Here is a 138,899-nt window from a genome sequence, read left to right as displayed (position 1 = left end):
ATCTAGAGTTGGGACCAGGAAGCAGAGTTGCGGTGTTACACGCCTCTCTGCAGCTTCTCTCCTCCTGTTACCCCCCCCCCCCCCCCCCTCCAAAAAAAAGAACAAAAACAAAAAAAACCCATCTCTATAGAGACTGTGTCAGCTCCCAAACAGACACAAAATAAACTAAAGACCAGCAACAAACAACTTAAGCAACATAAAAAATCACAAAGAAAGAACAATACAGTATCCACATCTGAACCAAACAGTAAAACAGTGAAATGTGGATTATTAAATATTAGGTCTCTCTCCTCCAGGTCTCTGGAGTACATGACTTAATAATTGATCAACAAATTGATTTACTCTGCCTTACAGAAACCTGGTTGCAGCAGGATGATTACGTTAGTTTAAATGAATAAACACCCCCGAGTCATTCTAACTACCAGAAATCTCAAATCTTTCGAATCAACGAAAGACCAAGACAGACTTTTAATTCATGTGAAAGCCTGATGCTTAGCCTTGCCCACCCCAGATGTAAAACTCAAAACCCAGTCTTATTTGTTATCATCTATCGTCCACCTGGGCCTTACACAGAGTTTCTGTCTGATTTCTCAGACTTTTTATCTGATTTAGTTCTCATCTCAGATAAAATAATTATTGTGGGTAATTTTAACATCCATGTAGAAGCAAAAAATGACAGCCTCAATATGGTATTTAATCTGTTATTAGACTCAATTGGCTTCTCTCAAAATGTAAAAGAATCCACCCACCACTTTAATCACACTCTAGATCTTGTTTTCACATATGGCATAGAAACTGAACATTTAACAGTATTTCCTGAAAACCCTCTCCTGTGTGATCATTTCCTAATAACATTTAAATTTACGATAATTGATTACACAGCAGTGGGGAGTAGATGTCTTTCTGAAAATGCTGTAACTAAGTTTAAGAATATAATCCACCCACTGTTATCATCTTCAATGCCCTGTACCAACACAGAGCAGAGCACCTACCTGAACGCTACGCCAACAGAGGTCGATCATCTTGTTAATAATTTTATCTCCTCACTACCTACGACTCTGGTTACTGTAGCTCTGGTGAAAACTAAGGCCTGAAATCAGAAGTACCTGACTCCGTGGTCTAATTCTCAGACACACAGCTTAAACCAGATAACTCGTAAGCTGGAGAGGAAATGGCGTGTCACAAATTTAGAAGATCATCATATAGCCTGGAGAAATAGTTTGTTGCTTTATAAGAAAGCCCTCCGCAAAGCCAGAACATCTTACTATTCATCACTGATTGAAGAAAATAAGAACCCTAGGTTTCTCTTCAGCACTGTAGCCACGCTGACAAAAAGTCTGCTGTTGAGCCAACCATCCCTTTAACATTAACTAGTAATAACTTCATGAACGTCTTGACGGATAAAATTTTAATCTTTAGAGAAAAAATTACCAATAAGCATCCCACAGATGTAACATTATCTACAGCTGCTTTCAGTACCATTGATATTCCTTTTGACTCTTTTTCTCCAATTGATCTTTCTGAGTTAACTTCAATAATTACTTCCTCCAGCACCTTGTGATGTTTTATCTAGAAAGGTCCTATATAAATAAAGATATATATTATATTGTGGCGTGTTGGGGGAACAGCTAGTTCTCTCCCATCATGCCTTGGGACATGTGCTGCTGTTTAGATGTTCTTGTTTTATTGTTTATGGTTACGTTACTTTTAACTGTTATCTTGAATGTTGTGTTTACGCTGTGGTGCAGAGTCACTGACAGTTGTTGTTTTGTAGAGAGAGTGCTGTACCGTGAGTGACTTCTGTTGTGCTGTTGTTGAACCTTGAGGCACATTGTAGCACAAGCAAGTGTTTTAATAAAGAGCTTCCCCTACCAGCTTGGGGTTGAATAGCATGCTCAATCTCTCTCTGTGAGCTTCTTTGTAAGGATTCCTCTGCATGCCACAATATTATTGTGGTGGAGGTGTGGTCCCGGGCGCGGCTGCAGGGGAGGAGTGGTACAGTGAGCTCAATGGGGAGGTGCTGGAGACGCAGGTGAGAACAGCTGATGGAGTTTGGACTGATGATGGTTTCCTTCCCTTTTATAGTGAGACGGGAGAGGAGCGGAGGGAAGGCTGGAAATCAGCTGAGACCGGCGCTGTCAGACTGTGGTCGGTCATAACAAATGAAACTATAAATAAACGTGGCATCTGGCAACAAACAACTGTGCGTGTGTGTATGTGTGTGATGTGCATTTCACAAGTTGTGCCGAAACCCAGCCGACGTGGGGATGTCTGACCCACAGGCTGCGCCGCCCGCCCAGCCTTTGCAGTTCCTGGCGCAAATGCTGGCGGAGATGGCGAAGATGAGCCAGGACCAGGCGGCGGCCCAGCGGGCTCACCTGGCTAAGCTGCAGGAGCAGGCGGACCGGCAGACCCAGGTTCTGGAGCGGCTGGTTGGAGCCGCTGCTCCGCCGAACCCCCCCTCCCCCCCGCTTTTTCGTGCCGCGGCGGAGGCCTGCCAGTGGCCGGAGGTGGAGTGGGCTCCGCGTTTACTTCCTCTGCTGTCGGGGGAGGCTCAGACAGTTGCCCTGAGTCTGAGCCGACCTCGAGGAGCAGCTTCCAGGACGTGAGCCGGGTGGTGGACAGGCTGGGACTCACCCCTGAGGATCATCGCGGGCGGTTCTGGGGCTGTCAGCCGGCCGCGGAGGAACGGCCATTTGCTTGGGCCCGGAAGCTGCACGACGTGGCGGTGCGCTGGCTGCAGCCGGGATCATCAGAGGGAGAGACGCTGCTGGTGGACAAGGTGGTGCTGGAGCAGTTCGTGGAGGGGTTGCCTGCGGAGACGGCGAGATGGGTCCGATTCCACCGTCTCGCGAGTCTAGAGGTCGCGGTAAAGTTGGCGGAGGACCGCCTTGCCACTAGAGCGGGAGAGCCCGGGGACGGCAGCCGGAGACCGAGCAAACAAGCCCCAGTGCCGGCACCGAGGGGCCGGGTACCTGCACCAGGGCAGGCAGAGCGGGCGCTGACACTGAGCCCCACTAATCCTTTTCCCCTCGTTTGTGCCTTCCCAGGGATCAGAAATGAGCAGTGCCGCCTCTGAGCCACGAGAGCAGCACAGATGCCGGGACAGGAGTGCTGGAAGTGCGGGCAACCGGGACACCTGAGGAGGGACTGTCCTCTGATGGAAGTGGGGCAGGTGTTCCGCGTCGCCGGTGCCCCAGCACCCTCTCCCAGTCCAGGAGGGACATACAGCATTCCGGTAAGGACTCGAGGGGAATACACCATGCTTTGGTGGACACAGGGTGTACGCAGACCCTCGTGCACCAAAGCTTGGTTCGCCCCGGGGCATTGCTGGAGGCAGAATGGGTGGAGGTGAAGTGTGTTCATGGTGATGTTCACAGGTATCCCATAGTGATGATGAGATGAGATGATGAGATAGCCTTTATTTGTCAGTTGCAGGTCTTTTGCCCACAACCGAGATGACAGACCTTGCCGACCGTACATACAATACACAAACATCACATTGGGGAGACAGGTCAGGCTAGGTAGCGAGGAAAAAAAACATCGAAATGTGTAACACAAAGGGATGATACAGGAATGCACAGATATCAACACACCATAGCACAATAAACACAGACAAGAGACATGGGAAAGAGTTCCAGTGTGTACATCTGATCTGGGACCGCTGCAATCTTTCGACTGCGCCTCCAACTGACCCGATGTCCACATCAGAGGAAAGGTAAGCGTTGGAGGTGGCGTTGGATCCGCCGTTGGATCCGGCGTAGGGAGGGTGATGCGTCGGTGAGTGCTTATCAGTATCAGTATATGTATGTGTGTGCGTGTCCATAGTTCAGCTGAGACTGAACTATGGACACGCTATTATTAAAGTATAAGGGCAAAACGCATAGAGTAACGGCTGCGGTTAGCCCGCGTCTGTCGCATCCCCTAATTCTGGGCACGAATTGGCCGGGGTTTCATCATCTGTTAGGGCAGTATGCGGGGATGCGATCACAACCGTTAGTAGTCTGTAGTTTCTGCGCGGCACTCAGGGGTGACGCGGGGTCGTCCGACACTGACTCCGGGGAGGGGGAGACGGCGGGTCCTTCATGGGAGGCCCCGCCGGCTCCGGAAATTTCCCCCGTGGGTGATTTCCCACTTGAGCAATCTCGTGATGACACCCTACGCTCAGCCTTTGACCAGGTGATTGAGATTGATGGTCACGTGGTGCGCCCTGAAGCCGTGCGGACCTACCCGCGCTTCATTTTATTAAAAGATAGGTTATATCGAGTGAGTCGTGACATTCCGCAGGGCCGCCGGGAAATGATTTTCCAGGCGGCTCATTATAACCCCATGGCAGGGCATATGGGTTACAAAAAACTCTGGAGCGAATAACGGCCTGATTTTATTGGCTGGGCATCCGAGCAGATGTGCGCCGCTGGTGCGCGTCCTGCCCGGTCTGCCAACTTGTTAATCAGCCGGCCATACCAAAAGCGCCTTTGCGCCCGCTCCCACTCACAGAGGTCCCGTTTGAGCGCATTGGCATGGACCTCAATGGGCCATTTCATCGGAGTGCACGTGGCTACCGCTTTGTATTAGTCCTGGTGGATTATGCAACGCGGTACCCGGAAGCAGTCCCGCTGCGCAACATCTCTGCAAAGAGTGTGGCGCAGGCACTGTTTCAGGTCATCTCCCGAGTTGGAATCCCGAAAGAGATACTGACTGACCAGGGCACGTCGTTCATGTCTCGCACACTGCGGGAACTGTACGAATTACTGGGCATTAAATCTATTCGGACCAGCGTCTACCACCCTCAGATGGATGGGCTGGTGGAGCGGCTGAATAAGACTTTAAAGTCCATGATTCGTAAGTTCATAACTGAAGATAAACGCAATTGGGATCGCTGTCTAGATCCTCTGTTATTTGCAGTGCGGGAGGTGCCCCAGGCCTCCACGGGATTTTCTCCCTTTGAACTGCTGTTTGGCAGGAAGCCACGTGGGGTGCTCGACCTGATTAAAGAAAGCTGGGAGGAAGGTCCGAGCCCCGCCAAGAATGAGATTCAGTACGTGTTGGACCTGAGAGTGAAACTCCACACTTTGGGGAAGTTGTCACGGGAGAATTTGCTACAGGCTCAGCAGCGTCAGCAACGCCTGTATGTCAGAGGGGCTAGACTCAGGCAATTTTCACCGGGAGAAAAAGTGGGACAGGCAAAAATAAAAAATGTCATGTGATGACCCCATGTCATGAGAGACAAATGCTTTCATAGTTCTATGTAGCTACATTTTAAATATTTAAAACACGGAATACATATTGTGTTAAGACAAAATGAGCCACTACAGATGCATCCAAAATTTGTTCCGGTGGGATGAGCTGACAAAAAAACAGAGGTGAACTGGATCTATGCTGAATCTGGTCAGTCGGTCCCCATCTATTTTGGATGCTGTTCTGCAAGTGGACAGAAACTCAAAATACGTTACATTTATTCCCACTATCATGAGGTACTTTGAGAGGCTCAACATAAGGATCATAAAGACCATTCTGGTAGAAATTTCCTTCATTAAAATACAATATATTTCAGCTGTCATGGCCCTTACCTGTCATGGTCTGGGTGAGTCACAGTAAATTTCCACAGTGCTGCTCTCCACCTTTGGGTGGAGCCTTCGCTGCTCCTCCCCTGAGTGCCATGTGAGACTGATTAAGCCAGCTGTATATAAGACCAGCGTCCAAATCCAGCTTTCACCAGATTGTCTGCTAACCCTCATTAGTGTTTGGTCCTATGTGTCTCGCAGCACTCATTGTTCTAGTATTCACCTCTATGTTCTTGTCTTCCCAGTTTTTTCCTGACTCACCTTACAACCTTGCAATAGCCTCGCTCACCTGAACATTGGACTCCATTGCACTCCAAATAGCTGGTAAACCTCTCAATCTGTTTTCTCCAGTCTCACCTGCTCGCCCCCCTGCCTTCACTGTTTTGGAATCACGGATTACTACTTCACTTGACTCACCCAGGCCTCATTATCCTGCTTCCTCCCTCTCACATGACTCCACTTGCTACCAAGTAAGACTGTTCAAACTAACAGTTTGGAGTAATTCAGTCATTTCCCCAAGGGCCAACCTGACTGTCTTCTGTACCACTGTTCCCCTCGCCAAGACCTCTCAACCACCATTCATATTCTGGGACGATCTAGTCCCTGAGCTCATGTACATAGTGTTTCACGTCACCTTCTTAGTTCATAGTTAAATTGAATTGAATCTTATTTTGAACATGTTGAAAAAATACAACCACATTGAAATATAAAAAGAGACAAACAAACGAAGCGAAACAAGAGGAAAACAAAGCAACCACAACTACAAAAAAAAGAAAAAAATCCCAAACACAAACAAACAAAAAAACCTTTCATGTTCAAAAAGGAGCAGGAAGAAGCATAATTTTATTTAATCCCACCCCTTTTCCACTGTTTAGTAATCAATACACTACAGAAATGTCCGTTTGTCTATACACATATTTAATAACCCCAGTAACACCATGCTAGTTCATAGCATCTCACAGTTTACTCAAAGCTTGTCTTCCTAGTCTCCACTTCATTCATGTTTCCTAGTATGTCACAGTTTGTTCTTAGTTCACATTCACTGTATTTCACAGTTCATGTTCTTATCCTCTTGTATGTTCATGCCACTGTAAATAAAACCCTTGTTCACGTCAAAGTTCTGTTTCTTGGCTTGAATTTGTTTTTGGGTCCACTCCACATTCTGGCTTCCAGCTGTGACAGTTACTGTTGGGTCTAAGTCAGACCCCGCTGATCCCAGAACTTATTCCCGTGAAAGAAAAACAAGGCATCAGCGATCGATCTTTTTACTTGCAAGGGAGGCCTTGTCGGTATCCTAGCTCATCACAGTGACCTCTCCGACTGCCACCTCTCGCTCCCTTTTATTGGCAACGTTCACACAATAAACAATAGTTTACAACACGTACCTTCCCCACGTAACCCCCCTTGGTTACAAAGACAAGGCACTGTGTGTGTGTTATGTGAGAGTGTGTGTGTGTGTGTGTGTGTGTGTGTGTGTGTGTGTGTGTCAGATCAAAGGGTCCTATAACATAAAAGCACAGGAACATCCTTGGTCATAAAGAGGGTAGTCTCCCCCACACCCCTAGATGGTTCACCCTGGATAACACAGTGAAGCCATACAAAGGGGAGGAAGTTTACCACATCAAAAAGATAGCGTAGTGGTTAGACTACACGCCTTTGGAACAGAGGATCGCAAGTTTGATTCCTGCCTGGGGCGTCCAGGATCAACAAGGTCCGCGTCAGGTGTTGAGGAATCCCCCCAAGGACCCCAAGAAGACCCCAACTACCGACCAATAACCTGCCTCAGTACTACATGGAAGCTCCTGTCAGGCATCATATCGGCTAAGATGAACAGGCACATGGGTCAATACATGAGCAGGACACAGAAAGGAATTGGCAAGAATACTAGAGACGCAAAACACCCAGTCCAGGATGAGACAACGAACATCCAAGAATACATCACGAAGATGGCCCCAACTGACAGCGTGCTCAGTGAATACCTAGGGTACAAGATCCATAGAGGCTGTGTAAAGATGCCCCAGAGACAATCCAGATACAGACGGACAAAATGGTGGTGGCTAACCAACCGGACATAGTAGACAAACAGAAGAAGATGGCCGTAGTGATCGATGTAGCGGTTCCGAATGACAGCAATATCAGGAAGAAGGAACACGAGAAGCTGGAGAAATACCAAGCGCTCGACAGGATGTGGAGGGTGAAGGTAACGGTGGTCCCTGTGGTAATCACGGGGACTCCCAAGCTAGGCGAGAGGCTCCAGCAGATCCTGGGAATAACATCGGAGATCTCTGTCCAGAAGAGCGCAGTCCTGGGAACAGCTAAGATACTGCGCAGGACCCTCAAGCTCCCAGGCCTCTCGTAGAGGACCCGAGGGATAAACCGCAGGGGCGTGCTGGGTGTTTTTAATAAATGCACTTTAGAACAAAATGCGGCAACATGACGCCGCCTGGGAACATCTCAGGCCCCCCTAGGTGTGGAGGCCTGTCTCCACCCACCACACTCCCTACTGGTGGCTGATATCCTCAGCTATCGGTACGTTGGTGGTTCTCGGTGTCCGGGGCTGAGCGCTCAGGTATGTACTTGATGCACTCCCGGCGGCAGCTTGGTGGGGCCTGGCACCTGTGGCTGGGTCGGGCCCCTTCCAGGAGGTTGGGTGCACTCAGACCTAGTGCCTCTGGGACCGGGGCTCGGTCCACTCTGGCACGACTGGCTGCTGGCAGAGCGAGACAGGGGAGGGGCAATAAAGAAGGAGGAGGAGAGGGAGAGGACAACACCACGCCCACACACTCCCACAGCCTCACAGGATGTAACATTCCCCCCACCCTATATTCACACTATACAAAACACAGAATCAACTCATCACCGAGCGCTGCGTGAGAGTGCATCAGCCACCAGATTTTCAGACCCTCTCTTGTGGTGGATAACCAGATCATAATCCTGCACCTGCAATGCCCAGCGCATTAGTCGCTGGTTCTGGTTGTACATGCGTTGGAGGAAAGTAAGGGGATTGTGATCTGTATACACCGTTACTGGAAAGGAGCTAGAGCCCACATACACAATGAAGTGTGGCAAGGCCATCAGCAGCGCTAGAGCTTCTTTCTCTATGGTGGAATAGTTTAACTGGTGGCGCCTGAACTGTACAGAGTAATAGCAGACTGGGTGACACACACCCTCTGCGTCGTCCTGCAACAGCACCGCACCAGCTCCGCACCAGCTCCGGTGGCACTGGCGTCGACTTCCAGTTTGAAAGGCTGAGAGAAGTTGGGGGCAGCCAGAACTGGGGCGCTGCAAAGGAGAGATTTTGCAGACTCAAATGCATGCTGGCATTCCCCTGACCACTCAAAAGGGATTTTGGGGCTACATAGCTTTGTCAAAGGGGCCACAACTACCGCAAAGTTCTTGCAAAAACAGCGATAGTATCCACTCATGCCCAGGAACCGCCTTAACTCCCGCCTAGTGGCTGGGGCCGGGTAGCTGAGGACAGCCTCGACTTTTGCCTCTACCGGGCGAACCTGCCCGAAACCCACCTTTTTTCCCAGGTATGTGGCTGTCGCTTTGGCAAACTCGCACTTAGCGAGATTTAGAGTTAACGAGGCGTCGGCCAACCGCTGGAACACTGATTGTAGGATGGCCACATGCTCTTCCCATGTGGCCGTGTATATCACTACATCATCCAAGTACACATTACACCGAGGCACATCCCCCAACACCAGCTGCATTAAACGCTGAAATGTGGCCGGAGCGTTTTTCATGCCAAACGCCATCACGGTGTACTGCATGAAATGGACGGGTGTGACAAATGCAGAAATGTCGGAGGCTCTGGGGGTCAAAGGCACCTGCCAATACCCTTTAAGAAGGTCCAGTTTGGAAATGAATGTGGCAGGACCTATATTATCGATGCAATCCTCCATACGAGGAAGTGGAAAAGAATCGGAGACAGTCACTGCATTTACCTTCCGGTAGTCGGTGCAGAAACGTGGGGTGCCATCAGACTTGGGCATAAGCAAACATGGGGAGCTCCAAGGGCTGTGGCTCGGTTGTGCCAAACCATTCTCTACTAAATAACTGACTTCCTTCCTCATCACCTCGTGCTTTCCCATGGGGCAGCGGTACGCGTGCTGTTTGATTGGGGTTGCGTCACCAACACTGATATCATGTTCACAAACACTAGTACGCGAGGGCACATCACCAAAGAGAGAAGGGTAAGAGTGCAGTAGGCTAAGCACATCTTTGCATTGTGAAGGAGCTAGATGAGACAAGTGGGCCGTTACCTCGGCTAAGTAAGCTGAATTCGCCAACCGCCCACACTGTTGTCCCTCAGAAACCATATGGAGATCGTCGTCAGCACTGGCCTCTACGCTCAGCACGGTGGCAGAGACAGAGCTGGAGGTTGCTGCGCTGGCAACAGTCTCATGGGTTTCCCTATCATGGTAGGGTTTTAACATGTTAATGTGGCACAGGCGTGTTTTCCTCCTGCGTTCTGGGGTACTGAGGACATAATCTGTCTCAGACACCTTCCTCACTATAACATACGGTCCCGCAAAACGGGCCGAAAGAGCAGAACCAGGCACTGGTAGCAACACTAAAACTTTGTCTCCAGCCTGAAAATGTCTTTTCACAGCCTTTCTGTCGTACCACTTCTTCATGCTTGCCTGGGAAGTACACAGGGCCTCTTTTGCTAATGAGGTAGCACGCTGCCAGCGATCCCTACACGTCTTCACAAAATCTGCCACGTTAGTTTTTGGAACACCCCCGCTAAGGAACCTCTCTTTCAACATCTTCAGCGGGTAGCTGGGCTGAACCCTAAGGACTCCTGCTTAACATTGCGTATCGCAAACAGTACAAAGGGGACACCCTCATCCCAACTTCTTCCCGTGTCATGGCAGTACTTTTTCAGCATGGCCTTAAGTGTTTGGTGCCAACGCTCAAGTGCACCCTGCGACTCTGGGTGATAAGCACTGGACACAGAATGAGAAATGCCAAGGGAGATTAAAGTCTGTTTAAATGCTTGGGATAAGAAGTTAGTTCCCTGGTCTGTTTGCACTGTTTTTGGGAGACCAAAGGTGGTAAAAAATTTGATCAGCGCCTTAGTAATGTTTGCAGTGGTGATCCTCTGCAGAGGAATGGCTTCAGGGAACCGCGTGGACAAGCACATTATGGTCAATAAAAAATGATTACCTGCCCGTGTTCTTGGCAACGGACCAACACAATCGACCAAAACATGCTCAAATGGCTCACCAACAGCAGGTATTGGACATAGTGGGGCAGGGGGCACAGTTTGGTTTGGTTTGCCCACCAGTTGACACGTGTGACAAGTATTACAATACCTTGCAACATCTGCCTTCATTGCCGGCCAGAAGAAGTGCTGCAGAATACGGTCATATGTTTTAGTTATCCCCAAATGTCCTGACCATGAATGGTCATGGGCTAATTGTAGCACGTGCTGATGCAAACTAGCCGGGACCACTATCTGTTGGACTACACTCCAGTCCTCCCCTGGCTTTGAGGTCCACCTGCGCATTAACAGTCCATCACAAACAACTAATGTCTGCTTCCTGTCTCCTGTCGGACCATTGCTCTCATCTACGGTGGCAAAACATTTGGCTAACGACGGGTCCTCTTTCTGAGCTATAATAAGGGCCTCCCGTGTGAGGAGAGGGGGGGCTGCAGGTTCAGGAGCAGGCTCAGCTACTTCTTGAGCCAGTTCCTTGGCATCAGGACCCACCTCCTCCTCGGAGGGCATCACATCCTTTTCCAAAATAGAGCCGACCACTGACCCTGACAAGTCAACTACTTCTCCCTGCCGATGGGCGTGTGACCGGGTAAGAACACCTACAGGAAATACATCCGGGTGCTGCCGGCTTAAAACATCTGACAAAGGACTAGGGTCAGGAGTCTTTGTGACCTCTGGGGTAGGATAAACCTTCCCGCCTGCAATGTCATTTCCCATTATAAAATCCACGCCATCAATTGGGAAGCAAGGACACACAGCTACAGGAAAAATACCACTTACTAGGTCACTCTGCACCCAAATTCGATGGAGGGGGCGGGCACATAAGTCATTCCAACGCCTCTAACAATAACATCAGTGCCGCTGGCAGTCTTTTCATCAAAGGCAAGTGCACTGGCCAGTATGAGGGACTGTGAGCCACCTGTGTCACGTAAAATGGTCACAGTACGCTCATCTTCAGGCTCACCAGAGAGCGACACTGCTCCTTTGAAAATGAAGGGTTTAAAACATTCATCAGGAGTCTCAGTGCTAAGGGGTCTGTTAACAGGAGAAGCGATTTTAATCAGCCCTATCCCTTTTGGCTTACGTGGTGTTGAAGCTGGCTGTCTTCGCCCGTAGGCCTCGCAGTCTGCTATTAAATGGCCAGATTTAAAACAGTAGAAACATTTCTGGTCTGACCTGGGACGAGGCACAGGTACTTCTCCCCTTGTGTCTTGCTCACCACTAGCACCGCTAGCCTTCGCTAGGGTGTCGCGTCACTCATGCTTAACGACACTGGCTTTATGGACAAGTGCGAACTCGTCAGCCAGTGTCGCGGTCTGCTGCAACGAGGAGACCTTCTGTTCGTTCAGATATACTGCCATCCGCTCGGAGATGCAGTTTTTAAATTCCTCAATGAGAATTAACTCCCGTACCGAAACTAGGTACAGGCCATACACCATCGGTCAAAGAGGACACTCTTTTCCCTCGCGAAATCCAGGAAGGATTGACCCGGCACCTTTTTCAACCCCTGAAATCACTGCCTGTAAGCCTTGGGGACTAGTTGGTAGGCTAACAGGATTGCACTTTTCACTTTGTCGTAGTCCAAACTGCATTCAGCGGACAATGAGGAACAAACCTCCTGTGCCTTGCCCACCAGCTTGCAGTGCAGCAGGATGGCCCACGCATCCCGCGGCCAACACAAGGCTGTCGCTATCCGCTCAAATGATTCAAAATAAATCTCCACCTCAGTGTCACGAAATACAGGGACCAGACGACTATTCCTTCCTACATCAAACTGTATCTCTGTCTGTGACAGCGAAGCCGCCACAGGAGGGGAGGAGGCCTGCTGGAGTTCCAGCTGTCGCAGCTTGACCTTAGTCTCCGCCTCCACCTTCATCAGCTCAACCTCCCTAGCCCTAGCCAGTTCCGCGTCCAAACGCCTAAGCTCTATCTCCCTTTTCAGCTGGAACTCTCTCTCATGCTGTTCCTTTTCCAGCTGGAGACGAGCCAGACGGACTTTGAGCCTAGCATCCTGCTTAGAACCCTCTGATGACTGGGTGGAGAGCGGATCAAAATGGGGCAGCGTCATTGGCCCGCCCTCAGGCAGCCCCTGGCCCACAGGTGTAGACACTGACGGTTTTACGGCCTGGCTTGTAACCTCAGGCGCTGCACTTGATCCAGCCGGACTGGGTGTGCTCGGGGGTTCTTGCCTTACAACCACCCCCTTCTCCAACAACCCAGACACCAGAGCGGCCTTCAGCTCCGCTTTGCGTAGACCAGTGGAGACACTGATCCCGTAATATGTTGCCACCTCATGCAGATCCCTCTTCCTACAAACCTCAAGCAGGGCAAGCGACGGCTCTGCCGTAAATCAAGAAATATCAAAAGTGGCCATGAAAACTCAAAACGGCCTGCAAAACACCAGCTAACCACAAAAGGGCCACACAACACCTTCACTACACAACCACAAACAGGCAAAATAAAATGTGTTGTGTATAGTCAACCATTAACTAAAATTCTGCCCACACTCCCCCCAGTCCTGCCTACTCAGAATTTAGCCTGACCTAGCTTCTGGAGCGTACCAGGCTCGAGGCCACTTTAAAGGCAAAACATCAAGTGTCAAAGGCACCGAAAAGAAAAAAAATACCCCCAACAGAGAATTAATCCCCACCCGGGTTTGCTCCGAAAATAACAAAGGCAAAACAAAAAACGAGTGTCCGAAGGAAGAGCAAATGCTCAGCTAGACACTCCCCTGTGCTAGCCGGGGAGAGCAGCAACTAGTCAAATGACCCTCACACAACACACAAACACCTATTCACACTCATCACCGCAGATCCCTGTGGCTTCTGCACTGTGGCTGCAGGGTGATCCCACGTCTGGTGCTCTCCTCAGCTCTTTCCGGGAAGGTGGTGCGGTGGCCTCTCCAGTGTTTGTCTTTAGGCTTTTGCACTCTGGGAAGCCTGTGGATGTTCGGTCCTGGGTCTTCTCCATGTCTGCTTCATGCTCTGGGGGGCAGGGCTATGGCTCCCTACACCCTCTAGCACAGTGGTTCCCAAACCTTTGTTGCTAGGCCCCCCTTTGTTTTACAAGGACAAAGAGGAAACAAATCCTGTCGGGGATACCTACCTTGGCACGACAGGTGTTGTGCAGGTGAAACCAAAGGCAAGATATGCTTCATTATGTGTTCTAGTTTTTGGCTGGCAAGGAAGTTGGTTTGGAAGCATATTTGGCGATGCTTCAACCTCTGTTTTGTGTTTGCGTGGGAGCCCAGTCCAAAAACATGTTCATTATGCTAGCAGCGTGCAAGCATTCATTACTTTTTTTTTCATACCGCCATTGCAGAGCCATTGCCCCCCCTCCCCGCACCACTGCTCTAGCAGGTCGTTACATGGATAAACCTTTTGAACTCAAGTGCGCTCACACACACAGGTGTACACACGGGTGCTCACAGACACAAACTATATCTTCCTTGGCTGCTACCTTAAAGCAATCGTGCGCTGTCAGTCTTGCGTGCTGCTCATTAACATTCAATATTGAGCATTTAGTGTTATGTACATGTATCTAGGTTGTTGCTTTGATCTCTGTATTGTGTTGTTCTCTGGTTGGTTGTTTTCTTTTTTCTTCTTTTAACAGGTGATACAACAGATTTTCTCAGTCTTCTCTTACTGTCCCCCCTTCCACCCGTTTTTCTTTCTCCCTTTCTTTCTTTCTCGTTCTCCTTTACTGTTTAAATGTCTGTCCAATTTGTCAAAACTTAAAATAAAATAAAATAAAATAAAATAAAATAAAATAGATCAATCAAGTGGACCAATATGGCATTGCCATATTTTCTCCACTTGAAAAAATAAATCCGTCGGGCATCTTTCCTGGCCTTCAGAAAACAATTCTGATTACTAAAGTATGGAACGGGAAAGGCAACAAGAAAAAAAAATCTCTTGAGTGCTCCATCTATCAATATTGTGGAATCGAGGGGAATGGGTGTCAAAGGAAGATGACAACACTGCGTAGCAAGGTTTTGTGTGATCGTTGTTCTCGAAAGCTGTAACCTTTAAAATAATGATGCACAGTCATCTGTGAGACAACTTCAGCAGTCCAGCAGAAGATATTTGGCTACAGAAGACAGTAGAAGATTTCTTTACTGCACTTAATTTTTTTTTTTTTAATTCATTTAATATTGACACTTTTTCAACTCTGAGAAGTGCTTCAGTTCTATATGGCAGATAACAACTCAGTGAATGTTTTTTTGCAGCGACCTAATGACCGGATGATTATTGTGCAGATTCTGGTAATAATTTTTCTTTGTATTAAGATGTTGCTCATCCTGACTTTTGTAAAAAAAAATAATTGTTTTGTTGGGTTCAAATATTGAGGAGGGGTAGAGGAGGTAATCAACTTCCATAATAACAACACTGATCCGGCCAGGTGAAGTCAAACGATGATTTTAATGACACGCGTGGGAAGACCGCCACTGTACGCAGACAGCGCCGATCCCCAACTTACAGAGCATAAGCAGGTGTTTTATACCTTCTGGGCTTAAATTTACTGACGCCCTTAAACATCACTCAGATACAGTTCATACCTAGGTTTCAAAACCACAATGACTTAAGACAGTTTAAAATAACATTGTCTCCATCTCCACAGCAGATGCTTCCTGTCAGCCTTCTGACTTTCACTTCCCGTCTGGAAAACCAAACTGTTCCTCTGTTTGCAGAGACAATTTTAGAGTTACAAGCAAACATGATTAACCTCTCACCTATAAATGAGATAAAGTCTACTGTGTGTGTGTCAGCATGAACTGCACTCAGTTTCAACTTGTAACCTTTTTCCACCAGACGGAAGGCCAGCACATACACATTTCAGATTATAACAAGCATTCAAAAGCATTTAAGATTATAGATTCAACTCAACAGTTTAGAGTGGTTATAACTGCACCTGTAATAAAGGCTAATCGGGTACCAATATGTTTAAACATCTGAATACAATATCAATACTGCAGATTGTATTAATGCAATGGTAATGATGATGATTATTAACAATAGCAGTAAAATAATTTCTAATCCCCCACAGTTTCACACATCTGCACGCTACATCTTATTTTCTGTAACGTTACTGTCAAACAGCATTTTGTTATTTGTGAGTGATATCCTGGTAATCTTAACCTATTTTCATTTTGCAATACAAGTGTGGTTGTGTATAATCATCACTATTTTTGTGCTTATGTATACTTTTGTCACACCAGTTACTCTGACAGCAATGACTCTGGAGCGCTATGTGGCTATTTGTATGCCCCTGCGTCATGGACAGCTCTGCTCCACACGCAGCACTATGTACTGTATCCTGATCATTCATGGTGTCAGCTTTGCCCCTTGTATAATTATTCTGTCCATGTTCTTTGCTACTGTCTCACTTAACTTCTACAGAAAATATATGATTTGCACTGTTGAGTTGTTTATTCTTTACAGGTGGCAGGATCAAGTTCGATCAGCAATACATCAGTTTTATTTCTTGATTATGAGGATTATTATTATTTTCTCATATGTTCAAATAACGAAAGTGGCCAAAGCTGCATCGGGAGAGGATAAGAAGTCAATACACAAAGGCCTCAAAACAGTGGTCCTTCATACTTTCTAGCTGCTCCTCTGTCTCATCTAGCTGCCTACCCCATTTATAGAAAACACAGTCCTTCAGATTCATTTTAATTTATTTTGAAATTTCAGATATTTTAATTATTTATTATTTAGTATTGTTCCAAGGTGTCTGAGTCCTCTCATTTATGGACTCAGGGATGAAAAATTCTTTTTTGCACTTAAGAATCTTTTGCTTACTTCATCATGTTCAAAAGAAACCTAATTTGACATGCTATATCAATTATAATTATAATGTTGACATTCATTGTAAAGCAAAGCATTCATTCATTTTCATCATATTGATTATTTATTAGTCTTTATCTTTCCACAATTTGAAGAGGTGGTTTTGTGTTTAGCTGTTGTGTATGTCATGTGTTGTTTTACTGTAAAAAGAGGAAACCTTTATGCATTTGACTTTTCAATCAGAAACTATTTGTCAGGAACAATTTACCCTTTTAAATAAATGAATGAATTTAAAACTATCTAAATAAGGATGTGATCTGGTAGTCTTTTCTAACTATATAGCCATATTCCAGTTGAATCGGTAACACACAATGCCCACATCTATGTTCATAACAATGCACACTTTTTAAAATAAATATTTATCTTTTAATTTACCATTTTATAATATAATTATTTTCAGTTACAGAAAGGAAAATCAGATTTATCGCTCAATATGTAAAAGTATTATATATAATATAAAGTATTAGTTTACTTGTGGTATTTAATAATCTGAGTTTAAAAATAAAAGAAAACTGATTTTGGTTTTGACTGAAGGCAGCATGGTGGCACGGTGGTTAGCACTGTCGCCTCACAGCAAGAAGTATCACGGTTCTGGGTCAGTTTGACCCAGTATTTTCAGTTCTCACGTTTTGGTTTGATTTTGTATTTTTGGTTTTGAGCCTTTTAAGATTAGGCTCAAAACTTTCCTTTTTGCTAACGCATATAGTTAGGGCTGGACCAGGTGACCCTGAATCCTCCCTTAGTTGTGCTGCAATAGACATAGGCTGCCGGGGGATTCCCATGATGCATTGAGTTTTTCCTTTCCAGTCACCATTCTCACTCACTATGTGTTAATAGACCTCTGCATTGAATCATACCTGTTATTAATCTCTGTCTCTCTTCCACATCACGTCTTTATCCTGTCTTCCTTCTCTCACCTCAACTGGTCACAGCAGATGGCCGCCCCTCCGTGAGCCTGGTTCTGCCGGAGGTTTCTTCCTGTTAAAAGGAAGTTTTTCCTTCCCACTGTCGCCAAAGTGCTTGCTCATAGGCGGTCATATGATTGTTGGGTTTTTCTCTCTATCTATTATTGTACGATCTACTGTGCAATATAAAGCGCCTTGAGGCGACTGCTGTTGTGATTTTGCGCTATATAAATAAAATCGAATTGAATTGAAAAAGGATAAGCAGAAGTGGATGGATGGATTTTGACTGATTTACAGTAAAATTGCAGTCTTACATTTTAGCTTGATATTATACCAAGCTAATATCAGCCTTTGCTAATAATGATGGTTCGCTTAAAGCTATAGCACATATGTTTTACTCTTTGCCTAAAATAATAATTCAATTCAATTCAATTTTATTTATATAGCGCCAAATCACAACAAAAGTCACCTCAAGGCGCTTCATAGGTACAGAGAAAAACCCAACAATCATATGACCACCTATGAGCAAGCACTTTGGCGACAGTGGGAAGGAGAAAACTCCCTTTTAACAGGAAGAAACCTGCAGCAGAACCAGGGTCAGGGAGGGGCAACGATCTGCTGCGACCGGTTGGGGTGAAAGAAAGGAAAACAGGATGAAAGACATGCTGTGGAAGAGAGACAGAGGTTAATATATGATATGATATAATAAAGTTCATAGTAATGGTTTTAACTGAAAAACTTGCAGGATAGGACATGTTGCGAAATCAGTTTCACCCCCGTTCTTTTATTCGTCGAAACTTCCAGAGACGGCACCGGAACTCAGTAGTCATTTTCACAAAACTTTTATTCATCTTCATTTAAGCATGCACTTCTAGAAGGGAAGACGAGGCCGGTGTGTCCCTCTACAAAATCTTCACCCCTTTGTTAGTTACAGCCAGGTTTATAGAGGCATCCCCATCATAAAACCCCCCTACGGTGTGCTGCAAACTCTGTGTCTGTGTCTATGTGAGTGCTCGTGTGTGACTGTGTATGCATACCTGTATGTATGTGTGTGCACGTGAGTGAGTGTGCGTGACAGTTAAAACACTGTGGGTGTAGGTGACTCCCTAGAGGTCATAAAACCCATCTCCCTTCCAGACCACAGTTATCCAGTTACAAATGTTGAGACCTTTCACAGTTCAACTGCGGGAGGGGTCTCCTACAATCTACTCTTAAGTTCATGACACAGTCAGGCCTTTATTACATTGAAGTCAGTGTCAGTGTCTGTACAATAATTCTACATTCTATGTTAACACATTTCTAAAATCTAAAATAAGCTAAACATTTCTACAGACACCAGGTTTATAATTAATGAAGTTTCATCAATAAAGGCATACACCCATATACACATATTTAATAACCCCAGTAACACCCTGCTAGTTCATAGCATCTCACAGTTTACTCAAAGCTTGTCTTCCTAGTCTCCACTTCATTCATGTTTCCTAGTATGTCACAGTTTGCTCTTAGTTCACATTCACTGTATTTCACAGTTTATGTTCTTATCCTCTTGTACCTTCATGCAACTGTAAATGAAACCCTTGTTCACGTCAAAGTTCTGTTTCTTGGCTTGAATTTGTTTTTGGGTCCACTCCACATTCTGGCTTCCAGCTGTGACAGTTATCCACTTTTCATTAACTGCTGTAGCAAGACAAAATACAACAAAAATTGATATGTGCACTTAAAAGAGGGAATAGTGAGGAAAAATGCTTGAAGAAAAGAACAATACATTTTGCATCTGACTTCTCTTCTCCGTTTTGAATTGTAAGTTATTAGCAAATTTTTTTTACCTATATTATCCACAAATGGGACCATGAAGTCTCTGCTGGGTGGGTTACAGATGAGCTGAAGTAGCCACATATCTTTAAAATACACCTAGCATCAGTAAACCTACCAACTGGTCAATCTATGTGTGATCAGTTTTAGGATATTAATGTCTGATGTTTTTCAAGTCTTTCTTACATGTGTTATGCACTTGTCTCTATACAGTTTAATATAATCAAAGGCAGAAAAATACATACAAAACTCTGCTATTTTAAACTTTCTCATTTATGGAAAATTGAGAGACAATGCTTAGTAAAGAAAGGACAGTTTTCACTTAACTGAATACCTCACAAACAGACCTATTACCTGTCACAGTCACATCACTTTTGGAGTTTTTAAGACATAGAGCCAAAATAATGCGATGTAGTCTCACTTGTTGCACTAACTACAGATGATTGCCTCCTCAGCAAACAACAACTTTTCAATTCTTTTAGGTCAGTTATGTTGAGTTGACTACAAAGTCTCCTGAGTATACCATCAATTACCTATTTAGAGGCATCGATGCTGAGGAGAATGGGTGCTAGGGGAAGATGACAACACAGTAGAAGGAAGTTTCATGTGTTATTGTTATTCTTAGTTGCTGTAAGCTTCAAATTAATGATGCACAGTCATTTCTCAGAAAACTGCAGGGAACGCAGGAGAAGACGTTTGGCTCTGAAACAGAATGGAAGGTTTCTCCACTGGATTTGATTTTGAACTTTGATTTTTAAAAGGAAAATCTTACATTTATTAACAAAACTTTATTTAACTCTTAGAAGTACTTCAAACACATGTTTCTTCGCTATGGCAGGTAACAACTCAGTGAATGATGTTTTTTTGCAGATACCAGTCAATGACAAGGTCATTATCGTACAAACCCTGGTAATAATTTTTCTTTTCATCAACATGTTGCTCATTGTGATCTTTGTTAAAAAGGAATCCTTTCACACATCTGCACGCTACATCTTGTTTTTCGTAACACTGCTGTCAGACAGTGTTTTGTTATTGCTGTCAGATGTTTTGCTTATATTGACCCATTTTGAAATTACAATACAAGTGTGGTTGTGTATAATCATCACTATTTTTGTGGTTATGTATAATTTTGTCACACCAGTTACTCTGACAGCAATGACTCTGGAGCGCTATGTGGCCATTTGTATGCCCCTGCGTCATGGACAGCTGTGTTGCACACGCAGCACTATGTACTGTATCCTGATCATTCATGTTCTCAGCTTTGGTCCTTATATAATTATTATGTCCATGTTCTTTGCTTCTGCCTCACTTAAGTTCTACAAGCAATCCATGATATGTAGTGTAGAGACATTTACTCTTTACAGATGGCAGGATCATGTTCGATCAGCTGTGTTTCAATTTTATTTCTTGATTATGGGCATCACTATTGCATACTCATATGTTCAAATAATGAAAGTGGCCAAAGCTGCATCAGGAGATAAAAAGAAGTTGACACATAAAGGACTCAAAACAGTGATCCTTCATGCTTTCCAGTTGTTGCTCTGTCTCATTCAGCTGTGGTGCCCATTCATTGAAACTGCAGTGCTTCAGATTGATTTCATGTTATATGTAAATGTCAGATATTCTAACTACATTATGTTTAATATTGCTCCGAGGTGCCTGAGTCCTCTGATTTATGGCCTCAGGGATGAAAATTTTTTTCTTGTACTGAAAAGTCTTATGCCTACTTCATCCTGTTCAAAATACACATAATTTGAGTTACATCAGAAATATAAATGTTGCCATTCATATTTCCACAGACCATACTGGAAATGACTGTTTAAATATGCAAGAGTAATTTCATGTAAATAATTAATTTTAAATTATTAGTAGTTTTGCAACTTGCTTTCCTGTATATGTTCAGTGATGCTATATTGTTATGCATTTAAACAAAACTCTGCAGTTACATGTCACTTTTCAGGCGCAGTTTACACATAAGTTTAAAATGAGAAAATAAAATTTTAATAAATGTTAAGTGTATCTACACAATTTGTCCCAGGGATTTTTTTCCTGATAGAAGATGATTCACTTTCTCAGAATGAATTGTAGAGTTTTTATGATGTTGCAGCTTGATTGATTTAGCTTTATCTGTTATGAATTGTTGCAACATAATTTAACTGAAATTTCAAATGATTGAGTATGTGCAACATGACAAGACCTAAAAAATATCATTGAAAGTCAGAATTATGTGACAAACAAATGATATATGAAAACAAATACTACTTTTATTTTATTGCTGTTATGTGAATGGGGAAGAATGATGAAGATGGAATAATGTTATTTTGAAAAACGTCTTTGGTACTGATCATAATCCTACGGAGACCCACAAGGGACATGGGAGAAAAAAAAACTAAGATGAACTTTTGCAAGATCCTTTTGGAGCTCTCGCAAAAACTTTGTGCAGATAATGCTAACAATTTGTCTTTGTATCAACATGTTGCTCATCCTGACTTTTATTAAAAAAAAAAAAAAGAATATTTTCACACATCTACATCTTATTTTCTATAACATTACTGTCGGACAGCATTTTGTTATTTGTGAGTGATATCCTGCAATCTTAACCTATTTTCATTTTGCAATACAAGTGTGTTTGTGTATAATCATCACTATTTTTGCGCTTCGGTATACTATTGTCACAACAGTTACTCTGACAGCAATGACTCTGGAGCGCTATGTGGCCATTTGTATGCCCCTGCGTCATGGACGGCTGTGCTCCACACGCAGCACTATGTACTGTATCCTGATCATTCATGTTCTCAGCTCTGGACCATGCATAATTATTCCGTCCATGTTCTTTGCTACTGTCTCACTTAACTTCTACAGAAAATATGTAATTTGCACTGTTGAGTTGTTTATTCTTTACAGGTGGTAGGATCATGTTCAATCAGCAATACATCAGTTTTATTTCTTGATTATGCGGATTATTATTATTTTCTCATACGTTCAAATAATGAAAGTGGCCAAAGCTGCATCGGGAGAGGATAAGAAGTCAATACACAAAGGCCTCAAAACAGTGGTCCTTCATACTTTCTAGCTGCTCCTCTGTCTCATCTAGCTGCCTACCCCATTTATAGAAAACACAGTCCTTCAGATTCATTTTAATTTATTTTGACATTTCAGATATTTTAATTATTTATTATTTAGTATTGTTCCAAGGTGTCCTCTCATTTATGGACTCAGGGATGAAAAATTCTTTTTTGCACTTAAAAATCTTTTGCTTACTTCATCATGTTCAAAAGAAACCTAATTTGACATGCTATATCAATTATAATTATAATGTTGACATTCATTGTTAAGCAAAGCATTCCTTCATTTTGATCATATTGATTATTTATTAGTCTTTATCTTTCCACCATTTGAAGAGGTGGTTTCGTGTTTAGCTGTTTTGTATGTCATGTGTTGTTTTACTGTAAAAAGAGGAAACCTTTATGCATTTGACTTTTCAATCAGAAACTATTTGTCAGGGACAATTTACCCTTTTAAATAAATGAATGAATTTAAAACTATCTAAATAAGGATGTGATCTGGTAGTCTTTTCTAACTATATAGCCATATTCCAGTTAAATCAGTAAAACACAATGCCCACATCTATGTTCATAACAATGCACACTTTTTAAAATAAATATTTATCTTTTAATTTACCATTTTATGATATAAGTATTTATTTTCAGTTAAAGAAATGAAAATCAGATTTATCGCTCAATATGTTCACAACTGCGATTAGATGCTCAGATAGCTATAGCCTCTGTGGTGGTTCTTTCCTCAAGCCAGCTTTTTTATTAATTAACCAATTATCATTTATGTTTTTTAGTAATTATTTAGTAAAGTATTAGTTTACTTGTGGTATGTAATAACCTGAGTTTAAAAATAAAATAAAACTGATTTTGGTTTTGACTGAAGGCAGCATGGTGGCACGGTGGTTAGCACTGTCGCCTCACAGCAAGAAGTATCACGGTTCTGGGTCAGTTTGACCCAGTATTTTCAGTTCTCACATTTTGGTTTGATTTTGTATTTTTGGTTATTTTCTTGATCTATGTTATGATGATGATGATGATGATTATTTAGTATATTCCAGCTTATTCTGGTTTAGGTTTAGTTCTGCCCGTGTAAAGTCTGTTTCTTAGTCTGCATCCTTGTGTATTGTTTCCTGTTTTATTTTGAAGGATTGTGTTTTATTTCAGTGTGTCCATCTTTGCTCCCCCTGTCTCGTTAGCCTTTATCTCTCCCAGCTGTGTCTCCCTCGTTTTCCATTCCCTGATTACTTCCCTGTGTATATTAGCCCCGTGTTTGCCCTTGCTCAGTGTCGCGTTGTACCATCAAAATATGCCTGTGTATTTCAGTTCTCTGTTGGCAATGTTGCCTCCCTAAGATGATGACTAGAGGGGCAACTGGTTTCCTGTTCAACAATGTGGTGATGTGATAAAGAATAGAAAAAGGGACACACGATGAGCTGATGTCAGTTTCACAACAGGAAGGTTTATTCTTCCCAACAGCTTAGAACAGCTTCAGGTATCACCACACTAACTGGAGGAAACCTGGTCTTGTTAGGAGAGACGGCATCCATCCCACTTTGGATGGAGCAGCTCTCATTTCTAGAAATATGGACAAATTTATTAAACCCCCCGAAATATGACTATCTAGAGTTGGGACCAGGAAGCAGAGTTGCGGTGTTACACGTCTCTCTGCAGCTTCTCTCCTCCTGTTACCCCCCTCCCCCCCAAAAGAAAAAAAAACCCATCTCTATAGAGACTGTGTCAGCTCCCAAACAGACACAAAATAAACTAAAAACCAGCAACAAACAACTTAAACAACATAAAAAATCACAAAGAAAGAACAATACAGTATCCACATCTGAACCAAAGAGTAAAACAGTGAAATGTGGATTATTAAATATTAGTTCTCTCTCCTCCAGGTCTCTGGAGTACATGACTTAATAATTGATCAACAAATTGATTTACTCTGCCTTACAGAAACCTGGTTGCAGCAGGATGATTATGTTAGTTTAAATGAATCAACACCCCCGAGTCAACTACCAGAAATCTCGAATCTTTCGAATCAACGAAAGACCAAGACAGACTTTTAATTCATGTGAAAGCCTGATGCTTAGCCTTGCCCACCCCAGATGTAAAACTCAAAACCCAGTCTTATTTGTTATCATCTATCGTCCACCTGGGCCTTACACAGAGTTTCTGTCTGATTTCTCAGACTTTTTATCTGATTTAGTTCTCATCTCAGATAAAATAATTATTGTGGGTGATTTTAACATCCATGTAGATGCTAAACATGGCATTTAATCTGTTATTAGACTCAATTGGCTTCTCTCAAAATATAAAAGAACCCACCCACCACTTTAATCACACTCTAGATCTTGTTTTCACATATGGCATAGAAACTGAACATTTAACAGTATTTCCTGAAAACCCTCTCCTGTGTGATCATTTCCTAATAACATTTAAATTTACGATAATTGATTACACAGCAGTGGGGAGTAGATGTCTTTCTGAAAATGCTGTAACTAAGTTTAGGAATATAATCCACCCACTGTTATCATCTTCAATGCCCTGTACCAACACAGAGCAGAGCACCTACCTGAACGCTACGCCAACAGAGGTCGATCATCTTGTTAATAATTTTATCTCCTCACTACCTACGACTCTGGTTACTGTAGCTCCGGTGAAAACTAAGGCCTGAAATCAGAAGTACCTGACTCCGTGGTCTAATTCTCAGACACACAGCTTAAACCAGATAACTCGTAAGCTGGAGAGGAAATGGCGTGTCACAAATTTAGAAGATCATCATATAGCCTGGAGAAATAGTTTGTTGCTTTATAAGAAAGCCCTCCGCAAAGCCAGAACATCTTACTATTGAAGAAAATAAGAACCCTAGGTTTCTCTTCAGCACTGTAGCCACGCTGACAAAAAGTCTGCTGTTGAGCCAACCATCCCTTTAACATTAACTAGTAATAACTTCATGAACATCTTGACGGATAAAATTTTAATCTTTAGAGAAAAAATTACCAATAAGCATCCCACAGATGTAACATTATCTACAGCTGCTTTCAGTACCATTGATATTCCTTTTGACTCTTTTTCTCCAATTGATCTTTCTGAGTTAACTTCAATAATTACTTCCTCCAGCACCTTTTGATGTTTTATCTAGAAAGGTCCTACATAAATAAAGATATATATTATATTGTGGCGTGTTGGGGGAACAGCTAGTTCTCTCCCATCATACCTTGGGACATGTGCTGCTGTTTAGATGTTCTTGTTTTATTGTTTATGGTTACGTTACTTTTAACTGTTATCTTGAATGTTGTGTTTACGCTGTGGTGCAGAGTCACTGACAGTTGTTGTTTTGTAGAGAGAGTGCTGTACCATGAGTGACTTCTGTTGTGATGTTGTATAAGATTGAGGCACATTGTAGTACAAGCAACTGTTTTACTAAATAGCTCCCCCTATCAGCTTGGAGTTGTATAGCATGCTCAATCTCTCTCTGTGAGCTTCTTTGTAAAGCTTCATTTGCATGCCACAACATTATTGTGGTGGAGGTATGGTCCCAGGTGCGTGAGCAGGGGAGAAGTGGTGCGGTTATCTCAACAGGGCGGTGCTGGAGACGCAGGTGAGAACAGCTGATGGAGTTTGAACTGATGATGGTTTCCTTCCCTTTTATAGTGAGACAGGTCGGTGGCGATGCCCCGGATGGGCGACGGGGACAACCCCCAGGTTTTCCTGGAGACTTTTCGTGCCACGGCGGAGGCCTGCCAGTGGCCGCAGGTGGAGTGGGCTCTGCGTCTACTTCCTCTTCTGTCGGGGGAGGCTCAGACGGTTGCCCTGAGTCTGAGCCGACCTCGAGGAGCAGCTTCCAGGACGTGAGCCGGGTGGTGGACAGGATGGGACTCACCCCTGAGGATCATCGCTGGCGGTTCCGGGGCTGTCAGCTGGCCGCGGAGGAACGGCCATTTGCTTAGGCCCGGAAGCTGCACGACGTGGCGGTGCGCTGGCTGCAGCCGGGATCATCATAGGGAGAGACGCTGCTGGTGGACAAGGTGGCGCTGGAGCAGTTTGTGGAGGGGTTGCCTGCGGAGACGGCGAGATGGGTCCGGTGCCACTGTCTCACGAGTCTAGAGGTCGCGGTAAAGTTGGCGGAGGACCACCTTGCCGCTAGAGCGGGGGAGCCCGGGGACGGCGGCCGGAGACCGAGCAAACAAGCCCCAGTGCCGGCACCGTGGGGCCGGGTACCTGCACCAGGGCAGGCAGAGCGGGCGCCGGTGCTGAGACCCACTAATCCTTTCGCTTCGTTTGTGTTACCAGGGATCAGAAATGAGCAGTGCCGCCTCTGAGCCACGGAGAGCAGCACAGATGCCGGGACAGGAGTGCTGGAAGTGCGGGCAACCGGGACACCTGAGGAGGGACTGTCCTCTGATGGAAGTGGGGCAGGTGTTCCGCGTCACCGGTGCCCCAGCACCCTCTCCCGGTCCAGGAGGGACATACAGCATTCCGGTAAGGACTCGAGGGGGTATACGCCATGCTTTGGTGGACACGGGCTTTACGCAGACCCTCGTGCACCAAAGCTTAGTTCGCCCTGGGGCATTGCTGGAGGCAGAATGGGTGGAGGTGAAGCGTGTTCATGGTGATGTTCACAGGTATCCCATAGTGATGATGAGATGAGATGATGAGATAGCCTTTATTTGTCAGTTGCAGGTCTTTTGCCCACAACCGAGATGACAGACCTTGCCGACCGTACATACAATACACAAACATCACATTGGGGAGACAGGTCAGGCTAGGTAGCGAGGAAAAAAAACAAATGTGTAACACAAAGGGATGATACAGGAATGCACAGATATCAACACACCATAGCACAATAAACACAGACAAGCAACATGGGAAAGAGTTCCAGTGTGTACATCTGATCTGGGACCGCTGCAATCTTTCGACTGTGCCTCCAACTGACCCGATGTCCACATCAGAGGGAAGGTAAGCGTTGGAGGTGGCGTTGGATCTGGCGTAGGGAGGGTGATGCGTCGGTGAGTGCTTATCAGTATCAGTATATGTATGTGTGTGCGTGTCCATAGTTCAGCTGAGACTGAACTATGGACACGCTGTTATTAAAGTATAAGGGCAAAACGCATAGAGTAACGGCTGCGGTTAGCCCGCGTCTGTCGCATCCCCTAATTCTGGGCACGAATTGGCCGGGGTTTCATCATCTGTTAGGGCAGTATGCGGGGATGCGATCACGACTGTTAGTAGCATGTAGTGTCTGCGTGGCGCTCAGCGGTGACGTGGGGTAGTCCGACACTGACTCCCGGGAGGGGGAGACGGCGGGTCCTTCATGGGAGGTCCCGCCGGCTCCGGAAATTTCCCCCACGGGTGATTTCCCACTGGAGCAATCTCGTGATGACACCCTACGCTCAGCCTTTGACCAGGTGATTGAGATTGATGGTCACGTGGTGCGCCCTGAAGCCGTGCGGACCTACCCGCGCTTCATTTTATTAATAGATAGGTTATATCGAGTGAGTCGTGACATTCGCATGGAGGAGACACACACCCAGTTGTTGGTGCCGCAGGGCCGCCGGGAAATGATTTTCCAGGCGGCTCATTATAACCCCATGGCAGGGCATATGGGTTATGAAAAAACTCTGGAGCGAATAACGGCCCGATTTTATTGGCTGGGCATCCGAGCAGATGTGCGCCGCTGGTGCGCGTCCTGCCCGGACTGCCAACTTGTTAATCAGCCGGCCATACCAAAAGCGCCTTTGCGCCTGCTCCCACTCACAGAGGTCCCGTTTGAGCGCATTCGCATTGACCTCATCGGGCCGTTTCATCGGAGTGCACGTGGCTACCGCTTTGTATTAGTCCTGGTGGATTATGCAACGCGGTACCCGGAAGCAGTCCCGCTGCGCAACATCTCTGCAAAGAGTGTGGCACAGGCACTGTTTCAGGTCATCTCCCGAGTTGGAATCCCGAAAGAGATACTGACTGACCAGGGCACGTCGTTCATGTCTCGCACACTGCGGGAACTGTACGAATTACTGGGCATTAAATCTATTCGGACCAGCGTCTACCACCCTCAGATGGATGGGCTGGTGGAGCGGCTGAATAAGACTTTAAAGTCCATGATTCGTAAGTTCATTACCGCAATTGGGATCGCTGTCTAGATCCTCTGTTATTTGCAGTGCGGGAGGTGCCCCAGGCCTCCACGGGATTTTCTCCCTTTGAACTGCTGTTCGGCAGGAAGCCACGTGGGGTGCTCGACCTGATTAAAGAAAGCTGGGAGGAAGGTCCGAGCCCCACCAAGAATGAGATTCAGTACGTGTTGGACCTGAGAGTGAAACTCCACACTTTGGGGAGGTTGTCACGGGAGAATTTGCTCCAGGCTCAGCAGCGTCAGCAACGCCTCTATGACAGAGGGGCTAGACTCAGGCAATTTTCACCGGGAGAAAAAGTGGGACAGGCAAAAAAAAAAAAAAATTAAAGGCATGTCATGAGAGACAAATGCTTTCATAGTTCTATGTAGCTACATTTTAAATATTTAAAACACGGAATACATATTGTGTTAAGACAAAATGAGCCACTACAGATGCATCCAAAATTTGTTCCGGTGGGATGAGCTGACAAAAAAAACAGAGGAACAGAGGTGAACTGGATCTATGCTGAATCTGGTCAGTCGGTCCCCATCTATTTTGGATGCTGCTCTGCAAGTGGACAGAAACTCAAAATACATTACATTCATTCCCACTATCATGAGGTACTTTGAGAGGCTCAACATAAGGATCATAAAGACCATTCTGGTAGAAATTTCCTTCATTAAAATCCAATATATTTCAGCTGTCATGGCCCTGTTAAGTTCATGTTGAGGAGGGGTAGAGGAGGTAATCTACTTCCATAATAACAACACTGATCCGGCCGGGTGGAGTCAAACGATGATTTTAATGACACGCGTGGGAAGACCGCCCGCTGTACGCAGACAGCACCGATCCCCGACTTACAGAGCATAAACAGGTGTTTTATACCTTCTGGGCTTAAATTTACTACGCCCCTTGACGTCACTCAGATACAGTTCATACATAGGTTTCAAAACCACAATGACTTAAGACAGTTTAAAAATAACATTGTCTCCGTCTCCACAGCAGATGCTTCCTGTCAGCCTTCTGACTTTCACTTCCCGTCTGGAAAACCAGACTGTTCCTCTTTTTGCAGAGACAGCAAGAAACTATTCCTCTTTTACAGAGACAATTTTAGAGTTACAAGCAAACATGATTAACCTCTCACCTATAAATGAGATAAAGTCTACTGTGTGTTTGTCAGCATGAACTGCACTCAGTTTCACCTTGTAACCTTTTCCACCAGACAGAAGGAAAGCACATACACATTTCAGATTATAACAAGCATTCAAAAGCATTTAAGATTATAGATTCAACTCAACAGTTTAAAGTGGTTATAACTGCACCTGTAGTAAAGGCTAATTGGGTACCAATATGTTTAAACATCTGAATGCAATATCAATACTGCAGATTGTATTATTAATGCAATGGTAATGATGATGATTATTAACAATAGCAGTAAAATAATTTCTAATCCCTCACATTCCCTCTCTTGGTGACCCTCTTTGAGGGTCACCACACTTTACGTGTGTCATTACTCCGACCCTCTCTAGCCGTCCTCTGGCTCAGCAAATCATATAACAGCCTCATGTCATCTAGGTGGTCCAGTAATAAACGTCAGCTCCCCCTTAAGAACAGATTAGGTTTTTTCTGGGTCCCTCTCTTGTGGTCCTTCAGGTCTCGGGCCTCCAGGATCATCACCCCTGTGGTCGCCGAGATGTCCTGCAAAGGAACAAAACACCTTTTCCTACGCCTCCCTAACTTATCATGTTCATCAACATTCTGTACACAAAACTGTCGCTGCTGCAAGTGCCTCCACTCACCTTTCACAATAGATCACAAGAAAATCATTATAAGCGGCTATTCTACTGAAAGATCAAAGAAAACAACCATTTTGATCAATTAAGTTTAAGCATATAAGCAATTACTCATGCGTAAATTTTATCATAGCTAAACTCTGCCTAAAAACAACTCCTGTGTGTTAACACTAACTTCATTTTAAAACTCACATTTCCTGTGTCATAACCTGTTGTTGATATAGCATCTTTATTTCATTATGCTCCTCTATAAACTAGAGTTAACTTCTACAGTGGCCCCCTTTTGTTAATGGCACGAATTATATCAACAAGTTTCTCCTCTAAATGAATTTCAGGTTTATGGATTCTATGTGTTTGTAAGCATGTGCGCCCCTTTATGCTCCAAGTCTCCCCCAATATATCAACTGAGACGTCGCGCTCAGTGAAGCTTACGACCTTCAATAGACTGAGCCACAACTCTTTAATTAGCACAAAATGCAATGTTTAAAAATCATTTCTACGTATAAGCTCTCTCCTCTATCGTAAAAATAAATCTATGTAATATCTGTATGTGTAAGCCTACATTATAACCACTTCTTCTAGAAATCAAATCAAACATTTTCTACCCCTGCAATCTTCACTAGTTTCCCCATATCTTTTATTCTCACAGTTTCCCTAAAGTTTTGTACACTGCTTCTTAAAAACACCGGCATTTTATCGTCTAAACAGGATTCAGTTAACTTTAACCCTCTAACCTTAACATAACAATAACAATTTCTGCTTCAGTTTTAGCATATCTAAGTTATCAAAAAACTCCAAAAGTTATAACATGATCCTAAAACCTATTTCAAATTAAACCTTAAATTCCCCCTTTTTTGACACATATAATGTGTCAAACTAAAAATGCTTCACCCAAGCTTAGGAAAAAGTTAGTCATCCCAACTTTGGTCCAGTCACACAAATTCACTCACACGCATTCACACCCGGTTTTTGCTGATAGTGGAGACTCCCGCGCAAGTAATCAGATTCTCCCCTCTCAGCAACATGAGCTCATTTATTTGTTTTATTTTGTTTTTAGGAAAAAATAGTTCTTTATGCTTTTGGACTGGATTGAATCGCTACAATCCTTTTAGACAGGGACTTACGACCTGATTAGGTCCCCACAGGTGGCCTTCTCCTCAGCCAGTTGTAATCTGGAAAGCCCACCTTATATTTGTTCTCCCGAGAATTTGTCAGCGCTGTTATTCACTGTTGCAGGCCTGCTTAGAACGAAGATGAGAAAAAGAGAGCTGATTATTAGCTCATCAAAACACAAAACAAAAAAAAAAAAAACACCTGACAGGTTTTCTCTAAGTGCACTGTTACAAAAATAATGGGCCCCTCTTAGACATGTCCATGTTTTATAAAACTCCCTCTATTAAAAACAAAAAAACAAAAACAACCCAAACCTAACTGACCGAATCAACCCATCACCACAACAACCTCAAAAATCTTAAACACACAAAAGTTTTGCCACCAGAGTCCTGACACTCCCAGGTCAACAGACGTAATTTCACCTCCTCAATACCCCGAAAATCTTGTTAAAACCACACAATTTCCACACAACAATCGCCCCCTTTATGCACTTTAACATACTTAGATTCAGCATAAGATATAAACCCATTACAACTTTACCATTACATTTCACCAAGTAATCCTCTTCAGTCACACACACAGGAAGCTTCTCTGTCACCACTCACTCCAGCTAATTTCCATACTGAGTCATATCTCCAGAAGTTGCCGTAACAATACAAATACATGTTTAAACATTACCACCTTATTGAACTACTTTCATTTTCTTTCTATACTAATCATTTGCTTTGATCAATCAGTACAAGAGTACTCCCAAGTCACTCTTATAAACACTACTTTAATCCCTTTTCTTTTCTTTTTTCCATAACTCACTCCCTTTGTCATATAGCTTCTTTGAGTTATTCCTCATCCTCAAACTCTAAGTGTATTTTATCAAACATTCACACCATTTTAACACTCATACAAGCAGCAAGCTAATTTTCATTGCATATGTTTATGTTCTTAACTAAGTTTAATCAATGTCTATGCATTAGTCTTCATGAGCTTGTCCTTGTAAGGTTAATGCATTTTCTGCTTGTGTATGTGATTTTGCATATGTTGCTTTTTGCAGTGTTTCAGACTCCTTCACAATTCTCCACTTAAACAGTCAGTTTTCTCTTCCCCAAATTTGCTAACCCAAATTTTAATTTCCCACCTGAAATAACAGCATCCCTGGTCCTCAGACATAGGTCAGAGCTTGCTTGTGAGGTTCATGGACTCAGGTGCTGTGAACAATTCAACTAGAAACTTGCCTTAACATGTCCAGTGATGTTAACCTATAACTTTCTTCCGACCGCTGCATGTGGAAAATTGATCCAGGTCTGCTTTGCCCCTGAAAATAACACAACTGAGACATTTTCATTATTATCATGAGTGCTTAAACGACCCGTTTCTCTCTCTCTGGTCAGAAATACCAACTTATGTCATGTATGTAAGCATGTTCTTCATTGCATTTGTATTCATGTTCATGTTCAGTGAGTGTAAGCTGTTTCTTCATTGCATTTCATGTTATATGATCATGTTAATGAAGTGTAAGCTGCTTCTTCATTGCATATGTATGTTATCGTCAGGTTTAATTCATGCATCTTTTCACTGAGTTCTGCATTCAAACTATCTCACGTCTGATTCTTTCCAAAAATAATTTCACATGTAACAATTTGTGTATGTGTGTTTTCTATTTTCTGTTTACCTCTTTGTTGTGATCTGGGGGACATCTCTAAACCATCATGAGTTCAGGCTTCAATTTCAACCCAATTATACCCTGTATTCTCGCAGTCGAACTCGTCTGGGCTTCACCTCTCACTGGTCTCTGTCCTTCTCTTCACAGTGTCCTGTGTTGTCTTGAAATCTCCAGCCACTTTAGTCCCAAGTCAACTGTTTGCTTCTTCTCTGTTTCTTCTCCGTTGATCTTTTCAGTATTTTCCTTTTAGGTTAAGTCCCAGCCTGGCAAAATATCACATTCAATGCCTTCAGACAGTCATGTCACACTGCTCTTACCAGCCTGCAGTTCACCGTGCATGTTTTCATCACGTGGTTTCTTCTTCTCTGTTGATACTTTCAGTCGTCTCTTTCAAGATTGCTCCAAGCATGGCAAATATGCTGCTGCTGGTGTCATCAGTCGTCGTCAGTATTAATTGGTTCAGTTGCACTGTCTTTTGCCTGCTGTTAATTCTTCAAGTCCACGATGTTCTGTCGGTCTTCATCAGGAGATTAACTGTCCTTTGAGCTTCTTCTCAGGATGGGGACAAAGTGAGAGGTCAAGCTGTAAAATTTGTAGCCAAAACCTGGCCTGTTTTCCTCCCAGTTCTGTTAATCTATGGTTTTGCCGCTGTACTCAAGATTCCAGGTTGAGAGAAGTCCACCTCTTTGTTGACGCTAAAGCATACAATTAATATCCTTTTCATTTCTTTTCTTAAAACCTCCATTTGCTTCATCTGCCTAGAGTTTAACTCGTCTGTTTCTCTCTGGGTGCTCACTTGTCACAGTCAGTTCCTTCTATGGGCATGTAAATTTCCTGTCACACACACCATTTCCTGTCACACATGCAGCCATATTTTCTGTTCCTCTTTCCTATTTTACAGCCTAATCAAACTCTTTGGTTGTACTAATTCTTGATCTAAAAACAATGCACCCTTATTTCACGCACACACTTTTAACTATACTAAATTCTTTGCATTTGTCAGCATTCACATCAGTCTTCAGCGGGCTCAACAGAGCTCTTTCAGACATCAGGAATCGTCTCACACACACCGCCTTTTCTCTCAAACTTCCACTTTTTCACTCACTCTACTATCAACTTTCCTAGTGCTTTTCTTACTTACTATTTTTGTACAAATCACACCCAATCACTTAAAACCTGCTTCTCTCAACATTCACACACTTAAACTATGACAGAAGTTGAGGAATATAACTCAAAATACGCTTTCCTAAGAGTCTTTTAGACATGCCTTTCATAATCAGAAAGAGCAAGTCAAAAAAACCAATTGAAACCTCTATTAATTCTCACAGCACACACAAGAAATTAAAAAATAAAACACACCAGCATTTATTGCTGAAGAGAGGTTACTACTGAAAGTAATATGTTAGTCTTAAGCATATACAATGCGCTCTATCTATTTATATCAAAACTCAGTCACAGATCACACATTCACAGCAATCCATTCGAACTCTATTTATAGCCCTCTAATAAACATAAATGGTGTCTTAAGCACACGCATTGAGCAATGTTTGCAGCAGTATTTATGAAACCAACTATGGTTTAAGCAGTTCACTGCTTACTAATTTGCATTTTCACATTCACACACACACACAGTCTAAAAATAGCTCCAGCACAGACTCAGCCTCCTTTCACACAGAGATCTCTTATTCTATATTACAAGCGACGCCTTATATTACAACTGCACAGATTTTTAGGCCTTTTAGCACCTACACAATTTCGGGAAATTTAACCTAACCGCCCAGCGGATAAACTCTATCAGTTTTTTGCGATCAATTCACCAGTCTCAGACTCGAACTGTTTCTGGCCTAATCTCTAACATCCCTAACTCAATTTAAAAGCGTCAACCAACCCCAACTTTGCCTGAAGCTCTATTTTTGGCATTTCACAGCCAAGGCTTACCCCGAAGTTTTAAGTTAAAGTTACACGCCCGAAGTCCAACTTATGCTGGCCAAAAAAGCGCAGATACCGTTCCAAACGGTCAGGAGACTTGAACTCCTAGCTATTTTGGAGGTTCCCAAGTTCTCCCCGGTTGCCAACCGTACTATCCCTATTCGCTGATAGGTCAAGGCCGAGCGTTCTTGGCCAGGAGGGAGCGTCACCTCCGAGAACTGCGCCTCCTAGTGGACTCGAACCACCGTCCTTCAAAAATTTATAATACTTTAAACAACAGTCCACACCCAAAACAAGTGTATGACTGCCCCAGGTCCAACCTGTCTTACCAATTTGGGACTTGAACCCATAATATGACCAAATTCCCTAAATCCTACATGAGACTCGAACTCACTTTCACTGTTTTCCTTTTCCTTGGGACTTGAACCCAGTACTTTTACTTATAAACTTCATCATCATTACTTCAACCACAATTCTCATGAGATTTTCACCAAAATCAAAACAGACATTCACCAGTAATTTCAGTGAGTAGACTTAAATTTTTTCATGTCCAATTTGGCACATTTGGAAATTTCAACAGGTAGTGCCTTACCTTTGGATAAGCCGGCTTATGCCCACTCACTTCGACCACTGATATTCGTGCCTGCCCGTCTGACCACCTCGGACCCCGGATTTCTCCATCTACACCTCCAACTCACTCTCCCTCCTCAATAACCGGACGAGCCTCCCAAAATGTTAGGTTCAAATATTGAGGAGGGGTAGAGGAGGTAATCTACTTCCATAATAACAACACTGATCAGGCCGGGTGGAGTCAAACGATGATTTTAATGACACGCGTGGGAAGACCGCCCGCTGTACGCAGACAGCGCCGATCCCCGACTTACAGAGCATAAGCAGGTGTTTTATACCTTCTGGACTTAAATTTACTACGCCCCTTGACGTCACTCAGATACAGTTCATACATAGGTTTCAAAACCACAATGACTTAAGACAGTTTAAAAATAACATTGTCTCCGTCTCCACAGCAGATGCTTCCTGTCAGCCTTCTGACTTTCACTTCCCGTCTGGAAAACCAGACTGTTCCTCTTTTTGCAGAGACAGCAAGAAACTATTCCTCTTTTACAGAGACAATTTTAGAGTTACAAGCAAACATGATTAACCTCTCACCTATAAATGAGATAAAGTCTACTGTGTGTTTGTCAGCATGAACTGCACTCAGTTTCACTTTGTAACCTTTTCCACCAGACAGAAGGAAAGCACATACACATTTCAGATTATAACAAGCATTCAAAAGCATTTAAGATTATAGATTCAACTCAACAGTTTAAAGTGGTTATAACTGCACCTGTAGTAAAGGCTAATTGGGTACCAATATGTTTAAACATCTGAATGCAATATCAATACTGCAGATTGTATTATTAATGCAATGGTAATGATGATGATTATTAACAATAGCAGTAAAATAATTTCTAATCCCTCACAGCCCTTACCTGTCATGGTCTGGGTGAGTCACAGTAAATTTCCACAGTGCTGCTCTCCACCTTTGGGCGGAGCCTTCGCTGCTCCTCCCCTGAGTGCCATGTGAGACTGATTAAGCCAGCTGTATATAAGACCAGCGTCCAAATCCAGCTTTCACCAGATTGTCTGCTAACCCTCATTAGTGTTTGGTCCTATGTGTCTCGCAGCACTCATTGTTCTAGTATTCACCTCTATGTTCTTGTCTTCCCAGTTTTTTCCTGACTCACCTTACAACCTTGCAATAGCCTCGCTCACCTGAACATTGGACTCCATTGCACTCCAAATAGCTGGTAAACCTCTCAATCAGTTTTCTCCAGTCTCACCTGCTCGCCTCCCTGCCTTCACTGTTTTGGAATCACAGATTACTACTCCACTTGACTCACCCAGGCCTCATTATCCTGCTTCCTCCCTCTCACATGACTCCTCTTGCAACCAAGTAAGACTGTTCAAACTAACAGTTTGGATTAATTCAGTCATTTCCCCAAGGGCCAACCTGACTCTGTCTTCTGTACCACTGTTCCCCTCGCCAAGTCCTCTCAACCACCATTCATATTCTGGGACGATCTAGTCCCTGAGCTCATGTACATAGTTTTTCATGTCACCTTCTTAGTTCATAGTTAAATTGAATTGAATTGAATCTTATTTTGAACATGTTGAAAAAATACAACCACATTGAAAAAAAAAAGAGACAGACAAACAAAGCAAAACAATCTACAGCTATCTGTCTATCTCCATATACACATATTTAATAACCCTAGTAACACCATGCTAGTTCATAGCATCTCACAGTTTACTCAAAGCTTGTCTTCCTAGTCTCCACTTCATTCATGTTTCCTAGTATGTCACAGTTTGCTCTTAGTTCACATTCACTGTATTTCACAGTTCATGTTCTTATCCTCTTGTACCTTCATGCAACTGTAAATGAAACCCTTGTTCACGTCAAAGTTCTGTTTCTTGGCTTGAATTTGTTTTTGGGTCCACTCCACATTCTGGCTTCCAGCTGTGACAGTTATCCACTTTTCATTAACTGCTTTAGCAAGACAAAATACAACAAAAATTGATATGTGCACTTAAAAGAGGGAATAGTGAGGAAAAATGCCTGAAGAAAAAACAATACATTTTGCATCTGACTTCTCCGTTTTGAATCGTAAGTTATTAGCAAATTATTTTACCTATATTATCCACAAATGGGACCATGAGGTCTCTGCTGGGTGGGTTACAGATGAACTGAAGTAGCCACATATCTTAAAAATACACCTAGCATTAGTAAACCTACCAAGTGGTCAATCTATGTGTGATCAGTTTTAGGATATAAATGTCTGATGTTTTTCAAGTCTTTCTTACATGTGTTATGCACTTGTCTCTATACAGTTTAATATAATCAAAGGCAGAAAAATACATACAAAACTCTGCTATTTTAAACTTTCTCATTTATGGAAAATTAAGAGACAATGCTTAGTACAGAAAGGACAGTTTTCACTTAACTGAATACCTCACAAACAGACCTATTACCTGTCACAGTCACATCACTTTTGGAGTTTTTAAGACATTAAGCCAAAATAATGGGATGTAGTCTCACTTGTTGCACTAACTACAGGTGATTACCTCCTCAGCAAACAACAACTTTTCAATTCTTTTAGGTCAGTTATGTTGAGTTTACTACAAAGTCTCCTGAGTATACCATCAATTACCTATTTAGAGGCATCGATGCTGAGGAGAATGGGTGCTAGGGGACGATAACAACACAGTAGAAGGAAGTTTCATGTGTTATTGTTATTCTTAGTTGCTGTAAGCTTCAAATTAATGATGCACAGTCATTTTTCAGAAAATTGCAGGGAACGCAGGAGAAGACGTTTGGCTCTGGAACAGAATGGAAGGTTTCTCCACTGGATTTGATTTTGAACTTTGATTTTTAAAAGGAAGATCTTACATTTATTAACAAAACTTTATTTAACTCTTAGAAGTACTTCAAACACATGTTTCTTCTCTATGGCAGGTAACAACTCAGTAAATGATGTTTTTTTGCAGCAACCAGTCGATAACCGGGTCATTATCGTACAAACCCTGGTAATAATTTTTCTTTGCATCAACATGTTGCTCATTGTGATCTTTGTTAAAAAGGAATCCTTTCACACATCTGCACGTTACATCTTGTTTTTTGTAACACTGCTGTCAGACAGTGTTTTGTTATTGGTGTCAGATGTTTTGCTTATATTGACCAATTTGGAATTTACAATACAAGTGTGGTTGTGTATAATAATCACTATTTTTGTGGTTATGTATAATTTTGTCACACCAGTCACTCTGACAGCAATGACTCTGGAGCGCTATGTGGCCATTTGTATGCCCCTGCGTCATGGACAGCTGTGCTCCACACACAGCACTATGTACTGTATCCTGATCATTCATGGTATCAGCTCTGGTCCTTGTATAATTATTCTGTCCATGTTCTTTGCTTCTGCCTCACTTAAGTTCTACAAGCAATCCATGATATGTAGTGTAGAGACATTTACTCTTTACAGATGGCAGGATCATGTTCGATCAGCTGTGTTTCAATTTTATTTCTTGATTATGGGCATCACTATTGCATACTCATATGTTCAAATAATGAAAGTGGCCAAAGCTGCATCAGGAGATAAAAAGAAGTTGACACATAAAGGACTCAAAACAGTGATCCTTCATGCTTTCCAGTTGTTGCTCTGTCTCATTCAGCTGTGGTGCCCATTCATTGAAACTGCAGTGCTTCAGATTGATTTCATGTTATTTGCAAATGTCAGATATTCTAACTACATTATGTTTAATATTGCTCCAAGGTGCCTGAGTCCTCTGATTTATGGCCTCAGGGATGAAAATTTTTTTCTTGTACTGAAAAGTCTTATGCCTACTTCATCCTGTTCAAAATAAACATAATTTGAGTTACATCAGAAATATAAATGCTGCCATTCATATTTCCTCAGACCATACAGGAAATGACTGTTTAAATATGCAAGAGTAATTTCATGTAAATAATTAATTTTAATTTATTAGTAGTTTTGCAACTTGCTTTCCTGTATATGTTCAGTGATGCTATATTGTTATGCATTTAAACAAAACTCTGCAGTTACATGTCACTTTTCAGGTGCAGTTTACACATAAGTTTAAAATGAGAAAATAAAATTTAAATAAAAGTTAAGTGTATCTACACAATTTGTCCCAGGGATTTTGTTCCTGATAGAAGATTGTTCACTTTCTCAGAATGAATTGTAGAGTTTTTATGATGTTGCAGCTTGATTGATTTAGCTTTATCTGTTATGAATTGTTGCAACATAATTTAACTGAAATTTTCAAATGATTGAGTATGTGCAACATGACAGGACCTAAAAAATGTCATTGAAAGTCAGGATTATGTGACAAACAAATAATATATGAAAACAAATACTACTTTTATTTTATTGCTGTTATGTGAATGGGGAAGAATGATGAAGATGGAATAATGTTATTTTGAAAAACGTCTTTGGTACTGATCATAATCCTATGGAGCCCCGCAAGGGACATGGGAGAAAAAAAACTAAGATGAACTTTTGCAAGATCTTTTTGCGAGATCTCGCAAAAACTTTGTGCTAATAATTTGTCTTTGTATTAACATGTGGCTCATCCTGACTTTTATAAAAAAAAATAGAAGCTTAGAACAGCTTCAGGTATCACCACACTAACTGGAGGAAACCTGGTCTTGTTAGGAGAGACGGCATCCATCCCACTTTGGATGGAGCAGCTCTTATTTTGAGAAATATGGACAAATTTATTAAACCCCCCGAAATATGACTATCTAGAGTTGGGACCAGGAAGCAGAGTTGCGGTGTTACACGCCTCTCTGCAGCTTCTCTCCTCCTGTAACCCCCCACCTCAAAAAAAGAAAAAGAAAAACAAAAAAACCCATCTCTATAGAGACTGTGTCAGCTCCCAAACAGACACAAAATAAACTAAAAGCCAGCAACAAACAACGTAAACATAAAAAATCACAAAGAAAGAACAATACAGTATCCACATCTGAACCAAAGAGTATAACAGTGAAATGTGGATTATTAAATATTAGGTCTCTTTCCTACAAGTCTCTGTTAGTACATGACTTAATAATTGATCAACAAATCGATTTACTTTGCCTTACAGAAATCTGGTTGCAGCAGGATGATTATGTTAGTTTAAATTAATCAACACCCCCGAGTCAACTACCAGAAATCTCGAAGCACAGGCCGAGGGGGCGGTGTGGCAGCAATTTTTCCACACCAGCCTATTAATCAATGAAAGACCAAGACAGACTTTTAATTCATTTGAAAGCCTGATGCTTAGCCTTGCCCACCCCAGATGTAAAACTCAAAACCCAGTCTTATTTGTTATCATCTATCGTCCACCTGGGCCTTACACAGAGTTTCTGTCTGATTTCTCAAACTTTTTATCTGATTTAGTTCTCAGCTAAGATAAAATAATTATTGTGGGTGATTTTAACATCCATGTAGAAGCAAAAAATGACAGCCTCAACATGGCATTTAATCTGTTATTAGACTCAATTGGCTTCTCTCAAAATGTAAAAGAATCCACCCACCACTTTAATCACACTCTAGATCTTGTTTTCACATATGGCATAGAAACTGAACATTTAACAGTATTTCCTGAAAACCCTCTCCTGTGTGATCATTTCCTAATAACATTTAAATTTACGATAATTGATTGCACAGCAGTGGGGAGTAGACTTCATCACAGTAGATGTCTTTCTGAAAACGCTGTAACTAAGTTTAAGAATATAATCCACCCACTGTTATCATCTTCAATGCTCTGTACCAACACAGAGCAGAGCACCTACCTGAACGCTACGCCAACAGAGGTCGATCATCTTGTTAATAATTTTATCTCCTCACCACCTACGACTCTGGTTACTGTAGCTCTGGTGAAAACTAAGGCCTGAAATCAGAAGTACCTGACTCCGTGGTCTAATTCTCAGACACACAGCTTAAACCAGATAACTTGTAAGCTGGAGAGGAAATGACGTGTCACAAATTTAGAAGATCATCATTTAGCCTGGAGAAATAGTTTGTTGCTTTATAAGAAAGCCCTCCGCAAAGCCAGAACATCTTACTATTCATCACTGATTGAAGAAAATAAGAACCCTAGGTTTCTCTTCAGCGCTGTAGCCATGCTGACAAAAAGTCTGCTGTTGAGCCAACCATCCCTTTAACATTAACTAGTAATAACTTCATGAACGTCTTGACGGATAAAATTTTAATCTTTAGAGAAAAAATTACCAATAAGCATCCCACAGATTTAAGATTATCTACAGCTGCTTTCAGTACCATTGGTATTCCTTTAGACTCTTTTTCTCCAATTGATCTTTCTGAGTTAACTTCAATAATTACTTCCTCCAGCACCTTGTGATGTTTTGTCTAGAAAGGTCCTATATAAATAAAGATATATATTATATTGTGGCCTGTTGGGGGAACAGCTAGTTCTCTCCCATCATGCCTTGGGACATGTGCTGCTGTTTAGATGTTCTTGTTTTATTGTTTATGGTTACGTTACTTTTAACTGTTATCTTGAATGTTGTGTTTACGCTGTGGTGCAGAGTCACTGACAGTTGTTGTTTTGTAGAGAGAGTGCTGTACCATGAGTGACTTCTGTTGTGCTGTTGTTGAACCTTGAGGCACATTGTAGCACAAGCAAGTGTTTTAATAAAGAGCTTCCCCTACCAGCTTGGGGTTGAATAGCATGCTCAATCTCTCTCTGTGAGCTTCTTTGTAAGGATTCCTCTGCATGCCACAATATTATTGTGGTGGAGGTGTGGTCCTGGGCGCGTGTGCAGGGGAGGAGTGGTGCAGTGAGCTCAATGGGGAGGTGCTGGAGACGCAGGTGAGAACAGCTGATGGAGTTTGGACTGATGATGGTTTCCTTCCCTTTTATAGTGAGACGGAAGAGGAGCGGAGGGAAGGCTGGAAATCAGCTGAGACCGGCGCTGTCAGACTGTGGTCGGTCATAACAAATGAAACTATAAATAAACGTGGCATCTGGCAACAAACAACTGTGCGTGTGTGTATGTGTGTGATGTGCATTTCACAAGTTGTGCCGAAACCCAGCCGACGTGGGGATGTCTGACCCACAGGCTGCGCCGCCCACCCAGCCTTTGCAGTTCCTGGCGCAAATGCTGGCGGAGATGGCGAAGATGAGCCAGGACCAGGCGGAGGCCCAGCGGGCTCACCTGGCTAAGCTGCAGGAGCAGGCGGACCGGCAGACCCAGGTTCTGGAGCGGCTGGTTGGAGCCGCTGCTCCGCCGAAGCCCGCACGCTGTCGGTGGCGATGCCCCGGATGGGCGACGGGGACAACTCCCAGGTTTTCCTGGAGACTTTTCGTGCCACGGCGGAGGCCTGCCAGTGGCCGCAGGTGGAGTGGGCTCTGCGTTTACTTCCTCTGCTGTCGGGGGAGGCTCAGACAGTTGCCCTGAGTCTGAGCCGACCTCGAAGAGCAGCTTCCAGGACGTGAGCCGGGTGGTGGACAGGATGGGACTCACCCCTGAGGATCATCGCTGGCGGTTCCGGGGCTGTCAGCTGGCCGCGGAGGATCGGCCGTTTGCTTGGGCCCGGAAGCTGCACGACGTGGCGGTGCGCTGGCTGCAGCCGGGATCATCAGAGGGAGAGACGCTGCTGGTGGACAAGGTGGTGCTGGAGCAGTTCGTGGAGGGGTTGCCTGCGGAGATGGCGAGATGGGTCCGGTGCCACCGTCTTGCGAGTCTAGAGGTCGCGGTAAAGTTGGTGGAGGACCACCTTGCCGCTAGAGCGGGAGAGCCCGGGGACGGCGGCCGGAGACCGAGCAAACAAGCCCCAGTGCCGGCACCGAGGGGCCGGGTACCTGCACCAGGGCAGGCAGAGCGGGCGCTGACGCTGAGCCCCACTAATCCTTTCCCTTCGTTTGTGCCTTCCCAGGGATCAGAAATGAGCAGTGCCACCTCTGAGCCACGGAGAGCAGCACAGATGCCGGGACAGGAGTGCTGGAAGTGCGGGCAACCGGGACACCTTAGGAGGGACTGTCCTCTGATGGAAGTGGGGCAGGTGTTCCGTGTCGCCGGTGCCCCAGCACCCTCTCCCGGTCCAGGAGGGACATACAGCATTACGGTAAGGACTCGAGGGGGTATACACCATGCTTTGGTGGACACGGGCTGTACGCAGACCCTCGTGCACCAAAGCTTGGTTCGCCCCGGGGCATTGCTGGAGGCAGAATGGGTGGAGGGGAAGTGTGTTCATGGTGATGTTCACAGGTATCCCATAGTGATGATGAGATGAGATGATGAGAAAGCCTTTATTTGTCAGTTGCAGGTCTTTTGCCCACAACCGAGATGACAGACCTTGCCGACCGTACATACAATACACAAACATCACATTGGGGAGACAGGTCAGGCTAGGTAGCGAGGAAAAAAAACATCGAAATGTGTAACACAAAGGGATGATACAGGAATGCACAGATATCAACACACCATAGCACAATAAACATAGACAAGAGACATGGGAAAGAGTTCCAGTGTGTACATCTGATCTGGGACCGCTGCAATCTTTCGACTGCGCCTCCAACTGACCCGATGTCCACATCAGAGGAAAGGTAAGCGTTGGAGGTGGCGTTGGATCCGCCGTTGGATCCGCCGTTGGATCCGGCGTAGGGAGGGTGATGCGTCGGTGAGTGCTTATCAGTATCAGTATATGTATGTGTGTGCGTGTCCATAGTTCAGCTGAGACTGAACTATGGACACGCTGTTATTAAAGTATAAGGGCAAAACGCATAGAGTAATGGCTGCGGTTAGCCCGCGTCTGTCGCATCCCCTAATTCTGGGCACGAATTGGCCGGGGTTTCATCATCTGTTAGGGCAGTATGCGGGGATGCGATCACGACCGTTAGTAGCATGTAGTGTCTGCGCGGCGCTCAGCGGTGACGTGGGGTCGTCCGACACTGACTCCGGGGAGGGGGAGACGGCGGGTCCTTCATGGGAGACCCCGCCGGCTCCGGAAATTTCCCCCACGGGTGATTTCCCACTTGAGCAATCTCGTGATGACACCCTACGCTCAGCCTTTGACCAGGTGATTGAGATTGATGGTCACGTGGTGCGCCCTGAAGCCGTGCGGACCTACCCGCGCTTCATTTTATTAAAAGATATCGATTTATATCGAGTGAGTCGTGACATTCCCACAGAGGAGACACACACCCAGTTGTTGGTGCCGCAGGGCCGCCAGGAAATGATTTTCCAGGCGGCTCATTATAACCCCATGGCAGGGCATATGGGTTACAAAAAACTCTGGAGCGAATAACGGCCCGATTTTATTGGCTGGGCATCCGAGCAGATGTGCGCCACTGGTGCGCGTCCTGCCCGGTCTGCCAACTTGTTAATCAGCCGGCCATACCAAAAGCGCCTTTGCGCCCGCTCCCACTCACAGAGGTCCCGTTTGAGCGCATTGGCATGGACCTCATCGGGCCATTTCATCGGAGTGCACGTGGCTACCGCTTTGTATTAGTCCTAGTGGATTATGCAACGCGGTACTGACCAGGGCACGTCGTTCATGTCTCGCACACTGCGGGAACTGTACGAATTACTGGGCATTAAATCTATTCGGACCAGCGTCTACCACCCTCAGATGGATGGGCTGTTGGAGCGGCTGAATAAGACTTTAAAGTCCATGATTCGTAAGTTTATAACCGAAGATAAACGCAATTGGGATCGCTGGCTAGATCCTCTGTTATTTGCAGTGCGGGAGGTGCCCCAGGCCTCCACGGGATTTTCTCCCTTTGAACTGCTGTTTGGCAGGAAGCCACGTGGGGTGCTCGACCTGATTAAAGAAAGCTGGGAGGAAGGTCTGAGCCCCGCCAAGAATGAGATTCAGTACTTGTTGGACCTGAGAGCGAAACTCCACACTTTGGGGAGGTTGTCACGGGAGAATTTACTCCAGGCTCAGCAGCGTCAGCAACGCCTGTATGACAGAGGGGCTAGACTCAGGCAATTTTCACCGGGAGAAAAAGTGGGACAGGCAAAAATAAAAAAAATTAAAGGCATGTCATGAGAGACAAATGCTTTCATAGTTCTATGTAGCTACATTTTAAATATTTAAAACACGGAATACATATTGTGTTAAGACAAAATGAGCCACTACAGATGCATCCAAAATTTGTTCCGGTGGGATGAGCTGACAAAAAAACAGAGGTGAACTGGATCTATGCTGAATCTGGTCAGTCGGTCCCCATCTATTTTGGATGCTGTTCTGCAAGTGGACAGAAACTCAAAATACGTTACATTTATTCCCACTATCATGAGGTACTTTGAGAGGCTCAACATAAGGATCATAAAGACCATTCTGGTAGAAATTTCCTTCATTAAAATCCAATATATTTCAGCTGTCATGGCCCTTACCTGTCATGGTCTGGGTGAGTCACAGTAAATTTCCACAGTGCTGCTCTCCACCTTTGGGCGGAGCCTTCGCTGCTCCTCCCCTGAGTGCCATGTGAGACTGATTAAGCCAGCTGTATATAAGACCTGCGTCCAAATCCAGCTTTCACCAGATTGTCTGCTAACCCACATTAGTGTTTGGTCCTACGTGTCTTGCAGCACTCATTGTTCTAGTATTCACCTCTATGTTCTTGTCTTCCCATTTTTTTCCTGACTCACCTTACAACCTTGCAATAGCCTCGCTCACCTGAACATTGGACTCCATTGCACTCCAAATAGCTGGTAAACCTCTCAATCTGTTTTCTCCAGTCTCACCTGCTCGCCTCCCTGCCTTCACTGTTTTGGAATCACGGATTACTACTCCACTTGACTCACCCAGGCCTCATTATCCTGCTTCCTCCCTCTCACATGACTCCACTTGCAACCAAGTAAGACTGTTCAAACTAACAGTTTGGAGTAATTCAGTCATTTCCCCAAGGGCCAACCTGACTGTCTTCTGTACCACTGTTCCCCTCGCCAAGACCTCTCAACCACCATTCATATTCTGGGACGATCTAGTCCCTGAGCTCATGTACATAGTGTTTCACGTCACCTTCTTAGTTCATAGTTAAATTGAATTGAATCTTATTTTGAACATGTTGAAAAAATACAACCACATTGAAATATAAAAAGAGACAAACAAACGAAGCAAAACAAGAGGAAAACAAAGCAACCACAACTACAAAAAAAAGAAAAAAATCCCAAACACAAACAAACAAAAAAACCTTTAATGTTCAAAAAGGAGCAGGAAGAAGCATAATTTTATTTAATCCCAACCCTTTTCCACTGTTTAGTAATCAATACACTACAGAAATGTCTGTTTGTCTATACACATATTTAATAACCCCAGTAACACCATGCTAGTTCATAGCATCTCACAGTTTACTCAAAGCTTGTCTTCCTAGTCTCCACTTCATTCATGTTTCCTAGTATGTCACAGTTTGTTCTTAGTTCACATTCACTGTATTTCACAGTTCATGTTCTTATCCTCTTGTATGTTCATGCCACTGTAAATAAAACCCTTGTTCACGTCAAAGTTCTGTTTCTTGGCTTGAATTTGTTTTTGCGTCCAATGTCTGATGTTTTTCAAGTCTTTCTTACATGTGTTATGCACTTGTCTCTATACAGTTTAATATAATCAAAGGCAGAAAAAAACATACAAAACTCTGCTATTTTAAACTTTGTCATTTATGGAAAATTAAGAGACAATGCTTAGTAAAGAAAGGACAGTTTTCACTTAACTGAATACCTCACAAACAGACCTGGTACCTGTCACAGTCACATCACTTTAGGAGTTTTTAAGACATAGAGCCAAAATAATGGGATGTAGTCTCACTTGTTGCACTAACTACAGGTGATTACCTCCTCAGCAAACAACAACCTTTCAATTCTTTTAGGTCAGTTAGGTTGAGTTCACTACAAAGTCTCCTGAGTATACCATCAATTACCTATTTAGAGGCATCGATGCTGAGGAGAATGGGTGCTAGGGGATGATGACAACACAGTAGAAGGAAGTTACATGTGTAATTATTATTCTTAGTTGCTGTAAGCTTCAAATTAATGATGCACAGTCATTTTTCAGAAAACTGCAGGGAACGCAGGAGAAGACGTTTGGCTCTGGAACAGAATGGAAGGTTTCTCCACTGGATTTAATTTTGAACTTTGATTTTTAAAAGGAAGATCTTACATTTATTAACAAAGCTTTATTTAACTCTTAGAAGTATTTCAAACACATGTTTCTTCTCTATGGCAGGTAACAACTCAGTAAATTATGTTTTTTTGCAGCAACCAGTCGATAACCGGGTCATTATTGTACAGATCCTGGTAATAATTTTTCTTTGCATTAACATGTTGCTCATTGTGATCTTTGTTAAAAAGGAATCCTTTCACACATCTGCACGTTACATCTTGTTTTTTGTAACACTGCTGTCAGACAGTGTTTTGTTATTGCTGTCAGATGTTTTACTTATATTGACCTATTTTGAAATTACAATACAAGTGTGGTTGTGTATAATAATCACTATTTTTGTGGTTATGTATAATTTTGTCACACCAGTTACTCTGACAGCAATGACTCTGGAGCGCTATGTGGCCATTTGTATGCCCCTGCGTCATGGACAGCTGTGCTCCACACGCAGCACTATGTACTGTATCCTGATCATTCATGGTGTCAGCTCTGGTCCTTGTATAATTATTCTGTCCATGTTCTTTGCTTCTGCCTCACTTAAGTTCTACAAGCAATCCATGATATGTAGTGTAGAGACATTTACTCTTTACAGATGGCAGGATCATGTTCGATCAGCTGTGTTTCAATTTTATTTCTTGATTATGGGCATCACTATTGCATACTCATATGTTCAAATAATGAAAGTGGCCAAAGCTGCATCAGGAGATAAAAAGAAGTTGACACATAAAGGACTCAAAACAGTGATCCTTCATGCTTTCCAGTTGTTGCTCTGTCTCATTCAGCTGTGGTGCCCATTCATTGAAACTGCAGTGCTTCAGATTGATTTCATGTTATTTATAGATGTCAGATATTCTAACTACATTATGTTTAATATTGCTCCAAGGTGCTTGAGTCCTCTTATCTATGGCATCAGGGATGAAAATTTTTTTCTTGTACTGAAAAGTCTTATGCCTACTTCATCCTGTTCAAAATAAACATAATTTGAGTTACATCAGAAATATAAATGCTGCCATTCATATTTCCTCTGACCATACAGGAAATGACTATTTAAATATGCAAGAGTAATTTCATGTAAATAATTAATTTTAAATTATTAGTAGTTTTGCAACTTGCTTTCCTGTATATGTTCAGTGATGCTATATTGTTATGCATTTAAACAAAACTCTGCAGTTACATGTCACTTTTCAAGTGCAGTTTACACATAAGTTTAAAATGAGAAAATAAAATTTAAATAAATGTTAAGTGTATCTACACAATTTGTCCCAGGGATTTTGTTCCTGATAGAAGATTGTTCACTTTCTCAGAATGAATTGTAGAGTTTTTATGATGTTGCAGCTTGATTGATTTAGCTTTATCTGTTATGAATTGTTGCAAAATAATTCAACTGAAATTTCCAAATGATTAAGTATGTGCAACATGACAAGACCTACAAAAATATAATTGAAAGTCAGGATTATGTGACAAATAAATGATATATGAAAACAAATACTACTTTTATTTTATTGCTGTTGTGTGAATGGGGAAGAATGATGAAGATGGAATATAGTTATTTTGACAAACTTCTTTGGTACTGATCATAATCCTACGGAGCCCCGCAAGGGACGTGGGAGAAAAAAAAACTAAGATGAACTTTTGCAAGATCTCGCAAAAACTTTGTGCTAATAATTTTTCTTCGTATCAACATGTTGCTCATCCTTACTTTTATATATTAAAAATAAAAGAATCCTTTCACACATCTGCACGCTACATCTTATTTTCTATAACATTACTGTCAGACAGCATTTTGTTATTTGTGAGTGATATCCTGGTAATCTCAACCTATTTTCATTTTGCAATACAAGTGTGGTTGTGCATAATCATCACTATTTTTGCACTTCTCTATACTTTTGTCACACCAGTTACTCTGACAGCAATGACTCTGGAGCGCTATGTGGCCATTTGTATGGCCCTGCGTCATGGACAGCTCTGCTCCACACGCAGCACTATGTACTGTATCCTGATCATTCATGGTGTCAGCTCTGCCCCTTGTATAATTATTCCGTCCATGTTCTTTGCTACTGTCTCACTTAACTTCTACAGAAAATATATGATTTGCACTGTTGAGTTGTTTATTCTTTACAGGTGGCAGGATCAAGTTCGATCAGCAATACATCAGTTTTATTTCTTGATTATGAGGATTATTATTATTTTCTCATATGTTCAAATAACGAAAGTGGCCAAAGCTGCATCGGGAGAGGATAAGAAGTCAATACACAAAGGCCTCAAAAAAGTGGTCCTTCATACTTTCTAGCTGCTCCTCTGTCTCATCTAGCTGCCTACCCCATTTATAGAAAACACAGTCCTTCAGATTCATTTTAATTTATTTTGAAATTTCAGATATTTTAATTATTTATTATTTAGTATTGTTCCAAGGTGTCTGACTCCTCTCATTTATGGACTCAGGGATGAAAAATTCTATTTTGCACTTAAAAATCTTTTGCTTACTTCATCATGTTCAAAAGAAACCTAATTTGACATGCTATATCAATTATAATTATAATGTTGACATTCATTGTAAAGCAAAGCATTCATTCATTTTGATCATATTGATTATTTATTAGTCTTTATCTTTCCACAATTTGAAGAGGTGGTTTTGTGTTTAGCTGTTGTGTGTGTCATGTGTTGTTTTACTGTAAAAAGAGGAAACCTTTATGCATTTGACTTTTCAATCAGAAACTATTTGTCAGGAACAATTTACCCTTTTAAATAAATGAATGAATTTAAAACTATCTAAATAAGGATGTGATCTGGTAGTCTTTTCTAACTATATAGCCATATTCCAGTTGAATCGGTAACACACAATGCCCACATCTATGTTCATAACAATGCACACTTTTTAAAATAAATATTTATCTTTTAATTTACCATTTTATGATATAAGTATTTTCAGTTACAGAAAGGAAAATCAGATTTATCGCTCAATATGTTCACAACTGCGATTAGATGCTCAGATAGCTATAGCCTCTGTGGTGGTTCTTTCCCTTAAGCCAACTTTTTTATTAATTAACCAATTATCATTTATGTTTTTCAGTAATTATTTAGTAAAGTATTAGTTTACTTGTGGTATGTAATAACCTGAGTTTAAAAATAAAAGAAAACTGATTTTGGTTTTGACTGAAGGGAGCATGGTGGCACGGTGGTTAGCACTGTCGCCTCACAGCAAGAAGTATCACGGTTCTGGGTCAGTTTGACCCAGTATTTTCAGTTCTCACGTTTTGGTTTGATTTTGTATTTTTGGTTATTTTCTTGATCTATGGTATGATGATGATGATGATGATTATTTAGTATATTCCAGCTTATTCTGGTTTAGGTTTAGTTCTGCCCGTGTAAAGTCTGTTTCTTAGTCTGCATCCTTGTGTATTGTTTCCTGTTTTATTTTGAAGGATTGTGTTTTATTTCAGTGTGTCCATCTTTGCTCCCCCTGTCTCGTTAGCCTTTATCTCTCCCAGCTGTGTCTCCCTCGTTTTCCATTCCCTGATTACTTCCCTGTGTATATTAGCCCCGTGTTTGCCCTTGCTCAGTGTCGCGTTGTACCATAAAAATATGCCTGTGTGTTTCAGTTCTCTGTTGGCAGTGTTGCCTCCCTAAGATGATGACCAGAGGGGCAACTGGTTTCCTGTTCAACAATGTGTGGTGATGTGATAAAGAATAGAAAAAGGGACATACGATGAGCTGATGTCAGTTTCACAACAGGAAGGTTTATTCTTCCCAACAGATTTGAACAGCTTCAGGTATCACCACACTAACTGGAGGAAACCTGGTCTTGTTAGGAGAGATGGCATCCATCCCACTTTGGATGGAGCAGCTCTCATTTCTAGAAATATGGACAAATTTATTAAACCCCCCGAAATATGACTATCTAGAGTTGGGACCAGGAAGCAGAGTTGCGGTGTTACACTCCTCTCTGCAGCTTCTCTCCTCCTTTTACCCCCCTCCCCCCCAAAACAAAAAAAAATAACCTTTATCAGATTTGATGGTTTTGTTACAGAATTTTCAAAAAAGTGTTTTGCTTTTCTTTCACAAATGTGGGGATTAAATTGTGTTAAAATGTACAAAACAGTGATGTCATGTTTTAAGACGAGGACCCAGGCACAGAAAGACTTGATGAATTTAAGAATCGTATGATTTATCTTGCGTGGCTGGGCAGCTCTCTGGGTGCTCAGCACCCCCAAAGCTCTAATTCTAGAATCGCCGCTGGCCTGATGCTTAGCCTTGCTCACCCCAGCTGTAAAACTCAGATACCAGTCTTATTTGTATCATCTATCGTCCACCTGGGCCTTACACAGAGTTTCTGTCTGATTTCTCAGACTTTTTATCTGATTTAGTTCTCAGCTCAGATAAAAATAATTATTGTGGGTGATTTTAACATTCATGTAGATGCAAAAAACTGACAGCCTCAACATGGCATTTAATGTGTTATTAGACTCAATTGGCTTCTCTCAAAATGTAAAAGAACCCACCACTTTAATCACACTCTTGATCTTTTTTTAACATATGGCATAGAAACTGAACATTTAACAGTATTTCTTAAAACCCCTCTCCTGTGTGATCATTTCCTAATAACATTTAAATTTACGATAATTGATTGCACAGCAGTGGGGAGTAGACTTCATCACAGTAGATGTCTTTCTGAAAACGCAGTAACTAAGTTTAAGAATATAATCCACCCACTGTTATCATCTTCAATGCTCTGTACCAACACAGAGCAGAGCACCTACCTGAACGCTACGCCAACAGAGGTTGATCATCTTATTAATAATTTTCTCCTCACTACGTACGACTCTGGTTACTGTAGCTCCGGTGAAAATTAAGAACTGAAATCAGAAGTACCTGACTCCGTGGTCTAATTCTCAGAAATGCAGCTTAAACCAGATAACTCGTAACCTGGAGGGAAAATGGCGTGTCACAAATTTAGAAGATCATCATTTAGCCTGGAGAAATAGTTTGTTGCTTTATAAGAAAGCCCTCCGCAAAGCCAGAACATCTTACTATTCGTCACCAGTGTTGGTCAAGTTACTTGAAAAAAGTAATCAGTAACTAATTACCGATTACTTCCCCCAAAAAGTAATCCCGTTACTTTACTGATTACTTATTTTCAAAAGTAATTAATTACTTAGTTACTTAGTTACTTTTTTAAAACACGCTTTACACCCTGAATAGGTGATAAAGTGATAGATCTTTCAGCCCAATTCTACTTTTTCTGCATAATCCATCATACAAAATGTAATCAGATGGAAAAGTCTCTTTTTAAAACTTGTTTTGTTAGTTTTAATCTTTTAACTTTAAGCATCAAGCAAAAATGTAATTATATGCAACATTCTCTGACTGGAAGAAATTTGTTTAACATTTAAACTTATTTTCTGCACATTCCAGCACATAAAATAAAATATTTTTTTGTGCTGCACTCACTCTTTCAAATAGATGCAAGTAAAACACAGCAGAAAATAAATAAAGTCAAAGACTAGCGGTCCTGTTGCTCTATTTTCACCTGTAAAGCAGGAGTCGGGCAGGCGGAGCTTTACCCTGGTGCAGGTGTGCCGCAGTGGTCAGTGGAAGGATACTGCAGCTTCTCTGTGAGTTTCCCATTACGTTGTTGCACTCGGTGCTTGCTCGGAAGTTTAGGGGTTTTTTTGCTTTAAAAATAAGTTTTCTTCCCACGCACAGCGGACACTAATGTTTTTGTCACTTTTTATGGAATCAAACTCAAAGTAAGGTCAGTACTTCCACGCTTTAAACGCTGCACGCTCATACTCTCTCCCGCACTCGATATATGATCCATTGTTGATCTGCGCACAGCTGTTGTCACTAACGTCGCACTCGCTTACGTCACTGTCATGAGACATTCTCGCAAGAAATCACGGTTTTAGTAACGCAGTAACGCAGCGTTCCTACGGGAAAGTAACGGTAATCTAATTACCGTTTTTGCGATAGTAATCCCTTACTTTACTCGTTACATGAAAAAAGTAATCAGATTAAAGTAACGCGTTACAAGTAACGCGTTACTGCCCATCTCTGTTCGTCACTGATTGAAGAAAATAAGAACCCTAGGTTTCTCTTCAGCACTGTAGCCACGCTGACAAAAAGTCTGCTGTTGAGCCAAAAATCCCTTTAACATTAACTAGTAATAACTTCATGAACGTCTTCACAGATAAAATTTTAATCATTAGAGAAAAAATTACCAATAATCATCCCACAGATGTAACATTATCTACAGCTACTTTCAGTACCATTGATATTCCTTTAGACTCTTTTTCTCCAATTGATCTTTCTGAGTTAACTTCAATAATTACTTCCTCCAGCACCTTGTGATGTTTTATCTAGAAAGGTGCTGTCCTCAACATGAAGAAGAAGGCTTTCAGGAGCAAAGTGAAGGAGGAGATGAAAGCAGCACAGCGGGAGGTGAAACGCTGCCTGAGGGAAGCAAAGGACACCTACAGGAGGAAGGTGGAGCAGAAGTTGGAGAGGAACAATACGAGGGAGGTCTGGAATGGTGTGAAAACCATCACGGGCCACAACACCAAGAACAGCACAGTGGGGGGGGGGGACTGTGGAGAAGGCAAACAAACTCAACAACTTCTTCAACAGGTTTGACCAGCCCACAACCCCCCCACCCTCACCCTCACCTTTACTACAGAGCCCTCTCCCCACTCTCCTCCCTCTCTCGCTTCCCCCCCTTCCTGACACTATGATGACACCCCCCTCCTCCAATCCCTCTCTCAACAGCAGGACATCTTCTCCCCCTCCTCCCAATCATCTCCTAGTGTCACAGTCGATCAGGTCAGGAGACAACTGAGGAAGCTTCGCCCCAGAAAGGCAGCAGGTCCAGACAAGGTGTGTCCTAAGATGCTAAAGGCGTGTGCTGCTGAACTTGGGGAGCCGCTACAACGAGTCTTCAATCTCAGTCTGCGACTGGGGAGAGTGCCCGCCCTATGGAAGACATCCTGCATCGTCCCGGTCCCCAAAAGGAACCGGCCCAATGAGCTGAATGACTTCCGACCGGTGGCACTGACGTCACATCTTATGAAGACTCTAGAGCGGCTCTTCCTCAACCTCCTCCGACCACGGGTACAACATGCCCAGGACCCACTACAGTTCGCCTACAAGGCGGGTGTCGGAGTGGAGGATGCCATCCTGTACCTCCTGCATAGAGCCCACTCACACCTCGATGGGGGAAAAGGCATGGTCAGGATCCAGTTTCTTGACTTTTCCAGTGCCTTTAATACCATCCGGCCCTGTCTGCTTCAGGAAAAACTGAACAGGATGGAGGTGGACCCCTGCCTGGTCGCTTGGATCTCCGACTACCTCACCGACAGGCCACAGTACGTCAGGCTGAAGGACATCACGTCTGACACTATGGTCAGCAGCACAGGAGCACCACAGGGAACTGTGCTGTCCCCTCTTCTCTTCACCCTGTACACCTCTGACTTCTGCTACAACTCTGAATTATGTCACATTCAGAAGTTTGCAGATGACACAGCCATCATGGGGTGTATCTGGGATAATCAGGAAGAGGAGTACAGAAGTCTGGTGAGGAACTTTGTCGCATAGAGTCACACAAACCACCTGCAACTCAACACCTCAAAGACTAAGGAACTGGTTGTGGACTTTGGGAGGTCCACAGCAGGTCCACTGCCGGTTCAGATAGAGGGGGAGGAGGTGGAGGTGGTCAACAAGTACAAGTACCTCGGGCTGTGGGTGGACAACAAACTGGACTGGTCATGCAACACAGAGCACCTGTACAAAAAAGCCCAAAGCCGACTGTACTTCCTCAGGAGGCTGAGGTCTTTCAACATCTGCAGGAAGCTCCTGAGGATGTTTTACCAGTCGGTGGTTGCTGGAGTACTTTTCTATGCTGTGGTGTGCTGGGGGAGCAGCACAGCAAAGAAGGACTCATCCAGGCTGGAAAAACTGATCAGGAAGGCTGGCTCTGTGGTCGGCATGAAGCTGGACACTCTGGTGACAGTGGCAGAGAAAAGGACACTAAAGAAACTGCTGGACATTATGGACAATGCTGGGCATCCTCTGCACACGGCCATAAACAACCAGAAGAGTCTGTTCAGTGACAGGTTGCTTCTCCCAAAGACAAGAACCAACAGACTTAAAAACTCCTTTGTCCCACACGCCATCAGACTGTTTAACTCCTCTCTGGAGGGGAGAGGGAGGGGAAACAGGAGGACAAAGGAGGGGGGAACAACTAAGCTGTAGTGCCTCTTCACTTCACTGTGCAATACCTTTTGTGCAATACTTTTTGTTAATAATCAGCGGTGCAATAGACTCCACACTTGAAATGTGCAATTCACTTGTATTTTTATTTTTATTTTTATTCCTATTTATTCTATTTATCCCCTTTGTATATTTTATCTATATATGTCTTTGTATATATATATATATATATATATAATATTCTGTAACTCTATAACTTCTGTCGGTGCTGTGCTTTTTGGAAACCAAATTTCCCAGAGGAACCCACCCGAGGGATTAATAAAGTTTTATCTTATCTTATCTTATCTATATACATAAAGTTTTACTTACTTACTTAACTTCAGTAACTGCTTCCTCCAAACCATTAACGGGGTTCGAGCCCCGGCTTGGACAGTCTCGTTCATTGTGTCCTTGGGCAAGACACTTCACCCGTTGCCTACTTGTGGTGGTCAGAGGGCCTGGTGGCGCCAGTGTCCGGCAGCCTCGCCTCTGTCAGTGCGCCCTAGGGTGGCTGTGGCTACAATGTAGCTTGCCATCACCTGTGTGTGAATGTGTGTGTGGGTGGGTGGATGACTGGATGTGTAAAGCGCTTTGGGGTCCCTAGGGACTAGTAAAGTGCTATACAAATACAGGCCATTTACCATATGATCTTATGAACTTATTTCTAATAATCAGCTATGTAACACAGGCCTTCAAGCTGGCAATAGTTAAACCGTTGCTTAAAAAGCCATGTCTTGACTTAATTGTCTTAGCTAATTATTGGTAGGGATGGGTACCGGTATCCGGTGCCGTAATGGCACCGGATACCGGTACCGAAAAGCAGCGCACATTTCGGTGCTTTATTTCGGTGCTTTATTTCGGTGCTTTTTTTCCCCCCTGAGATGTCATACACTTTGGATTTCAGCCAATCATTTTACCTTTGCGAGCGTAGTAGGCGGGCCCAGGTACGTACGTTCTTTTAGAGCAAAGCTACAGATTAAAAATGCCCAAGGCGAAGCGGTCAAAAGTCTGGCTGTATTTCACAGCAAAAGATGCAAACTCAGCAGCGTGCAACAAGTGCTTTAAGGTGATACTGTGCAAAGGAGGTAACTCCTCGAATCTGATGAAACACCTGGCGATGTATAGTATTTTGTTAAAAGCTGAGAAATGCGCCGTATTTGATAGCTTGCTGCGAGACCTCACATTGTGCATATCTACTGCGGGTGTGGTGCCTGTTATCGGACCCGGAGTTAGCAACATCCCCCAAAAACCCGAAGAGTAGAGTCCTGGCCCCTAGCCCTGCCGGTGTAGCAGAAATAATGACGGATGATGATGGCAGCAGCAGCCGTTCTTCTCTGCGTGAGTAGCTTAATGTTGTTCATGTGTAATTTACGTTGAGTAGGCTAACCACGTTATTACATTAATGCATGTAAGGTGAACTAGCAAACACCGTCGTAGTTACATGCGGCTGTCTGCTTGTTTGATGGCAGATACTCCCTTCACCCTGGCCAAAAAGGCTAAAATGACCAAAGAAAAAGTGGAAAACAGCTAAACATGAGAGGTTTTTAGAGAAAGTTTTTTTTTTTCCATTGTTTAAGCACTGCTTCCAGCCAAGAGTGATGCCATAAATCCTCTATAGCTGCAGAAAATGCTAACACTGTTATCCTTTTACAAAAAAAAAACAGCTGAAAATGAGAGGTTTTTGGACCAATTTTGTGTTCTCCATTCTTTAAGCACCGGTTCAAGCACCGGTTAAGTACCGTTTCAAAAGTACCGGTTTGGTACTGGTATCGGATAAAACCTAAATGATTCCCATCCCTAATTACAGGCCAATCTCCAACCTTCCTTTCATATCAAAAATCCTTGAAAGGGTAGCTGTTAAACAGCTAACAGATCATCTGCAGAGGAATGGCTTAATTGAAGAGTTTCAGTCAGGTTTCAGAGCTCATCACAGCACAGAAACAGCTTTAGTGAAGGCTACAAATGATCTTCTTATGGCCTCTGACAGTGGACTCAAATCTGTGCTTGTCCTGCTAGACCTTAGTGCAGTGTTTAATACTGTTGGCCATAATATTCTATTTGCTTGATTAGAACATGCTGTAGGTATTTCAGGTACTGCACTGCAGTGGTTTGTATCATATCTATCTAATAGACTCCAATTTGTGCATGTAAATGGAGAGTCCTCTTCACACACTGAGGTTAATTATGGAGTTCCACAGGGTTCAGTGGTAGGACCAATTCTGTTTACATTATACATGCTTCCCTTAGGCAGTATCATTAGAAGACATAGCATACATTTTCACTGCTATGCAGATGACACCCAGCTCTATCTGTCCATGAAGCCAGATAACACAGATAAACTGCAGGAATGTCTTAAAGACATAAAGACCTGGATTGCCGCTAACTTTCTGCTTCTTAATTCAGATAAAACTGAGGTTATTGTACTCAGCCTTGAAAACTTAAGAATTATGGTATCTAACCAGGTTCTTACGCTGGATGGCATTACCTTGGCCTCCAGTAACAATGTGAGGAACCTTGGAGTCATTTTTGACCAGGACATGTCCTTCAATGCACATATTATAAACCTCTCGGAGGAGGCGGACGCACTTTTTCTCCTCTCCCTTATCTTCCCTGCTTATGTCCTTGTCTAGTCTCGTGGTTTTTATTACTTTTCCCTGGAACATTCTCTCACAGTCTGTTCTCTAAAACCTAAAAGAGGAATTATGGATTGGATCAACTGGTCCCTAAATGCAATTGACACCCCTTTCTCAAAGAGAAGTTTGGGCTTGGGTGAGCCTGAGTGCTGAAGATATCTACAGTACCTATTCAGGACCATGGTAACGGGGTTCTGGCTGATCGGAGCTGGCTTGGCCCTGACTTATCGAAGAATTAAGAAAGCGGAACAAGCTGTTCAAACCCCCACAAGGCTGCCCGCTGGGATTGGAACGACCAGATTCTTACTCTGGATGGCAGTAACACAATGTGAAGAACCTTGGAGCAATTTTTGACCATGTCCTTTAGTGCACATATTAAACAAATATGTAAGACTGCTTTCTTCCATCTGCGCAACATCTCTAAAATTAGAAATATCCTGTCTCAGAGTGATGCTGAAAAACTAGTTGATGCATTTATTACTTCCAGGCTGGACTACTGTAATTCATTTTTATCAGGATGTCCTAAAACCTCCCTGAAAAGCCTTCAGTGTTAATAGACCTCTCTGCATTGAATCATACCTGTTATTAATCTCTGTCTCTCTTCCACATCATGTCTTTATCCTGTCTTCCTTCTCTCACCCCAACCAGTCGCAGCAGATGGCCAGCCCTCCCTGAGCCTGGTTCTGCCGGAGGTTTCTTCCTTCCCACTGTCGCCAAAGTGCTTGCTCATAGGGGGTCATATGATTGTTGGGTTTTTCTCTGTATCTATTATTGTACTTTGTTGTGATTTGGCACTATATAAATAAAATTGAATTGAATTGAAAAAGGATAAGCAGAAGTGGATGGATGGATTTTGATTGATTTACAGTAAAACTGCAGTCTTACCATTTAGCTTGATATTATACCAAGCTAATATGAGCCTTTGCTAATAATGATGGTTCTCTTAAAGCTATAGCACAGATGTTTTCCTCTTTGCCTAAAATAATAGAGTTCATAGTAATGGTTTTAACTGAAAAAAATGCAGGATAGGACATCAGGTTTATAATGAAGTTTCATCAGTAAAGGCAGATCATTACATGAAGGAACCTTTTAAATACAAGTGCGCTCATGCTCACAGGTGTACACAGGTGCTCACACACACAAACTACACCCTTTTTGGCTTCTACCTCAAAGCACACTGTGCGCTGTCGATCTTACGTGCCGCACAATAACATTTAATATTTAGTATTTACTGTTATATTCCCATAGATCATCGTAATGATGTTGTTTATTATATTGCTCTTTTTTGTTCTGCTTGTTTTATCTTTTTTCTTTCTCAACAGGTGATCGATATATGTATTTTTTGTCTGCTTATTTTGTTGGTTTTTGTTTTTTTGCCCTTTATCACCATTCCTCTTCCCCGCTGTTTTTCTTTCCCTATTTCTTTCTCCCCTTTCTTTTCCCCAGTCAAGTCTGTCCCGTTTTTAGCAAGTTTAAAATAAAATAAACAATAAAAGGCGAATCAAATAGATCAATACGGCAAGGCTGGGTTGGTCGATTTGGTAAAGTAAATCCGTTGGGCATCTTTATTTGCTTTTAGACAATAATTCGGATGGCAAAAGAGCCAAACGGGACAGGCAAAAAAAAAAAAGTAAAGGCATGTGATCAGAGACAAATGCTTTCATAGTTCTATGTAGCTACATTTTAGATATTTAAAACACGGAATACATTTTGTGTTAAGACAAAATGAGCCACTACAGATGCATCCAAAATTTGTTCCAGTGGGATGAGCTGACAAAAAACCAGAGGTGAACTGGATCTATGCTGAATCTGGTCAGTCGGTCCCCATCTATTTTGGATGCTGTTCTGCAAGTGGACAGAAACTCAAAATACGTTACATTTATTCCCACTATCATGAGGTACTTTGAGAGGCTCAGCATAAGGTTTATAAAGACCATTCTGATAGAAATTTCCTTCATTAAAATCCAATATATTTCAGCTGTCATGGCCCTTACCTGTCATGGTCTGGGTGAGTCACAGTAAATTTCCACAGTGCTGCTCTCCACCTTTGGGCGGAGCCTTCGCTGCTCCTCCCCTGAGTGCCATGTGAGACTGATTAAGTATATAAGACCAGCGTCCAAATCCAGCCTTCACCAGATTGTCTGCTAACCCTCATTAGTGTTTGGTCCTATGTGTCTTGCAGCACTCATTGTTCTAGTATTCACCTCTATGTTCTTGTCTTCCCATTTTTTTCCTGACTCACCTTACAATAGCCTCGCTCACTTGAACATTGGACTCCATTGCACTCCAAATAACTGGTAAACCTCTCAATCTGTTTTTTCCAGTCTCACCTGCTCGCCTCCCTGCCTTCACTGTTTTGGAATCACGGATCACTACTCCACTTGACTCACCCAGGCCTCATTATCCTGCTTCCTCCCTCTCACATGACTCCACTTGCAACCAAGTAAGACTGTTCAAACTAACAGTTTGGATTACAATTTTTCTCCATTGGTTTGGCTCCTTTCTTGAAACAGAAATTACATTCTCAAAATAACATGGACAAACCTCCAAACCTCTTGGCAAATGTTCACAACAGAATGGCATTTCTCATTCATTTTATCAAACGACAAATGCCTTAGTACATGTCTCAATTGTCTCAGTGCATCTTTGCAAATGATTAAGTACAAGTAGCCTACAGTTATACAGTTAGCCCACATTTAGCACATTTTCCAAATGAATAGATGTTGTAGATCTAAACTGATTAGTTGATTCTCAGTCTAATGATCATTCCCTCCAAAACATGTCAGCATGATTTCATTGTATAAGTACTCGCATGCACAACTGTCTGTTCAATTGTCAAAATTGGTCAAGAACATAATACCATGAATACCATATATGAATTTCTTTGAATATTTGATAAATTGATGACAGTCATTGACAGTCAAGTGAAACTAGGTGTCACACACAGGTGTGTTCAATGATTGTGTGCTGCCAAACACAGATATATAGAGCTTGACCAGAGCCAGTCCGATCTCTGAACATGGATAGACAAGGCCAAGCAAACGGACAAGGGGAAGTTCTTCCTCAAGGAAGAGATGAGATGAGATAGCCTTTATTTGTCAGTTGCAGGTCTTTTGCCCACAACCGAGATGACAGACCTTGCCGACCGTACATACAATACACAAACATCACATTGGGGAGACAGGTCAGGCTAGGTAGCGAGGAAAAAAAACATCGAAATGTGTAACACAGAAGGATAATACAGGAATGCACAGATATCAACACACCATAGCACAATTAACACAGACAAGCAACATGGGAAAGAGTTCCAGTGTGTACATCTGATCTGGGACCGCTGCAATCTTTCGACTGCGCCTCCAACTGACCCAATGTCCACATCAGAGGGGAGGTAAGCGTTGGAGGTGGCGTTGGATCCGGGGTAGGGAGGGTGATGCGTCGGTGAGTGCTTATCAGTATCAGTATATGTATGTGTGTGCGTTTCCATAGTTCAGCTGAGACAGTGTCCTTCGCCCTGCCAGGCTAAGTAAACAGTCTTCCAGCCAACCCAGGTGGCCTTGCATGGAATGGGAAGGAACAGACTAAACACAGTCGTTATCAGGGTGTTTTGTTCAGCTCCGGCCTTGTAGCTGGCGCCGAGAGGGTATCCACATGAAGTGATGTTATTTTTTTACTTTAGTGCGAACAGCTCATATGAATTTCAAAGCAGTTCTACAGTCCAACACTGGTCTCTTAATCTCCCGTTGGAGAGCCGCGAGCTTCGCCATACTTGCGTTCTGTGATGTTGTCATTTCTTGTGCTCAAGAAGCCGATTTCAGAGAACTCACGGCAGTGTGCCTCCCCGAGATGTCATCCAATTTTGCGCCCAGAGATGTTATTCCGGGCTGTGTTCATACAACAGAGGAGGAAGAAGAAGAAGAAGAGGAGGACTGAGAATGCGTGGTGGAGGAATAGGGGGAAGAGGCCGAGGTGCACGAAGACACTGTGCTGTCCCGAATGAAATTTGGGCCACAATTATAGACCATGTCATAAACCATGGCCTCACAATGGCAGAGGCAGGTCGTCGAGTGCAGCCTAATGTGCCTCGCTCTACAGTCTCCTCCATCAGCCAAACCTTTCGCAGGGAAAACAGGTATGTACTCTATGTAATCTATTATGGAATTATATGTTGTATAGGACAGGGCACTGTGCGTGAGGCAAAAAATGTATAACTTACTGTAGAGATTTTGTGTGCATCTGCCTACAGTAGTAGGTCTATACTAGCAGGTGGAGAGGACTAGTGGAATGTTTTGATACTAAATATGACAAAAAATATATTGAACAAATTACTGTAAACTATGGAATTACATAATTTATACAGTTTAGAGTAGTATTCCAGTCACTGTGCAGCGGGAGAAGGAGTACAGCAACCACTGAATGAGTCCTTGTTTTTTGATTTTGTGTTCATACAATTTACTACTGTAGTGTACATTTTCTTTTTACATATGTATGAAACTTTCTTTTGCGTGTGAATAAAAAATGGTTATCATTTCCTTGATAGTGTGAGTGCAATCTGTGATGTCAAACCTTGGAGGCTACTCTTTTCTGTTGTATATTGTTGGTCCTCTGCCATAGTGACAAAACATCTAAACATTTTGTATGGCAGTACTCACACAATGCCAAAGGGACGATGCATTTTGGGGGCACTGACTATTCAGATTAGAAGGAAATGTAGTTTTGACACATGAGTGAACTGTTTTAGGGGAGATATGAGCTTTTGCAGGTGGACCATGTTGTTGTGATCAACCATCCAGGTTTATTTTGACAAAAGCACCAAGAATGATGAGAATGTCCGATCTTGCTTAAAAACCTTTCATCTAATCAAAAATCCCAGTCTTCAATTAATTCAATACAAAATACTACATAGAGTGCACTATACAGGTCATCGGATGTTCAAGATGGGCTTTGCATCTACCAACAACTGCTCACACTGCCAAACCAATTCACCGGACAATTATATCCATGCTCTTTGGTTCTGTCCACCAGTTCAGAAGTTTTGGCGCGAGATATGTGAAGACTTATCAAAGTGTCTGAAATGTAACATTCCAACTTCCCCCTTAGTGTGTTTGTTGGGCAGCTTAGATAATGTCACTTCAGAAAAGAATATAGCCCATATGGTTTTCACTGCCCTATGCATAGCCAAGAAAACAGTCCTCATGAACTGGAAAAATAAAAACAATCTTAATTCTAACCAATATAGAAATTATCTATTAGATTACATTAGTCTTGATACAGCCTCTGCCACCACATCAGATCAATCGCTCTGGGCTCCTCTGATCAGCTCCATCACCTAGTGGGGGTGGGGGGTCATATTTTGGTCTCGCCTTCACTGTTGTGATTGGTGTGGGGGTAGGGTCAGGCTTAGGGCGTCGGGGGGTTCCCCGGGAGCATCTTCCTTGGGGGGCTCAACCCGGGGTAGCGGTCATGGCCAATTGGGGGCTCTGTTGGCTCTTAGGTGACGGTTTCCTCGTGGCTACGTGCAGCGGGGCTAGGGGAGGGTCTGTGCTGACGGACGGGGGTTACTGACCTGGTAGCCTGGCTGCCCCTGGGTGGGTCCGGGACGGGCGTGAGGTTCTGGGGGCGCTCCGGCTCTGGCCTGGGGCCCTGGCCGGGCCTCGGGGGCCTGGGTCCTGGTTGGTGTGTTGCCGGGGTTGTGGGCCGGTGGGTATATGGGGGCCCACCACTGGCGCGGGGTGCCGCCGGTGCGCCGAGCCACCTGGGGGGCTCTTCAACTGGTGGGGGGGGGGGTTGTCACATCTTGCAGGAGCTTTCCTCTCTCAGGAACTCTCTCTGCAAGAGGGGGAGATACAGGAGAGGTGGAGGAAGATCTCAGCCTGGGCGTCTATTGTCTTATGTTGTCTGGAAGATGAGTGGATGATGGGGTGGGTGCAGTTTTCTCTGTGGTGGGGTTGGGTGGACTGCCCCGGGCTCTGTGGGGCCGGGCGGCGCCGCTGCACTGGGCCCCGGTTCGGATGGGCCTGGGCCCCCCTTCCCTGGCGGGTCGCGGAGTATGGGGGTGCCTACTGGGGTCAGCGGGGGAGCTGGCCCCAGGGAGGGGTCACTTGCCCCTCCCTTCCTTCCCTCCCCATCTCCAGCTGCCTCCCTCTTCCCGCTCCACCACAACCACCCACACATGCAGGGCCTTGGAGTAGCGGTGTGTCACCAGGGTGCAGAGGAGGTAACCCCCCCCTCTGTCCCCTTCTGGCTGCCTCTGCCTCAATTTTATCCCGCAACTTAGACATTCACATTACTCACAGTCTCATTACACATACATATAGGATCTTGGGGGTGGGCACGCTACACGGAATCCCAATTACCATCAGGGTGTACACCTCACCCCTGGCGTCGTTGCCCACCTCTCAATTTTAAATACACGTAGACATTGAGGGCTAGCAGGAGGGACTATGCGCTTACCTGCTGCTCTCTGGCAGGTAGCTCCATGCCCTCCTGGGTTTTAAATGCACCTTAGAACACACATACATCAACACTACAATGAGCGGGTGGAGGGAGGTTAGGAGTCTTCTCTCACCCTCGTTCTCTGCGGTCTGCTGGAGCAGGGGGGCTAGGAGGAGGAGTTGGCCGTCCGACTGGGGTCCGGAATGTGGGGCCTCCCTGCTGCTGCGGAGTCGGGGCGGTCTGCTTCTCCCCACCGCAGGGAAAAAGGGTAACACAACCTGGGTCTGGGTGCAGTTCCCCCCTCCAGGGGCAAGGGTACCTAGACCCGGTTCGTAGAGTACGCTTGGGGAGTGTGATTGTGTGTACAGCGTCTCTTTATGTCTGTCTCCACGTTGGTTAAGTGTGGAGTAAGTGCATATGAGAGCATGAGGGTGGGAATGGATGTTTGTATCTGTGTGTGCCTGTATGTCTGTGTCCATATGTCAGGTTGGGTATCAGACGCCACCTCTCTGAGGACAGCTCAGGCCCTCCAAGGTTTGGAGGCCTATCTCCCCCCACCACTTCCCCTGCCGGGGGCGGACTCCCTCAGACATCGGTGCGTTGGTGGTTCTTTGTGTCCGGGGGTGGGCGTCCGGGTACACACCGGCTCACTCCTTGGCGGCTGCTTATCGGGGCCTGGAGCCTGGGGCTCGCTTGGGCCACTTCGGAGGTGGGGTGCCCCCGGCCTCTCGGCCTGGGGCTCGGTCACTCAGGCACAGCTGGCTGCCGGCGGAGCTCACGGGCACGTCGCTGCAACCCCCCCTGGCTTCTGCTCCGTGGCTGCTGGGTGACCCCTCATCTGGGACTCTCCTCAGCTCTTTCTGGGACAGTGGCACGGCTGCCCCTCTGTTGGTCTTCCTTGGTCTCTTGTGTTCTGGGGGCCTCTGGATGTCTGGAGTTTTGATCTCCTCCATACCTGCTTCATGCCCTGGAGGACGGGGCAGTGGCCCCCCACACCCTCTAGCAGATCATTACATGAGGGAACCTTTTAAGAAAACAAGCGCGTCCATGCTCACAGGTGTACACACGGGTGATCACACACACAAACTACACCCTTTTTGGCTCCTACCTCAATGCACACTGTGCTGTCGATCTTACGTGCTGCACAATAATGTTTAATATTTAGTATTTACTGTCATATTCCCATATATCATTGTGATGTTGTTTATTGTATTACTCTCGTTTTCTTCTGCTTGTTTTCTTTTTTCTTTCTCAACAGGTGATCCAGGTGATCGATATATGTATTTTTTTTTTTTTTTTTTGCTTATTCTGTTGGTTTTTGTTTTTTGCCCTTCTCCCCCGTCCCTCTTCTCAACTGTTTTTCTTTCCCTCTTTCTTTCTCCCTTTTCTTTCCCCCAGTCAAGTCTGTCCCGTATTCAGCAAGTGAAAATAAAATAAAGAATAAAAGGTGAATCAAATGGACCATTACGGCAAAGCTGGGATGGTCAATTTGGTAAAGAAAATCCGTTGGGCATCTTTCTTCGCCTTTAGACAATAATTCTGATGGCAAAAGAGCCAAACGGGACAGGCAAAAAAAAAAAAAAAAAAAGAGAATGTCCGATCTGTGTCGAGAAATGAGCCAAAGCTATTGAGAAGGATCTTTGCCATTTTGGAGACACTGACTGTTTAAATGAGAAAGGGATTTAGATTGAAGCCTGAGTGAACAGTTTTGGAAGAGATGAGCTTTTGCAGGTGAGCTATAGTGTTGTGCTAAACTGTAAGAGTGTTTTGCCAAATGATCTTAGAGTTTTGAGAATGTAATTTCTGTTTCAAGAAATGAGCCAAACCAATGGAGAAAAACTGTAATTCAGTCATTTCCCCAAGGGCCAACCTGACTCTGTCTTCTGTACCACTGTTCCCCTCGTCAAGTCCTGTCAACCACCATTCATATTCTGGACGATCTAGTTTAAAGTCCCTGAGCTCATGTACATAGTGTTTCACGTCACTTTCTTAGTTCATAGTTAAATTGAATTGAATTGAATCTGATTTTGAACATGTTGAAAAAATACAACCACATTGAAATAAAAAAGAGACAGACAAACGAAGCAAAACAACCTACAACTATCTATCTATCTATCTATCTATCTCCATATACACATATTTAATAACCCCAGTAACACCATGCTAGTTCATAGCATCTCACAGTTTACTCAAAGCTTGTCTTCCTAGTCTCCACTTCATTCATGTTTCCTAGTATGTCACAGTTTGCTCTTAGTTCACATTCACTGTATTTCACAGTTTATGTTCTTATCCTCTTGTACCTTCATGCCACTGTAAATAAAACCCTTGTTCACGTCAAAGTTCTGTTTCTTGGCTTGAATTTGTTTGTGGGTCCACTCCACATTCTGGCTTCCAGCTGTGACAGTTACCCACTTTTCATTAACTGCTTTAGCAAGACAAAATACAAAAAAAAATTGATATGTGCACTTAAAAGAGGGAATAGTGAGGAAAAATGCCTGAAGAAAAAACAATACATTTTGCATCTGATTTCTCTTCTCCGTTTTGAATCGTAAGTTATTAGCAAAATATTTTACCTATATTAGCCACAAATGGGACCATGAGGTCTCTGCTGGGTGGGTTACAGATGAGCTGAAGTAGCCACATATCTTTAAAATACACCTAGCATCAGTAAACCTACCAAGTGGTCAATCTATGTGTGATCAGTTTTAGGATATAAATGTCTGATGTTTTTCAAGTCTTTCTTACATGTGTAATGCACTTGTCTCTATATAGTTTAATATAATCAAAGGCAGAAAAAAACATACAAAACTCTGCTATTTTAAACTTTGTCATTTATGGAAAATTAAGAGACAATGCTTAGTACAGAAAGGACAGTTTTAACTTAACTGAATACCTCACAAACAGACCTAGTACCTGTCACAGTCACATCACTTTAGTTTTTAAGACATAGAGCCAAAATAATGGGATGTAGTCTCACTTGTTGCACTAACTACAGGTGATTACCTCCTCAGCAAAACACAACCTTTCAATTCTTTTAGGTCAGTTATGTTGAGTTTCCTACAAAGTCTCCTGAGTATACCATCAATTACTTATTTAGAGGCATCGATGCTGAGGAGAATGGGTGCTAAGGGGATGATGACAACACAGTACAGGGAAGTTACATGTGTAATTATTATTCTTAGTTGCTGTAAGCTTCAAATTAATGATGCACAGTCATTTTTCAGAAAACTGCAGGGAACGCAGGAGAAGACGTTTGGCTCTGGAACAGAATGGGCAGTTTCTCCACTGGATTTGATTTTGAACTTTGATTTTTAAAAGGAAAATCTTACATTTATTAACAAAACTTTATTTAACTCTTAGAAGTACTTCAAACACATGTTTCTTCTCTATGGCAGGTAACAACTCAGTGAATGATGTTTTTTTGCAGCGACCAGTCAATGACCGGGTCATTATCGTACAAACCCTGGTAATAATTTTTCTTTGCATCAACATGTTGCTCATTGTGATCTTTGTTAAAAAGGAATCCTTTCACACATCTGCACGTTACATCTTGTTTTTTGTAACACTGCTGTCAGACAGTGTTTTGTTATTGCTGTCAGATGTTTTGCTTATATTGACCTATTTTGAAATTACAATACAAGTGTGGTTGTGTATAATCATCACTATTTTTGTGCATATGTATACTTTTGTCACACCAGTTACTCTGACAGCAATGAATCTGGAGCGTTATGTGGCCATTTGTATGCCCCTGCGTCATGGACAGCTGTGCTCCACACACAGCACTATGTACTGTATCCTGATCATTCATGTTCTCAGCTCTGCCCCTTGTATAATTATTCTGTCCATGCTCTTTGCTTCTGCCTCACTTAAGTTCTACAAGCAATCCAATATATGTAGTGTAGTGGCATTTACTCTATACAGATGGCAGGATCATGTTCGATCAGCTGTGTTTCAATTTTATTTCTTGATTATGGGCATCACTATTGCATACTCATATGTTCAAATAATGAAAGTGGCCAAAGCTGCATCAGGAGAGAAAAAGAAGTTGACACATAAAGGACTCAAAACAGTGATCCTTCATGCTTTCCAGTTGTTGCTCTGTCTCATTCAGCTGTGGACCCCATTCATTGACACTACAGTACTTCAGATTGATTTCAGGTTATTTATAGATGTCAGATATTCTAACTACATTATGTTTAGTATTGCTCCAAGGTGCCTGAGTCCTCTGATCTATGGCCTCAGGGATGAAAATTTTTTTCTTGTGCTAAAAAGTCTTATGCCTACTTCATCCTGTTCCAAATACACATAATTTGAGTTACATCAGAAATATAAATGCTGCCATTTATATTTCCTCAGACCATACAGGAAATGACTATTTAAACATGCAAGAGTAATTTTATGTAAATAATGATCAATTTTAAATTATTAGTAGTTTTGCAACTTGCTTTCCTGTATATGTTCAGTGATGCTATATTGTTATGCATTTAAACAAAACTCTGCAGTTACATGTCACTTTTCAGGTGCAGTTTACACATACATTTAAAATGAGAAAATAAAATTTAAATAAATGTTAAGTGTATCTACACAATTTGTCCAAGATAATTTTTTTTCCTAATTGAAGATGATTCACTTTCTCAGAATGAATTGTAGAGTTTTTATGATGTTGCAGCTTGATTAATTTAGCTTTATCTGTAATGAATTGTTGCAAAATAATTCAACTGAAATTTCCAAATGATTGAGTATGTGCAACATGACAAGACCTAAAAAATATCATTGAAAGTCAGGATTATGTGACAAACAAATGATATATGAAAACAAATACTACTTTTATTTTATTGCTGTTGTGTGAATGGGGAAGAATAATGAAGATGGAATAATGTTAATTTGAAAACAGCTTTGGTACTGATTATTAGATTAGATTAAATTAGATGAAACTTTATTCATCCCTCACCTGGGTTCCTCCAGGAAATTCAGTTTCCAGTAGCACAGCACTGACAGAAGTTGCGGAATGTGATCAGAAATATACCATACATACAAATATACAAATACAGAGTATACAATAGGGATAAATAAGAATAAATAGGAATAAGAATATCAGGGAATTGCACATTTCAGCTTTCAACTATTGCGAGTCAATTGCACCATTGGATATAAAAATATATATAATATATAACACAGACCTTCCCAAAGTGTGGGGCCCAGGCGCAGAGCTATGGCAGGGGGGGCGCGGGATCAAAAGGGGGGGGGAAACAAAACGCTTGGACACTGCTAGCACACTGCTAGCACGGGCACCTACAGAAACGCAAAGCAGGAGATGAAGCATTGCTGAATATGTTTCCAAACCAACTTCATTCTAAGCCAAAGACTAGAAAATATGGTGAAGCAAATCTTCCCTTTGGTTTCACCTGCACAAGTGCCAAGGTAGGTCTCCCCTGCAGAATTGGTTTTCCCTTTGTCGGGAGCACACGCTGGGCTGATGACTAACTACTGCTGACATTTTGAAGATATACATACTATACTATACTTTATACAGTAAAGTTACAGCGGGATATAAATAATATCAGGCTGATCCTGCCACGATTTGTTCCCCCAGTTCAAATCCCGGACAAACAGTATCCCACAGCTGTTTATGTTTTTAAACCTATTTTGCACAGAGAGGCGTTTTTTGAAAAATGTATTGATAGCAATGTTGAATATTATTACACAGGAAAAAAAACAACTACACATAAAATAATCACACCGTGACGCCTCTGCCTTTGTAAATGGAGGGACAGTAACTGCGTGTTTATGTAAGCGTGTAAAACCTGCAGATAGTCAGATTAACAGTATTTTGTCTCTATCTGCCATTCTGCAATTCATCTCATGTAAGCAATAACGTGGCGCACAGCATGCCGTGAAAAAAGGAAAATACCTTTGACGTTGTGTGACGAACTCTGTATTCCTCGTCCACACGTAAACGCAAAAAAGGAGTTTTAAAAAATCTCAGTTTTCAGTGATTCCAAACGCCGTTTACGTGTGGAAGAAACAGCTGCATTTTCAAAAATACCCGTGTAGGTGTGGACGTAGCGTAAAAGAGTTAGTAGTTTATTTTCTTACTACCTGTAATTTATTGCAGATTACTTGTATTTGCTTAATTGTTTACTAAATGTTTGAGGTGTGAAATAAACAGCAATGGAGCAAAATATGGATGTGTGTGTGGTTGGAGGATGTGTGCGTGCGTGCGTGTGCGTGCACGCGGGGGGGCACGAACATTTTTTTTGTAAAACAAGGGGGGCCCAGAAAAAAAAGTTTGGGAACCACTGATATAATATATATATATAAATACTGCACAATGAAAAAGGTACTAAAGATTAGTAAATTAGAAAATTCCAAAGAATCAACACGGTCTATTTTAGAGGCTTGGAGGAATGATTTGCAAATGGATATATCTGATGATGAGTGGTATAAATCATGCTCCTTGGCCCAGAGTCAGACAATTAATGAGCTATCTCGACTACTTCAATATAAATGGTTAACAAGACAGATATCTTACTCCGTCAAAAATGCATTATTTTAATTCAAACATCCCAGACACCTGTATTAAGTGTGGAGTGGACAGGGTCACTTTATTTCACTGTATATGGGAGTGTCCACATGTGAAAATCTTTTGGGAAAAGGTAATAAATCTGTTGAGTCAAATTATTGGTGATGTGATTCCACTTCATCCTAAAATATGTATTTTAAATATATACCCAAATAATTTTGTACCAGCGGCAAACAATAGAGCTCTGTTAACAATTGGACTTTTGAAAGCCAAGCGCTGTATTGCTATGTGTTGGAAAAATCAAAAAATATGTGGACTATCTCAATGGCTTAATGGACTGACATCTAGACTATCTATGGAGAAAATAACTTATACATTAAGAAATAAACTGGACAGGTTTTGGGCTATATGGTCAAAATTCTACAACTTTCTGGAGAACTGCAACGTATAAACTGTGGACTTAACAGCCTGAAACTCTAACTTGATTTGTATATCTGTCCTTCCCTTCTGTTATGGTTTGTTTTTGTTTTTGTTTCTATTACTATGTTTTTTCTGTTGTTGTTGTGGTTTTTATTTATTTATTTTTTTTTTTACTTTATTTTTTTTGTAATGTTCACGGTGCACCATGTAAAACCGGTTAAAACCAATAAATAAATGTTAAAAAAAAAAAAAAAAAGTCTGTTGGTCCTTGACTTTGGGAGAAGCAACCTGTCACTGAACAGACTGTCCATGTGCAGAGGATGCCCAGCATTGTCCATAATGTCCAGCAGTTTCTTTAGTGTCCTCCTCTCTGCCATTGTCACCAGAGTGTCCAGCTTCATGCCAACCACAGAGCCAGCCTTCCTGATTATTTTTTCCAGCCTGGACACGTCCTTCTTTGCTGTGCTGCTCCCCCAGCACACCACAGCATAGAACAGTACTCCGGCAACCTGGTAAAACATCCTCAGGAGCTTCCTGCAGATGTTGAACAACCTCAGTCTCCTGAGGAAGTACAGTCTGCCTTGGCCTTTTTTTTATACAGGTGCTGTGTATTGCATGAGCAGTCCAGTTTGTTGTCCACCCACAACCCGAGGTACTTATATCTGTTGACCACCTCCACCTCCTCTGCCTCTATCCGAACTGGCAGTGGAACTGGTCTGGACCTCCTGAAGTCCACAACCAGTTCCTTGGTCTTTGAGGTGTTGAGTTGCAGGTGGTTTGTGTGACTCCATGTGACAAAGTTCCTCACCAGACTACTGTACTCCTCTTCCTGGTCATCCCAGATACACCCCATGATGGCTGTTATGTCCGCAAACATCTGAATATGGCATGATTCAGAGTTACTGCAGAAGTCATTGGTGTACAGGGTGAAGAGAAGAGGGGACAGCACAGTCGCACAATTCTGCAGCACTAATGAACAGTATTAAGAGAAAAAATATATAAAACGTACAAATATAAATAAAAAATAAATAGTGTTATGTATATAAAGTGGTGGTTTATAGAGGGAAATGCTATTTCTGCATGTAAATGCAAACTTATATCATTTAAACGCAATAAGAAAGCCATTATTATTATTAAAGTATGTCTTTGAATGAGTATACATATAACTATGAGATCAGCAGTGTTTGCATTTTTTTCTCTTTTCTGTATTTATTTTAGTCTCAGAAAACTGTCCTCTGAAATCCATTCTTTTCTACAGCTTCTACCACGCAAAAACATTTTCCTGTTGCCCTGAGCAAAGCACAGCGCAAAGGTGCTGCTCAGGGAGCATTTGCGCATTTTGCAACGTTTAACAAAGTAAACATAGTGTGACATATATTCGAGTGACCAACATAAATGCAGAATCACAGGGAGCGGCCACCTGAAGAACACATGAAGAGTGGCTCCCGAAAAAATTATTTCATTTTCTGCACCTAATGCTTTTCTCCATACTCATTGCCTTACAAAACAAAGGCAGCATACTTTCTTCTTCTGATCTTTTTTAATCAGTTACAGACAGTCTCTTGTCTAAAGCCATCGAAAGTTTCTGTGCATCTTCCACATGCAACTGAGTCACGTAAATGTTTGTAATCACTGAGATGTCTGCTGTGTTCTTAGTTCTGAAGAACTGAAGAAGCTGCTCAGATGAGGTGTGAAACGTCTTCAAGCAACTTAAAGAAGTCCAGACACTTTTCTTTTAGATTTAACGATTTAATGCCCAATAATTAATACAGCTGTACATTCGTACAGTTTGCAAGACATGAACAATGTGGCCTTGTCAGTCAGTATCTCTTTTGGGATGCCAACTTGGAAGATGGCATGCAACAGAGCTTTGCAGAAATGAAGCGCAACAGCACTGCTTCAGGGTATAGCATTGCTAATCCACCAGAACTAATAAAAAGTTATATCCATGTGCACTCCGGTGAAATGGACCGATGAGGTCCATGCGTATGTGGCCAAATGAGACATCAATTAATGGTAACTCACACAAAGGAGCTTTTGGAATGGCTGGCTGATTAACCAGTTGACAATGCGGCTGAATGTGGACCATCGACACATATCTGCGCAGAAGCCAGGCCAATAAAATCGTGCCATTCTTTGCTCCAGAGTTTTGTCATATCCCATATGCCCTGCCATGGGGTTATAATGAGTTGCCTGGAAGATCATTTCCCAGCATCTTTAAAGCTGAGTGAGTTCCTCCTCTGTGCAAGTGTCATGACTCACTCGATGCACCCTATCTGTAATTAATACAAAATATGGGTAGGTCCATGCTGCTCAGGGTGCATCGAGTGACCATCAACTTTTGTTACTTGGTCAAAGGGTGAGTGTAGGTTGTTGTCATGACTGCTCTAGTGGAAAATCTTCCATGGAGGGGCCTCCCAAAAATTATCAACAAGATAATCAACCTCTGTTGCAGTAGCGTTCAGGCTGCTGCTCTGCTCTGTGTTGATACAGGGTAGGGATGCAACGATACCAATTTTTTCAAACCGATACTTGGATCTGAGTACTTGCCGATACAGTACAAAAACCGATACTTCTACCACACACACACACAGACACACACAGACACACACAAATGCAATAAATTGGAAGACAGGTTTTATTTTATTCTCTGCCAATAAAAAATTAAATCTTAATAAAAATGATCACAAAAAAATTTCAAGTGAAAAATAAGCACTTCTGTTAAATTATTGCAGAGTCTCCACATTGTAATTTAACAAAATACCACTGAACTATTGGCACTGTCTCGAGCTTTCAGAATAATAAATAAACACTTCTGTTTGGAATAAAATAAATACAAATTAGGTTTGAGAATAAAATAAATTTTGAAATTATTGCAGAGTGTCCATATTGTAAACAAAAAAACAAAATAACGAAAGTATTTGGCATTGACGAATAAACTCCTCATCTGCCCGTGGATCATCAGTCCACTGTGCCGTTAAATTGAGGACTGACATCGCGCACACACTGCTTGTCTTTACCTCTTCAGAATGTTTTGGCACCATTATCTCCCTGATGTATGGTGGTTGGGAATTTCATATCGCAGCTTGAGTATGCTGAGAAGACGATGCAATCCTATGTTTTCCACGACCAGCATTGGCTGGTCATCCAGAGCGATAAGATGAGTCAGAGCCTCTGTTATTTTAACTGCCCGTGGATTTTCTCTTGACATTTTTCATCGCTTGTCCAAAACCTGAGTTAAAGTTGGCTGTTCCGGTCCACCCTGCTGACATTTTGTTTAGCCTAGCTACAGCAGGCTCCAGTTTCTCTTTTTTATCTGGAGCCGCCAGTCTCACTCGCCTAACCCTGTGCCTGTTTAGCGTGGGATGTCCCCCTAGTGGCCAATCTAAAAAACTACAACAGAAATGACAAGCCACTCTCTGATTAATGAAATAAGTTGGTATCGGTTCATGGTATCGGTAACTTTTATGAGTATGAGTACACACATATTTTACAGTATCGGCCCCGATACCCGATACCAGTATCGGTATCGGTGCATCCCTAATACAGGGCATTGAAAATGACAACAGTGGGTAAACTTTATTCTTAAACTCAGCTACAGCACTTTTAGAAAGACATATACTGTGATCAAATCTACTCCCCACAGCTGTGTAACCAATTACTGTAAATTTAAATTCTATGAGGAAATGATCAGACAAGAGAGGGTTTTCAGGATACACTGTTAAATGTTCAGTTTCTATGCCATATGTTAAGATCTAGAGTATGATTAAGGTGGTGGGTGGGCTCTTTTACATTTTGAGAGAAGGCAATTCAGTCTAATAACAGATTAAATGCCATGTTGATGCTGTCATTGTTTGCATCTGGATGTTAAAATCACCCACAATAATTATTTTATTTGAGCTGATCACTAAATCAGATAAAAAGTCTGATAAATCAGACAGAAATGCCATGCTGCTGCATCCTGTCTTTTGTCTTTGTTCACGTGACAGTCAAGGTCAATTCTGACACCATACAGAATGATTGAGTGGTGATTTGTTGTGGTTTCTTTACTGTACAATATAAAGCAGCGTGAGGAGATTGCTGTGATTTGTTGTGACCTGGTGCTGTATAAATAATATAAAAAATAAAAAAAATGTACATATAAACAGAAAGAAAGTTGAACTGAAATTGATCAATAGCACAGTTTTATGATGTAAACAATAAGAATCAACCATTACCAACAAATGGGATTCTCACTCCACCACTAAAACTGTCAGCTTGAAGGACAAAGACAGGTTCACCGTAGTGAGTTGGGGTTGTACTAACTTTATAATTAAATGCTCCATTGTTGATTGAGGCTCAGCCACTCTGTTAAGTACCGAGCAGCTGACAAGGATCACCAGTAGCAGGTGAATCTTGATTGGCGTCAGGTTTTAGTGTGGGAAATATCTTCAGGCCTGGCATTGCCTGTAAATCGGCCAACAAGCAATACACACACACACACACACACACACACACACACACACACACAGTAGGAGGGACCAGGTGTGAACTACAGCCCATGGCATACCAAAGCAAAAAGTGGGTTGACCAGCAAGAACTGACAGACCATGACAAAATGGCTTCCTGCCATGAAGTTACAGAAAGCTACACAGTGATATATATAGTACCAGTGTTGGGCAAGTTCCTTTGAAAAAGTAATTAATTATAGTTACTAGTTACTTCCTCAAAAAAGTCACTGAGTTAGTAACTGAGTTACAACATTCTAAAAGTAATTAATTACTTGAAAAGTAACTATTGCATTACTTTAAAAAAAAGTTTAACCCTCCGGGGTCCAGGGTATAATTGGCTATTTTTAACTACTTTTGATGTTTCCTCTACATTTCACCTTTAAAAACGTTTTACTTCCTCGCGTGTCTGAATTTAAAGTTATGTTTTCATTTTGACATACTGTATTAACACAATTGATCTAAAATCAGACAAAAAACATAAAATCAGAGTAGAAAAAATTATATTTTTACTGTAACAACCACAAACATGTTTAATGAATCATATTTTATAACTTTAAATGCAAATTTAAATTGTCAATTTTAAAATCCTATGCACAAGTTTTGCAAACAACAAAGTTATTTGCATCCATTTGCCTTTTACCTTGATTTTTTTAAATAACCATGTCAAACTATTTACAGAACAATCAGCTGTTCTTTATTCAGTAAGATGCCACACAAATTATTTGTGCCACTCCAAAAAAATAATTTCTGTCCACTATAAAGGAGAACATCACAGCCTGATACCTGCAGGTCTGACAGCAGCAGGTGTATCACTCCTTTTTCTACCTGGAGACAGCAGTCGCCTCATTGTTCTGACACACAACACAAAACTATCCACAACACTACACACTAACTACACAAGACAACACATTAACTACACACTCCAAACACGCTAAACGTCACAAATCTCTCACATCTCAAAACTCTCTCTCTCTCTCTCGCCGTCACTCCTAAAACTTCCCCTGTTTTTTTGTTTTTTTTTTGGGGGGGAAGGGTTTGTCATAAGCAGAGAGTGCTTGCTAGTGCTGTCCTTAGATAGTAGTGATGGGATTTCCGGCTCTTTTTAAGTACTCGGCTCGGCTCACTAAAAAGAGCCGGCTCTTTCGGCTCCGAACCGGCTCTTTAGGTTGTTTTGTTGCTTTAATTAATTTATTATTAACAACAATATAAAATTATGCACTAAAGGAATTACTAATGTAAAAAAAAGTGGTTTTATTTATATATGTTTATATATAAATATATGCAGTGGCCCCTAGAGACAAAGCACGTACAAACGAAATACCTTAAAGATGCAATACGTAGGGGAAAAAAATCAACACATTTATTTTTCACAGACACATCAGGGTAGGAGTTTATAAAAATCAAAATTAACAGGAAATAGTTTTTTTTTTCCTCTGGCAGTAACTATGGCAGTTGGTTACATTCAACATTCAACCACTTTTTCTGAACTTTCAGAATAAGGGTTTTGTAATGGTCCATCAGTTCCAGCCAATCAAGCCAATCAAGATTCACCGGCCTCTGCTGATGATCTTCATCATCTAGCCTACTACTTGACAGAGTGGCTGAACTTCGTCAATGCTGGCTTATTGGGTGACATAATGAGTACAGCCCCGGCTCCAGGGTGAGTCTGTCTTTATCCCTTGCCTAAGAAAAAAGTTTAACTAATCATCATGTCTTGTTTTGTGAGGAACCTGGGAAGGAGAGGGCTGGCAGGAGCAGTGCACAGCTGTAAATATTGTGTTTTGGATTTCACCTCACACACCACAGATCAAGAACACTGAACAGGAGTCGGGAGTTGCCATGGAAGGGATCACATTTTTGAAACTTCACTGTTCTTTGCTCATTGTACTACTACTACTACTACTACTACTAATAATAATAATAATACATTATATTTAAAAAAGCCCCTTCTTTTTTAAATTATATTTTTATTGAAAAGGACATGTTACAATAAAGTGCATTAATATTATTTAGTCAAAAAAAATAATTTTTTCTTAGTCCTTTTGTTTTTCATTCAAATAACAAAAAGTGAACTCGGTGGCTTGACAGTGTATACAAAGTGCAGCATGTTTAACTTATTTACATAAAGTACAATTAATACATGTTGTGAAGTAGAGGGTTGACCTGACATTGTACAGTGCATGGGAGACACACCAATTCAGGGCTGGTATTATCTAAATTCAGGGCAGAGGGGGGACAAGCAAGTCCATTTATTCCATATTTTGTAGAATTGGTCTTTTCGAATTTTTATGGAGAATGTCAATTTCTCCATTTTAAATATCTCAAAAATCACATGAAACCAATCCTCAAGTGTTGGTGGAGTTGGATTTTGCCACTTTCTGGTTATTGATTTTTTGCTGGCCGCTAATAGTGCTTGTAAGAGCTATGTGTCCCCTCCCCGGACCGAACCAGCAACCAGGCCCAAGTGCAAATTTACAAAATTAATATCAAATTTTATATTTAAGACCTCACACAGAGTTTTATGAATCCCCAGCCAGTAATTTTTTAAGTTAGGGCATTCCCAAAAGATATGGTAATGATGTGCCACTTGTGATACACATCTTCTCCAGCATTCCAGTTTCCCATTTTTATATCTAGTTTGATGAGGGGTTTTGAAAAATCTAATAATGTTCTTCCAGCAGTGGTCTCTTCAAGATATTGAACTTGCTGAGTACCAATGAAAATTACAAATCCTCTCTCAGCTTTTGTTTGTTATACCCATCACTGATTCCACTTCCCATTTAATATGTTTCCTTGCCTGAAGAAGCACATAATACAGTTTGGAGATTGCCTTTCTCAGAGAACCAACATATGCTAATTTACCTGGAGAAGCTCTGATTTGTTACTATTGAGTTTAGTACTATTGAACCATGATGTTTAGTGAAACAGAGGGTGAGAGAAGACAGAGGGAAAGCAGAAATAGGTTTAGTAGACAGATAAAGCTGGGTGTCATCAGCATAACAGTGAAACTGAATATTGTATTTCCAAAAGATGTGTCCAAGCATAAATAAATTTGCTGTTGCTAACCAGGAAGCCCTCTGTTTTGGGTCCTTTTCTTGCCCTCCAACCTGACAGAATGTTCCAGCCAGGTATTTACTCCCATCGCGGGGGCCACTTCAACAGAACGGCGCCTGATGGGAACCGAGCTGGCTGATGTAAAAAAAGATCCTGGCCAAAAGATTATGCCTGTCCAGCAACCTTCCTCGTCAGCTGGGGGTTCAGGAGAACTGCACCAGCCTCATGCCACGTCAGCTCGAGGGCCCGAGCAGCCCGTCCAGCAACCTTCTGTAGCTGCCACACCGTCGCCTGGTCCAGCTTCAGCCTCAGCTTCGCCGTCGCCTGGTCCTGCTTCAGCCTCAGCTTCTGCTTCGCCTGGTCCAGCTTCTGCCCTGCCTGGTCCAGCTTCTGCTTCGCCTGGTCCTGGTCCAGCTCCAGCTTCTGCTTCGCCTGGTCCTGCGGCTGTTATGCCGCCGCCCAAGCCACGTTCTGCACCTCGGAATCACCAGCCACTCTCCGGGCCACCAGCTGGACGTCATCGCCGTCGAGGTCGGCTGCCAGAACTGTTTCTACGCCGCTGCCGTCCGCACGGTCGGCCCCCGGAACTGTTTGACCATGAACTCCTGTGCCGTCGGCCTCCGTGCCAGCCCCCTGATCAAATGAACTATGGATTTCTGGACTGTCACCCTCCAGGTCTGCCCCCTGAGCAGTTATGAACTGTTCCCTGCGCTCCTGTGCTTTTGATGGACATTTTGTTTTTGTTTTATTTTGAAGGGGTCCTGTGTTTCTATGTTCAATGTTTTTAGTGTTACTCTCTCCTTGTGACGTCATTATGTTCATGTGTGTCAGCTGTTTCTCCATGTGTTCTCACTTCCCTCATTATCCTCCTGTGTGTATTTACTCCGTGTGCTTTCAGTCATCCTTTGTCAGGTCGTCTGCTCATCCATGTCACAACTTCAGGTATCTATGTCAGTTCACCATGTTTAAGGTTTTTTCATGTTTAGTTTTAGTTCACCCAGTTTAGGTTATTGTTTGTTTCACCAATGCCCTTTTGTTTGTACCCTTTTTGCTAGCCTCAATAAACGGCTTGTTTTTTGTTAAACCCACGCCACGTTCAGTTTTTGGTCTGCGTTGGAGTCCTCTTTTGCAAACACATACAGTCTGCCCCAGCCAGACTGTGACACTTTGTCCAAAAACCTCTCATGTTTAGCTGTTTCCCACTTTTTCTTTGGTCATTTTAGCCTTTTTGGCCAGGGTGAAGGGAGTATCTGCCATCAAACAAGAAGACAGCCGCATGTAACTACGACGGTGTTTGCTTGTTCACCTTACATGTATTAATGTAATAACGTGGTTAGCCTACTCAACGTAAATTACACACGAACAACATTAAGCTACTCACGCAGAGAAGAACAGCTGCTGCTGCCATCATCATCCGTCATCACTTCTGCTACACTGGCAGGGCTACAGGCCAGGACTCTCCTCTTCGGGTTCTTGGGGGGTGTTGCTAACTCCGGGTCCGATAACAGGCACCATACCCACAGTAGATGTGCATGGTGTGAGGTCTCGCAGCAAGCTATCAAATACGGTGCATTTCTCGGCTTTAAAAAAAAAACGCTATGCATCACCAGGTGTTTCATCAGATTCGAGGTGTTACCTCCTTTGCACAGTATCACCTTAAAGCACTTGTTGCAGGCTGCTGAGTTTGCATCTTTTACTGTGAAGTACAGCCAGACATTTGACCGCTTCACCTTGGGCATTTTTAATCTGTTGCTCTGCTCTAAAAGAACTTACGTACCTGGGCCCGCCTACTACGCTTGCAAAGGTAAAATGATTGGCTAGAATCCAAAGTGTATGACATCTCAGTAAAAAAAAGCACCGAAATGTGCGCTGCTTTTCAGTCTGGTTACTACCGGTTGCCATAATGGCACCGGATACCAGTACCCATCCCTATTTGTAAGGGACAATTTACAAATATCTACAAAAGATTGCGATCTTGTAATTTTTTTTGTTTTATATCCTTTAGTGTAGTGTATCTATGCCATTTAAGCAAAATATGCACAATGATAAAACTAAGTTTTTTGTAATTATATAGTCATATTCCAGTTGAATAAATAATGCACAATACCCACATCTAATTAAAAAGAATGTTGTATCATTTCATTTATTATTTTATAATATAACAATTTATCACTTTGGTTTTCAGTTACAGAATTAACTCTCAATGTTTTTATCTTCAGTTAAGAGATCAATGCAGCAATATTCACAATGAGCAGAACCAGAACAGAGGGCCCGGTGGCACCAGTGTCCGGCAGCCTCGCCTCTGTCAGTGCGCCCCAGGGTGGCTGTGACTACAATGTAGCTTGCCATCACCAGTGTGTGAATGTGTGTGTGAATGGGTGGATGACTGGATGTGTAAAGCGCTATACAAATACAGGTCATTTACCATTTATATTGGATGAAAGTACAAGTCTTGCAAGTGTCCACAACAGAAACTTGAAATACTGGGTCAATGACCCTGACCTACCTACCTGTCTTTATGCCAAAGGTGTCTTAAATGACTTTTTTTTAACCCATGTTAGTCACAAATGTATGTGTTGGAGTAGCTTACTTGAGTACAGACAATCACATACAAACAGTGTGTGGAGTGGGACCATGAAGTCTCTGCTGGGTAGATTACTGATGAGCTGAGGTGGCAACATATCTTTAAACCTACCAACTGGCCAATCTATATGTGGTCAGTTTTAGGATATAAATGTCTGATGTTTTTCATGTCTTACTTATGTGTTACTAACTTCTATCTATACATTTTAAAATAATCAAAGGGAGAAAAATGAAATACAAGAAATTTGCTTGAAATTTAAACTTCATTCTTTATAGTAAATACATTAAAAGAGAAAATGCTGAGGAAAAAACGAAAGGACAGTTTTCATTTAACTGAATACCTCACAAACAGAAATGGTACATGCCAAAGTCACATCAGTTTAGGAGTTTTTAAGACATAAACCTAAAATAGAGGGGTGTTGTCTTATTGATTGACAGAATTGATTACCTTGTCGCCAAACAACAACTTTTCAGTTCTTTCAGATCTGTTATGTTGACTTTACTGCAAAGTCTCCTGAGTATACCATCAATTACATATTTAGAAGCATCTATACTGAGGAGAATGGGTGCTAGGGGATGATGACAACACAGTAGAAGGAAGTTTCATGTGTATTTGTTATTCTTAGTTGCTGTAAGCTTCGATTTAATGATGCACGGTCATTTCTCAGAAAATTGCAGGGAACGCAGCAGAAGACATTTGGCTCTGGAACAGAATGGAAGGTTTCTTCACTGGATTTGATTTTTGATATTTATTAAAAAGAAAATCTATTATTTATTGACAAAACTTTAATGAACTCTTAGAAGTACATATTTTTGTTCTCTATGGCAGGTAACAACTCAGTGAATGATGTTTTTTTTCAGCAATCAATCAGTTACCGTGTCATTATTGTACAGATCCTGGTAATAATTTTTCTTTGCATCAACATGTTGCTCATCGTGATCTTTGTTAAAAAGAAATCCTTTCACACATCTGCACGTTACATCTTATTTTTCATAACACTGCTGTCAGACAGTGTTTTGTTATTGCTGTCAGATGTTTTACTTGTATTGAGCCAATTTGAATTTACAATGCCAGTGTGGTTGTGTATAACTATCTCTGTTGTTGTACTTCTTTACTTCATTGTCACACCAGTTACTCTGACAGCAATGACTCTGGAACGCTATGTGGCCATTTGTATGCCCCTGCGTCATGGACAGCTGTGCTCCACACGCAGCACTATGTACTGTATCCTGATCATTCATGGTGTCAGCTCTGGTCCTTGTATAATTATTCTGTCCATGTTCTTTGCTTCCGCCTCACTTAAGTTCTACAAGCAATCCATGATATGTAGTGGAGAGACATTTACTATTTACAGATGGCAGGATCATGTTCGATCAGCTGTGTATCAATTTTATTTCTTGATTATGGGCACCACTATTGCATACTCATATGTTCAAATAATGAAAGTGGCCAAAGCTGCATCAGGAGAGAAAAAGAAGTTGACACATAAAGGACTCAAAACCGTGATCCTTCATGCTTTCCAGTTGTTGCTCTGTCTCATTCAGCTGTGGTGCCCATTCATAGAAATTGCACTACTTCAGATAGATTTTAGTTTATTTCGAAATGTCCGATATTTTAACTACATTATGTTTAATATTGCTCCAAGGTGCCTGAGTCCTCTGATCTATGGCCTCAGGGATGAAAATATTTTTCTTGTACTGAAAAATCTTATGCCTACTTCATCCTGTTCAAAATAAACATAATTTGAGTTACATCAGAAATATAAATGCTAAATTCTAAATCTATTCTAAATTCATGTTACATTAAACCATACAGGGAAACTGCTTCAATATGCAAGAAAAATTTCATGTAAATAATGATGAATTTCAATTTATTAGTAATTGTGCAACTTGCTTTCCATGTTCTATGATGCTATATTGTTATGCATTAAAAAAACCCTAGAAAATTAAATGAAAATAATTGTCAAGTGTTTATTATTATTTTTTATTATAATTTATTCACTTATTTTAGGGTATGTGCTCAATTTGACCAAAATTGTTTTTTTTCTCTGATATGACATGGTTAACTTCCTCAGAATGCAATCAACATAGATGCACAATATATAGCAACAAATACAACTTTAATTGTATTGCTATTATGAACGGATGATGGAATAATTAATATTTTTAAAAACATCTTTGGTACTGATTGTAATCCACTGATAAGAATCACTGCAACAAAAATATGAATTCTAAATGTATTTTATAACTGTTCTGATATTTAACAATAAAATAAATTGTTACTATTATTAATGATAACTATACTACTACTACTACTACTACTACTAATAATAATAATAATAATAATAATAATTTCTTAAAAAACTGTATTTTTAGGAACAGTATTTACAACAGTAAAAAAAATCCCAATTGCTTTTCCCCTATTTCTGCATTTAATAGAATGTGATAAGAAAGCTGTTATAGGAACCAGTATAAATATAACTATGAGATCAGCAGTGCTTGCATTTTTTTCTACTCTTTTCCCATTTCTTTCTTCTTCTTTTTTTTTTTTTTTTTTAAAGAAGAAGCTATTTAAGAGCATGAGGAAGCTCCCACCGGCACAGGGTTGTTGAGTTAGACTCCATGTTAGTGTTTCTAGTGTTGTTAAGTGTATGCCTGCTGGAGTTCTGTGTCCTGATGGCTGCGTCTGTTGTTTTTCCTCAGGAGGAGAGGACTGAACACAGGACGGAAGCACACACGGGGTGTGCGGAGACACGGGAGCAGAGAGAGCACGGAGCAGAGACACTTGGAAGGCATGACACAGAAGTTGAGGGAGTGCACTGGAGATTTACTGTGTGTTACATTTACTTCACTGTAAATAAATGCACTGTTTACTAGAGATGTGCAAAGCAGCCAGTATTTGTATCTGTATTTGTACCACCACCCGTACTTGTTGCAGAACACTGAACAGACAGCGAAGCTGACCCGCAGGAACAGAACATGGCTGTGATGATTAATTGGTGCTTGTGGGTGGGGAATAGTGGAATAGTGGTAAAGTTCAATCTTGAGGCTTCCGTCCTCCTTAATGGTGTAGGCCTCCATCCATTTTGGGAGCAAACTGTAATGAATTATGCGTTAAGTTCTTTCAAATAATGAGGCATTTGGGTTTGGCTTTCTTCCAACCTTGCCTTGACAGTCTACAGACTGAATGTTTTTCAGTCCTGGGGGCCTGAGGCTGAGTTTCAATCAGTCGGTCTTTCAATTGGAGCTTAAAATTTGCCCCTCGGGGAGCAATTGTGTGCATACTGAATAAATTGGCATGGATTATGTGTAACGTCTGAGGTATGCAGAGGACCCAAATGCTGACCTCTTCAAAAGACAGTGTGTTTATTTACAGTGAAAATGAATGAAAATGAAACAACAATAAATAAACAATGTGCTGGATGCAATGCACTGGGGCTCCCAAGGTGATTCCTCCTGAATCACTCACAGTGCAAGTGTGCGTGGCATGTATCATGGTAACAATAAACTCCAATCCCCAGCTTTGGCTCCTCTCCCGTGAAACACTCCAATCCCGACTCTTAGTGAAAACAAATCAAAAACATCATTACAAAAAAGATGTTTACAAAAAGCCAGCCATGGCCATACTAACGAGTATAAAAGGGGACGCCCCTGAAGACCCCTGAAGAGGAGAAAAAAACACAAAAAACCATACAGGAACACAAAAGGCAGGTCTACCGGCAGGGACAATATGCCTCATTTACGTATTTGATTGGATAGTACAATGCCATTTACACATTGCCACATTGAAGGCACCCTTGTCCTCCAAAAGAGAAAAGACACTCTTGACTGAGGATAGCAAATTCAAGTGCTGTTGTAATAGAAAAGTTAAATTCAGTTGTTTATTTATGGCAACATCCAATATTAAGGCTGTTTATCAAAAAAAAAAAAATGAAAGAATAAAGTGCTTGGACCTGACCATTGAAAATTAATTATTCAGCAGCAGTCCATGAATTGTTGGAGAGCATATATACTAACTTTCTCCAGCACACCATATGGCAAGTGCAGTTGACTAATTAGACATGGGTGAGGAATGCCTTCTTTTTTTTCTTTCTGGGTCTGCTGTGTCCTGGTATCGGTACATTTTGGACCACCTCGAGTGTGCACCACTTAAAGCACTTAACAGAAAAGTGCAAAACACACAAAACTAGCTGTAGCCATATGGACAGTAGCATGAAGTTACACCTTTCTAGTAGGCTTAGCATAGTAAAACAGCTGGATGAACACTATCAAGTTGTAAGAAAAATGCACAACAAAGGTGAGAAAAAATCAGCACATTCTGTCTAGAATCAGGAGGTAATAACAAAGAGAATCGGCTGCCCACCGGATGGCCAGGCACTCTTTCTTGCAGGCAACTGCAAGTGACAAATAAATAAAAGTTTCTTCATCATCTTCATCTTTCTCCACTGGCCTCCTGCTCTTATTATTTTCATGCGGAATTGGTTGGTCGACCCCCCCTTACCTGCTGGGACAAAACAGCCATCTGTGCGAGGTGTCGGTCGGCGCATATAGAGGTGGGGTTCCCCACAACACCGCCTGGCACTGCTCTGTCTATCGGATCAGATATGGGGCACTGTTACGGGTGAGATCAGTCAAGGAGCTGGTTAGGTCTGCAAAGCCTGGCATGAACCAGGGTAGTAACCAGCCAGTCTCAAGAACCGACTCATGTGTTTTTTGGACTTGGAGTGCAATCAGAATGTGACGGCTGCAGTTTTAGGCATCTGTGGATGCACCTCCCAGGTTCCCAAATGGTACCCCAAATACTGTAACTCCTTCCGTCCAACCCCACACTTCTTCGGGTTGGCCGTGAGCCCCGCCCGCCCCAGGAATTCCAGGACTGCAGATGCCTGCATCACATGCTCCGCCCAGTTGTCACTGAGGATGATGTCATCCAAATAAGCGGCAACATATGCAAGCGCAGCACCTGGTCCGTGAGGTGCTGGAAAGTGACAGGGTCAAGGAACAACCAATACGGAGTGGAGAAGGCCATTTTTTCCTTACACTCCGCAGACAAGGGAACCTGCTAGTAGCCCCTGGTTAAATCCAATGTCGTAAAAAAGTGAGCAGTGAGTAACAGGAAGTTGTGACACTTCATCGTTACACTTCATCAAACTGTGCCCCTTTTTTCACCTTTCGATAGTCGACACAGAACCGTGTCTTTACCACAAGAACTGTGCAACTCTTCTATCACTCCCATTTTCAGCACAAAGGGTCCTTGCCACTTGGTGAGTAACTTTGAGATAGAAGAAGGGTGTAATACAAGCACTTTGTCTCCTGGTGAGAATTGCCCGAGTCTAACCCCACAGTTGTACAGACGCTGCTGCCATTGCTAGTCTGGGAGGGAGCAAATTTTCTCTGTCACGTCTCCCTGTCACTGGTGAAACCGTAGAGAAGGACACGGTCTGCACTGCTACTGCTACCTTAAAACGTGAAGAGAGGTGTGTAGGTCCTGCAGGCCCGGCCAACCATAGTCCCTGCAGTACTGACCAAAAACACATTCCATGCAATGACTTTCCTGATCCACGACTGCTGTGTGCAGTGCTATCTGTGTCATCCACATTTGTGCTTGAGCTGCCTGAAGATAATCTCAAAAGTGAACAACAAGAAGATCCTGTACTGTCAGAAGTCACTGGCTGGAAAGCTAAGGGTCGGAAACCACCCTACTGGTGTATGAAAAATGCCCACCTCAGGAAAAAGTGCTATGGCATGAGTACTCTAGACTTACCTTTCACAATGGCTTACTCTGTCGTAGAGCTTTCAACCCATCCCAAAAGTCAGTGTTGCATCAGTTGGTTGTTCCTGAATCTTTAAAAGACACTGTCCTACAGCTGCTGCACGGCAACCCAGTCTGGTCACGTATCAGCAGAGATGGTCCTGAAACGTGCTCAGCAGCTATATTACTGGCCATTCATGTCACAGGACATCAGAATATGGTGCACACAATGCACTCCATGTGATGCCAGACGGAATCCCACACCTCATCACAGAGCTCCAATGAAAACAATTGTTGCTGCGGAGCCATTTCAAAAGGTGGCAGCTGACATACTTGAACTCACCATTATGAGTCGTGGCAACAGGTATGCGCTGGGTATTCAAGACTGTTTCTCAAAATATGTCAACCTCTATGCTATCCCAGACCAACGTGCCACAACAGTTGCAAAATGCCTCTTTGACAACTTCATCTGTCAGCATGGCGTCCCTGAAATGCTGCACACAGACCAAGGACGTCAATTTGAATCTGACGTGGTGAAACATCTGTGTCTGCTGCTAGGCATCCAGAAGACACGGACCAGCCCATATCACCCTCAATGTGATGGGATGGTCGAGAGGTTCAACTGAACACTTATTGACCAGTTAGCTAAGTTACTCCTTCAGCAGCCTGGCGAATGGGATGACTGCCTCAATCAAGTTGCTTTGGCAACACGAGTCCTCACTCTACCACTTGGTTCACGCCATTCTTTCTCACACATGGACATGAGGCACGGATGCCTGCTAATATGCTGTTGCCTACCACCATGCCAGCATCATCTACTTCTGCTTCTCCTGCTGACTACGTCATCCAGTTGACTCAGAGACTTCAGTCTGCCTTCAGCACTGCTGCATGGAACAGAGATTATGCCCACAACCAGCAGAAACACCTGTACGATAGGGGCATCAAACACACACGTGACTTGGTGTGGTTAAATGACCCCACTACAGCAAAGCAAAAACTTGCTCCACATTGGAAGGGCCCCTTTGAGATATTGGAGTGCCTTGGAACAGATGGAGAAAACCCTGGTGTCACGTACAAGATTCGTTACCTCCTGGACCAATCAGACAAGACTCAAATTGTTCACTGCAATCATCTCAGGCCTTACAATGCACCTGTCCCTAAAGGTGGAACCAACTCGCCTGCTGGTGACATACCTGTACAGCCCCAGATTCCACAATTGACTGCATTATCAGGTGCTTTGCCCTTCACAGCTTCAAAAGCTGGAGCTAAAGGGAGCTGGAATGTTCAGGGCCGCCCTGCAACCTCATCAGACCCTCAGGTTTGCCAGCCACCACCTCTAAACCAGTCACGACCCCATTCCCACTCTCCTTTGTCCCCTTCTCCTCGGTCTGAGACTGTAACGACTTCCCCCTCTGGCCATGTGGTGATACACCAATCAGACATTGTCCCCTCAACTCCTCATCGAGTATCTGGTGTTTCACGGCGATGTGGGAGACGTCAAGTTGTCCCTCCCAGATACCTCAAGGACTATGTTTTGAACTGAACTTGTTTTTGGTTTTGCTGTTCTTTTATTGTTATCCCCTTCCTCACAGCATGTTGTTTTTCCTTTTCTGTAGGGAAACGGGGACGTTTTTTATGTGAGGGGGGGAGGAAAATGTAAAGTGTAGAAGTAAATTTAAATCTAATTGGATATACAAAGAGGTGTTTACAAAGGTTATGAAACTAGTTATGTAGCTATTTGGTGGTTACATGATTTGATATTTACATGTTTACACCTTTTTAATGTTTAGACATGCATGTTCAAAGCAGTAATAAGTATGTGTTATATCCACCTAGTTGTTTTCCCTGTTTTGATCTGAGTATAAGATTTCCTGGCTTCTGAGAGGCCAGTGAAGTATTCATGTTGGTGGTACACAGGAAGTGTGAGTTGTTGCTGTGTGCTGAGAGTAAAGAGGCTGCTGAAAAAGTTATCCGTCTCCATCTTGCTGTTCCTAATTATTCAGAGAGATTCCAAACCATCTAGTGAACCCTCACGTTACATTTATAATAAACAGATTAAAAGAGACAATGCTGAGAAAAGAAATACAGGACAGTTTTCACTTAACTGAATACCTCACAAACAGGCCTCGTACCTGTCACAGTAACATTAGTGTAGGAGTTTTTAAGACATAACCCTAAAATAATAGGATGTAGTCTTACTTGTTGCATTAACTACAGAATTGATTACCTTCACAGCAAACAACACCTTTTCAGTTCTTTCAGATCTGTTATGTTGACTTTACTGCAAAGTCTCCTGAGTATACCACCAATTACCTATTTAGAGGCATCGATACTGTGGAGAATGGGTACTAGGGGACGATGACAAAACAGTAGAAGGAAGTTTCATGTGTAATTGTCATTCTTAGTTGCTGTAAGCTTCAAATTAATGATACACGGTCATTTCTATGAAAAAAGTAGGGAATGCAGAAGACATTTGGCTCTGGAACAGAATGGGCAGTTTCTCCACTGGATTTGATTTTGAGTTTTGATTTTTATTAAAAGTAAAATCTTACATTTATTAACAAAACTTTAATTAATGCTTAGAAGTACTTCAAACAGGTTTGTTCTCTATGGCAGGTAACAACTCAGTGAATTATGTTTTTTTTCAGCGACCAGTCAATGACCGGGTCATTATCGTACAGATCCTGGTAATAATTTTTCTTTGCATCAACATGTTGCTCATTGTGATCTTTGTTAAAAAGGAATCCTTTCACACATCTGCACGTTACATCTTATTTTTCGTAACACTGCTGTCAGACAGTGTTTTGTTATTGCTGTCAGATGTTTTGCTTATATTGACCTATTTTGAAATTACAATGCAAGTGTGGTTGTGTATAACTATCTCTGTTGTTGTACTTCTTTACTTCATTGTCACACCAGTTACTCTGACAGCAATGACTCTGGAGCGCTATGTGGCCATTTGTATGGCCCTGCGTCATGGACAGCTCTGCTCCACACACAGCACTATGTACTGTATCCTGATCATTCATGTTCTCAGCTCTGGTCCTTGTATAATTATTCTGTCCATGTTCTTTGCTTCTGCCTCACTTAAGTTCTACAAGCAATCCATGATATGTAGTGTAGAGACATTTACTCTTTTCAGATGGCAGGATCATGTTCGGTCGGCTGTGTATCAATTGTATTTCTTGATTATGGGCATCACCATTGCATACTCATATGTTCAAATAATGAAAGTGGCCAAAGCTGCATCAGGAGAGAAAAAGAAGTTGACACATAAAGGACTCAAAACAGTGATCCTTCATGCTTTCCAGTTGTTGCTCTGTCTCATTCAACTGTGGTGCCCATTCATAGAAATTGCAGTGCTTCAGATTGATTTCACTTTATTTCTGAATGTCCGATATTTTAACTATATTATGTTTAATATTGCTCCAAGGTGCCTGAGTCCTCTGATCTATGGAATCAGAGATAAAAATATTTTTCTTGTACTGAAAAATCTTATGCCTACTTCATCCTGTGCAAAATAAACATAATTTGAGTTACATCAGAAATATAAATTCTGCGATTCATATTTCATCAAACCACACAGGAAAATACTGGTTCAATATGCAATAAAAATAATAATAATAAACAATGATTATTTTTATAGGCTTTAGCCCCCTGCCCCCACAACCCTGAAAAGGATAAGCAGAAGAGACTGGATGAATTAATGGATTAATAGATGGTTAAATTATTAATCATCCATACATTTCCTGAACACATACAGGAAATTTGCTTTCCTGTAAATATTCTGTGAGGCTGCATTTTTTTTTCTTGTATTAAAAAAAGCTCTGCTTCTTTGTGTTTATCTACACATCCTGCCAGGTGATACCACCGTGTAATTCATTTATTTCACCAAAGTAACTGTATTGTGAATACCACCTTTTAAAACAGTAACTGTAATGGAATACAGTTACACATATTTTGTAATTTAAATACGTAATGGCGGTAACAGTTTCCTGCTACCTTGAGCAAAGCACAGCACAAGGGAGCTGCTCAGGGAGCATCTGTGTGGTCATCAAAGTTCAACACTGTTAGCACAGTTAATACGCATACTTTCGTGAGAAAGCCCCCCAACAAGCTAGAGATATCCCTAGGAGAGTCAAGGTTAATGACCAATGTAATGGATAGGACCATAAGTAAGACATGCGTCCGTGGCAATCTGTGGAAGAACCAGTGTGGAATAAAGGTCCATCAGACAAGAATGAAATGTTTGGAGCGGGAGAGTGAGATGCAATGCACAGGCCCTGAACCTGGTGAGACGCACCCCATAGGGCCCAGTCCCTCCACACACCAGAGTCTTCCAATCCAAATAGAGTAGTTCCACAGCAGGGAATTAAGTGGCCCTCAGCCATCAAACGGAGTGATTGGCAGAAGTTTGATGAGGGTGTGGCCAACATCATACAAGCCGTAGCCAAAAGAGATGCTGACAGCAGGGTTGAAACAATGACCACCATCAAGCAGAGCAGAGTGGCACAGGAGACAGGGAGAGAGAGAGCTAGGAAATTAGCATATTTTATTGCTAATTGTTATTTTATCTTTATTTCAGACATATACAGAAAAAACAATATATACACAAGTACACATACTTGCATTTACATGTACAAATACGAATATATATGTAAATACACACACGTATGTGCTCAGACAAAACAAAAAAAATAAAATAAATAAAATAAAAAGGAGTCTAAATGACATGAAATGACAATTATTAAGTCTGAAATGGAGTAGGAAGAAGTATAACATACTTATTAATCCCTACCCCATGTTCAACATTCTATTGAATCCAAGTATTCATTGTTACCCCTAATTCCCATCATCACTTACCCTACACCAGGGGTCTGCAACCTTTTACACTCAAAGAGCCATTTGGACCCGGTTTCCACGCAAAAGAAAACACTGGGAGCCGCAAATACTTTTTGACGTCTAAAATGAAGATAACACTGTATATATTGTTTTTTTTTTACCTTTATGCTTTGTGTGAACAACTAAAGTAAGTAAGTAAGTAAAGTTTATTTATTAAGCGCTTTTCACAGACAGGCAGTCACAAAGCGCTGTACACAAATATTAAAATAAACAATACAATCAATAAACATTATACACAATGTAAAAGATCAAATGTACATAATGTAAAGAATATAAAATACGTAGATCAACAAAAAGCTTGTTTGAACAGAAAAGTTTTTAACTGCTTTTTAAAAGAATCCACAGAGCAACTAAGGTGTGTTGCTTATGAAATCCATGAAGTGCTACCGACAAAATTACTTTTTTTTTATGTAATTAACACATTTTGAACTCTTAAAAAAATATAACAAAAGGAAAGACACCCAGCTGAACTAAAATGATCCATGTAGCAAACAAAAACTGTTGTGAGCCGCCAGCCTTATATCGCCTTTGTGCTTTTGGAGCCTTGACCTGACTTTTAAAAAGTAATTGGAAAAAAAGCACTATGCTGCTAAAAAAAACCCAGATATTTGCAAAATTATGCCTAAATATGTATTTTACCTGGTTGTTGTGTGTGGCGGGGCGTGGTCTGCAGTGCCGCTGTATGGGAGTCGGACGCACCCAGTGGCGGTCCTAGCCTGTTTGGCGCCCCGGGCGAACACTCCCCCCCCCACACACACACACACATAAAACATATGAAGGATTGGTAAATGGCCTGTATTTGTATAGCGCTTTTCTAGTCCCTAAGGACCCCAAAGCACTTTACTCGTCCAGTCATTCACACACTGGTGATGGCAGCTACATGTAGCCACAGCTGCCCTGGGGCACACTGACAGAGGCGAGGCTGCCAGACACTGGCACCACCGGGGCCTCTGACCACCACCAGTAAAGTGTCTTGCCCAAGGACACAACAACCAAGACTGTCCAAGCCGGGGCTCAAACCAGCAACCTTCCGATTACAAGGCGAACTCCCAACTCTTGAGCCACGATCGCCCCATACATTCATACATTATACATTAACATAAAACTGTTGTCAAAACCATACTGAATTTCGCCAGAGACACACACACATATGAAGAGAGAGAGAGTATGCATCGTATGCAAACGGCTACCAGACAGCCATCATAATTCGTCATACAATGAGAACAGGACAAATCAACAATTGACAATGACTAATTAATATTAAAATCTGTAACATAAGGTATTGTTTGGAGTTTAGTCTGTTACTGTTACTATTTTTACCATTTCTTCTTGGAGCAACTGTAACGCACATAATTTCCTTAGGATTAATAAAGTATTCTGACTCTGATTGTTTCAGGATGACCTGCTATTATCCAATCACACATCTGCTTACCTGCATCTTTTGCTCGTTTCTCCTCCTCTTCTTTTCTCTTTTTTCTAAACTGAGCACCTGATGGCTTTGAACTTTTCTTGTCCATCTTCCACTGGTTTTAATTTTGCACTCCAGTATGAACACAAATCCCTCAACTCAAGGATCACCACAACATACCCTAACAGACCTACACCTTAGTTCACAGATTCACTTTGTCTAAGGTTTATTTCTGAGATTTCACACAACCCAGGATTCAAATCGTGAATACATAATGTGCTTGGATTTACATCATTATGGATGAAATGTGCTCTATTTGGAAGCAGCAGGCCCCTCCCCTTTCGACAGGTTGTGTGTGAGACTTTAAATCATCAAACTGTAAATTATAAATTTTAAATAGTTATTGATCCCTTTACCTCTAGTCCTAAAGTGTATATTTATTTTCTTACTCTTCTTATATATATTTTTTGTTTCCTTGCACTGCTGTAACTGGAGCCTCGTCGTCTCGTCTCTCTATATACTGGACTGTATGTAGCGGAGATGACAATAAAGTTTACTTTGACTTCAGCAGCGAGCAGGTGCACCGAGGGCTCTCGCGCTCACTTTTCGCATATAGAATTTAGAAAAAACATCGGTGCAAATTATAAGTCTGTATCATGATGTCTGGTGTTTTCGTGTTTGTTGTTTTGTTTTTATTTTCTTTTATTTAGCGAGTTGGTTATTAGATGCTGCTACAGCCAACTAGAACTACAAGTTCTAAATTGGAACAACTAAACACAAATAAAATACACTTCAGCTAAATATTTCTAATTTATTTTCCCAAACCACCCGGAGCCACAGTATAAGGACAAAAGAGCCGCATGCAGGTTGCCGACCCCTGCCCTACACAATAAACAAGGAGGACATGTATAAACATAGCTGCAGTGATAATTTAGATACAGTTTAGCATAGTTATATATACATATAAAGTCATCAACTTTATCAGTTTCATATTCTTCCAAAAGCAGTTTTCGAAACATCTTCTTGAACTGACTAATGCTTGAACATTGTTCCACAGTTTTAGCCCACAAATGGTTACACAAAAGGTTTTAACCTTTGTCCGTGCTTTAAGAGTCTTCAGATTTAATTTTCCCCTCAATTCATAGTCCCCTTCTCTGTCAAAAACATCCTCTGTATATTTCCTGGTAACATATTGTATCTGGCTTTGTACATAATTTTTGCAAATTTTGCATATTTTATAAGATCCATAAATTTCAGAATCTTTCATTTCAAGAACATAATGATAGTGTGGTCTCTAAATCCTGCTTTAGTAATCACCCTGATTGCTTTTTTTCTGAATTTTACATAATGGTTGAAGTGAGGTTTTGTATGTATTTCCCCAGATTTCCAAACAGTATTCCAAATATGGCAATATAAGTGAACAGTAAAGTACCCAGAGTGATTTGGAAGGCAAAAAATGTTTAACTTTACTCAGTACAGAGATGTTTCTTGACAGTTTAGCTTGTATATGCTTTATGTGAGGTTTCCAGCAGATTTTGTTATCTTTTATCACACCCAGAAATTTTGTATGAGAAACTTGCTCTACTTCAACATTATTTATTGACAATTTTGCTCCGGCATCTTTTTTACAATTTCCGAATAATATAAATGTTGTTGGTTTTTTTTTTTTCAAATTTAGTTATAACTTGTTTCTGTCAAACCATGTTTTCAGTTTAATCATTTCTTTTGTGACAATTTCCAAAAGCTGCTGTGAATTCTCTCCAGCACAAAAAATATTTGTATCATCTGCAAATAAAATAAACTGTGATATATCAGATGTTTTACATAGATCATTGATGTACAGGATAAACAGCTTTGGTCCCAATACTGACCCCTGTGGAACTCCACAAACAATGTACAGGCACTCTGATATTCACCAATCTTCACAAATTGTTGCCTGTCTCTCAAATACCTCCTTACCCACTCTAGCACCACTCCTCTAATGCCACAGTACTCCAGTTTATCAAGTAATATTTCATGATTAATTGTGTCAAAAGCTTATTTAGGTCAATGAAAACACCAACTGTGCATTGTCTTTGATCTATATTGTTAGTGCCATTTTCAGTTACTTCCATTAATGCCATGGATGTTGATCTATTTGGTCTGAAACCATACTGACTGTCCATTATTATTTTATGTTTATCTATAAATTTGTCAAGTCTATTAATGAAAACTTTTTCCAGTATTTTTGAAAATTGTGAAAGTAGAGAAATAGGCCTGTAATTTGTGAATTGGTGTCTATATCCATTTTGAAACTTTAGCTGGTTTCATTTGTGTTGGGAATGCACCAGTTTGTAGAGACAAATTGCAAATGTATGTTAAGGGTTTGGAGATGCCATCAACTTTCTTAACGATTCCATATCAATGTCATCAAAGTCTGTAGATTTTTTTGTTCGTGATTTCCCAACAATATCAATGATTTCATTTTCTTCTACCACCATTAAAAACATTGAATAAGGATTACGTTCAATAGGTTTAGTTTCTTTCTCTGCAGAATTTCTTATCTCATGAATTGTATCAGCCAACACTGGTCCAACACTTACAAAGAATTTATTGAACTCATTAACCACGTCACTCATGTTACTAATATTTCTATCATTATTAATGAAATACAAAGGATAATTTAACTGCCTAGAACCATTTTTAATGATGGTATTTAATGTTTCCCAAATCCCTTCAATGTTATTTTTATTCATATTTAATAATTTCTCATAATATTCCTTTTTACATCACCTCAAAATGTAGCTTCATTACTTCTGTTCTTTATAAATTCTCTATATAAGGTATATTTCTTTTTACATGCATTTTGTAATCCTTTTGTGATCCATGGGCACGCTGCATATTTTTGTTTTTTGCTATATTTCTTTACTGGGAAATGGCTATCATATAACAGTTTAAATGTTCCTAAAAAAGTCTCATAAGCTTTATCAATATTTTTTTCCTCACATCATGAGTGACCCACTGAGGGAACAAGACTTGAGACCTAATCAAGCTCTCATCAACCCGGCCCCACCATCAGCAGAGCTTAAGTTGATGGAGCCGATTTTGAAGGAGGTGTGTGAGGTCATCAAGGCAGCCTGCTCAGCATCCTCCTGAGGTCCCAGTTGCATACCCTACCTACTTTGTGTATAAGCGCTACCCAGAGCTGCTCCGACACCTGTGTAAGATCTTAAAGGTTATATGGCAGAGAGAGAGAGTTGCTGTGGAGGTGCGCAGAGGGAGTCTGTATTCTCAAAGAGGTGGAATTGAAAAACATCAACCAGTTTTGGCGCATCTCAATATTGAGCATGGTGGGGAAGGTTCTTTTGTTTTTTGTTTTTTTTTAAAACTGACCTAGTTCCTAGAGCTGTTTTGCAAAGAAGAATGGCTATTTCAGTCTCTAGATGTGCAAAGCTGGTAGAGAAACACCCTAAAAGACTAGCAGCTGTAATTGCAGCAAAAGGTGGTTCTACAAAGTATTGACTCAGGGGGCCGAATAATTACGCACACCCCACTGTTAAGATATTTATTTTTAAAAAATGTTTGGAATCATGTATGATTTTCGTTCCACTTCTCACATGTACACCACTTTGTATTGGTCTTTCACGTGGAATTCCAATAAAATTTATTCATGTTTGTGGCTGTAATGTGACAAAATGTGAATACTTTTGCAAGCCACTGTAGGTGGAATTAAGACACAGTCCTTGTTCTGTCCTTATTGTGCGTCCCTTTGCCCAACTTGACAGACAGCTAACGGTTTCAATGAACATTGGAGGCGGAAGTAAGTTTAAGGCTTTTTACTTCGTCAGTAGTTCAATGATTGACATCCTTTTCTTCCCGTAAAACTAAAAACAAACACAAAGTAAATGTTACAAGATGTCTTTTCCTTTTAACTCACACTTCTAGGATATGAACTATACTGTTATATAGTATGTGTAATCAACAGCGACTCAGTATTGATCACAATACAACTTAGTGAGTTTAGCTTCCTCAAAGATAAACATAACAGATGAAATAACTGGTTTCTAAACAAATCTCTGTAATAGAAATTGACCAAATAAACTTGTAAACATGTTGTACATTAATACTCATAAGCAATAACTCTCCAAGGCAGAAGAGTTTTAAAGACCAACACCATATTCTGCAGGCTAACAAGCGACCAGCTTCCTGTTTCCCCTACCCACAGGAACACAGAAAAACCCCACCAAAATATAAGCTGGTGAGTATTCCCACTATGACCAGCAGAGGGTGCTGAAGAGAAAGAACCTATGCATGTCATAACAGTCCTGTTGCTCCTCTCCAACGCTTCAGTGACTGGAACACAAATGAAGAGTGATGTAACATCATGCAAGGCCATTGTTTCACCTGCCTCCATAATGTCATCTCTCACCTTCTCAGCAAGGTCCAAGGTGTTCTGGATGTGGTGTTCAGAGCTGTCTACCAACAGGTTGAAGATTGAAGCCAGAAACTTTGAGATGCTATAAGTGACCAAGTTATCATACAGACAATTGCTCTTAACCCTATTTGTGTAAACCATTCAGATTAGGTGTAGATTCGCCTGGGTATAGCCTGTGATATGAGGTCTGGTCAATAGCATTGTCCTGTTCTAACTAATTGTACTAACTGACCTCCCAGCCCATTTTTCATTCAGTGGGCTGGTTTCAGTTATTGTGCAAATGTACTGTTTATAAGGTTGGGTATAAGTCACTTCGATGACTAATGAAACATTTCTCCCATTGAAAACATTATGTTCAGATGAACAGAATCAACCTTCTGGGATAGTCTGTACAGACTTTTCCACATCTATAGTGTTTTGATGCATCCTATAATAGAAAGCATACATGCTATGGAAAGTTGTTGTTTTTTTTGTTTTGTTTTTTTTAGCTTTCAGCATTTCAGGGTTAAGATCTAGAGTTAAACTGGGCTATTGCAGCAAATTTGCTGGAATGCCATGGCATGTGGCATGCTTCATGTTACATATTATCACAATAAAATTGAACAATTTAAAAATTAATTAGACAATTTTCTTTTATTAATTTACAGTGCTGTGCATGCAGCAAATACCTTAAGAGGCAATAGGTTTTGATTATTATTTGTTACAGACATATCAGGGTAGGAATATACAAATGTAAAATAACAGGATGCAGGATATACGCTGGGTCTCTTTGGCAATAACTATGGCAGTTAAATTCTGAACACGCAAAAACTTTTTCAGAACTTTCAAAACTAGACTTCAGCGTTGAGTCTCTTGAGTTCTCCATCTATCATTGATGTGGAGCCATCAAGGGGAATGGCTGCTAAGGGAAGATGATGACACCATCTCACAACTTCAGTTTCATATGACCTTTAAATTAATGTTCCACTGTCATCTCTCAGAAAACCAGAACGGAAAACCTGAAAAGAATAGGTCTTATATTTAATAATGACACTCTGATGTCCTCTTAGAAGTGCTCTCTATGGCAGGTAACAACACACTAATTTGTGTGTTTTTGCAACGACCATTGACTGACCGGGTAATGACTGTGCAAATCCTGGTGATAATCTTTCTTTGTATCAACATGTTGCTCACTGTTACCGTTTTTAAAAAGGAATCATTTTACACATCTTCTCGCTACATTTTATTTTTTGTCACATTACTCTCAGACAGCTTTTTGTTAGTCACGACCGATATCCTACTTATCTTAACCAATTTCCGATGTTCATTACAAGTTTGGTTGTGTATAATTATCTGTCTTTTTGTGATTGTGTATTCTATTGTCACACCAGTTACTCTGACAGCAATGACTCTGGAGCGCTATGTGGCCATTTGTATGCCCCTTCGTCATGGACAGCTGTGCTCCACACGCAGCACTATGTACTGTATCCTGATTATTCATGGCCTCAGCTCTGGGCCATGCATTGTTATTATTTCCATGTTCTTTGCTACTGCTTCAATTAGCTTCTACAATCAATACACTATTTGCTTTGTTGAAATGTTTATGCTTTATAGATGGCAGGATCATGCTCGCTCAGCTGTAAGTCAATTTTATTTCATGACTATGGGCATCACTATTGCATTCTCATATGTTCAAATAATGAAAGTGGCCAAAGCTGCATCAGGAGAGAATAAAAGGTCAACACAAAAAGGACTCAGAACAGTGATCCTTCATGCTTTCCAGCTGCTCCTCTGTCTCTTTCAGCTGTGGACCCCATTCATAGAAATTGCAGTGCTTCAGATTGATTTCAATTTATTTCTAAATGTCAGATACTTTAACTATGTAATATTTAATCTCGCTCCAAAATGTCTGAGTCCTCTAATCTATGGGCTCAGAGATGAACATTTTTTTCTTGCACTGAAAAATCTCATGACTGCTTCATCCTATTCAAAATAAACATAATTTGACAAGTTACATGAACAAAAAATAATATTTATATTTATCAAAACATAAAGCAAATAACTGGTTAAATGTACAAGAATAACTCTGATTGTATTGATAGCAAGTAACAGTTAACTTTACATAGAACAAGCAGGAATCTGTAGTTTTGTGTCTTTCTGTCTTATATGTGTTAAATTTACTAAAACACATTGCTTCTGTCTATTAAGACAAACTATTTACCGGGCACATTTTACACTGAAGTTTTAAAGTAAAGGTTAAACAGATAATAGGGTTATTTGATACAGTTCACTGTAGAGTATTTATGCAAAATGTGCCAGAATAAATAGATTAAAAGGTATTGATAATGTTTTCCATACAGATATACTCAGATATACTGAGAGGCTAAATAAAGCTGAACTTCTTACTGCATGTGTAAAAAAATATCATAGCTCCTTATCGGCCTAATATAATTATATAGTTAATCAATCAGTAATGTGGATTATCTTCAAGTCCATAATAACAATGTTCAGTCATTTATAACTGTAATGTGTTTACTGACTGTACAATGTTAAAGAAATAATATGTCATCAAATCTTGACATTGATATTGTTTGCAAAATTTAATTTTTTTTAATCAAATGTGTGCTCATCCATGCATTTCCCTCAGTGTACGTATGCATAAATAATACATTCATAGTCAGGTCTTAGTTGTTTAACCAAATTATAGTTTTTTATAGAGACGCATCTACCCACCCTCACCACCTGAGTTCTGCCAGTGAGGAAGTCCAACACCCATGCACACAGACGGCTGTTGTTTCACATATGGTGCTAGGCAGCGTTTGATGCCTAGTGGTATTGATAATGTTTAGATAGATAGAAAGTCAGTTTGTCCTTGATTTAATGCTCCTTGGAATAAAATGTGACCAAGGTGTGAGGAATCTTTTAAAATGTTCTTGGTTTTCCTAATGCAGCAGGACCTAAGGAGATCTTCAAGAGAGGGTAGAGGACAGCCAATGGTCTCCTGGGCAGTCTTAATAATTCTCTGGAATGTTTTCCTCTGTGTTGCTGAACAGCTGGAGAACCACACACAGAGGCAGAAGCACACGATGCTCTCAATGTGTCTCTAGGGAAATAGTTACTGCTGGGTCTTCTTTGCCAGCTCTGTCATGTTCACATCGAAGGCCAAGTTCTTCATAAAGGGAAGTGAAAGGAAACAGAAGTCTCGAACCCTCTCCAGACTGTGGAGTAACACGATATTTGTACCGTCGGCAAATCTGACGATGGAGGTGTAGTCATGTGTCTACACTGTGAAGAGGAGGAGGCTCAGCACACAGCCCTGGGGAGAGCCAGTGCTGATCCTGATGGCTAAGGAGTTATGTGTGTACAAAAGTCCAGCCAGTCGGTGGTACTGACGAACGGAGCCATATCTGCCAATTATATATATATATATGCATACAGCTGCCGATTAGCCAATCAGCAGTGAGGCAACCCATCCTCTTCACCAATCAGAAGACACAATTCTACCTCATCATTACGCACATGCTTCCAGTTCAGTCGGAGCTGCAAGTAGGGAGAATCAGCAGAGGTTTATTCACCATGTGGATTTTGTTCCTTCTTATGCTCTAAGTGGTGTGTGTCCATGAGACTGTAAGTTTCTGTATTTTATTCCTGTCTTTGCTGCGGCCATTATCCTCCCTTGTTTAAATCCTTGCTGCACACTTTGTTTACCAAATGTTACTGCCATTTACTGCGAAGCAGCCTCTTGTTATGTGAAGGCTGTGTGCAGGCAGGAATGGTGGACCCAAAAGTGCAGACGCTTGGAGGCACAATGTAAACTCAAAACAGCTTTAATGCTGAACTCAAAAAAGGTAACAAAACTGAGACTCCAAATAAACTCAGACAAGCAGACAGAACACACAGCATCGAAAACGGAAGATCGCGACACCAACAAACTGAAACACAGGGCTTAAATACACAGAGGGAGCAATCAGGGAATGAGTAACAGGAGGGAAACACAGCTGGGGCAAACCAGGCCTAACGAGACAAAGGAAGCACAACCAGACGCATTTACATGAGACACGGACTTTCAAAGTAAAACAGGAAACATAACACAGACTGAACTTACAGACACAGACTCACAGGCAGGCACTACAGAGGGAACAGAGACGTGGGACCAGGGCAGACACGGAGATATAGCCGACAGGGGAGACAGCAACTAAGGATTACACAGAGACATAAACCATAAGACAGAACTCTAACAAAGAAACCAAAGACTAGAAATGATAAATAATATAATAAACTCAAAAACCCTGGGTCAACGACCCAGGCATCCTAACACCTCTGCCATGTGGTCATTAAGGAACCGTCACTAATTTCTCATGTTGGCTCTTGTGTAAAGGGTCTAGTTAGGATTTATGTAAATAGTCAAATTAGCATTTGTTGATACTCCCTTATTTTGGTTGAATGTTTCACTACACAGTATTGTTTATATTGTTTTATTACACATTTATTCACTCTGTTCACGTAATTATGTAAGACTTTTATGTTCTTTTCCAACAGAAACCACACCATCACTTTGCCACACGCAATATAGCAATTTACAGCACGTTAATTGCCTTGTTCACACTATGGATGTGTAACTTGGATTCCTTTTTAATAAATGAGTGAATGACAGATACCTGAGTGGAAGTGGATTTGTTGATAAGCCATCTGTTCTTATTGGACAACCCTGTTGAGATTGTGGATTCATAGAGTCAGCACCTTATCATCTCTATCATTCATAGTCAGGAGGTCAAGTCCAACTCTCTTACATTGACATCCTCCATTACAATGAGGGCTACACTCTTTGTGTACAGTCAGTCAGGAAGTTCTTAATCCGGCAACAGGTGGAAAAGGATAGTCCCAGGTGTGCCAGTTTTCATCCCAATTTGTATGGAAGGATGGAGTCAATAAAGAGCACATGTAACTCTCCTGGTGCTCCAAGTGGGACAACACAGCATGGAGGGCAATAGCAACAGCATCCTCAGTCAACCTGGTAGCCTTTCTAAGCAAACTGGTGATGAGGAGTATGGTGAAGGATTTCAGGCACGGTAGAACTGTGGTCTGAGACAGTGACAGATTAAACATCTTGGTAAAAACCCCTACCAGCTGCTCTGCACAGCTCCTCAGCACACGTCCAGGAACACCATTGGCTCCAGCTGCCTTCCTGGGATTGACAGCTCATTGCGACCATCTGACCTCACGCTCCTCCATCTTGGAGGTGATGTTGATGTGTGTTGCTGCATGCAGAACAGCTGCCGTTGGAGGTTCTACCACAAAATGAGCAAAGAAGTGATTCAACTTCTCCACCAGTAGATGTCACCTTCAGCTGCTTGATGACTGGGCCTGTAGTTGGTGACATGCTGGACTCCCAGCCAAACCTGCCTACTGTTGATACTGTCCAGGTGCTCATCAATCCTCATCTTCTAGTCCCTTTTAGCCTTTTCCAATTCCTCTCTTTAGGTTGGTCCATGCCATGCTGTAGAAGGCCTTGTCACCAGACTTGAAAGCGATGTTCCTCTCTTTAGCAGCCACTGGATACTGCAGGAAAAATGAAAATACATATTATAATCCAAATGTGCAAAAAAGAAACTGCATGTGCATCAAATTAAACTATTCCCAGCAGTGCAATTTGAATTCTAAGCATCCCAGAAACTAAACAGAGAAGCATGAAGTTGAACATGACTTAAAAAAAAAAAACAGTATAGGCTTATAAGACCCCGAATGTAAAACCAACATTTTCTGCGAAAATGGCGTCACTTCCGGTTTCGGGCAAGTAATGGCGGAAATGCGATAGTTCGCGCTGACATCTGTTCAAAAGTGTAATGAACAGCTGATCGGATCAGCAAAGCGTGTTTCTGGAATATTATGTTTTTGTTGCTGCAAGTGCTTTTTATGCAATTTATATATATATATATTTATATGTGGAAGGAAAACCCTGACCTAGAACAAGCTGATGGCATTAGATGTAAGTACAACTCCTCTGGTCTCATATGCAAAATAAATTATTGCGCTTTCTTACATGGTTTCGGTTCTACAGGGATTTTAAAATAGTTATGCAAAATGGAGCGGGACCACTCTGACCAGCTTTAAAGGGTTAAAGAGAGTAGGTCTCTCCTACTGAGAGTGAAAACAGGAGTTTACCATTGCTGTAGTGTCGAGTTTGTCAGCTTTCAGGGAAGCACCACTGACCAGGGGCCCCAAGCAGTGTCTCCGCACATTGGATTGGATGTGAGTTAGAAGAGACAGAGGTAGAATTCTGGAATAATGTTGAGGAATTATTATTAGTGTTGCCAGAAGTAGAAACTGATTATTGGAGTGGAATCATAAGATGTAGACCTGAGGAATGAGGAAGTATGGGAAAGTACTCAAAGAAAGAGGTGGGCAAAAAAAAAAATTAAAAAACATTGGATAGTCAGAGAGATAAAAAAGAATGAAATTTCCCCTTGTGGGACTAATAAAGGTATATCAAAGTAGACAGGAGTACTGTGTGTGTGTGTATAGGTGTATGGCAAAGAGTTGTTGTTAAGCAAGTTAATACTTACCTATCAGTTATTCACGTATAAAAAAACACAACTAACCCAAAGGATGAACCAGCTCTGTGTCTACACATAACAGAGAATTTAAAATGACAGCACAATGTAAAATGATAACTTTATGTATTTTGTTACTTGCAGCCTTTGGCACAAACACAAGTTGTTCTATTTCTTTAGTGAAATCCATTAAAATTGCCAAAGATTGCAAAGTTTGACTGGCATAAAATAGTATTTATACTACAGCAAGGTAATCCTCAAAGGCCTATTAGCCAAAATCTTGGCGTATCTTGGTATGGCAGGCAGTGTGTCTGTCATGTTTGGAGTTTTACTTGATCGACCAGTAAATTGAGAACTTTACTTCTACACTCAGCTCTCCCTTCGCTACGACAGATCTGTACAGCTTCCGCATCACTGTAGCTGCAGCACCAATCTATCTGTCAATCTCCCGCTCCCTTTTCCCATCACTTGTAAATAAGACCCCGAGATACTTAAACTGCTCCACTTGGGGCAGGAACTTGTTCCTGCAGATGAAGCTCTTGCAATGATTGTATAAGGATCAAATGGCCAATCACCCCATACTCTCAGAGCAGCCCCAAATTATACTCCGAGGGACAGATCAAATGCCTTCTCCAAGTTCACAAAACACATGTAGACTGACTGGTCAAACTCCCATGCACCCTGAAGTATCCTTGAGAGGATAAACAGCTGGTCCAGTGTTCCAGGACCAGGACGGAAACCGCATTGTTCCTCCTGTATCCAAGGTTCGACTAATGGATGGACTCTCCTTTCCAGCACCCTGGCACAGACTTTCCGAGGGAGGCTGAGGAGTGTGATCCCTTATAGTTGGAACACACCCTCCGGTCCCTTTTACTAAAGATGGGAACCACAACCCCGGTCTGCCAATCCAGAGGTAACAACCCTGATCTCCACGCAACATTGCAGAGGCATATCAAACAGGACAGCCCCACAACATCCAGAGCATTCAGGAACTCAAGGCAAACCTCATCCACCCCAAGGCCTCTGCCACCAAGAAGTTGTTTAACTGCCTCAGTGAACTCGCCTTCGGAAATTGGCACGTCATCCCCCAAAGGTTCGCCATCAAGAGCAATCGAAGTTCCATTGCCCAGCCCCGCCCCCTTTAGTCCCTCCTTACCACCTTCATGCTCTGTCTCCGCAGTCTGATGTGTGGAGGGTCCATGCTGCGAGGATTATGGCAGTGGTGACTTTTACCAGGAGAAGCTGGGACCCTGTTTACTAGAAGGTTTTAAAATTTCTGTACTTTTAGGTGACAGAAGGAGACATGGTCTGGTCACAACACAGAGAGCTGCACTTTAAAAGATCTTTAAATATAGTAAACATACCTTGTGTGTCACAGACTGCTCCCAAACACAAAGGGGCAAATAATACCTCTAAAACACTTAAGTTGGCTTTATTAAATGTTAGATCAGCCTGGATTTTATGTTTTTAACTGAAACTTGGTTGGACCAAAATAACAGTGGAGCTGTTCTCATCGAGATGACCCCTCCTAACTACAGTTTTATCAGTGAGGCCAGGGTGAGCAGGAGAGGAGGAGGGGTTGCTGTCTTATTTAATGAATCATTTCAATGTAAGCAGCTATCACCTGGAAGTTTTCAGTCTTTTGAATATGTGGCTTTACAGCTGAAGGCCCCATCCAAAGTTGTGTTTCTTAATGTTTACAGACCTCCCAAATACTGCACAGACTTTTTAAAATGATGTCAGTGAACTGCTGTCTGTGATCTGTGTTGATTTTGAATGTGTAATTATTGTTGGGGATTTTAACATCCATGTGGACAACCCTCAGAACAAAGGGACTAAAGACCTGAGTAACACTCTGGGCAACTTTGGGCTGACTCAGCATGTAACAGAGACCACACATAATAGAGGACACACTCTTGACCTACTGATCTCCAAGGGCCTGAGTATTTCAAAGGTTACTGTGTCTGATGTGGGCCTGTCTGATCATTACGGTATTTTCTTTGAAAGTACAATTTCAGCCCACACAAATATGTCAACAGCAGTGATCACAAAATAGTGTTTAACTGAAAACAGTAGTGAGATCTTTAACCAGGTCTTCCCATTAACACCTGGCCTGACCAGACTTTCAGTCAATGAGCTCGTCAATAGCTTCAATGCTAAAATATTAAATGTTGTGGACACTATTGCTCCCATTAAGGTGAAGGTTATCTCTGGAAGGAAGAAGTCTCCATGGAGAAACTCCTCACTGGTGAAAAGTGAAAAAAGAGTGTATGAAAGCTGAGCGCACATGGAGAAAAACAAACCTCCGGGTTCATTATGACATCTATAAAGATAAACTTCACAATTATAATTTACAACTAAGGAGTGCAAGGAGGTCCTACTTCTCTGACATCATCACCAAAAACAGTCATAATGCTTGGGTCTTATTTGCTACAGTTGACAGGCTAACAAACCCTCCTGTGTCAGTGGCAGAGGAGGGTTTCATTCGACCATGGCCTGCAATGACTTTGCCAAATTCTTCACTGTCAGAATCCAAAAGATTAGACAAGCAATTGGTACATCAACAGCAGATTCAGGATATGTACTGTGTCCACCAAAAAACTGTTTAAACACCATAAAACAGTTTCACCCTATTAACAGCAAAGACCTGGAGGACATCTTAGGTCAACTGAACTCCTCCTCTTTCTGTTTAGATGTCCTGCCAACAGGTTTTTTTTAAAAAGGTCTCAAAGACTTAGGATTCAGACCTGTTACAGATCGTCAACTTTTCTTTAATGTCAGGTGTGTTTCCAGAACCACTAAAAACTGCTGTAATAAAACCTATACTGAAAAAAGACAATCTTGACAAGACAGAAATGAACAACTACAGGCTGATCTCAGATCTCCCATTTTTAAGTAAGATCGTTGAAAGAGCAGTTTCTCAACAGCTCAATTACTTCTTAACACAGAATAACTACTATGATACCTTGCAGTCAAGTTTTAGACAGAACCACAGCACTGAAACTGCTCTGACCAAAGGGTTTAATGACATATGTCTGAATACAGACAGTGGGAAAATGTCAGTCTTAGTTTTACTGGATCTCAGTGCAGCATTTGATACAGTTGATCACAACGTATTACTCAAATGACTGGAGAATTGGGCAGGTCTTTCATGAACTGTACTAAACTGGTTGAAGACATACTTAGAAAACAGGAAATACTTTGTATCAATAGGTAACTTCACATCTGAGCAGACAAGTATCACATGTGGAGTTCCCCAAGGTTCCATCTTGGGAGCTCTTCTGTTTAACATTTACATGCTCCCACTGGCACAGATTATAAAGAACAACAAAATAAACTATCATAGCTATGCAGATGACACACAAATATATATCACAATGTCACCGGGAGACCAAGGCCCTGTACAGGTTCTTGGTAAATGCATTGAGGAAATTAATGACTGGTTGTGCCACAATTTTCTCCAGCTAAACAAAAACAAAACTGAAGTAATAGTCTTTGGAGCCAAAGAAAAACAAGTAAAGATCACCAGAGAACTTCAATCTATACACCAAAAAACCACCAACCAGGCACGAAATTTGGGTGTAGTGATGGACGCAGACTTAAACACATTAAGAAAATAACAGCTGCAATCCAGGGGGATACTAGGATACCAACCCCAGCCTGCTGCCTCTCACCAGCGGCAACTCCAGACTAAGACAGAGTCTAGCCCCTCTCTGGGAAACTGGTTCTAGAATCCAAGCCATGTACTGAGGTGAACCCGACTATATCTAACTGGTACCTCTCAACCTCACTACTAACTCAGGCACCTTCCCCACCAGACTCTTTCCCCACCAGAGAGGTGACATTCCATGTCCTAATTTCCAGTCTTGGTAGCCTGAGATGCTGCTCCTGGCCACTGCCCGGCACACAGTGCACCCGACCCCTACGGTGCCTCCTGTGGGTGGTGGGCCTGCAGAAGGATGGCCCAATCTGCCTTTTTCAGGCTTTGCCCAGCCGGTTCCCATGGACTAAGGACTGGACACCAGACGCTCACTCTCGGCATCCTTCCAGGCAGGGTGAACGGTTTCCTTGGTGTTGTGCTCATAGGGGTCTTCTGAATGATCAGTTTGACATGGGAGACCCTACCAGGGGGCAGAAGTCCCCAGACAACATAACCCCTGGGATCCCCTGGGACACACAAACCCCATCAACATGATAAGGGTATTTCAGACAAACATGAAAGAGAATAGTGTATTTATTGGATATGTTCCAAGGTGTCTGAGTCCTATTCCCTACGTATTGGCAATTTATTAAAAAAACAACAACAAATCATTTACGCTGCCCAGTGTGCAATAAATACCTTAAAGGCAATAAGTAGGGAAGAAAATAATTTTTCCTATTGACTTGTTTGAATATTGCACAAAATAGGCCTACTGCTTGTCACGGTCACGTCACTGTAGGACATAATAAGACATACCTTAAAAAAATAATGGGATGTAGTCTTCCTTCTGGCAATAACCATACCAACTGATTGACTTGTCAACAAGCAACAAAGTTTTCAAAACTTTAATTAGTTGTAGACTCTCTTGACTGAGTGCTCCATCTATCAACAGTGTACAGCTATCAAGGGGAATGATCTCTAAGGGAAGATGATGACACCATGTGACAACTTCAGTTTCATATAACCTTTAAAATAATGTTCCACTGTCATCTATAAGAGAACTGCAGAGCTCAGAAGAGGATATTTGTGTTTGGAAAAGGACGAAAGGTTTCTTCACTAGACTGATTTTTTGGTTTTGGTCTTTAGAGTAAATCTTATATTTATAATGACACTGATTGACTCTTAGAAGTTATTTAAAGACTCGTGTTTGTTCTCAATGGCAGGTAACAGCTCACTAATTTGTGCTTTCTTGCACCAACTATTGACAGTCCGGGTCATGATTGTGCACACCCTGGTCATAATCTTTCTTTGTATCAACATGTTGCTCATTGTGACCTTTGTAAAAAAGGAATGCTTTCACACATCTGCTCGCTACATTTTATTTTTTGTCACTTTACTGTCAGACAGCTTTTTGTTACTCATGACCGATATCCTGCTTATTTTAACCAGATGTTCAGTGCAAGTTTGGTTGTGTATATTTATCTGTCTTTTTGTGCTTGTGTATTCTATTGTCACACCAGTTACTCTGACAGCAATGACTCTGGAGCGCTATGTAGCCATTTGTATTCCTCTTCGTCATGGACAGCTGTGCTCCACACGCAGCACTATGTACTGTATCTTGATTATTCATGGCCTCAGCTCTGGGCCATGCATTGTTATTATTTCCATGTTCTTTGCTACTGCTTCAATTAGCTTCTACAATCAATACACTATTTGCTCTGTTGAAATGTTTATGCTTTATAGATGGCAGGATCATGCTCGCTCAGCTGTAAGTCAGTTTTATTTCATGATTATGGGCATCACAATTGTTTTTTCATATGTTCAAATAATGAAAGTGGCCAAAGCTGCATCAGGAGAGAATAAGAAATCAACACAAAAAGGAGTGAGAACAGTGATCCTTCATGCTTTCCAGCTGTTTCTCTGTCTTGTTCAGCTGTGGAGTCCATTCATTGAAACAGCTGTCCTTCAGATTGATGTCAACTTGTTTAGAGATTTCAGATATTTTAACTATGTATTTTTTAGTATTGTTCCAAAATGTCTGAGTCCTCTCATCTATGGCCTCAGGGATGAAACTTTCTTTATTTCTTTGAAAAATCTCATGCCTACTTCATCCTGTTCAAAAAAACATGTGATTTGACAAAATACATCACTACTATTGATAATGGTAACATCCATATTTAATCAAAACACTCATTAATTTGGACAATATCGACAAGCATGTAATGATTAACTTCATATATTTTAACAGGTACAATTTACACTGAGGTTTTAAAAAATAAAAATGTAAATAATAAGAGTTAGTTGATCTCATTTGACAGAATTTACTGTAGAGTATCTACACAACATGTGGAACAATAAACAAAATAATAAGTGTGTGTGGTGTTTTCCACTTATCGAATCTAACATAAGAGGCTAAATAAGAATAAATGTCTTTTTGAACTTGTAAAAACAAATTTATTTCTCTAATGTCTTTAGGCATAGACATATTTAATCAGCAAGATCAAACACTTCATGATTATTTATCACAATATAAATAAAACGAAATGGAATTTTCCAGGATCTAATATGTTCATTATTAAAACACCTGAATCATGTCATCGCAATTTAGCATTATGTGATAGGGCACCAAATGTGGATGTACAACAGATATCATAACAATTATAAATTGTAACAAATAAACATTTTCTTTTACTACTGTTATGTAGATGTCATAAAACAATAGAACACACAATAATTTTGTTATATTATTAAAGCAAAACATATGTTATATTTCACTTATGGATTAGATAGAAGGGTGTCTGTCAAGAAGTCATTCTTAAGGAAGAAAAACAGCAAGAAAAGGCTGAAGTATGCCAAATTACATAAGAACCGGACTGAAAGTTAATAGTAACAAGCTGTAACGATTTATCCAACTTAGAAATTTCTTGGTTCAACTCATTGTTAATACACTTGGCTTCATTAAAGGTTGTATCAAACCTCAAGTAAACAAATGAAATAAATGCTTGTTGGTTAGTTTGTGTTACTTTTCCTAAAAGTAATGCAGCAAGCGAAGTTGAAAACCAGCTCAAAGAGACTTTAAAGACACCACAATGATTTTACTGTAGACACATGAACAGGTAGAAATGGAGATTGCAAGCCTGACTGCTCATTACTGCCTTTGATACCTGTTAGCAATCAGGTTCTGGCTCCTGGGCAGTGGTGTCCATACACTCAGCTTTAATATCATTTACGTCTTGCATATTTCCAGAACCCTATATCCATAATCACATACTGTGTATACTACTGTTTATAATATTATCTTACTTATTTTGTATTTGTTTGCTTTTTATTTGTATTTTTGTATTTTTCTTCCGTACCTGAGCTGAGGTAAAGCATAAATTTTCCCGCCATAAGATCAATAAAGTCTTATCTTATCTTATCTTATCTTATCTTATCTTATCTTATCTTATCTTATCTTATCTTATCTTATCTTATCTTATCTTATCTTATCTTATCTTATCTTATCTTATCTTATCACTTGGGGTTCTTGGCTAGCTTTGCGTTAGAATGCCATCTTGCAGATGTTTGCAAAGAGCTGAAGTTCTGTTAGCAGTATCATAAAAATCAGTATAACTTTGTTGCATGCTACAACCAAAACTGCAGACAACATTGTTTTAGGCTAATTTGTAACATAGCACTTTATTCACCTAGTCTCTCAACAGCCTACCAGGCCAAAGAAGAGAAAGAAAGTCAATATTAAATTATTATGTACATTTTGGCAAACCGTTTTTAAATATTGTATTTGGTATGTATACTATGTCAGTATATTTATATTCTGTTCAGAGAATAACCAATTCTGTTTTGATCATATTTATAATACTATATGACTACATTAGAGCACTTTACTTGTTGTTCCTGGAGTATTTAAAAGTAAAATTAGAGGCAGAACCTTCAGTTTTAGACCCCTTTTCTGTGGAACCAGCTTCCAATTTGAATTCGAGAGACACACACTATCTCTACTTTTAAGATTAGGCTCAAAACCTTTCTTTTTTCTAAAGCATATAGTTTGGGCTGGATCAGGTGATCCCCATCCACTCTTAGTTATGCTGCAATAGGCATAGGCTGCTGGGGGATTCCCATGATGCATTGAGTAGTCCTTTTCAGTCACCTTTCTCATTCACCATTTGTTAATAGAACTCTCGGCATTGAATCATTAATTACTATTAATCTATGGCTCCCTTCCACAAAGGGAGTTTTTCCGTCCCACTGTTGTGATAGTTATAATAGGGGATAATAGGGTATATGATTGTTGGGTTTTTCTCTGTATGTTCTGTTGTAGGGCCTACCTTACAATATAAAGAGCCTTGATGTTGTTGTGATTAGGCACTCTATAAATAAAATTGAATTGAAATTAAATCTTTAAAAACAATGGAGGACACAGTCATTTTATTTAAAAAAAAAAATCTTTGTTATAGCAAAACATATATTGTAATCCACTGATGGATAAGAATCACTGGAACAAAATATTAGTGATTCCATCGTTTTCCTACATTTACTAACCCTAATAAATAGTCTTAAATAAAAATATATGCAAGTGGTTTATTGTTAATTTTATTTTCAAAATTAGCCTTTTTTGCTTTGTTCTTCTGTGAAAGTAAACATGTAAATATCTCACAGTAGGAACGCTATTACAGCAAAAAGAGTAGAAAAAAAGTTTTCAAAGTTGAGCTCATATTACTTTGAAATCAATAGCACTTGCACATTGTTTTCCTGTTTTCCCATATGTCTGTGTTAGTCCTCTCGTAGATAAGCCTCATGCACCTCATGCCCATCACTATCCTCAAGGAAGGCAGCATATTCTGCCATCCTCTGGATCTCTTCTACTTTTGTCTCAGCCAGCTTCTTATCTGCCTCTGCAGAAAGTTTCTGTGCTTCTTCCACCTGCGACAGGGCCACCTGGATGTTTGTCCTCATTGAGATGGATGCCTGGTGAGCTCCTGGAAACACAGATTCATTTTGTCAGATTTCTAAGTAAAAATATAGGTGTATGCAACTATTCCCAGAACTTTAGAAAGTAACAGCACATGTTTCAAATTTGATTTTAATGACTTCATTCATCCATAATTCAGGAAAAGATTCTTCTCACCTGAAGTGCACGCTGCCTCAGCTGCCATTTTACACAGGCTGATGGCATTGATCCAAGCTGATTCATAACGTTTGCATTCGACTAGTCTTTCACTAGCCTGTTAAGACAGAGAGAAGTGATAAACTCAATAATTTCGTGGTGTAAAAGCTAATTTCCAAAATATAAACTCAACACAAAAGTACAATAAACATTTGTTTTAACCTCTTAAGCCCTAACGCCCCCTGATACGGGGGCAAAAGGCAGGAGATCAGGTTGGCTTGGGGCTTAAGAGGTTAAGAACAAAGAGGAAAACACACACTAACCTCTGCACGCCAGCCATTGATCGCTTGCTGGAGTGAATCCTCCTCTGCTGGTGTCATTTTTCCCAGTGAGGCCAAATATTGTCTTTGAAAAGCAATGCGTGAGTGCACAGCCTGTGAGTAAACAGAGGGAACAAAAGCAGTCAGTTACAGTACACAGCAACATTTGAATTACAAACTCAGAAGAGTTTGTAGGACACTGAAAAGTATTTCGGGCTACTTGTGTAGTTCAAATCAGACATACAAGACTTTATTTTAGAATTTTTGCAAATTTTATCCATTGTCTCTCAGTTTTTGTAAATTGGTCCAAGTATATTTAATTCCAAAGTTTATTGTCACCATATTTAATATTAGGCTGAAAACTGCTGCAGTATATTACTGAATAGATGTGTTCAGATGTTTTTGTCCTCTCATGTTTGTGTTGAATTTAAAAGAATCTTTTTTTAAAAAAAAAATCTTTTGGAATATGAAATTTTACAAACTATGTCTTACGCACTGTAAAAACCTACCTTTGAATAGTCTGCAAGGGCATCAACGTAAGCCAAGGTGGTCTGGGAGAGGAAAGTGCATGAGCTGTCTGTAATCACTGAGGCAGCTCTTCTGATCAGAGAGTCATGTGAGAGGTTTTCCACTTGCTGCAAACAAATCAGTGTTTTTAAGTCTTTTCTTTAATTTCTCCATATGTATATTATCTATAAGAAGAAGAAATTTTCCTGAAGAGTCAACATTAGTGCTAGTTGTAGGTGACTGTACTAATTCATACTTCTATGATATTTTTGGAGACTCACCCACCTGTGTAAAAGGGACAGTGCAAAACCCACGGGCAACGCTTAAAGATGCTATGCTCATGTGTGAAGGCTTTATCAGTTCCCCAAACTTCTGGTTTCCAGGTATCCTGCTCTCAGAGCTGCTGTAGAAACAGTGCAGAACGTTAGGAGTAGGACCAGCAAACAAATTAATGATATTTCAGTTTGAAATTCAATTCAATTTCAATTCAATTTTATTTATATTGCGCCAAATCACAACAAAAGTCGCCTCAAGGCGCTTCATAGATACAGAGAAACATAGATACAGAGAAATGCTGTGAGTTATTGTCCTATGATCTGATTTGGACCAACTTGTGGTAAATATCAATTAGTACCAAAGATCAAAGTCCGGTTTTAACTTTGCAAAGCATTTTGTTGAATATATATTCTTAACTTACCCGAGGAAGCGAATGCAGGCTGCTCCTCTCCTCAGCACGCTCTTGCTGGTCCGCAGCAATGAAATATCTATCTGATTCCGCACAAGTCCTGTAGCAGCACGGCTCGCACACACTGAACACTGACGAACAGCTTGCATTTTGCAGATTAATTTGATCTGCTGCACTTACAGAGTCTATTTATCTAATCTGTAAAATAAGTTCCTGGCTGGAGGTTTTTCTGTTCAGTTTAAACCTTGCACTTTTCTCACTGTTGCCTTTTCTTAGTAAAAGTCTTACTTGCTGCTAGAGAGGTTTGAGTCTGCTCTGTGAATAAAAACTATCATGTCTTGTCAGTATTTATAGTGACTCAGCACCACTCAATTACGCAAAAGGCATTGATCTGTTGACTGTCCCTGTAAATGTACGTATTTGGTGTTATCTGCAAAACCCTGTAGATACGTGCAGGTTAGAGACCATTTGTGCTGGTTGTGGACTTTCTATCTTTTACTATCTTTATCACTGTGTAGGGTTTATATGTATGGCTAGATGTAGTTAATGGCAAAAAGTTTATCAACTTTCATTACATTTTAATTTGAAAAAAAAAAGCAAAACAACTATTTTTACTCATACAATTTCCCACACCTGAAAAGAGGCTTTTATTTCATAATGTACAATTAGGATTAGGGCAGAGCAGAAGATTGATAAAGCACAAGGGCCAAACTCTGTTTTTCATTTTTCATTATCATTTTTGTACTGTTGCATAACTACAACGAAAGTCAGTAGCCACTACCCAGAACAACAAACTACTGGGAATTGCATTGTGGGTAATATAGGTGTTTTGAGACAGGCTTATTGAAGCTAGTAACTTCAAATGAAACCACCCCAGGATAACACAAGAGCCAAAGATTGGAAGTAGGGCTGTTGTGCATGCTCACATTGGTGAGGAAATGAGACAGGAGAGACCAAGGATTGAGTGAAAATAATTAGGAAATTACAGGTAAAGCAAGACAAAGGTAGCAAGAAAAAAAAAGACGCATAAGGGAAAGTTTCCAAAATAAAAAGGAAGTGACTGTAACTTGTGTACCACATCCGGTCATGGCACACTATACTCCTTGAAGAGGTAGATTTGTCACAATTCAGGTAGACTTTGGTGCATATGTAGTGCATTTACTATCTGTGCCTAATGTCATCATTTCTTCATCAACTACCACTGTAAAAATCACTATGTTGTGTGTAATTTATGGTACTGCACATCTATCACTTTGCATACAGATTTCCATACAGACTCATAGGGAGAGGGGTTTTCACTAACTGCATGTCACTGAGTGTGAATGGCCTATACATCAGTCTAACGGTTGACAAATGGACTGAAATAGGGACGAGAGCAATATTGAAGTTCACTAAGAAGGTGAAAAGTATGCAAAAACATCAAAGATTAAAAAAATACAGAACAACTGAAACAGATAATTGGTTTATTTCTGCTGCATTATTTTCAGACACCTTCTCGCTTTTTTTTTTCCTGTTTTGGATCAAGTTAATCTTGTATGAACAATATGACAAAGTGCAGCACCGAGTCCATTGTTTTGTACAAGTCATCTAAACTGTGTTCAAAACAAACAATGTTAAAATAGAAAGTTTCAATTACTAATGCAAATCTCAAGATATCAAATATGCCAAGATGAATTTTGGCAGGTAGTTTTTCAAAATGAGGCACAAAACATTACAAATGTTTTCTTTTCCAAAATAAACTTTTTGTGTTGGAATCCAAAAAGAGACTACAGTTGTTTATGGTGGAGAAAGAGGGCCTCAGTTGGGAAATGAGGAACTGCTGATGTCATAAGAGCTTCGGTTTTAATTTATTTTTTTTTGTAAGTATTACATTAAATAAGCTGATATGATCAGATAATAAATTGACTTCAACAGGTTTAAAACTACTTTGAGCAAAATGACGGGAGAAACTATATACTTAGGTGTTGAATCTCAGGAAAACTTTACAACATGATGTGCACATTGGATGGTCATACAATTGTGCCAACACTGTAGCAAAATAATGCATCATTTCTTCGTCAAATCTGCATTACACACGTACTTCACCTTCTCTGCGTTTATCTCTCTGTGCCATTTAATGTTCCACTAAAACTCAACTGGCCAAAAGTCTGGCAACTGCCCTTTGTCTGATGCAATGAAAGTTATTTGCTGAGCTGGGGTCAAAAACAGAAAGTTTGTTTTGGACAGAACTGTGGCCCAGTCCTCTGGGGTCCTCATTACTGACGCAGAACTTACGTAAACAGCTGACAAGCCCCCATGAGCTGCTCTCTATAGAGTCAACTGGTTTGCCAAACAAAAGAAAACTTCGGGTTGCTCAATGGGACTCAAGAGCTTTGTGTTAATAATCAGCGAGTCTGTTAATTACTAAGCGGGGGACTTGGGACATGCCCTCTAACTGCCCTCTGGAGATTCAACACTCAATGAAAAAACACCTCTTAATAGATTTCATCACCTTTTTAAAAAAAACAATACTGTTGTTGCACCTGCAGCTCTATGCTCTGATTACCAACTTGAGTAATGTTGTGTAAGAATGTTAAACATTGTCACAAAAAGATAACGCACTATGTCAAAGATACCACAGGTTTTGTGCCAGTAGGGTGTTTGCCATTTTTACAAGACCCAGGACAAAAATCTAAGCAGCATATACCATTTCAGAGCTGAAAATCACAGTTGGAGGATATACAAAAATTAAATGGTGCATTGTGTTAAAAACATTAAGGTCATTCCTGCTGGAGTTCTGATATACAGAGGTCCACATATTTGTCCTCCTATCTGGCAAAAACATTACTTCTCATATGATACCAGCAGTTATCATTGTTAAAACCTTACTGAACACTTAATCACATGTCTGAACATAATCCTGGACTTAATCAAGAGTCTGATGGTCTGTTTAAGTAGCTTTGAGCATGTCTTCTCAACATATTTGATGCTGACAACCATTGACAGTTTTGGACAATCCACTACAAACTAAGATAGTATGACCAGGTAGAGTAAACTTAGATTCTGGTAAAAACTCAAAGCCAAATCTTAGCTAGATGTCTAAATTCTTTACCAGTGATACTGCATTTAGAGCTGCCAGACCAAATCTGAGCAATAGTGTGCCATCTAGCCCACCAACCATTTTCCATTTTCCACTTTGTTAAAAATACTGACTGAAGGGGTTCAAACTTTAAAACATTTTATTTTATTGATAATCAAGCAAATTATTTTTAACTTGCAGCTAACTATACATTTTATCAAATGTTTTTTAAATATAAAAAAACATCTTAAAGCATTAGATTCTTGTACTACATTTTCTTGCATTTTCTCTAACAATTATGTCCAACATATAACCAGAACTGGCCCGCCAAATGTCCAATCTGTCATAGTGGATGGTTTACAAAATGTGGAAATTTTAAGAACAAAGTGGTGTACATTTTGGACCTACATCTGCATTTTCATCAGTATCTGCATTTGTGGCTTTTCTACTGTGTTCGAGCCTTTTTCTGTGCCCTCAAAGTACAGCTGCTTAGAAGGCCTTCATTTTTGCCAGCTAATAGTTTGGTACACATGAACCTTCATTGCATAAGAGGCTTCCAACATGGAGCCAAGTTCAGCAAACTTTTAAGCCTGTGGGATGGAAAAACACTGAGCTTAGGAAGGTAATTACTGTTCTGGTTTATGATCATTTAGGTGTTTTTTTTAACTCATGGCTGTTGGTTTAAATATTTTATACATCTTGATTATGAAGGTTAAAATATACATTAAATTCTTTGACCTTACAGTCTTTTCTAGGGATGGGTACCGGTATGCACCGGATAGTAACCAGACCGAAAAGCAGCGCATATTTTGGTGCTTTATTTCGGTGCTTTATTTCGGTGCTTTTTTTTTTCCTGAGATGTCATACACTTTGGATTCCAGCCAATCTTTTTACCTTTCCAAGGATAGTAGGCGGGCCCAGGTATGTACGTTTTTTTAGAGCAAAGCTACAGATTAAAAATTGCCCAAGACGAAGTGGTCAAAAGTCTGGCTGTACTTCACAGCAAAAGATGCAAACTCAGCAGCCTGCAACAAGTGCTTTAAGGTGATACTGTGCAAAGGAGGTAACACCTTGAATCCGATGAAACACCTGGCAACGCATAGCGTTTTTTTAAAAGCCGAGAAATGTGCCGTATTTGATAGCTTGCTGCAAGACCTCACACCGAGCACATTTACTGCAGGTGTGGTACCTGTTATCGGACCCGGAGTTAGCAACATCCCCCAAGAACCCAAAGAGGAGAGTCCTGGCCCCTAGCCCTGCCAGTGTAGCAGAAATGATGACGGATGATGATGGCAGCAGCAGCCGTTCTTCTCTGCGTGAGTAGCTTAATATTGTTTGTGTGTAATTTACGTTGAGTAGGCTAACCACATTATTAAATTAATGCACGTAAGGTGAACTAGCAAACACCGTCATAGTTACATGCGGCTGTTTTCTTGTTTGATGGCAGATACACCCTGGCCAAAAAAGGCTAAAATGACCAAAGAAAAAGTGGAAAACAGCTAAACATGAGAGGTTTTTGGACAAAGTTTGTGTTTTTTCCATTGTTTAAGCACTGCTTCCAGCGAAAAGTGATACCATATATGCCCTATAGCTGCAGAAAAGGCTAACATTGTTATCTTTTTACAAAAAAAACAGCTAAACATGAGAGGTTTTTGGACAAAGTTTGTGTTCTCCATTCTTTAAGCACCGGTTTGAGCACTGTTTAAACACCTGCACTGTTTCAAAAGTACCGGTTTGGCACCGGTATCGGATAAAACCTAAACGATACCCAACCCTAGTCTTTTCAGGAGGACATTTAAAGGAAATAGCGTAGGACTGAGGCCTGATGATCTTAATGCTAGTCCCAAAAGCATGTTGCTAAAATGAAACTTTCCAGTAAAAAAATAAAGATGACAGCATACTGTTTGTTACTTAACCATTATTAGACATTCCTTCCTGTGCTTGCAAGCCAGGCTTGACAGCCAAGATAATTTCTTCTGTCTTTATATAGCAGCTACTGAAAAGCTAATGCTGAGACTTCCTAATATCTAAAACCATTGGATTGGACCACAGCAGCTACAGCCATCTTTTTTCATACAATCTGTGCTAGAAGGCATGATATATCAGTGCTTCAAAACCCCATTTTGGGTCACTAGGTGAGGTCAAGGTAGCTACATTTATTTTATATTCGGAGTAAGAACTGTGCCTTTTAGTCAAACTAGAAAAATCTATAGAAGTTATGTCTTTTTTGTACTGTAAACAAATGCAGCCACATCCTCATTAGTCACACCCAGATTAAGGTCTAACTGTATATAATTTTGTTAGCAAAATTTACTAGGTCAAAATTCATCCTACTAAGACATTGCTATACCAAAAAATACTGCAAAGCTCAGATGATAATGATCTACATTTATTGTGGTTTTACTTAATACATTTTTACCTTTGCTATTGTATTTTACTGCTCAGTAAATCTCAGGAAAGCTCACTGGCTCACATACCCCTTCACTAAATATATAATATAGTTTCTATTCAGGGTATTTGTGTTTTGTACTGTTTAAAAAAAGAACATTTATTTTTTTAATGTATGCTAATATTTTAGCACCAGCAAGTGTGAATTTTTTTATCTTTGTTGTCAATATGAGCAGTGAATCACCTTAAAGTGAATTTAAGGAAAAAATACAAATTGATAACATTTAGTCTAATTCGACAGTATCAACTGCTGCTTTTGATGCCTTGCAATATAGAATCACTTGTCTGTTTAACTTCCTTTCATGGATCCTGTGATAAAAGGTGCTTTATCCTTTTCCCCTACAGTAATCTGTAGTTAATGAGAACCGTGATGCTTAATGACGATAGCATGAAATTAATTTATCTCTGGGGAATCAGCACCGAGTCAAACATAAGATAACCAGCGCCAAACAGATCAGACAAGAGAAGACCATCTTTGACACTTTGATTGTTGAAAACATGTTGTGTGCTGAGAAGAAGAGAAATCTGAGCTCTTCTGTCAGACAAAGTCATTGTTATTAGGTGAGCGAGGCAATGTCTCATTTTAATGGGTAAATGGTTTGTATTACAGGGTGATTTGACTTTACTGATTACTTTATTAACATGAGGCAGCTAATTTCTGTTGTAAATGTAAATGCTATTATGCATTATGTTTTATTTTATCTTGTGTATATGGAAGTTCAAGTTGTGCTTTTTTTTAACAGGTGTGCTGCAACTTAAAGCTGCAGAATGCAGAATCTGACTGAACTTTCTTTTAATGCAACTTCCCAAAAAAGCCTGTCTGTTATCATCAAAGTATGTGCAGTTATCCCCTTCTTCTGCACCTTCCTCTGCTGCATTGTTGTCATGCTGCATGTGTTTGCATCTCACAGGCAGTTCCTAAACACTCCACGTTACGTCCTGTTTGCCCACATGTTGATCAATGACACTCTGCAGCTTCTGTCCTCTGTGCTGCTTTTCCTACTTGTAATGGGTCAGGTAAAATTTCCCGTTTTCTATTGTGTTCCTCTGCTGTTTATATCCACTGTTACTTATCAGAACACACCTTTAATCCTGGCCGCAATGTCCCTGGAGCGTTATGTTGCCATCTTCTATCCCCTGCAGCGCCCGGCCGCCTGGCGCTCAGGCCGTATCTGGATCATTAATCTTTGTCTGTGGCTTATAAGCTGCATTTTCCTCATCATCGAGTACTCCATCGGAAAGCAGCGTCCTGCTGTAGATGTCCTCTCTACACCTGTACTCTGCAAAAATATACTTATCAACTCATCTCCAATCCAAGCATTATTCAGAACTGCTGTGAGTGTGATGTTCTTTGCAGTTGTGGCTGTTGTCATCTTCTTCACATATGTGAGAATCCTGCTGGAAACCAGGAAGCTGAGACAGGACAGAGTATCTGTGAATAAAGCCAAGCACACTGTGCTGCTGCACGGCTTTCAGCTGCTTCTGTGCATGTTGGCTTTCACTCTCCCCATCACTGAAAGTCTCACTTTGTTATACACTAACTGGCCAGTGGAAGACATTGCCTTTTTCAATTATTTCTGTTTTATCCTAATCCCACGCTTTCTTAGCCCGCTCATCTATGGCTTCAGAGATCACAGTCTGAGGGGCTACATTGGGAAAGCATTCCTCTTCTGCTCAAACACAGTCAAGCCCCATTTCAGAAGCAAACAGCAGGACAGCTTCTCTGCTTCTTGAAAAAAACAGTTTAGACTCCTGCAGAAAACCTGTTCAGAGTATCTGCATCTCTGTCTGTGGGTTGCCCAAATGAACACTGAGTAATTTTTTATGCTGTAATTATTTTTTCCATTCACACTGGCCATGAACAGATTCCTTCTTATACTGCACGTGGAACAAACTAATATCATGAAGTGACAGTAAGTGGAAAAAGTTACACTGAAGCGAAAAAAAAAATTCTTTGTATTACTGTTCCTCCTCTAAAGCTCAACATATATACATATATAAATATATATAAATGCTAAATTAAGATATCCACTTTATTTGTCTGATTAATATGTTTCTAAAGCTTCATATTACCTTCACATATTTTTGCACAGAACAGGGAAACTGGCTCATGAAAGGGGCTCTGTAATTATCAGGTAAATATTTACAGTAAATAAAAAAAAAAAAATTAGTGGTAATTTAAATATTTGACTTCTTTTCCTTAAAAATGCTAATAAAAGGTGTCTAAAACCTTAATAAGAAACTCCTCCTGTTGGTCATGTGTTTGTGTCAGATTGCATGTTTGACTAAAAGTGTGATATTTGCACTAATAAATGTTTGACAACTCCATTACATCCCTAACCTACAAAGTTGTTTGAGTTTAGAGCAAATCTCAGAAAATACTTTTTTATTCTTGTTTCAATTTTGTCACTTTGTTAAGAAAAAATAAGTGCACCACTAAAAGATGTGTTTTTATACTGGAAGGAAATTCTATAAAATTGTGATAAAATGTCTTTATCATCTCATTTTTTAACACCTTGGTTAGTATTATCATGAAATCATCTTAAACTGCACTCTGGTTTAAAAAGTTGTCTTGATTAGCACTGAGGAAAATGTTCACAATCTTAAATTAGTAAAAATGACCTTTTGAGTGAAGGATTTATTGATAATTTTGACATTAGTAATTTAATATCTAAATAAGATTTAAAAAATGAACTGGCTAAATCTCTCGGACTGTCTGTGAAAACAATCATGACCCCAAATGTTTTAGAGATCTAATGCTGTTAAACATAAACCAGCAGAGACTAAAAATCTGTGCCAGAACCATCAGACAAGATTACTCAATTGTGGGAGTGAATTTAACGTAACTTTAATGACGTTTGAAGGGACACATCCTCTCATTCTTTCAGTGAGGATTTATGATTAACAGGGACTGAGTTGCATTCAAGGTAACTCTAAATGCTTTTTGGCTCTCTGTGAGTTAGTTGGACTTTATAGCAAATATTTAAAATTGTATGGTGTCAGTATTAAAAAGAAATACTTGCAGGAGTATCTGGATGCAGAACTTTTGAATGCATATGTTGCACATATTAAGATGAATCGAAACCAGTGTAGCTTTGTGAGTTTGCCTTTACTGCAAATGTATAGACATAGTGCGTCGTTACACATTTGTACAATCTCACACAGCTCATTCAGGCTCACTGCCTTTGTCCTGCAGATGTGGCTGTGATTCCAAACACGGTTTTTAAACTATTTTTAAGAGCAGATGATTTTTCTTTTATTTTCAGATTTTAAAATACTGACTTCACAGTAAAACGTAACAAAATATTGCAAATATATATATATATCGCAAAAATATATCACATTATTTGATCAGACTGAACTCATTTAATCATTTAAACAGCATTCTTGACAAGCCCATAAATCTGATGATATTGGTGAGCACATGAGCACAAATTAATTGTTCTGAATGAATCCAGGCTGTATGTATGATATGATGAACAGAGGGCGAAGGCTGATCTCAGATAAGCTGAGAGCCTGCTCCAAATGCCGAAGCGGTACTGTTCAGCAAAACTGAGAGACGCAATTAAAGTTGATGGAGAGGCTTGTATAAACCTTATATGTATGATATCATTCTGTATGATATCATTCTGTATGATATCATTAAAAAATGCAGAAAAAATAGATTTAAGGTTTTTGTGGCTTTATTTCACTATGTTGGATGCAGGATCACTGATACAAAACATACTAAGTCACTAAGTCACTCGCTAATTTATACAAATAACTCAATAGTTCTTCTGTGGAAGTGTTTCTAATTTTGTGAAGGAATCTTTTGGTCATGAGAAATCAAACATTGGCTTGATTGTGTCGTGGTCTGAGTGAGTGCTGGGGTTTTTCCACTGAGTCACAGTTCCACCCCTGGGTGGAGTCGCTGCTTTCCTGCATGTCTCCACACCTGCTGGCAATTGAGCTGCCAGTACTTAAGACCAGCGCTCACCACTCCTCTTCGTCAAGTCTTCAGCGAACCACAGTTAGTGCTGGTCACCATAGTGGTTCACTGAAAGAGATTTTGTTCGCAAGAGGATTATATTCAACCGGTGCTTTTTCTTCCATCAGTTATCCTGTTGTCTGCCACCTCCATCTCCTGGAGACCAAAAACTGCTCACTTGGACCACTCACCCCTTCCTTGCCATTCCTCCACCTGCCAAAGTAAGAATGTTTCTTTATGGTTCATACTCACCAGGATTTACAGGCTCAGTCACTAAAACTTGTCTCCTCTCATTCTAGTGTTCAGAGCCTCCAGGTCATGTTTCCTGCCCCGTGCCCCTGTACATATCCCCTCGTCACAATTCTCTGGTGCTTTCGTAAATCTAGTATTTCTCATAGTTTAGTGTCACTCCTGTTTACCACCGTAATTGAAGTCCCATGTTATTCCTCATAGCTCACAGTATTTGTCAGGCCCTAGGAAATAAAGTTCTGTTTATTACACTCGTCCGTGCCTCTGTGTATGATCTGCATTTGAGTCAATATTTATGGTATTTATATGAGATACGAGTTTCCTTAAATCAGTCTAATATTCTAACTGATACTTTGCCCATAGAGGACTTTGGCAGATGTTAATTTAATACTTTATACACAATTCTTATCTTTTTCATTTTGTTCCTTTCTTCTGGTGAAAATAAGGTTTTGGGCATTAAAAATGCCATTTTTATTATTAAGATTTTATTTTCAGTCTGAAGACCCTGTTTAACAATACTGTATCTTCGCACAGTTGTTATGCCGAAGTATTCGACCTGCACACAGAACTTTACAAAGGTCCAGCGGTCGCAATGGCCAACCCTCTGGTGGCTTGTACTTTGATCAAAACTCTTCATTCAGAGTGGCTGAATGTTGTCTACAGCAATGAAGCCCTCAAGAACCTACAAGGCTGCCCCTCTGCCTTCTTCAAAGACACATCTGTTCCCTCATCTCCGCTGTTGCCACCCAACCTCTCCCCATTCACCTTTTGCCCCTCTGCTGTCCAGTCACAAGGAGGAAGAGGCTAATCTTGAAACCTGAAGACCTTAAGACTTTTCCCAAACGTCTTCCCAAAAAGTTGATTCTGTTCATCTGGTCGTGACATTTTCAGTGGGAGAAACATTTCGTCACTCATCCAAAGGACTTCTTCAGTCTCAGCTGACTGTAGGTTTCCCCAACTTTATAAACAGAACATTTGGATAATGACTGAAACCGGCACCACTGATTAATAATGGGCTGCAAGGTCAGTTTATTGATCATTTAAAATGCAAGTTGACCAGTCACAACTGATCAATGGCCATGAGTACCATTCACAGAGAGTGACTGGTATTCAATGGCTGCAATCACAGTACTGTAAGATGGTGAAAGATGTACCCTTAGGCCCCTCCTCGATTCAGAGATGGTCTTTCCCTTTTCATGTGTCCATCCTCATTGTTGGAAGACTGTACACTGTCCTGTAGGTGTAAATGGACTGCGGAGTCCTGGCCTGACGAGTTAGCTCTTCTGTGTTGTGCCATCTTCTTAGCCAGAGGTTGTTCGGTTTCCCTGATCTATAAATCACTGCAATCCTCCTGGCACTTACTGCAACAGCATACGCTATATTACCATATTAGAGGCCAGATCCTTGGACCAGTTTTTGCTGCAGTGTGTTTTGGGGTTGGAAAGCAGAGGGAACAGATTAATATAAGTGGCACTCACAGCAACTGTTGAATTTGCATATCAGAAGATGAAGAACCTGACCGTACAGCCCATTGTCAGTGGTGCTCATTTCAGGCATTGTGCATATGTACTGTTTAAAGTTGGAGAAACCTGCAGTCAGCTGAGACTGAAGAAGTCACTTGGCTGAGCAACAAAACTTTTCTCCTGTCCAGATAAACTGAATTTAGAGGGGGTTTCCTTACCTGGATGACTGAACATGCATCAAGACAATATAAACTTTGTAACTATAACACTGACAGTATTATGAGGGAATTGCTTTACTGGTCCAGGCCACTTAAGGTAAAATTGCACTGCATGTGGCACAAAATGAGTCCTGCTTTATTACATTGTTAGTAAGAAACACTTAAAGGCCCATGTTTTACTCTTAGCTCAGAGTGAATATGATGATATAGTAAACTTGTTTCATATTAACATTAACCAGGTGTACTAAACCTAAAAGCTGGATTAAACTAAAAGAAAAACTATGAACAGACAAATTAAAAATACTTTGATGCAACCGTGTAGAAAATAATTATAAAAAATGATACAGAAGTCTGCCTTAAATTAACCTTTCAATAACCCTACACTGACAGGCTCACTATGAAAGAGGCCTCACCAACATCCCCACATCAAACTGTCTCTACACTGACTTCCACAGTCATTCTTAAAATTTAGTTGTATATAAATGTGGTCAAATGCCATCGCCCAGACGTTCACAAGCAGTTTATACAAGAAACAGCTGGCCCAGTTAACCACGATCATTTGCAAGGTGTCCATTCAGCAAAGTCAGTGTAATGTGAGGGCCAAGAGAGAGAGTTGGACCCCAAAAGCAGACACAATAGACCAAGATTTCCAAACACTGAAATCTTTATTCAACACAAAGAGGTCTGGGATAAGAGCAGGGCATTGAAAGGTAATCATGCAGGTGCAGCAGCAACTGTAACAGAAGGAGAGGAGGGTTATAAGCAGGTACTGAGAACGATGGAGGATATTGCAGGGAGAAGTGTTGAGTCAGAGCTTACTTGAAGAATAAAGTACGAAGGATCCAGGAGGGGCTTTTGTTGGGTGAGTGTCAGTGGAGATGAGTGTCGGCGGCAGGACGGCAGGCATGTGAGTTCTTTGATCCTTTTCAGATTTCCAATGAGCAATGGGTTGGCAGCAGCAATGGGCAGGTGAGTAGTCACGGGTAGCAGATCTGCTCCGGGAAATCCGAGGAAGGAACTGGTTAGTGTGGGTAGTGATCCAGAAATGCCAAAGACTGAAGACAGAGAACAATAGGTTAACACAGGATGTTACAAAGTTTAAACGAAGCATTGAGGCCGATTTAGTGCTAAAGGATAGCTGACAAACTGGCGAAGACTGGAGGTGTGAGCTGGTCCTAAATACAGGTGAGCTAATTACTTACGATGCACTGCAGGTGAGGAGAAGAGGACGCATGAAACTGGGGGTGGAGATGGAGCGTGGTGCTCTGAAAAGGAAAAAACAATTTGTAGAAATTTGTAGAAATACAAATTGAGAACATTTTGTCTAACTTGACCGTTGCAACTGCTGCTTTTGATGCCTTGCAATATAGAATCACTTGTTTGTTTAACTTCCTTTCATGGATCCTGTGATAAAAGGTGCTTTATCCTTTTCCCCTACAGTAATCTGTAGTTAATAAGAACCGTGATGCTTAATGACGATAGCATGAAATTAATTTATCTCTGGGGAATCAGCACCGAGTCAAACATAAGATAACCAGCGCCAAACAGATCAGACAAGAGAAGACCATCTTTGACACTTTGATTGTTGAAAATATGTTGTGTGCTGAGAAGAAGAGAAATCTGAGCTCTTCTGTCAGACAAAGTCATTGTTATTAGGTGAGCGAGGCAATGTCTCATTTTAATGGGTAAATGGTTTGTATTACAGGGTGATTTGACTTTACTGATTACTTTATTAACATGAGGCAGCTAATTTCTGTTGTAAATGTAAATGCTATTATGCATTATGTTTTATTTTATCATGTGTATATGGAAGTTTAAGTTGTGCTTTTTTTAACAGGTGTGCTGCAACTTAAAGCTGCAGAATGCAGAATCTGACTGAACTTCCTTTTAATGCAACTTCCCAAAAAAGCCTGTCTGTTATCATCAAAGTATGTGCAGTTATCCCCTTCTTCTGCACCTTCCTCTGCTGCATTGTTGTCATGCTGCATGTGTTTGCATCTCACATGCAGTTCCTAAACACTCCACGTTACGTCCTGTTTGCCCACATGTTGATCAATGACACCCTGCAGCTTCTGTCCTCTGTGCTGCTTTTCCTACTTGTAATGGGTCAGGTACAATTTCCTGTTTTTTACTGTTTTCCTCTGCTGTTCATATCCACTGTTACTTATCAGAACACACCTTTAATCCTGGCTGCAATGTCCCTGGAGCGTTATGTTGCCATCTTCTATCCCCTGCAGCGCCCGGCCGCCTGGCGCTCAGGCCGTATCTGGATCATTAATCTTTGTCTGTGGCTTATAAGCTGCATGTTCCTCATCATCGAGTACTCCATCGGAAAGCAGCGTCCTGCTGTAGATGTCCTCTCTACACCTGTACTTTGCAAAAATTTACATATCAACTCATCTCCAATCCAAGCATTTTTCAGAACTGCTGTGAGTGTGATGTTCTTTGCAGTTGTGGCTGTTGTCATCTTCTTCACATATGTGAGAATCCTGCTGGAAACCAGGAAGCTGAGACAGGACAGAGTATCTGTGAATAAAGCCAAGCACACTGTGCTGCTGCACGGCTTTCAGCTGCTTCTGTGCATGTTGGCTTTCACTCTCCCCATTACTGAAACTCTCATTTTGATGTACACTAAATGGCCAGTGGAAGACGTTACCTATTTCTGTTTTTTCTGTTTTATCCTAATCCCACGCTTTCTTAGCCCGCTCATCTACGGCTTCAGAGATCACAGTCTGAGGGGCTACATTGGGAAAACATTCCTCTGCTGCTTAAACACAGTCAAGCCACATTTCAGAAGCAAACAGCAGGACAGCTTCTCTGCTTCTTGAAAAACCAACAACAAAAAAAACGGTTTAGACTCCTGCAGAAAACCTGTTCAGAGTATCTGCATCTCTGTCTGTCAGTTCCCCGAATGAACACCGAGCAATTTTTTACGCTGTAATTATTTTTTCCATTCACACTGGCCATTAACAGATTCCTCGTTATACTGCACGTGGAACAAACTAATAACCTAAAACCAGTCTTCATGAAATGACAGTAAGTGGAAAAAGTTACACTGGAGAGAAAACAAACTCTTTGTATTACTGTTCCTCCTCTAAAGCTCAATCTGGAAACACAAACAGGCAATATATTTAAAAATATATCCAACAGATCCAGTTTATTTGTCTGACTAATATGTTTTTAAAGCCTCATATTATCTTCACATATTTTTGCACAGATCAAAGAATCTGGCTCATGAAAGGGGCTCTGTAATTATCGGTAAATATTTACCGATTTAATAAAAAAACATTTCAGTGGTAATTTAAATATTGATTTGACTTCTTTTCCTTAAAAAGGCCGATAAAGGGTGTCTAAAATCTTAATGGGAAACTCCTCATGTTGGTCATGTGTTTGTGTCAGATTGCATGTTTGACTAAAAGTGTGATATTTGCACTGATCAATGTTTGACAGCTCCATTAGATCTCTAACCTACAATAGTTGTTGGAGTTTAGAGTGAATCTCAGAAAATACTTGTTTTGTTAAAAAATAACTGCACTATTAAAATATGTCACTTTATACTAAAAATTATTACAAAATTGTAATAAAATGCATTTATCATCTCAGTTTTATTCGTCAACACTTTGGTTAGTATTATCATTAAATCATCTTAAACTGCACTCTGTTTTAAAAAGCTGTACTTTGTGAACATTTTCTGCAGTTTTAATCTGAAATTTGCAAACCATAATGCTTTGACCTTTTAATCTAAGGATTTATTGATAGGTTTGACATTTAGTAATCACATATTTAAAATCCTTGCAACAGTATTTGGATGCAGAACATTTGAATGCATATATTAATATTGTTTCTTATCAGACTTTGATGTTTACTGCATTTCTTTGAGGATAATTATCACGTGATGTTAATAAAACTGAACACAGAATAGAGCTGTTAAAAGTCTACAGCAGTAGATAAAATATTTTCTTCTCGGTTACCCAACAAATTTGTTGTAGATTAGTCTTAAAAACGTAATTCCACAAATTTTTAATCTGAGAAAAAAAAACAAAAAAACAAACAAATGGAAAAAAATTTTATTATAGAGGACAACAGAGGTAAAATAAATAAATTTACATACTTGTAAACACAGGATCAGTTCTAAAATCTACTTTTAGATTTGCTTGGAAATTTTGAAACCCACTGTGTTTTCCCTCTTTGATGATCTTTTTAGGCAGGTGACCTGTTTTTTTTTGTTTTTTTTTAACTTTTTTAGAGAAATTATAACAATAAATATTTTATCACTATTTGTTGTGTTAATAAAATTTCTGAAATGACTTTGCATCCCATACTGTACACTGCTGGTAGATTCATTTCTGGAAAGGTACACACTGCTCAGAATAAAAACAGTCATGTATGCTTTGATGTCTTTTTGATTTACTTGCTTTCAGTTGTCTTTATAAGTCTGTTTCCCCTCCACTTTCATCGCAATTAACACTATTGGACTCAGTCAAGAATAGGCCAAAGCAGTAATTGATGTCATCAGTCCAGGATACATCATAGCTTTTTGGTTCTGTGATCATCCTGATCACATTTTTAGCTGAAAGCCAAACTTGATTCTCAGGTGGGGATTTTCCCTTCTTTGAGTGACAGCAGCCTCAACATAGCCATTCTCCTCATCACTGAGTTCCTTCTCATCAGTCATTTTTTAGCCTAGATTGCACAGATTATATTCCATGCCATCTTCTGCTTTTGACACTTCCTTATCTAATCCATCCTCACTGTTAGTTTCCTGGCCTCCTCCTCCTACCACTGTACTGATCAAAAAATACCACCAGGAAGGCGCTGTACGTCTTTTAGGGATCCTTGCTGTGGCACTTCGCTGCTGCAGCTTGGTTGTTGCGCAGAGCTTTGTCCTGCAGATGTCGCTGTGCTTCCAAACTCAGTTTTTGAAGAGCAGATGATTTGTCTTTGATTTTCACATTTTAGAAAATTGACTTCAAAGTAAAACTAAACAAAATATTGCAAATATATTACATCGCATTATTTGCAAAAACTGAACTCATTTCATCAGCATCCGCGGAACCCCATAAATCAGATGATGTTGGTGAGCGCAAACTAATTGTTCTGGATGAATCCAGGCTGTATGTATGATATGATGAACAGAGGGCGAAGGCTGATCTCAGATCAGCTGAGAGCCTGCTCCAAATGCCGAAGCGGTACTGTTCAGCAAAACTGAGAGACGATGGAGAGGCTTGTATAAATATATAATGTATGATATCATTCTGTATGATATCATTAAAAAAAATGCATCTTTTGGTCATGAGAAATCAAACATTGGCTTGATTGTGTCGTGGTCTGAGTGAGTGCTGGGGTTTTTCCACTGAGTCACAGTTCCACCCCTGGGCGGAGTCGCTGCTTTCCTGCATGTCTCCACACCTGCTGGCAATTGAGCTGCCAGTACTTAAGACCAGCGCTCACCACTCCTCTTCGCTAAGTCTTCAGCAAACCGCAGTTAGTGCTGGTCACCATTAGGGATGGGTATCGAAAACCGGTTCTTGTTGAGAACCGGTTCCCACTGTTTCAATTCCTTGGAATCGTTTGCCATTTTTGCAAACGATTCCCTTATCGATTCCAGTCGCCCCGAATGACGTCACCACGTTGCGGAGCGTCATTTACCTGGCAGGAAACATGGCGGCTCAAACGCTAAAAAGTTTGGTTATACTGTACGAGAACGGATGACAACAGGGCAACTTGCAATACTTGCAAAGTAGATATTTCATTTAAGGGAGGAAACACTACGATAACCTTAAATGAATGTTGTGTTTTTAATTCCGCTCCGGACTCGTGAATCTCAACCCAGCAGCAGCGGTAACGTTTGCGCGTCCTCTCCCGTTAATACGGCAGGTAAATAATCAACTAACAGTGCATATTATGTTAGCGCGATCTGCCTTATTACAAAACCTGCCATTACTGTGCATTTAGGTGACCATGATGAGAGAGACAGACAGAGTCTGGCTGGCTCAGATGCTGGCAGTTCTCGCTGCAGTCTACCGGTAGCGTCTCCTTTCAGGCCAGGATAGACGAATGTCACCGAGCAGTGACTAAGTTTGTGGTAAAAGGCTTGCACCCATTTGCCACAGCAGATGCCCCCGATTTTCGGTAAGTGAATGTGTTTAATTGTAGGCAGGGACATTACTGGATATTCTTGTGTAATTGCTACAGAAGAATATTTATTTTATTATTTTACATTCACAATTTTTTTTCCTGGGGACCCTGTGACACCCCATTGACAAGCCGTAGGTTGGATCTGTTAAGATCTCACTGTTGGGTTTGTAAGGCCATGTTACTCCTAAATTTCTATCTTGTTCAAAGAGAAGATATAAAACAAAGATCTAAGCTAATTGACCTTAGTGTTCTCCTTTTTTAAAAAAAAAAAAAAAATCGATAAGAGAATCGATAAAGAATCGAATCGTTAAACAGAATCGAAAATGGAATCGGAATCGTGAAAATCTTATCAATACCCATCCCTAGTCACCATAGTAGGTCACTGAAAGGGATTTTGTTTGCAAGAGGATTATATTCAACCTGTGCTTTTTCTTCCATCAGCTATCCTGTTGTCTGCCACCTCCATCTCCTGGCAATACACGCTTTCATCCCGAAGCTGGTTTGTGCTTGGCAGCTCTTTGCATCACAGCACCTCTCGGATTCACTCACCTGCGAACCCTCCTGTCACAGTACTCAATCGGACCACCATCTCTTGGAGACCAAAAACTGCTCACTTGGACCACTCACCCCTTCCTTGCCATTCCTCCACCTGCCAAAGTAAGAATGTTTCTTTATGGTTCATACTCACCAGCAGTAGCGGTTTTAGATACGGGCGACACGGGCGGTTGCCCGGGGCGGCATCGTGGTGGGGGGTGGCATCACGGGCATCGGCAAAAAAAAAAGAAAAAAGAAATGCTCGTACTCATGCTCCCCCGACGTCAACCAGCGCATATTGGGAATGGTACAGGCACCGATCGGTTGTCTATCGCCCATTTGCTGGGAGTAAGGACGCCCTTCGTTTGGGAGGTGCGCCTGCTGCTTGCGGCGCAGACAGGAGAGGGCGGGGGATTCTCTGGTGGCTGGAGCAGCATCTAATAACCAACTCGCAAAGTAAAACAAAATAAAAACAAACCAACAAACACGAAAACACCAGACATCATGATACAGACTTATAATTAACCTTCCAGTAACCCTACACTGACAGGCTCACTATGAAAGAGGCCTCACCAACATCCCCACATCAAACTGTCTCTACACTGACTTCCACAGTCATTCTTAAAATTTAGTTGTATATAAATGTGGTCAAATGCCATCGCCCAGATGTTCACAAGCAGTTTATACAAGAAACAGCTGGCCCAATTAACCACGATCATTTGCAAGGTGTCCATTCAGCAAAGTCAGTGTAATGTGAGGGCCAAGAGAGAGAGTTGGACCCCAAAAGCAGACACAATAGACCAAGATTTCCAAACACTGAAATCTTTATTCAACACAAAGAGGTCTGGGATAAGAGCAGGGCATTGAAAGGTAATCATGCAGGTGCAGCAGCAACTGTAACAGAAGGAGAGGAGGGTTATAAGCAGGTACTGAGAACGATGGAGGATATTGCAGGGAGAAGTGTTGAGTCAGAGCTTACTTGAAGAATAAAGTACGAAGGATCCAGGAGGGGCTTTTGTTGGGTGAGTGTCAGTGGAGATGAGTGTCGGCGGGCAGGACGGCAGGCATGTGAGTTCTTTGATCCTTTTCAGATTTCCAACGAGCAATGGGTTGGCAGCAGCAATGGGCAGGTGAGTAGTCACGGGTAGCAGATCTGCTCCAGGAAATCCGAGGAAGGAACTGGTTTATTTATAAAGCACTTTAACATAAAACCAGAGTTCACAAAGTGCTGTACATGCTAATAGCATAAGTAAAGAAAAATTAAAATGAGATAAGATAAAATAAATAACTAAAAAACTAAAATAAATTGAAACATGTTAAAACAAATTGAGTCAACCCCTCTAATCAATGCCAAAGGCTTCAGCGAATAAATATGTTTTAAGAAGACTTAAATTCAGAAAGAGAAGAGGCCTGCCTAACATGCAAGGGTAGATCATTCCACAACTACAGCAAAAGCACGATCACCTTTAAATTTATACTTAGTTTTCGGTACCTTAAGGAGCTGCTGATTGGCGGACCTAAGGGAACGGGCAGGTGTATATGGTTGTAGTAGCTCCGAGAGGTAGGGGGGGGTCAGGCCATTAAGAGATTTAAAAGCAAATAAGAGAATTTTAAAAATCCTAAAATGTACAGGTAGCCAGTGGAGTGAAATTAAAATTGGGGTAATGTGCTCAGACTTTTTTGTTCCAGTTAAAAGACGTGCTGCAGCATTTTGCACAACCTGCAGGCACCTAATGGACGCATCACTAACCCCAAAATAAAGTGCGTTACAATAATCCAGCCTAGAAGTAACAAAGGCATGGATTACTGTCTCAAAATGCTGTTTCGATAAGATAGGCTTTATTTTGGCTAATTCCCTCAAATGAAAAAAGCTAGATCTTACAACAGCTCTGACCTGGCTTTCAAGTTTAAGATTTGCCTCTATTTTAACTCCCAGATTAGTGATGACTGGTTTAACATACTGTGCCAGCGAACCAAGATCTATAATAGTGGCCTCAGAAGCGCCACCAAAAACCATCACTTCTGTTTTCTGTTCATTAAAATGTAAAAAGTTCAAAGCCATCCAGGCCCTTATTTCATCAAGGCATCTGAGCAGCGGGTCTACTGAGAAGCCATTTATCTTTTTAAGTGAGAAATAAATCTGGGAGTCATCGGCATAGCAGTGGAAAGAAATCCCATGTTTCCTGAAAATAGACCCAAGGGGTAGGAGAGATAGAGAGAAAAGAAGCGGGCCTAAAACTGAACCCTGTGGGACCCCACATTGAAGAGAAGCAGCAGAGGATACAAACTCCCCGAGTTTCACAGAGAAAGTTCGCTCTGCCAAATAGGATCTGAACCACTGCAGTGCGGTACTCCTAATACCCACCAACTGCTCTAAACGGGAAATTAAAATATTATGATCCACTGTATCAAAAGCAGCAGTTAAATCTAACAGCACGATAATAACACAGTCACCTGAGTCATTTGCCAAAAACACATCATTAAAAACTCTTAAAAGGGCAGATTCGGTGCTATGTAAAGCTTTAAAACCAGATTGGAAAACTTCTAAAGTACCGTGTTCTTCTAGGAAGGACATTAATTACTTGTGAACTACCTTTTCAAGAATCTTTGAGATAAGGCAGTTTGGAAATAGGTCTGTAATTCGCAATAATATCAGGATCAAGAGCAGGTTTCTTGAGTAGAGGCTGAATCACTGCATGTTTGAGATTGACAGGTACAACACCAGAGGACAGACTACTATTTACAATGGATTGTACAGCTGATGCTATAGTGAGAAAAACCTCTTTGAAAAATCGAGGAGGGAGAGCATCATGAGGGGAACCTGAGGGCTTCATGTGAGCAACTAACTCCTGCAGGCAGAGCAAGGAAACTGGCTCGAACCTGTCAAAGACAGCAGAACTAGGGACAGGGGTAGAAGGGTCAAGAACGGACTGGGAAGTCTGCGCTTTGACAGATAGCACTTTATCAATAAAAAAAAAGTGTAGGAAGTTTTCACAAATTTCCTGAGAGGACTCGACACCAACAGTCTGTGGAGCATGAAGGACCATGTCAATAGTCTTAAATAAGACATGAGGCTTACGACAATTTGCCTGAATAATAGCAGCAAAATGTTTCCTCTTAGCATCTTTTACAGTTTTCTGGTAAAAATTCCAGTAATCTTGTAACATTTGGTATGACACCTGAAGTTGATCCTTCTTCCATTTACGTTCAGCTCTCCTACACTTTCTTCTGGCAGCACAGGTGTCTTAATTCAGCCAGGGTTCAGATTTGGCTTTTACTTGCCTAAGCTTAAAGGGGGCCACTGAATCTAAAACAGTTTGGCAGACAGAGTAAAACCACGTACTCAGCTTTTCTGTATCATTGCATATGAAATCAGGAAGGCCGCTGTTCTGGTTAAAAACAATAGAGAACTGTCCAGCAGAGGAAAGGTTAAAAATACGACAGCACCTAGTAGCAACAGGAGGAAGATTAACTTTGGTACAAGGAAGGAAAACCTCAAACAAGACAGGCCTATGGTCTGACCATACAATATCACAAACCTTTAAGTTAGAGACGGGTAAATTGTGAGTTAAAACAAGATCCAACGTGTGCCCATATTTTTGTGTAGGCACAGACACAGATTGCACAAGATCAAAAGAGTCAATAAGATTTAAAAAGTCCTTTGCGATTGGCTTGTCAGGGCAGCACACGTGAATATTGAAGTCCCCAATAATAAGGACATGATCATATTTTGGCATAATTTCAGCCAATAGATCAGAAAAGTCATTTAAGAAGTCCTTATTGTATTTTGGGGGTCTGTAAACCACAGCACAAAGCACTGTGTGAGAGCGACCTAGCTCAAACATACTCAGTTCAAAGCTACTAGGTGGGGTTGATAATGGCAGTGGTTTACATTTATACGGCTTCTTAAAAACAACCGCTAGTCCTCCTCTTCTGCCTGATATTCGAGGAGAGTTTAAAAAGCAGCAGTCATCAGGTAAGAGATCTGTGAAAACGCTGGACTCACCGGCCCTCAGCCATGTCTCAGTTATACAGAGGAAATCCAGTCCTTGGGTCATAAATAAATCCCTTAAAATAAAAGTTTTATTACTCAGCGATCTAGTGTTCACCAATCCAAACCTGGTGGAGGTCAGCGTGTCCGTGGCTGACAGCGAGACCCGACGCAGCGGCCGCAAGTTCTTTAGGTTCGCACCGCGCCGATGAAGATGAGGGAAAATCTTTTGTGGCTGGGACATCTGATCCGAGCCAACAACGGGCACCAGCCAGGCATCGATGGGCTCCAGTGAGCACGGAGAAAAGGCATGACAAAGTACAGATCCACGTTCGTTCCAAGGAGCCGGGGAAGAGCGCGCCAAGTACGCCTTAAGTTTCACGAGTAGACCGCTACGTTTGCCCCGGCGTCTGAAACGCTTTCGCCGTGAGACTGGGGCCAGGGTCCGACAAAGGTTAGCTGGTATCCCAGACAGGAATTGTAGATAACCTGCTGTTAGTTTGGTATTTTGTCCTAATCCGCTTGCCGTACCTCCGTGTAGGCGTGTGTATGTTTTGAGTGGTATAGGCGCCATTCCGTTATTGAATCCAAGCATGTAAGTTCTCTGCTGCACTGCTGGTTAATAAAACCACGTTAACTGAGTTTACTGCTTCATCATTATCATACTGGTGAACATACAACATGGTGTCAGAAGCGACGGAACACGTACTTCGTAGTTGACGGTATTTTTTCCCCGTCTCAAGTCTATTTTGTGGGTGCATTTTTTTTGTATCCGGACTGCAGCCGACATGGCGGAAGGATTCAGGAGGCCCGACCCGTTTGTTTTCGATGGTAATGTTGCTGAAAATTGGCGCATTTTTGAGCAAGAGTATGACATTTTTATAGCGGCGGCACACTCTGACAAGCCAGTGCGCACACAGGCCTACATATTGCTCAACTTAGCAGGTCCCGAAGCTATAGAACGGGAGCGGTCTTTTGTTTACACGCCAGAAGTGAAAGAGCCTGGCGATGGAGGACGAGTCCTCATTCCTGCAGAATCGAAGGAGGATCCTGAGTGCCTCAAAAGGAAATTCAGAGAAATGTGCAGCCCACAAACCAACGTCACGATGGAAAGACACAAGTTCAACACGCGGAATCAGAGGACTGGTGAGACTGTTGAATCCTATGTAAGTGATTTACGGATTAAAGCAAAAAGCTGCAGATTTGGTGATCTGAGTGAAGAACTAATAAGAGACAGACTAGTTTGTGGCATCAACAATGACAATTTAAGGAAAGTGCTACTGCGTGATAGTGATTTAACGCTAGCAAAAGCCATATCTGTCTGCCAGATTCATGAAATGACTGAAGAGCATAATAAAACACTTGTTTTTCCTCAACAATCTGCATCAAATGTTGATGTGCTCCAGCCCAAATTTACAAGAAAGCACAGAGGAGACAAAATGAAAATACAAGGAGACAGGTCTGAAACTCAGCATGTCACTAACTGTA

The 138,899-nt window shown here is 41.3% G+C and overlaps 3 protein-coding genes, 1 long non-coding RNA gene and 13 pseudogenes across 5 annotated transcripts; 16 read left to right on the top strand and 1 right to left on the bottom strand.

The window, feature by feature from the left end:
* The first annotated feature begins 1,936 nt into the window (after window positions 1-1,936).
* Window positions 1,937-3,371, top strand: LOC148098958 (uncharacterized; annotated as a pseudogene).
* Window positions 3,372-14,986: 11,615 nt separating this feature from the next.
* On the top strand, window positions 14,987-16,628 carry LOC102790961 (odorant receptor 131-2 pseudogene; annotated as a pseudogene).
* A 3,563-nt stretch (window positions 16,629-20,191) lies between these two features.
* LOC148098957 (odorant receptor 131-2 pseudogene) lies at window positions 20,192-21,112 on the top strand (annotated as a pseudogene).
* Window positions 21,113-21,528: 416 nt separating this feature from the next.
* On the top strand, window positions 21,529-22,651 carry LOC148098956 (odorant receptor 131-2 pseudogene; annotated as a pseudogene).
* A 15,874-nt stretch (window positions 22,652-38,525) lies between these two features.
* Window positions 38,526-39,451, top strand: LOC148098955 (odorant receptor 131-2 pseudogene; annotated as a pseudogene).
* Window positions 39,452-42,595: 3,144 nt separating this feature from the next.
* On the top strand, window positions 42,596-43,803 carry LOC148098954 (uncharacterized; annotated as a pseudogene).
* A 3,963-nt stretch (window positions 43,804-47,766) lies between these two features.
* Window positions 47,767-48,692, top strand: LOC148098953 (odorant receptor 131-2 pseudogene; annotated as a pseudogene).
* A 412-nt stretch (window positions 48,693-49,104) lies between these two features.
* LOC148098952 (odorant receptor 131-2 pseudogene) lies at window positions 49,105-50,221 on the top strand (annotated as a pseudogene).
* Window positions 50,222-68,401: 18,180 nt separating this feature from the next.
* On the top strand, window positions 68,402-69,322 carry LOC148098951 (odorant receptor 131-2 pseudogene; annotated as a pseudogene).
* A 13,583-nt stretch (window positions 69,323-82,905) lies between these two features.
* On the top strand, window positions 82,906-83,831 carry LOC148098950 (odorant receptor 131-2 pseudogene; annotated as a pseudogene).
* Window positions 83,832-90,444: 6,613 nt separating this feature from the next.
* Window positions 90,445-91,370, top strand: LOC102777875 (odorant receptor 131-2 pseudogene; annotated as a pseudogene).
* Window positions 91,371-99,619: 8,249 nt separating this feature from the next.
* On the top strand, window positions 99,620-100,534 carry LOC102787161 (odorant receptor 131-2 pseudogene; annotated as a pseudogene).
* Window positions 100,535-109,945: 9,411 nt separating this feature from the next.
* On the top strand, window positions 109,946-110,866 carry LOC102778166 (odorant receptor 131-2 pseudogene; annotated as a pseudogene).
* Window positions 110,867-113,139: 2,273 nt separating this feature from the next.
* LOC102797088 (diablo IAP-binding mitochondrial protein-like) lies at window positions 113,140-115,658 on the bottom strand. 2 transcript variants are annotated; one of them, XM_006801493.3, is made up of 6 exons: window positions 115,358-115,658; window positions 114,946-115,063; window positions 114,663-114,788; window positions 114,157-114,267; window positions 113,855-113,951; window positions 113,140-113,705 (listed from the first exon to the last, which is right to left on the bottom strand). In XM_006801493.3, the coding sequence occupies exons 1-6, from the start codon at window positions 115,492-115,494 to the stop codon at window positions 113,500-113,502; spliced, it is 795 nt and encodes a 264-aa protein (XP_006801556.2). In that variant the 5' UTR covers window positions 115,495-115,658; the 3' UTR covers window positions 113,140-113,499. The 2 variants fall into 2 exon arrangements, with proteins under 2 accessions (XP_006801556.2, XP_006801557.2); XM_006801494.3 differs by having other exon boundaries at window positions 114,946-115,060.
* A 3,313-nt stretch (window positions 115,659-118,971) lies between these two features.
* On the top strand, window positions 118,972-119,802 carry LOC148098949 (uncharacterized). The gene is made up of 3 exons (XR_015719994.1): window positions 118,972-119,025; window positions 119,149-119,324; window positions 119,584-119,802. It is a non-coding gene; the product is annotated as an uncharacterized LOC148098949 (long non-coding RNA).
* A 1,763-nt stretch (window positions 119,803-121,565) lies between these two features.
* On the top strand, window positions 121,566-126,593 carry LOC148098948 (odorant receptor 131-2-like). The gene is made up of 3 exons (XM_087851089.1): window positions 121,566-122,986; window positions 124,947-125,039; window positions 125,118-126,593. Exon 1 carries the CDS (start codon window positions 121,620-121,622, stop codon window positions 122,583-122,585), a length of 966 nt encoding a protein of 321 aa, XP_087707215.1. The 5' UTR covers window positions 121,566-121,619; the 3' UTR covers window positions 122,586-122,986; window positions 124,947-125,039; window positions 125,118-126,593.
* A 1,576-nt stretch (window positions 126,594-128,169) lies between these two features.
* Window positions 128,170-129,930, top strand: LOC148098947 (odorant receptor 131-2-like). The gene has a single exon (XM_087851616.1). The coding sequence runs from the start codon at window positions 128,611-128,613 to the stop codon at window positions 129,574-129,576; it is 966 nt and encodes a 321-aa protein (XP_087707742.1). The 5' UTR covers window positions 128,170-128,610; the 3' UTR covers window positions 129,577-129,930.
* Window positions 129,931-138,899: the final 8,969 nt, after the last annotated feature.

Source organism: Neolamprologus brichardi, chromosome 14 (genome assembly GCF_056152115.1).
Source record: "Neolamprologus brichardi isolate AB-2024 chromosome 14, ASM5615211v1, whole genome shotgun sequence".
NCBI classification, from domain to species: Eukaryota; Metazoa; Chordata; class Actinopteri; order Cichliformes; family Cichlidae; genus Neolamprologus; species Neolamprologus brichardi.
Note: the sequence above shows the minus strand (reverse complement) of the source record. Positions and strands in the feature narration are given on the sequence as shown.

Coding starts and splice junctions, on each gene's coding strand:
- LOC102797088 (XM_006801493.3), bottom strand. CDS start 115,494: ATGCAAGCTGTTCGTCAGTGTTCAGTGTGTGCGAGCCGTGCTGCTACA. Junction 115,064..115,357: donor GCCTGCATTCGCTTCCTCGG/GTAAGTTAAGAA, acceptor CTGTTTCTACAG/CAGCTCTGAGAGCAGGATAC. Junction 114,268..114,662: donor CCCTTGCAGACTATTCAAAG/GTAGGTTTTTAC, acceptor GTTTACTCACAG/GCTGTGCACTCACGCATTGC.
- LOC148098947 (XM_087851616.1), top strand. CDS start 128,611: ATGCAGAATCTGACTGAACTTCCTTTTAATGCAACTTCCCAAAAAAGC.
- LOC148098948 (XM_087851089.1), top strand. CDS start 121,620: ATGCAGAATCTGACTGAACTTTCTTTTAATGCAACTTCCCAAAAAAGC.